General features: G+C 38.0%; 3 protein-coding genes across 4 annotated transcripts; all 3 read right to left on the bottom strand.

The window, feature by feature from the left end:
* Positions 1-691: 691 nt before the first annotated feature.
* LOC132125489 (hepatocyte growth factor receptor-like) lies at positions 692-55,431 on the bottom strand. 2 transcript variants are annotated; one of them, XM_059536915.1, is made up of 21 exons: positions 55,125-55,431; positions 52,043-53,234; positions 32,983-33,174; positions 27,493-27,627; positions 27,053-27,232; positions 25,083-25,243; positions 24,550-24,652; positions 24,006-24,142; positions 22,870-23,034; positions 22,563-22,662; positions 17,879-18,097; positions 14,872-15,021; positions 13,566-13,722; positions 12,677-12,817; positions 12,024-12,260; positions 8,359-8,439; positions 6,716-6,897; positions 5,507-5,616; positions 5,143-5,308; positions 4,512-4,648; positions 693-1,806 (listed from the first exon to the last, which is right to left on the bottom strand). In XM_059536915.1, the coding sequence occupies exons 2-21, from the start codon at positions 53,222-53,224 to the stop codon at positions 1,596-1,598; spliced, it is 4,146 nt and encodes a 1,381-aa protein (XP_059392898.1). In that variant the 5' UTR covers positions 53,225-53,234; positions 55,125-55,431; the 3' UTR covers positions 693-1,595. The 2 variants fall into 2 exon arrangements, with proteins under 2 accessions (XP_059392899.1, XP_059392898.1); XM_059536916.1 differs by lacking the exon at positions 12,677-12,817 and having other exon boundaries at positions 692-1,806.
* Positions 55,432-61,798: 6,367 nt separating this feature from the next.
* Positions 61,799-68,386, bottom strand: LOC132124600 (caveolin-1-like). The gene is made up of 3 exons (XM_059535685.1): positions 68,164-68,386; positions 67,364-67,531; positions 61,799-62,617 (listed from the first exon to the last, which is right to left on the bottom strand). The coding sequence occupies exons 1-3, from the start codon at positions 68,197-68,199 to the stop codon at positions 62,276-62,278; spliced, it is 546 nt and encodes a 181-aa protein (XP_059391668.1). The 5' UTR covers positions 68,200-68,386; the 3' UTR covers positions 61,799-62,275.
* A 3,232-nt stretch (positions 68,387-71,618) lies between these two features.
* On the bottom strand, positions 71,619-74,129 carry LOC132124911 (caveolin-2-like). Its single transcript, XM_059536069.1, has 3 exons — positions 73,857-74,129; positions 72,995-73,182; positions 71,619-72,031 (listed from the first exon to the last, which is right to left on the bottom strand). Exons 1-3 carry the CDS (start codon positions 73,992-73,994, stop codon positions 71,881-71,883), a joined length of 477 nt encoding a protein of 158 aa, XP_059392052.1. The 5' UTR covers positions 73,995-74,129; the 3' UTR covers positions 71,619-71,880.
* Between the last annotated feature and the right edge of the window lie 28,736 nt (positions 74,130-102,865).

The following is a 102,865-nucleotide window of genomic DNA, read 5'->3' as shown; positions in this document are numbered from 1 at the left end:
ATCTGCATCTGCTGTTCACAAAGTCTCACATATTCTTTCTCTATATATAGTATATTTTGTGTATGCATATGCAGAATTACATATATATGCATATGTGTGTGTGTGTGTGTATATATATATATATATACAGTACAGACCAAAAGTTTGGACACCCTCTCATTCAAAGAGTTTTCTTTATTTTCATGACTATGAAAATTGTAGATTCACACTGAAGGCATCAAAACTATGAATTAACACATGTGGAATTATATACATAACAAAAAAGTGTTAAACAATTGAAAATGTCATATTCTAGGTTCTTCAAAGTAGCCACCTTTTGCTTTGATTACTGCTTTGCACACTCTTGGCATTCTCTTGATGAGCTCCAAGAGGTAGTCACCTGAAATGGTCTTCCAACAGTCTTGAAGGAGTTCCCCGAGAGATGCTTAGCACTTATTGGCCCTTTTGCCTTCAGTCTGCGGTCCAGCTCACCCCTAAACCATCTCGATTGGGTTCAGGTCCGGTGACTGTGGAGGCCAGGTCATCTGGCGCAGCACCCCATCACTCTCCTTCTTGGTCAAATAGCCCTTGATGCCTTCAGTGTGACTCTACAATTTTCATAGTCATGAAAATAAAGAAAACTCTTTGAATGAGAAGGTGTGTCCAAACTTTTGGTCTGTACTATATATATGTACTATATATATATAGATTGTACATTTATAAACACGTACATTCTATCTATGTAAATATATACTTTTAATAATTAAAATAGATATTAAATATAAAAAGCATACATTTATAATATCTCTATAGACATATGCACGTGTAGCATATGCACTCAATCAGTTGTGGAAATGTGAATAAGCTGCGCAGATTCCATGTGAACCTTGTAGTATGTTCACTTTGACACTAAACTTAAGCAGATTATATAAAAATATAGAACTACGGAAGAAATCTTGTCAGAAAGATTCAAAAGGCCAGGACAGAAAACAATCATCTGAACATAAGTAAACAAAACAGAATCAGATCATTCATATATCGGTCTGAATCAGATGAATAGGCCTCCGAAGAACATTGACAGAGTCCAAGTTCCTCAAGACATCATCAAACATCAGGTGAGTCCAGTGTTCTCCTGAAAACTTCATTATGCTGCATTCAGTTCATAGTATGAAGGCATGCACAACGTTTTATTACACTTTTCACAGAAAATGATTTGGTCAACGTATGCTCAGGTAACGTTGGAGAACACATGTTGGGACATCTTGAAGTCGTTTGAAAGCATCTGCCAATAGCATGAATGAATCAGATGGTCACAAACTGCCAGAATCATCAAAATGCAACCCTACAGATGAAATGTCCCAGGAGATCAGGACCATCTCATGCTCGACTGGAGAACCTTAACTCAACAGGTCACGGCTCATCATAATCTATTTACAGAGATTAAGGGAGTGTCCGTGCCTTTTAAGTCTTTCACAGTGTCCTTGAGCCGCTTTCTTCCTCCTTTAATGATGAAAGCCGCCCTTGGCAGCCAGTCCATTGTCTTTCATGAACAGCAATGGCTTTTTTTGTTGTTCTCCTATCTCTCTCTCCCTCCCTCTGTCTGGTGTGTTTGTCTCTCAGGTGCAGCAGTCACGGTCCAGGTTACTCTGAGAGGAGATGAGAGAGGGGTAGGGCGTCATCTTATCGATGTTGACGTAGGTGGTGTTAAGGAGGATGTAGTGCTCGCCGCTGAAGCTGGAGAAGATGGCAGCGATGCGGGACACGAGCTCTGAGAAGGTGGGCCGGCGCTCGGGTTTAGGGTGCCAACACTCAATCATGACATTATATCTACAAAGAAAAGAGTAACACGTAAGGAAAATCTACATTTTCTATAAAAGAACTTATTGTGCAGGATTCATCTGCACACATTTTTCCAAGGAAAAAAAGTTTTCAAATGGCATTAATTATTTAATGTTCATGGCATTAATAAAAGCAAAATACTTTAATATTAGGGGTTCATTTATACAGTCATGGCCAAAAGTTTTGAGAATTACATAAATATTAGTTTTAAAAAAGTTTGCTGCTAAACTGCTTTTAGATCTTTGTTTCAGTTGTTTCTGTGATGTACTGAAATATAATTACAAGCACTTCATACGTTTCAAAGGCTTTTATCGACAATTACATGACATTTATGCAAAGAGTCAGTATTTGCAGTGTTGGCCCTTCTTTTTCAGGACTGGGCATGCTCTCAATCAACTTCTGATAGCAACCCATTCTTTAATAATCACTTCTTGGAGTTTGTCTGAATTAGTGGGTTTTTGTTTGTCCACCCGCCTCTTGAGGATTGACCACAAGTTCTCAATGGGATTAAGATCTGGGGAGTTTCCAGGCCATGGATCCAAAATTTCAACATTCTGTTCCCCGAGCCACTTAGTTATCACTTTTGCCTTATGGCACGGTGCTCCATCGTTCTGGAAAATGCATTGTTCTTAACCAAACTGTTGTTGGATTGTTGTAAGAAGTTGCTGTTGGAGGGTGTTTTGGTACCATTCTTTATTCATGGCTGTGTTTTTGGTCAGAATTGTGAGTGAGCCCACTCCCTTGGATGAGAAGCAACCCCACACATGAATGGTGTCAGGATGCTTTACTGTTGGCATGACACAGGACTGATGGTAGCGCTCACCTTTTCTTCTCCGGACAAGCCTTTTTCCAGATGCCCCAAACAATCGGAAAGGGGCTTCATCGGAGAATATGACTTTGCCCCAGTCCTCAGCAGTCCATTCACTATACTTTCTGCAGAAGATCAATCTGTCCCTGATGTTTTTTTGGAGAGAAGTGGCTTCTTTGCTGCCCTTCTTGACACCAGGCCATCTTCCAAAAGTCTTGGCCTCACTGTGCGTGCAGATGCGCTCACACCTGCCTGCTGCCATTCCTGAGCAAGCTCTGCACTGGTGGCACTCCGATCCCGCAGCTGAATCCTCTTTAGGAGACGATCCTGGTGCTTGCTGGACTTTCTTGGACGCCCTGAAGCCTTCTTTACAAGAGTTGAACCTCTTTCCTCGAAGTTCTTGATGATCCTATAAATTGTTGATTTAGGTGCAATCTTAGTAGCCACAATATCCTTGCCTGTGAAGCCATTTTTATGCAACGCAATGATGGCTGCACACGTTTCTTTGTAAGTCACCATGGTTAACAATGGAAGAACAATGATTTCAAGCATCACCCTCCTATTAACATGTCAAGTCTGCCATTCTAACCCAATCAGCCTGACATAATGATCTCCAGCCTTGTGCTCGTCAACATTCTCACCTGAGTTAACAAGAAGATTACTGAAATGATCTCAGCAGGTCCTTTAATGACAGCAATGAAATGCAGTGGAAAGGTTTTTTTTGGGATTAAGTTAATTTTCATGGCAAAGAAGGACTATGCAATTCATCTGATCACTCTTCATAACATTCTGGAGTATATGCAAATTGCTATTATAAAAACTTAAGCAGCAATTTTTCCAATTTCCAATATTTATGTAATTCTCAAAACTTTTGGCCATGACTGTACAATTAGCAAACAATCTAATAAAATCCCACTGGATATAATGAAGCACCACCCTGCATTAATATAAACTGCATATTCTTTGTTTAAATTGAACAGGTGCCTTTAAAAATTAGGTAAATAAATATATATATTATTTCGTAACATTTATATTTTAAACACGAATTCAATAGTTTTTTAAATGTCTCTATTTATTTTTTTAAATTTTACTGGTACATTTAGTTTTGTTTTTGTATTTAATTTTGTAACACTTAAGTATTTACAATTCATTTTTGATCAATTTAATGCTTCCTTGCTGCATAAAATAATTTATTTTATATTAAAAATATATATATTTAATTTTACACACACACACATAAATACAGATCAAATATTGATTATATTTATTAAAATATAATTTATATAAAAAAACTTACTGACCCCAAACTTTTGAAAAGTTTAAAATATTTCTGTTTATTTGTCAGTTAATCTTGATTCATTTTCAGCTAAGAATCACAAGTGTAACTCATTTTACTTCTCAACTTTCCATCCCAGCTGTTTGCTTTGGCAGTTCATGACACCTTTGCCTTGAAATTTATAACCTTCGGTGCAAACTTTCAACGCATTTCAGAATGACTTTCCATTGTTTGTCCTGCAATAGTCTGCTGAGCAGAGGCATGAAAACCTGGGAGGACTGGCTCTTTGAGCCGTCCATGAAGGGAGTGATGACCCACATATCTCTATTCAGATCCGTGGCTGGATATTAGATGGCAGTGTGTGAAGAATGTTTGGGGGTTGACTCATATCATACAGGCAGGGTGGGGAGTCGATGTGTGCCGAGCTCAGGTAGTCATGCAGAGCTGAGTTGGCCAAGATTTTTGATGAACTACTACTGCTTGACTAAGTCTGCGGGTGGTTAACAATGGCTCTCTGTTTTACACTTGTGTTGATGCACTCCCCCTTTGGAGTGCAGTACGGTGGTCATAATGAAGAACCAAGTGTGTGTCATGTGGGTGTGCACTTACAGTGCATCTGGGCAGAACTCTGGCTGTAACAGTCTTCGTCCTTGCAGGAGGAAGACAGTGATGTCGAAGGAGTTCACATCAGAGTAAGGCGGGGCGCCCCGGGTCATGAGTTCCCACAGCAACACGCCGAACGACCACTGCATCAAGATCAAATTCAAAACAGTGAGTTATGAGGAGGGCAAGTGAGCACCTATCAAAACAAGTGAACTCTGGATGGCTGCAACACTGTCATTTATTTGAGGCCAACAGAAAGGGAAACAAAGCACAGAAAAGCTAAACTCATAAATCCACTTTAGGGAACAGTCAGGTCAGTATTTTGGAAATTTTGAGAAATTATTTTTCCCTGAAGTGGCCATGAGTAGTCATCTATTTGATTTGAAATGCAGGTACGAAAACAGGACATGAGTCATGGCACACCTTGAGCCTTGACATGTGTGTGCATGCATGAGTCAGTGTGATAGAGAAACATTTCTGCACAAATCTAGTTAAAAAGTGACCCGGAGACCACAAGTTGTTTAAAGACTGGATAGCTTTTAAAATATTGCCATAAGAAGAACTGGACCAGACTAAAATATCCAAGTAAAACTTTGTACTGCAGTAAGCTAACTGAGATTGTGATTGAGATACTCACCACATCAGATTTGGGGGTGAACTTATGTGTCTGCAGACTTTCTAATGCCATCCATTTGACGGGCAGCTTGACCCCGTGCTTGTTGTGCACACTGTAGTACTCTTTATCATACACGTCTCTGGCCAGACCAAAATCAGCCACCTTTACTGTGTAGCTCTCATCCAACCTGAAAGAGACATTCCAAACATTTATATTATGTACAGAATACAAATATTTTATCTAAGTCATACATATAAGACTATAAACACCCTAATGCAAGTCACATGCCCCTAAACACATGAGTGCTCCTAAACAAAAAAGTAAGTGTCCTAAACATACTGTACAATACTTCAAAACACTGTTGGTAATTTGTTGAAAAACTCACATGCAGTTTCTGGCCGCAAGGTCTCTGTGTACAAACTTCTTGCTGGCGAGATATTCCATTCCTTTAGCCACCTGCAGCCCGAAACCCATCAGGTCCTTCACTGTGGGGTTCTGTGGGAACGAAAACAAGCACTCCATTTAAAAACAATATTGATAAAAACAACACAAGGCACTGCCAACTGTTTAATTTCAGTTTTATCATCTTTATTATTTTTTTAATAGCTATGGAGCTATAGACACTGAAGTTGCACGGAAAGACATTAACTCTTTCCCCACCAGCATTTTTGAAAAAAGTTGCTAGCCACCTCCAGTTTATTTTGCTGTATGAATATTTGAATATGCAATACACCAAAAGAAAGATCAGAGCCTTGTTTCAGTTTTATTCTAGCTTAAAGCATTCTTTTTTTAATCAACACTTGAATATAGGTAGGTTTCATAAAAATGTATAGTTTTGAGCAAAAAGGTGAGAAAAAAATATTTTCATCAGAAACTACATCTGGATAATTTTCAGTACGATAATCAAAATGTATGTTCACGTGTGTTTTTGTTCGGGAGGTTTTGTACTCGTTCAGAAGATGTGTAATAGCGCCCCCAAGTGTATAACAGTGAAAACACGAAAAGCTGTAAAAACTTGTCTTTGGTGGGGTAGCGTTGTCTTCTAATAGACGAGATAATTTGTCAATTGCAGGGGAAGAGTTAAGTGCCAGATTTACTAAACAGGTCAAATTAGCAACAGAGCACAATTCCAAAACAACGCAGATGGGCGTAGAAATCTCTGCGGGGGATTTACTGACAATATGCAAATGTGAAACTCAGACGCAACACCCCATTTACATACTGACCAACGCAATATACCAAGTGCAGCGCAAACTAGCATATTCGCAAATAAGCAGAGCCAGTGCTCATCAGGTGCGGGTGATCTACTTACGACACACTTTTTTTGGGCATTAAATAATGACGCAAATACCAGTAACTTGATAAACGAAAATGTTAATACTCTCCTCCCATAAATTTTTGTGTCAGGGAAACTCCTACAAATGCATATTCAATGAGGTCAGGTTCCAAAATAACTAAGTCCACGCCTTTTCAGTGCTAAGTCTTTACTGAGCATCTTTAGTGAATCCTGACAGTACTATTTTAACGGCTAAAGATGGTTTGCGCTGGTGCAAGCTGTTAGTAAAGCTGGACCTATGATGCCGCCACCACATACGTGAGCTTCATCTCTGATGAAGTTGCGCAGATCTCCATGCTTCATGTACGGCAACACGACGAGAGGCGAGCCTTCGCTGGGCAGGCAGATTCCCAGCAGAGAGAGTACATTAGGATGGCTGAAATCTTTCATGATGATGCCCTCCTTCAGAAACTGGGACACCTCTTCTATATCGGTGATTCCTGCCAAACAAATGCACAATAACACTTCAAAAATCACCACAATGGTTTTTGGTATCACCCCCATCTTAGATTTACACATGCAAAATGACTCTTTTAAAATCTATCCTGCTATACATTTTCTGAGTTGGCAATAAACCTGCCAAATTGTCAGTGAACCATTCACCACGACTTATAAATTATCCCCAACACTATCAAGTGTTTTATCACACACAGCCTGATATTTCAGCCGGGAGGTTTCGGAGCGGAGACTTAATCCGCTGTGACATGACCGCACCGTTACTAGCTGAGCTCTGAGATTCTGTTGGTCCTGCCATTTTAGCTGCGCCTCCCTTAATCTTGTTGGTGGAGCTTTCACATTTTGAGGAGATTAAACAGATGTTTAACCTTTCACTAAGAGAAAGAGAGGCTTATGGGTACACAAAAAAGAAAAGGCCTGTGTGTACATGTCTTACAGTAGACTGATCCTGAGCAATGATGCATCGCTCCTACGCTATACTGACTGCTGTCAGAGTATCTTAGGTTCCTCAAAAGATTAACACTGATCTGGGAACAGCCCTACAGTAGTCAATCAATTCTTCATTATTTATTCATAACAATTTTATGATTCTTTGCTGCAATTAATATATGAATGCACCAGGGTTATCTCAGTTTACCAAAAACACGGAAACAAAATGAAATAAATTAAATAAAACAATTTAATATATATTTTATTTCAGCTAGATTTATTTATTTTGCCTTGATGTACTAAAATAACTGGAAATAAATCCTAAATGAAATTGATAAAAACTATATAGACATTTTTTAAAGACAAAAAACTACATATAATTAAAATGTAAAAAATACAACAAAATGACAACTTTTACTAAAATTAAAAAATGAAAAAGAAAAATATAAAAATAAAAGCTAATAAAAAATATCAGTAAAAATGCACAACAAAAACACTCCTTTGTCAAAAAGATTATGTAAAACATTATGCATTGAAAATCTAGTTAAATAACAGTTCCTGTTGAAAACCGAGACAGGAAATCAGAGCTCGGGTCATAAATCTAAAAGCTCTCAGTGACATGACGAGATTAGAGGCATCTCTAATGCAATATGGCTGCGATATGGCTGCATTCATCATCATCATCTTCATCACAAGGCCCTATTAAAACAGCCTCAACAGTCATATGTCATACTTCAGTAAAGAAATGTCAAACTGTGTTCAGAATGGATTCATACTTTATGGGTAGAATAATTATGTAGACTAGAGGGGATCCTAAATGTATTTTAACATTTTCTGTAGGATTTAATAGTTTCAGTGATTTTTAGGCAGTTAGGGCCACTCAGTACCACGTTATAGCAGTTTTACCATGTTTACTCATGAATATGATTGAATGTGGTTCATCCAGTCAGATTTTAGAGCTTCAGCTCTCTGTGCTTGCAACTGTACCACCTCAACACTCATGTTGTCAAACTCACGGTTTAAGGACTTGACAGCGCAGTGCTGCTTCTGGCCATCTGGTTCGAGTAGGGTTCCATGGAACACGCAGCCAAAGTGCCCTGGCGCACACAAAGACAGGAAAAGATGCAGAGATTATTAGCACATCAATCTATCAAAGCGCTTCATGCCAGAGCAGAGTGTGGGCATAGCAGGTGCATATCACATCAGTCCAAAAGCAAAAACAATGGAGTGTGAATATATTGTGTTGGGACTTCAATTGATATGTTGCTCTTAAACTTTCTCCCTCTGAGTCTCCCCGTCTCACACAGTATGATACTTTCTTAATTACAGGAAGTGACATAAGTATGAGGTTCATTTAAGTTCAATTCAGTACCATTTTCCATTGTACATTTGCTTTTTTGGAAATGTTGCAAGCCAGACTCAAACTTGCATTACTGGTTATACATTACAGTCAATTTAATAACATGTGAACATTAAATAGATTTATAATAGATTTGTATTTAAAATAAATGCTGTTTTTTTCTATCCATTCATAAAAAAATAACAAAAAAATTAAAAATATTCTTGATTTTGATCAGCAAATCAGCATATTAGAATTATTTCTGAAGTGCAAATGTAATATTTTATTCACTATATTGTAAGTTTTTGATACTTTTTGATCAAGTAAATGCAGCCTTGACGAACATAAGACACTTAGTTCAAAAACTTTTCAATAAATTAGAATGTCGTGGAAAAGTTCATTTATTTCATTAATTCAACTCAAATTGTGAAACTCGTGTATTAAATAAATTCAATGCACACAGACTGAAGTAGTCTAAGTCTTTTGTTCTTTTTATTTTGATGATTTTGGCTCACATTTAACAAAAACCCACCAATTCACCATCTCAACAAAATTAGAATATGGTGACATGCCAATCAGCTAATCAAAATTGTCTCTCAGTTTGGTTCACTAGGCTACACAATTATGGGGAAGACTGCTGATCTGACAGTTGTCCAGAAGACAATCATTGACACCCTTCACAAGGAGGGTAAGCCGCAAACATTCATTGCCAAAGAAGTGCTGTATCCAAGCATGCTAACTGAAAGTTGAGTGGAAGGAAAAAGTGTGGCAGACAAGTTGCACAACCAACCGAGAGAACCACAGCCTTATGAGGATTGTCAAGCAAAATAGATTCAAGAATTTGAGTGAACTTCACAAGGAATGGACCGAGGCTGGGGTTAAGGCATCAAGAGCAACCACACACAGACGTGTCAAGGAATTTGCTGAATCACAGACAACGTCAGAGGCATCTTACCTGGGCTAAGGAGAATAAGAATAAGACTGTTGCCCAGTGGACCAAAGTCCCCTTTTCAGATGAGAGCAAGTTTTGTATTTCATTTGGAAACCAAGTTCCTAGAGTCTGGAGGAGGGGTGGAGAAGCTCAGAGCCCAAGTTGCTTGAAGTCCAGTGTTAAGTTTCCACAGTCTCTGATGATTTGGGGTGCAATGTCATCTGCTGGTGTTGGTCCATTGTGTTTTTTGGAAACAAAAGTCACTACACCCGTTTACCAGTACATTTTGGAGCACTTCATGCTTCCATTTGCTGACCAACTTTTTTAAGATGCTGATTTCATTTTTCAGCAGGATTTGGCACCTGCCCACACTGCCAAAAGCACCAAAATTTGGTTAAATGACCCTGGTGTTGGTGTGCTTGACCTGGCGAGCAAATGCACCAGACCTGAACCCCAGAGAGAATCTATGGGGTATTGTCAAGAGGAAGATGAGAAACAAGAGACCAAAGAATGCAAATGGCCTGAAGGCCACTGTCAAAGAGACCTGGGCTTCCATACCACCTCAGCAGTGCCACAAACTGATCACCTCCATGCCACGCCGAATTGAGGCAGTAATTAAACCAAAAGCCCCTACCAAGTATTGAGTACATGTATAGTAAATGAACATACATTCCAGAAGGGCAACAATTCACTAAATGTTTTTTTTTTAGTATTCTAATTTTTGAGATAGTGAATTGGTGGGTTTTGTTAAATGTGAGCCAAAATCATCACAATTAAAAAAAACAAAAGACTTAAACTACTTCAGTCTGTGTGCAATGAATTTATTTAATACACGAGTTTCACAATTTGAGTTGAATTAACGAAATAAATGAACTTTTCCACAACATTCTAATTTATTGAGATGCACCAGTAGCTTGAAAATGTAAAAATGGGAACTCTAATTCTTCTTTCCAATCCCCAAGATTTGATGTACAGAGAAATTCATATCTGTTGCACAAATAATGTTCAACGAGTTGCAAGGCAAAGTTTAATAATTAGTGCTTTATTGAAATCTGACCCTACTGTATGTATAAGCAATAGTGAGACAGACACATAAAAAAATAATTGTGAGAATACTGTGAAATACAAACTCAAACAAGGCGTCTAGAGTGCAGTGTGGTGTGTAACTGAAAGATTTATCAATTACAAGTGTCTGGGCAGGGTATTCTTTCTAATGAGGGCATGGAGAATAGAGGGCAAGAGAGAGTTGGGGTGTTGTGTTGAAATAATAGAGCGTGGAGTGCTGTAATCTCTCTCCAGCTCCGCTATCACGTCTTCCCAGATGGCAGCAGAGTCGGATTACTGGCACAGAGCCCTGAGACGGACCAACAATGAGCCTGGAATTTAACACGGGAACAAATCACCACACATGCCACCCCGAGCACCCCAACATACTCGCATACATGCACAGCCTCTTCCTTCTTGGTCTATAAATCGCATTGTGTCACATGCACAAACACAGGCATACACACACACACACACACACACACAGGACTTGGTTTTCCCACAGGGGTGGTGGGTTTTAGGAGTATTGTGCAGGGGTTTGGGCAGGACTGGAGACAGTGAATCTGATACACACACTCACACCCCCACTACTGGAGTACAATGAGAAGACGGCAATTTAATGTTCAAATGTCCAACCTGCCGGGCTGATTGTCACCGTTTAACCTGATTAACTTTAACCACGTCTGAAACTGATTCACTCTGCTAAATCCCTCATTTGAGATATTGAATTTCTTGTAATGCAGTTTTTTGGCAAGTCTTTGTTTCCAAATATGTTTGCAAGTTACAGTAACAGTACAAAGAGACTAGACTTTGGGTCAATGACAAAAAAAGTGTGTCCAAGATAAAGGAAAAATCTAGTTTAAATTGTGTATTTTTTAACTGAGACTCACTGATGACAAAGAGACAGCTGACCTCGCTATAATGTCTTGTCTTATGTATTATTATTATTATATTTTTTTTTTTTACATTTTTTTATTAAAAACTAAGGCTGCCTCCTAATAGTCAACTAATCATTAGTTGACCAGAAGAGGCTTGGTCAACCAAAATTTTATTAGTCGCAAAAAAAAAAAAAAATCCACAGGCGAAGTCTGTGACGGACTGTTTTTTGGTCCACCCATTCAGCATATTAGAATGATTTCTGAAGGATCATGTGAAACTGAAGACCAGAGACTTTTTAAAAATATATTCAAATACAGAAAACCATTGTTTTTTAATAACATTTTACAATATTATTGTTTTAATTATATTTTTGATCAAATAAATGTGAGCAAAATATACTTAAAAAAAAACATAAAACCCTTACCAATCAAAAAAATCTGAACGGTAGTGCATGTCATGACAATGACCAGATTTCTGTGTCCCCTCACCTCTCCCGATGATCTCATTCACATGTAGGAGCAGATCTTCCCGGGCGATGACCACGTGCTGCACTTCCTTCAGCAGCTCTGGATGGAGGCTGCCCAGATCTATAGGTGCATTAGAGGGCAACAGTGGAGACGCCAGGTCCCCTTCCATCGGCCCGAGCATTGGGGACAGATCCACATGGGCATGAGCATAGAGATGAGGCCGACAGGACTCGGCCTGAGACAGAGGTAAGTTTTGGTCTGCAAGGCAATGGGGTCGAGAGGTCAAAAGTCAATGACTTGTTCTCTGAGGCCTGGGGTCACCTGAACAAAGCAGGGAAAGTCTGGGAGGCAGTCATTACACCAACTACAAAGAGGTTAGGAAATTCTAAACCCAGCTACACAGATGAGAGGGGATTTTTCTCATCTTTTCAGACGAAAAAAGGAGGCAGAGGCAAAGCAGGAGAGCATGCAATGTCTTCAGAGAGAGAGCGGAGAGTAAGGTCAGAAAGCGTATGTGTTTGGAAAACTGGAAAAAAGTTGCCTGTCAGCAATGATCTAAGACCAGTCTTCCCAATCCAGAGAACAAGAGTAAAGCTGGTCTGAGATCAGCAGAGAAGGCAAACCTCCACCAGCGGTGTGTTTTGAGCGAGAGGCAGCGAAGCGTGAGAACATACCCTCAAGCAAAGTGGTTCTATAGTCCACCGACTCGTGAGAGACCATTTCATTAGTCGGACTGACACTCCTCGCGTTTGCCAACATGTCCAAGTGCGGAATGTGAGCCCGGCCGTCATACCAAACCATAGCCTTAGCTAAATCTACAACCAGAGAGAGACAGAGGGTGAGAGAGAGAGAGACCAAGGACAGGTGAGAGAAAAAAGGGACAGATCGCTCCACCACAGACTTCAGCAGTGTCAACTCCCACAAACAACCCAGAAACAGCTTTCTTTCTTTATCTCAAGCTCTCATTCCATTCAAATTCATTTAAACAACCATCAGGCAAGTTCAATGCTGGAATCACTACTGTGACCTCTGAACATAAAGCATGCTATGCTATTAGTGCAAAAAATCTAATAATAATAATTTTTTTTTTAATCTGTATTTTTGTTGAACAGTTGTTGTCATAAAAATCCATAAAAATCCTTAAAGCGAGATAAATTTAAAACTGTAAACTTGTTTCCAGAGAATAATTTTTTTTTTGTTTTGTTAGATTTATGCACAATGTTATGCCAAAATAAATATATAAACAAATCGTATATATATATATTTTACTAGCATAAAGTTTTATTTTTAGGTTTAGGGTTTCTTTCTGGAAAACAAGACAATTTTTTTTTTGTAGGGCAGACATCCAAAACTGATTTGACTTATAAAGTCTTCCAGCTTGGATTTTATTTAATTTTATTTTTTATGTAAATGCTCTTTAGTTATACAAATGATGTGGAACATCTGTGTGCAAAGTGTTGCTTATTTAACTTAAAAAGCCACCAGAGACATCAAAGAAGCTAATAGCTTATATAAAGCACACATACATTTAAAAGCTGCACAAGAAAACGCAAAGTCACATACCATCAATATGCTTTTTTCTTTTGATCCAAACAAAGACTGCAATCAGGAGCAGTAGAAGGATGGACACACACACTCCTCCTGTGATCAGAATCTTGTAGTCCTGGTCTTGAGCCAATACCACTCGACCTAGGATCACAGATGATGTGGCCTGCTTCCACTACAATAGATACACAAATTACTTCGTTATTTTCAGTAAAAATCAGTGACCAAATGGACAGAATGATCTAATTTTGCTACAGTATTGATTTTTTTTATTTAATTTTTGTATAATTATTTTGAGGGTATTTTAAGCCATATCCTAAAGATAACTTAATACATTTTTATACAAATTACTTCAAGGTATTTTCAGTAAATATCAGTGACCATTTTAAAATTATATTGATTTTTTTATATAACTATTTTAAATAAAACATACATTATACAAAACAAATTATATTTTTAAGCATCCTCTTTTAGTAAATTCCTTTTAGCAACTGTTGGCATAATTGGCAGAAACATTAGAAGAAAATATAAATCACAGATAAAGGCAAGCACACATGCAAAACTACAAGCAGGAAATCTCCATGCCATCACATCTGTGGTACATTTGCTTCAGATTTCATAAGCGGCGAAGTGTTTACATTTGAACCTCCAACATCACAACAATCCATCTAGAAACATCCTCAGGGAGCGTTTACGATCAGAGAGAGGGCTCCACTGGTCATAAAGCAGCATGGCAAAATGAAACACACATATCCACTGCAGGCAGGAGGGGAAATTGGATCAGAGATAGAGCCTCTCTTATGTGGTGCAGTATTATTGAGTTTGGGCTGAGATGAGTTTTACCACACCGTATAGTGATGGGGTCAGATTAGAGCATCGTGTCACACGCACCCTGTCCGTTTCTCCCCGACAGATAAGCACTTTATGCTGAGGCCAACGTCTCCTTGATCTTTGCACCAATTTTATCAGACTTTCTGGGGCCAGAATGGGGGACAGAAATGTTTTTAATGCTCTTGTTGAGCTAATGGTGACCAGAAAGGAAATACAAGGATGGCATCTTATCAGGAGGAGCCTGATATATATCAATCACAAAATGAACACCTTTGAGGAAATTAAACTAATCCTCATTTCCAAGAGGAATATGTGTTCAGGAGCTAATCTGGAAACCATCATGATTTGGCAACCCAGAGGCCTTTGCTAAGATCAGAAATAGCTCCTGTTTGATACTGTGAGAGTCTGCTGGCTGGCTGACGAGTGGCTCTTATGCAGGCCGGTCTGGACAGGAGTGGTCTGAAGTGGAGGAGAGAATGAAAGAGTCCCGTACCTCCACCTCCAGCTCTTTGGCGGCGGACTGGAGCTCCATGGGTACGGTGCATTCGAGCGTGTTGCCCACCAAAGTGACGCTCTCACAGGTCCGGTTCGAAACTCTCAGCACCTCGCCATTTTTCACCGCCTCCTGATTCACAGGGGGGACCTACAGGGGGAAATGAGAGAAGCAGAAAGGTATAAATCTAAAGTCTTTAAATCTTATGTGCCCTCCAGAAGTTTGCGCTCTGCAAGTGATCGACGCCTTGTGGTACCATCCCAAAGAAGTTCAAAATCACTCTCACGGACCTTTTCCTGGACTGTGCCCAGCTGGTGGAATGACCTCCCAATCTCAATTCGTACAGCTGAGTCTTTACTCATTTTCAAGAAACATCTAAAGACTCATCTTTTTCGCCTGCACTTAACCAACTAACACTTTTCCTTTTCTTGTCTTTTAATTAAAAAAAAAAAAAAAAAAAAAAAAAAAAAAAAACCTACCTATGCGTTCTATACTAGACTAACTGAGACTTGTCATGGCACTTGTATACTGTTGTTGTTCTCTTGTTGACCTGACTGCTTCTATTGTTCTCATTTGTAAGTCGCTTTGGATAAAAGCGTCTGCTAAATGATTAAATGTAAATGTAAATAAATTGCTGTCTTTAAATTGCCCCATGATTGAGTGTGTATATGGGGCGTATAGATTGTGCAGCGTCTACCCCTCTAAACCCAGCCAGCTCTGGTGTACAGAGCGGAGCAGAAGGCAATAAAGACAGCGATCACATTCCTCACATGACAGCCTGGGCTTTACAGATTGGACACACTCCACTCCTGCACCTGTTACCATACAGCACCGGCCAGCCTGAGATCCAATGCGAACAGACACACATACACTTACACTTAAGACCCAGCTCCCTAAGGAGATCACAGCCATTCACAAAAAGCAAATGATCACTACGTAAAAATATGGGGTTTGTTTTAGATAATCAGCATCTGCCAGAACTGTGATATATAAAGTGGGCATGACACATTCAGGCATTTGATAATCTCAAATTGATAATTTGATAAAAAAGCAATGATAATCTCCAGAAAAAAAAATTAATTAGCAGTCGATCTACATGGGATTGAGCGGGGTCAGACCAAAAAGTAATCCTGAAATGTGAAAGTCACATCAACTTTTCACTTTAGTAATCGCATCCAAAATAAAAGTTTTTCTTTACATAATGTATGTGTGAGTATTGTGTATATTTATTATGTATATATAAAAGGCACACACATACAGCATATATTTTGAAAACATTTACATGTATATATTTATATTCATATAAATTATATATAATAGGGCTGTGCAATTAATCGCATGCGATTGTCATGCGCATCTCATCAGTAAAGCCGGTCCTGTGATTAGTAGTAAATCATCATCACCTGCTTTCAGATTGAGCAGCATTCACTACACAGAGCCGTAGTTCACCGACAATTAGGCAATATCACGTTCATAATCGCAGAGTAATCGCATTCGATTTCGAACTTGATTACACCTAGCTTGTCCGTGAACTATGCCCTGTGTAGTGAATGCTGCTCAATCTGAAAGCAGCTGATGATGATTTACTACTAATCACGGGAACGGCTTTACTGACGAGATGCGCATGACAATCGCATGCGATTAATTGTAAAGCCCTAATATATAAATATATTTAATATATAAACAACATTTTTCTTAAATATATACATACACGTGTGTGTATTTATATATAGATATTAAATATACACAGTACACACATATATATCATGTAAACTAAACATTTATTTTGGATGCGATTAATTGTAATTAATTATTTGACAACACCTATATATATTGTGACAGGAGGAGCACAAGACAGACTCCAAGAAGCTTTTATTAACAGAAAATCAAATAAAACAGGGGATAAAGGTGGCCAAAGGGGAAGAGTGTCCAAAATAAACAGGGAATCTGGTGCCCTTGTCGTGCTGCGGGGTTCATGTGGGTCGGGCAGTGTTCATGGAGGAAGGGTCCAGGTAAGGGGCGGAGTCCGGCGGGTGTGTGCCCCATCACACGCCGCCAGCCCTGACTCATCCAGCGCCCCTTCTCTCACACACCCACTCCAGTCAGGAGCCTGGTGAAGGGCGGCTATTTAGGACGAGGTGCCGGTGACAATCAGGGAGGAGGCAGCAGACTCGTCACAATATATACATGTGTGTGTGTGTGTGTGTGTGTGTGTGTGTGTAAAATATAATAAATGATACATTGATAAATAAATGATTTAATTTTAAATCATATGATTTTGTATAAATAAAATAAGAATTAAAAAACATACATAAAAAATTACCACTAACAAAAAAAGCAAACTTCCAGGCAAACTCTCCTTTTGCAGTAACACTCACAATCTCTGACATTTTGATAAACCCCTTGAGCGCCAGCATTGCTGCCAAGTGCAATTTTATTTCCCTAAAGAAGGCCTTAAGTATCAAGCTGCAAAATCTAAACAAACAGACTGCATGGGAATGAAAGTGCATGATCTGAGTGATAGGGCAGTTTAATGACAATTAAGCTAAACTGAGCCTGCTGTTGTGCCCATTATTGAATATATAGTGGCTTTAAATGAGACTGAGCGGTACACAACGCTTAGTGTGTCTGTGTGTGCGTATCTAAGTCCCGAGAGGGGTACAGAGGGATTTGATGCTGAGGTCTCGCATGGGAAGAAAAAGCAGAATCTCACGCGACCCCTCTCACCCCTCCTCTTCACAACAGCTGCGTTTGACTATTGAGTGGCAGTTTCAGGAAAAAAAAGTCTACTCTTATATTTCATTGTTAAAAATGCTGGGGGTTTTTCACCAGCCTACCCTCACCAGGGCAAAGGATCTCACAATCAATGTGTCAGAGGCTGTAACCTTCAGGGGACAAGAACAATGTGGAAGATGGAGGTGCACGATGGGAAACAAACTAAACTTCCTGTTTTGTTTCCTTCCAACTCAATGAGCAATGTGAATCACTCTGCATATGCGTGTCTCACCTTAATCTCCAGAATGCTCTTGTTGCCTCTCGGTGTAACTGTGGGCTTCTGAAACTCCTCAAACTTGGGGTCTTCAACATAGAGTAGATCATACTGATCGGTGGAGAAACCATCTAACACGAAGGTCATTTTTGTGGCAACTGGAGGCTGAACACTAAGGCCTTTCAGGGAGGGTGTGATACAAAGGATATTTCGCTTATCCTCATCATGACTGCAGGTCTAGCACAGAAAAAGACAAACACAAATATTAGCCATCTCTGTCATTACAATTGTGCCAAGTCAGTTTTGAGGCATGTTAGATTTTTTGTGTGGCCAAATCACTTAATCTCTAGTTTGTTTAGGAGCACAGCATCTTCATATGTAAGATTTTCATTACATTTACATTTAGTCATTAAGCAGATGCTTTTATCCAAAGCGACTTACAAATGAGGACAATAGAAGCAATCAAAACTGGATGCTGAAATCATTTGTTTAGCTTACTATTTTTTGCTGAAACAGTACATTTTTGTTATTCGGGAAAGTTCAAAGGAATAGCATTTATTTGAAACAGAAATCTTTTGTAACATCTCCTTACTGTCACTTTTGCTCACTCTAATGTCCACTTGCTGAATAAAAGAGTATTAAAAAAATCATATAGTCCCCAAACCTTTAAACTGTTTATATAACCTTTATGAACCAGATGTGAGACCCATCATCTTGCATAGCATACATCACAAACTTTAAGGCCAGTGGACAAGGAGCCTTTGTGAGATTGAAGACCTGACTAAGTGCAATTATGTGTGAGTTACAACCCGAAGTCTTCACATGCCAGCTGTGGCTCCAGCTCTGCCAGGTCTTGCCACACAACATTTTCATTCCACATTATAATACCACCACAACTGCCCATTTTATAGCATGCCTGTCATTTGCATGTCACCGCTGTTTGATTAGCTGTCCTCAAGTGAACGTTCCACTTCATAAAGAATGACCCTAGAGCAAGAGACACATTCAAATTATTCGATGCCATTATTTATGAACATAAGGCATCTGAGTCGCTCTGCTCCAAGACTTCTATCCAGCAAACCTGGGTCTCCCTCTGCACACTTGGCAGGTTTACAATGCTCTAGAGTCTAAAAACAACTTAAAGTCATTCTGACTTCACATAAGTGAGTTAAATCCTAAGTACAATTTAGGTCCCAGTGAATATTTTCAATCTCATAAAAGTGATTGATGTTTCATATTGCCAAAAAGGCAATTAAGGCCATGACCTGGGAGCTTGCATAAAGATCAGACTCTGAAACAAATTTAGAGAGAATGCATGAAGATAAATAACTTTTTAACCAAAAACTGATTGCTATTACTCACTGTTCACTGTAGGCAATATCTTCCCTGTCAACATCTTCCCTTCACCCATGTTCTGTGTTGCGAAATATTCCAGATGGGAAACAAAAATACAACTCCTAAGCATCATCACTGAGGCCAGCAAACTATGAAAAAGTCCATACCTTGTATATTTGACTAGCAACTCTTTGCATATTTAGAGATCTGAGGACTTATCTGCTGAGACTAGTCAAATAGTTGTAAAGCAGTTTGGCTTGGTGTGCTCCTCAACAAACACAGCGTTTAATTGTTTAGAATGGATCAAGTATCTCAAAGGGCTTAAAGGGCGGTTGGACAACAGCTGCTAAAGAAAGCAGCCAAAGGATGATGGGAGACACCGAAAACACTTCAAATTGGTGTTTGGGGAATAGATATTCTCATCGGGAGTTAAAGTGATGTTTTATTGCAGGATTTAGATGGGAAATTCTCTTATGGGTGTTTCAGCTCTGATATAACCGTTGTTGATGGTTCCTTTCGATGTGAACTTTTAAAGAGGGTAAAGATAAGGAAGGAATGGTAACTTTCAGTATATTATGAGGCAAAATGGAGTAAGGTGTCAGTAAGAACATACTAAGATGAGAAAACCAGACTTTGGTTTGCATTGAGAGGGATCTGGCATGGAAATGACCCCCTTTGAATCCCAAAAACAGGTGTTGTTCTTGCTAGAAACCCCACTGTGGTGTCTGGAGCAGGTTAGAGTCCTGTTAACACCCCTCACTTCTCACAGGCAAGTCTAGGACAAAGTAAAACTTGAACATGGTTAGAAACATCTAGAAATCTTGGCCAAGAAGATGCCATACCCCTAAACAAATAAAACCCCTCTCAGGTTCTCTCCTGGACAGTGCCCATCGCCAGCGACAAGCAGCAGCCTGTAAAAATACTTTTCATGTTGGTGGGAAAGGCGAGATTGGCTGATCCCCAGATTTAGCAGAGATTTCAGAAGCAGATATTCAAGAATGCTCTTGAGATTTCATCCATTTTTCCTGAGCCACCACAATTTGCCTTGGTTCTTAACGCTCCTTCTTTTTGCCTGTAGAGCTTGATTGCAAGAGGAAGTGAAATGCAACTGATGGAAGGATTCACAGTGCCCTGGAGAATTGAGATCAGTGTTCGCTTTTCTTTCATTTCAGGCCTGTCAGCAGCTAGATTGTGAATGCAGCCCGCAAGAAACCTGAGCTACTGACCACGTTTCTGTTTCCGCCATCGTTGATCGAACCTCAGCATAACAGATGACAGCTCAACTCGGGTTACACAGCCGTAGTCCGTGTGACTGAGAAAAAAGCTGACAGAAGACAGGAAGTATTCCACCACAATGCTCCCCAATAAAAGTGAGAGGGAAAAAACAATAAACCTCTTGTGCTCCACAAATTAGGACAAGAATATTGTCCCGGCCCCCACTGTTTATAAAGAGGAATTTACAGGCTGACAGCTGCAGAACCATCTTAAATCATTTGAAAAGAGCCTGTTTTACACAAGTTACAAGCCTGTGTTTCAAGCAGTCTCTACTCAAATGGCGGAAATATTTTTCTTTCAAGTGAGCTCAAAATCATTGACAAACTCAAAATGCGTCATTTAAAATGGCCAACTTGGTTTTAAGTACAAAATATTTGATCTTTGAAACAAATCAGTGAGATATTTACCTTCAGTACCCTGATGTTTGAGGAGGGAAACTTTTAAGCTGAGTGGAAATGAAGAGGTACCGTACAATCAAAATGATGATGTGAGTAAGTGTGAGCCCCATTCTGGACTATGACGGGACTTGTATGCTTAAGATTAGATAGCATTGTTCGCATGTACTGTACCACTGCACGACCACACTCCACCCCCACAGAAATCAGATAAGGTCAAACTGTGTGTAAATCAGTATTTGTCTCGTTCCATTGAGAGAGAAGCAGATCAGGTCAACCACAGCTCTCAGGAGATGAGGTGTGGAAGTGTTTCCAAATGGATGAAGAGATTTGGATAGACAAAAAATAACATACATTACAATTTAAAAACTAGAAACCATATTGTTGCCAAATAGATGAAGAAACTTAATCAGATGAAAAATGAGATGCATATATAAAGCAAATGAATAAATAATTTACAAATAAATTTGGAGTTTCAAATTAATAAAGATACTCTGGTAGATGAACAATAACACTCATTATACACTCACCTAAAGGATTATTGGGAACACCATACTAATACTGTGTTTGACCCCCTTTCGCCTTCAGAACTGCCTTAATTCTACGTGGCATTGATTCAACAAGGTGCTGAAAGCATTATTTAGAAATGTTGGCCCATATTGATAGGATAGCATCTTGCAGTTGATGGAGATTTGTGGGATGCACATCCAGGGCATGAAGCTCCCTTTCCACCACATCCCAAAGATGCTCTATTGGGTTGAGATCTGGTGACTGTGGGGGCCATTTTAGTACAGTGAACTCATTGTCATGTTCAAGAAACCAATTTGAAATGATTCAAGCTTTGTAACATGGTGCATTATCCTGCTGGAAGTAGCCATCAGAGGATGGGTACATGGTGGTCATAAAGCGATGGACATGGTCAGAAACAATGCTCAGGTAGGCCGTGGCATTTAAACGATGCACAATTGGCACTAAGGGGCCTAAAGTGTGCCAAGAAAACATCCCCATTACATCCCCACACCATTACACCACCTCCACCAGCAGCCTGCACAGTGTTTACGCCAAATTCTCAAATATAATTATTATACACATCTCTTCCATCTATATTCAACCATTTAACTCTAGCACTCTCTATTCTAATTCTATTCTTAAAAAATGCCCTTTTACACGTGCACTCTATTTACTAACAACTTGCTTTCTTAAAAAAAATGAACACTAGCTTCTCTAATCATTTTGTATTCTATCTATTTTGAATCTTTTTTATTTATACAAATAACAAAAGCAAAAAAAGGCCTCTAACTCTTTTATCTCGATTCTTTTTTTTTTCGTTTTCTTTTAATGTATCACATGATTTTAAAAACCTTGCAATGTGTACTTCGTTAAGCTAACTGAGACTTGTTATATTTCTCTTGCATATCATTGCTCTTTTGTTGATTTTGATTGCTTCCATTGTCCTCATTTGTGAGTTGCTTTGGATAAAAGCGTCTGCTAAATGACTAAATGTAAATGTAATCAAATCAAGAACATTGTGTGTGATTTTTCCATTTCCTCTTCACAACTGCAATTTTGAAACATTGCTTCTTTTATTTCTCATATCTGCTTTTTTATTCAGTGGGGTTAATGATAATAGCATGCCTGTGACATGGTAGAGGAGGTATTTAATGTCTCGACACTCGGTGTGGGCCATCTAGACTCACCACTTGGAAGACTTTGCCCTCTGTGGCGGCAGTGAGAACCATCTGAGGTTGGAGGGCTGAGTGGAGGTAGAAACCATTGACTGTCACTGTGCTTCCTCCGCTGTGGACACATGCACAAAACAGAAGAACTTGCTGTTAAATGCACACTGATTTACTCTTGCAGTTTAACCCCAACTTCAACTACATTTAAAGTAGCTGTTTGCCTCTTAAAGAAAATCACTTTATGTATTCCCCAATTGTTCTGCGTTGGATAAAGGCATCTGCAAAATGACTAAATGTAAATGTAAATGACGGCTGCAGGGCTGACCTGATGAAGGAATGCTTGGGCTGGACGCTGGAGATGTGTGGGTTCTCGTTGTAGGTGTAGCTGACAGGAGCTTCACGAATCACTCCATCAATGTGCAGCTGAACCTTGTGTTGGGACGGTGATGGCTGAGGTGGTGTCCGACATGTCAACATTGTGGCTGAAATACTGCACAAAGGCACACAGGGAACCACACACACAGAAAATGGTTTAAATAGACACATACATGTATGCATGACAGTGGTGATTTGCTCATGAACAAATCTCACTTTTTCACTTCCATTCATTGGAAAAATGTCTAGGAAGCTGTACATTTTCTGACGTTTAGTAGATTTGTAAAGAAAAATAAAATTTATTTAAAACCAGAAATCAAATGTTGGTGTTTTTAAATGGATGAATAAACTTGTATAGACAAAAAAATAATTAATACATTACATATAATTAATCTATGTATATACATTTTTAATTAATTCAATGTAAAACTACAAATTAAAGAAGAAAGAAGTTTAAATGTTTTCAAATGGACAGATGAGAAAGCAAATACTGTATGTGTATATATACATATATATATGTGTGTGTGTGTGTGTGTGTGTGTTTAAATGAATTTCATTTAAAAGCAAAGAAAAACTGTTGAAGACTTTCTAAATCTTTCAAAAAACTTTTTTTTTTTATCCGAGAACTTCCTGACCCTGCCTAGAAAGTAATTCTATTGACATGTTCAAGGCCCAGAAAGGTAATAAGGACATCATTAGAATAGTCCAATGTGATGTCAGTGGTTCAACTTTATTGGTACTCTCGTGAACACGCGGCAAAAACTGAGATGGAAGAGATTAAATTGTTGAAAAAGTTATTATTAGTTTTCTTAGCACACAAAAAGTTCTCATTGCTTCATAAAATTAAGGTTGAACCTTTGATGTCACATGGACTATTTTAACAATGATTCTGGGCCTTGAACGTGGTTGTTGAGTTGCTGTCTATTCAGGGTCAGAAAGCTCTTGGATTTCATCAAAAATATCTTAATTTGTGTTCTGAAGATGAACTAAGGTCTTATAGGGTGAGTAAGAAAATGACAGAATTTTCATTTTTGGACGAACTATCCCTTTAATAGAAACTCTTAACAGACTTGTAGACATACAAACCTCTGCAGCACACAGGTAGCATTACCCATGGTAACCAGTTGCACATTTCCACTATCCAGGAAAGAGCCTGTGATAGTGAGCACTGTTCCACCAGACTTGGGTCCAAACTCTGGGAAGATCTCTGTGACAACTGGATTCTAGACAGATAAAACGTTGTGTTAGTGAAATAAAACTATAGCACACTTAAAAAATGTTTGACAGAAACTTTTCTGCATCATGCTAGGTAGCTCCAAACAGAGTTGATCTAAAATCCTGCTCTAAAGTCTACATATCTTTATAGTACATCTTACAAAAACATGCTAATTGGTTGATATTTTGTGACTTTATGGCAGAATTTCCCTTACAGTATGGATAGAAAATGCACTTGGCGCTGATAAGGACACTGTGTAACTCTAACCCAACTCAAAATAAGTGGGAAAATAGAATAGAATAACATCCTTGGGTCCTTGTGAACTATGAAAACCGCAACACTGAAAGAAAGTCAAAAATACATTACTCAAATGTGTGTTGAAACACTTATACTGAGATTTGAGAAGATTCTTACCACAAATGAGAAACTGTCTTTCTGGGCCCATTCTTTGCCACTGCGCACTCTGACCACAGAGTCAGTGCTGGATGCGTTCACATGATCTAGTCCACAGACCAACCTGACATACAACACAAAGACATAAACATCTCCTACTACAAAAAACAGTGAACAAAACGTGGTTGTAAACCAGTGGAGTAAGCAGGCTATTAGTCTACGCTAATTTAATGATAACCGTACTACTCGGCAGAAACTACACAGGAGCTATTCTCCAAGGGAATTTTTCCATTCCTCTCACAATAGGAGGGCTGTAGGGTGGTATGTCCGGAGGCACAAAATCTCATGGGTTTTGTGTCTTAATGGTACGAAAGTTTGACATGGAAGGCCGGGATGTACAATAGAGCACTTTTGCAGACCAATTTAATGTTCTGCAGGGTTGCAACATGAGCACTATGTTGAGAATGTGACCTAGCATGTTTCTATTTACACAGAGTGCTAGAGGTTTTGCTTAAATTCAAGCATAAGGTTTATCTATTTCTTTATTAACTTACCGATTATTGCTGCTGTCTTTCTTTTCCAATTTACACTTTGTTCCAGCAACCACCACGTCAATCAGCTTGGTATCAAAGCGATCTTTCTTATTGAAACCAAAGTTTTTGCCACAGATTGTCATGTTAGTTTGGCCTCCGAGTGGAGCAGAGGAAGGAGAAATCTAGAAAAAGAAAGAAGAAGCTGTGAGGTCAAACTGTGACGATACTTTTCTTTCAGTGTCTAAACCTCCTCCTGCGTTTCTTTATGCCAAGCATTTTCTCCGCTCATGAGTGGTTGGTAACCACTGACAATAATTTGTTTTGGGTGTATGAACACTGAAGGCAGGGGGTCTTCCAGTAAATGGTGACAGAGACAAAAACTGAGAACAAAACAACCTTCCTGCTTTCCTTTGTGCTTTAGTCTCTTGGGTTATAAAGTGCCCTTTAAGTTGAGCCACCAGCTGAGTACCTTAAAGGTGAAGTGTGTCATTTTTTACTGTGGTAAAACACTTCACGTATCCCAACTTAACATGCTCAAAAAACTGTAAGTAAGCCATTTATTGGTTAATTTAATAAAAAAATAAAAAAATATATTAAAAAACATTTAAGTTACTTAAAGCTGTCTCTTTGTCACCATCTCTGTTTGAAACCTGCATTTACAGTTATTTGTGGAATTCTTTTCTTTGCATGGGTTCTGCACTGGCACAGCTCCTCAGCGCGGATGAAGCTAATGTTTTGATGTGTCGCCGCACTGGTGTGGATACTGCACTTAGGAAATCACAGATTCTAGCCTACGTCTAGGAATATATGACCCTTATATAAATTTTTTACCGGATATTGTCATTGAACGAGTAACAAGTCTGCCACTTTTGTTCTGACTAACTGAGGAAAAAAGCATTACAATAAATCTCGCTCCCAATGGAGATTAAATCTAAAGATCGGTTAATTTATTGTTTTACTTTGTTCTCAAATTGTTAATGTTAACAACATCAGCATTGCGTGACTATGTGCGTGTAGTGTATTAGCATTACTAATTTCAATTTCTGTACAGTCATTCAAATTTCATATATTGAAATTATTTTAACCCAAAAAGCAAATAATTATTTCTTAGAACTGGCTTTCTTTAAAATACAAAACTTGTGTAATCTCTTGTAGGCCATCTTTAATCAGGTGCACATTTAAAACTGGAATATAATCTAATTTCAGTCACTTACATGTGTTTCATAAACGCATTATCTTTTCTGGATTATAATCTGTCATGAAAATGATAAATGTAATTATTCCAGCAGCTGTGAGAAAAGGCTAGAAACGATCCGCCACCTGCAAGATCCTAATATGCGATATAACCTACTAGCCAAAACAACTTCTTTACGTTTACAGAAGTAATGTAATGATGCTGCAGCATTATCGCTTAAGTAAATTCGCTAAAGAAATAAGTAAATAAAAATGTGAAAAATAAGTAAGTAAATTGAAATAAAATTAAAATGTAATAAAATTAAATAAATACATTTTATTAATAATTTATTAATAATATGTGTGTACAATGTGTTTTCTAAGTGTCTGTTTCTGAGATGTTAGTTATTTATTGATAAGCAGATGGTGTTGCTTTGAACACATGGAGGACAAGGCCTCATTTTGGCTCTGAGTTAATAATTAAGTGTTCAGAACACCACTTATCATAAGCAAAGAGATCTTACACAAATACAAATATAGTTCTGGCTGCTCTGCAGCAATGCACGGATTTAGAGAAGGCACAGAAGGGCAAACGAATCCTTTCTGATATTTAGAATCAATTTACGTCTTTAAAAGAAGCCAAAAGGTCCTTGAAATCCATGCTTATCCCTGAAAATACTGCAAAACAGGCAAAATCAATGGAGGTCAGAGTTTCGTATGTGCTCTCTTTACTTAGAAAGCACTTATTCTATTAGCTATTTGCTATTAGCTGCTTTAAAACCATGGTAATGTTGTTTGTGATGGGTCAGGGTGGTTACCGTTGTAATAAGGAGGGGGCAAGAGTCCTGGATCCAATGGGAGGGGAAGCACTGAGGAGCCCTCGTGCAGCGATCACTGGTCTTGCACCATCCGCAGCCCATGAAGGCTGGAGCCAGAAGACAGGAGCTACAAGTCCACAGCTGTTCACATCCAGGGCCTCTCAGAGGAATCTTAGAGACCTGAGGAGCATGATATTAGTTTTTAAACTACATTTAGCAGATGATTTTATACAAAGCAACTTGTTGACAACATCTTTTCAGAGGAGGTGACTTATTTACTGATGTCTCTTTGTTTCTTTATTGCAGTCATACCCTGTTTACTATATCAGTTAGTCTTAAATCACCAGTGTGTTTGCTATCTATTGACAAATGATTTTCCTGAAAATGTTTGACCCGTTTCCCAAACACTTAACACTTTTAAGAATGGCCGTGTCGTTCACCTTGTTTCCTGTTACCAACAATAGGGAGCCGTCGTGACGTTGTGGAGACAGCAGGGCCATATTGGAGGACACAGGGAAAGCGTCCAAGCGGAAATCCACATGCGGCTCCGTCTTGCCAAAGCGGGAAACCACCACCTGCGGAGGATGCCAGCAAAAATGGGTGGCCTTTTACATCAAAACCCTAAACAGTAAATGCAGGACCTTAACAGAGAATGTGTATGGTTACAAAAAGACCACAACAGCATGTTTGTCGTTTACTGGAATAAGTCTGCATTCCACATTGATGATTAAATGCTGCTATTGAATGATTTAAATCTTGTGGTTTCTGGTGTAAGCTATTTATAGAGGCCACAATTTGGATCAGGTCCACAGCAGGTCACATGACATTGGTCTAATTTGTCTTAAAAGTTTTTTTTCTTAAAAAGTGAAGTGACATTCAGCCAAGTATGGTGACCCATCCTCAGAATTTGTGCTCTGCATTTAACCCATCCGAAGTGCACACACACAGAGCAGTGAACACACACACACACCCGGAGCAGTGGGCAGCCATTTATGCTGGCGCCCGGGGAGCAGTTGGGGGTTCGGTGCCTTGCTCAAGGGCACCTAAGTCGTGGTATTGAAGGTGGAGAGAGAACTGTACATGCACTCCCCCCACCCACAATTCCTGCCGGCCCGGGACTCGAACTCACAACCTTTCGATTGGGAGTCCGACTCTCTAACCATTAGGCCACGACTTCCCCAAGACCATTTAAAGACCATTATGATATTTTGCAGTATTACTTTATTTTCATGACAATAAAATTCTATTTTACCAATGAATCCAGTAATGGATTTAAAAAATAGGGGTGCGCCGATCACGATAGGTCGATCGTTAATGCGCATCTCGTTAGTAGCTGTTACTACACAGAGCCATTGTTAACTGAGAAGCTGCGCAAATCCACGTTAATTTTTAGCATTTATTTGCACATCTCCTCAGTTAACAACGGCTCCGTATTAGAGCTGAAACAACGAATCGATTTAATCGATTAAAATCGATTATTAAAATAGTTGTCAACTAATTTAGTCATCGATTCGTTGCTAAATAATTTATTTGCCGTAAGCGGCTTATTTCGTGCATATTTCAAATCTGCAGTGACCAAAGTGTGGCAGTAATGAGCCACCGGAGGATTTACTCAGCCAGTACAACAGGAGAAGTAGCGAATAGCCAATAGCTGGCCTCGTTTTATGTCACGTGCTTCCCGAACTGCGTCTGCAGCATTCAGCAGGATGTGGGAGTACTTTATTTTGAGCCTTCAAAAAATAAGATTAACCTGTAAACTCTGCACTACTGAACTGTTTAAGGGACCGTTCACATATCGCGTCTTTTGCGCGCTCATGTTCGTTATTTCCAATGTAGGCGCGCAGTATGCGCGCTCATAATGGAAGCGACACGGTCGCGACGCACCCGTTTTTCCAGGCGCGTGCACACCGCATCGAGTTAAAAACATTTCAACTTTTCAGAATGCAGCAAGCGCACCGCGGGTCATGTGACAAGAACTAAATAATCAGCTTCATCCTTTCCCGTAACAACGTTAAAAGCTCAGCCAAGATGAAGGAACAGCTGATCATAGCTGTATATGGATTCCCATTTTGAAATAAATTTAGTAGCAGAGCTACTGCAATCGATTTTTTGAGCTGCAAATCCATTTATCCTTTGCTGAAATTTCCGCGTCTTCTAGGAGAGAGCGCGTCATGGTTGCTTAGCAAAGGCAGACGCCTCAGGGGCGCTTCTGCCCGAGCGTTTTGGAAAGAAGGAGAAAGCGGTGCGCCTAGCGTTTTCCACGCGTTTTTAGGCGCGATATGTGAACGGCCCCTAAGCCTTTTATTTGTGCAGATTCTCCAGTACAAGGTTGTTTGCAAATGTTTAGTCGTAAAAGCTGATAACATTGCTTTTTAACAGTTAACATTTAAAGCTTTACAAACATGTTCTGTGATCAGTTTGTCGTTTACCAGTTCATAATTCAGTCTTGCAGCCTAATTATGACTGAATGAGAGAGGTAAATGTTTAAAGATATTTGAAATGCACTTTTTTTTCTAAGTATTCACTGCTCTTTTTCACACAGCAGGTTTTTTGTGTGTCCGTTTTTTCTGGACAACCTGGATTTTACTTTAAATTGTGAGTTCCATTCAGGTTTCATGCCATTGGCACTTTTTTTGAAGGATTGTTTACAATTTCACAGCATAAGCTATAAAGCTGTTTCCCAGTAAATAATAAAATACAACGCACTGCAATCTTATTCTGTTTTATCCTTATTCTTCGTGAAAATATGTTCTGAAAGATTCCTTAATAAGCTTTGTTCAGGATGTTAAACTACTTTAGGAGCTCTAAGGACTGCCATGGTGAAAACATTATTTGAAATCTCCTTGTGAAATTTGCTAGAGTATGGGTCAGTGTTCTGATTGCAGAAGAGTTCGACAAAGGATTACTAACACATAATAAAACAACTCCAGGTATATTTGTGATGAGGATATGACAATGCAAAATTATTAAAATCTCTTAAAAATCTATGCTGAATTATAAAGACCCTTTATTAATAATTTACTTTGGGGGAAAAATGGGAAAAACTAAAATATAAGTACATAAACCGATTAATCGATTAATCGTAAAAATAATCGACAGATTAATCGATTATCAAAATAATCGTTAGTTGCAGCCCTACTCCGTATAGCTCTATGTGAAATCACGCACCTGATGGAATTTACCGCTGATTAGAGAACCGGCTTTACTGACGAGATGCGCATTAACGATCGGCCGATCGTGATCGGCGCACCCCTATTAAAAAATATATAAATACAAATAAATAAAACAAAAAATAAAATAAAATGTTCTTATAGTTTTAGGGTGAAATACTACTTCCAAAAACCTGAGAAGATTTCATTCCTGAAAAACAAACATTCTACATGGAGTTGGTGCAAACCCGTTATTTTTTCCTTCCAGGTTATAAAACATTAAATTACAGATCATGTCTGGAGCTTTCCTTGGGAAAGAGGAAGCATCAAAGGAGGGTGCAATCCAGAGGCAGTCTTTGTCTAGGGACAGCCTCTGCTTTGCCATGGATACTGTAATAACCAGTGTCTCTGCCTTTCAGGGTAAAAGATGACAGATTGAACTGCGATGACTGCGGTTGATGTCAAGAAGTAGGAACAGACAAAAGCTTAGGCCCTAGGGCAAGTGCAGACGTAAAGACCTCTGTCTATCTGGCATGTTGGGAGGTGTCAGAACAGTGGCTCCATCCACACACCTGGACTAACATTTATCATGGTTACATTGCAATTACAGGCCTCCAAGACAGCCTATGACTTAATAGTGCTTGTGCTCCATTAGCGATCAGTGGATCACATCATTAATAGCCCTGGGCTTTAAGCATGGGGCATCTGGTGGTAGAGAGTATGTCATTACTGTGGTTTTAGTGATTTTAAGATGGTGTGCGTGACATATCTCCATCTCACTCAATACAATGCACTAATGTGACTCTCTCTGTGGTCTGTTTTAAAAGCCCAATCTTTAGATTAGTAACATATCAGATCGGACTGTAGAAAGTGTCAATGTTCAGTTATTACCTTAAGGAGCTTTTTCTTTTTTTTATCTTTCACTGGAGTAATACATGTAGCCAGGGCAATTCACAATACTGTTTTATTACATGAATAAAAGCAGTTGATTTAGGTGCAATTATTTATTATTATTTTTTGCATTACCTGACAATATAAAATGAAGTCCATGCAAGCTCTAAGTACAGATTTACAGGAACAGAAGTTTCCAAAACCTCCTACAGTGTGGGAGGGAAATTCTTCTCGTCACATATATCTTCTACAGACATTAAAACAGACTGCTATATAGATATATGTAATATTTATTTAATATTTTAAGTAATAGCAATTTCTGTTCTATGTAAATAGTATATTGTTTAAGATTGATCATTTTTGATAAATTGTAAATTATTCATATAATATATAAAATATAAATATCTTAATAATATAATAAAAAGTAAATTATATTTATTAAAAACATTTCAATATAATTATTCTGTGCCATGGTGCTGCACAAACACAATGTGCTACATTCATGATTCCAAAACAAGAACCCACAGCTAAAACTTGGCAAGTTTCACGTGGCCCAGAAAGTTTCCAAAAGTGTTAAACCATAAAAGGATTTCGAGTCCCAGAAGCGACCAAGCTAAGCCAAGCTTAATTAAGCTGGGCATGGCAGAAAATGGCTACAAATGGACCTGTTATTGAAGGAGGAATGTTACACACACTGGGGAAAAATACACACAGCGAAGCACTAATAACCGTGTGAATTATAGCTCATTGTGTATGTAAGGGAAGTCCTACTCACAAACACAAGGCAAGGTGTTGAGTTTTTCTCACCGAGAGTGTGGCAGAGTGGGAGCACTTCCTCATACAGAATAAGGACCACTGGGACTGTTACTGCCCAGCACCCCCCTCTTCCCAACCTTTTAAAAAGCTTGTGGGGCTCTTGAAACTTCTCCACTTAACCACTACTCACTGCATTCCATATTTTATTTAACTTCATCAGTCTTTCTCACAATCTTTTTTTTTTGCATTCTCATTGTCAAGGCCTCTTAAACACTCACCCACTCTCTTTGTCTTTGAAAAAACTCTCTCTCGAATGGGACAGCTGGACTAGCACTCAGCCCTTACCAGGCCTCCCTCCACATCCAGACAAAAGAGGCGAGAAAAGTTGAGAGGAAAATTTTTAAAAAAGGAAGAGAGAAAGAGAGGGAACGACAGCTGCAGCCGTTCCAAGAAAATACCATGCGAGGACGTGTCATCGAAGCCTAGTGCTTACTATTAACGTACCATTCGGTTCCTCCGCCACGCTTCCGTGCAGCTGTCACCCTTTCTCTCGCCACTAATTTCTCAAACATTTTCCTGTGGTATTTACAAAATACACAAGTCTCTATCTAACACTTCCATGAGCAAATAGTCTCATTTTTGGTGCTCAAGCCGGACAGATTCAACATTTGGGTCTGTGCCACTCTTGCACAATGAACATGTTGAGACATTGATAGGCAAAGTTTCACCTTGTGTGCTTTTAGATTGGAGAGCTGGGACAGTGCTGCTCAGAGGTCAAAGGTGACTCAAATGCAAACAGGAAAAGACCATATTTCCCAACCTGCCACTGGCACCTGCATTTTCCTTCATTCAAAGCTGTTTTCACTAGTCACGTACTTACATCCGGTCTATTTACATGCACAATAAAACAGGGAAATAGCGTTGGCAACAACAGGACTTTGATAAAAATATTCTGATTTAATTTTAGATCCTGCAAATGCTTCACCGTTTCTTTTCCCAGAATGATGTCAGACACATTTCTTCTAGCACTATGGCACATACTAAACTCATAAATTCAATCTAAATGCTGATTTGCTAATCCAGACATTATGTAAATTCAGCTTTAATAGTGAGTAAATAAAATAAATGTCTCACCTGGATGACGCGGCCCTCAGCTGTGCCTAGGCTGACCACAGTGTGGTTTTGGATGGGTACCACAGCTATGGAAGTGAGAAGAACATTCCGGAAGCGTCCGTGGAAGTAGTCCCGACGTGGATTGGTGCTTGTAACCTCTAGCCGGTAGCCTCTTTCGTGTTTGCCACAGCTGAAGGAATCTCCTGCAAAGCTCTGGTAACAAAAACAGAAACACATTGACAAGTTAGACAAGTGTTATTCTACCTGGCAACAAGCAGAGCCTCTCAATAGCCTATTGGTGTGGATGAATTCTGCAGCACTACCATTTTTCCAGAAGACTAGCCTCCACCATGCCAAATGCAATTTGTGGGTTAGATGCTTGTGCAAAAGAGTGACTTAGGCCCCACACAGTAAATCTCCATCTAAGCTCGGCATCTACTGTTTCATCCTGGCCAATGCAGTTGCGTGTTTTCTCCCATGGTGCTTGGATCATCCTTGCCACAATCTGATGGCTGTGCTCACAGATGGCAGGAATTCATGGATAACTGTGAGGAACGTTGAGCTTGCTGTTGCTCTGTTAGAGCTCCGATTGAGGCCAGCTTTGTTTGGCTGGGATCTTTACAACCTGTGGAGTTTTGGAAGTTGCAGAGAGACTGTCTGGTCCTGGTGAGATTAAAGGGGCCATATTCTTAAACTTCTGTAGCATTTAATTCTTTCCACCTGAATTACACTTATAATGTCGAAAAACATTTGTATAAAACTCAGAATCTATCCATTTTTGCGACTGTACCTTTAAGACTGTATTGTTTATGTGCTGTATTGTATGATGATCTCTGTTTTGATTGGCTGTACCTGCATAGTTCGCACAGTCATTCGTCAGGGCAGGCCAAGCTGATGAAACCAAATAGGCACTGAGGGAAAGAGCTTTGTGTTGTGAATATTAGATCATCTATCAACTTCTTATTTCAAAAGAAAAAGGCTTTTCCCTAACATGCCCTCTTGAAAAAAACTATACTTACATTTTGATTATACTTAAAGGCAAAATGTGAAGATAAACCTGCCATCATTTATTCACCTCTATATCATTTCAAACTCGTATTATGTTCCTCTGTGGATCAAGCTGCACAATTAAAAATCATATCACTTATCATTTAAGTACCAAGCTTTGCATGAGAGATGGACCACATTTGAAGTCATTCCTCCCTGATAGTTTGGGGTCATAAGATTTTTCAATGTTTTTGAAAGAAGACTCAACAAGCCTGCATTTATTCACACCGAAATACATCCATGCTGAATAAACTTATTTATTTAAAAATAAACTTTGAACAGTAGTGTAGATCAATCCAGTAGATAATTTATGAAAAACATCATTTAGACCGTATCAACAGATTCATTAAAATTCTGTCCTAAAAGAATGATTCATTCATGAATTGGACTTTTCTCATGAGCTCTCAAGAATGTTTCTATGATTTTCAAAAATAACATTTTAAAGTCTTGGAAAATAGTGCACAAGATGGGATACGTTCATGATACAGTACATAGACAGCTTGACAATCCTTAATCATTTTCACGATTAAAAGGGGCAATTAAAAGTATAGTTCACCCAAAATGAACATTCTATTATCATTCACTTACTTTCATGTAGTTCCAAACCTGTATTAACAAACCTTTCTTTATTCTTTGGAAAACAAAAGAAGATAATGTGTGCACAATGGTCACCAAAACTCTTTGGTTACTAAAATTCTTTTTAGGTTCTGCAGAAGCAAAAATGTCCATTCCAAAAAGATTTGGAATGGCATGAGGGTGAGTAAACAATGTCTAAATTTAAATTTTAGGTAAACTATTTCTGGAATTATCATAGTTTATCCAAGTTAGAGATTACCTCAGAGTAACCTGAAAAGAAACAGGGCACCTGAGGCCTACACAGTGGTCAAGCTCAAAGGGTCACAGACCCTAGTATGAAAGTAAAGAAGTCATTAATAATTAATGAAACCAGACCCTGGCACCACAGGCCATGACTAAAATGTTGGAGTACAGAGAACAGGCGGTTAATGATTAACACCGTGCTCACTCAAACTCTTCTCAGATGGTGTTTTGTTCCACTGTATGGTGAAGGCGCTCTGACAGAAACACTAAAAAGGCACCCATGAAAAATCAGACAAGCATAAAAAGGACACTCCATCCTGTGCCAGAAAAGTTCTCACTCTTTCTACCCTTCTTTCACTGGTGATGTGAGTAAGATCTATGAGTCAGTGGCATGACTGCGGTTGCAGCTTCAATTTGAGGGCATGTCTCAGAGGGATGCTTTGAAGATGCAGAGAACAATACAGGTAGACGATAAATCAGGCCGAACGAGCGCTGGTCCCTGCTCTCATTACAGGGCTGAGCGGGATGGCTCAGAGGCACAGAATTGGTATACAGATGAAAAAGCCAGTGAAAACGAGGGGGATTACAGGCCAGCTCATCCCAACCCCTGAAGGCAGAGGAGGACTTCTGCCTATTGAGGAAGCAACAAAACAAGAGAGAGTGAGACACATGTAGCATGAAGCGGCCAGTGAATTCATCCAACTGTGTACAAGCCTGCCTTTGATGTGTCTTCAGCAGGACACGTTTGCTTTGCCGGGTTATATAAACCCACCGTAATCCATCATAACGGCCAAGCTGCCACATATTTCAATAGGACTTGTGTAAGAAAGCACCATGGTTTGGAATTGATTTGGGGAGGCTCTCTGAAGCCTTTCCTATGAGAACCTGAGCACAGCCCTAAAAGCATGTTTTAGAGGAAGAGAGAAAAGGTTTGTGGGATTATTTTCATAGCAAATAAACTTCATGTTTAACCTGTGTGTTTGAAAAGCGAGACATTCCACTACTTGGCTCATGGTATTGCAGGGATCAAGGGTAGAAATTGAAAGAACCTAGACGGTGTTTTATCAAGCTTCGTTGCTCTGATCCCCCGGCTCCTCCAACCGAGTGACTTGCAGGTCGGATCTTCATTCTCGCCATTTCTCACTTCATTTATTACAATGAATATTCAGGGTTGAACACAAGTTACACTCCATCAACAGCATCTGTGGCACAATGTTTATAGAGTGCTGCAAGGATGACGTATTTTGTAGGCCAACCCTGAAGTCTGCATTACCCTGGTCCCATCAACAAACAGCCCATAGGACTTTTCCATAGGCTTTTGGACTATGGGAGAAAACATGATCTGTGACCAACTAAAGTTTCTTATTCTCATATGATTTTTTAATCAAGATAATCCACAAATGAACACGATTTTTATGAATTTTGAAGCCTAAATACAACTGACACATGTAATAGTTAGAAAATAACTATAGGGGTAATGAACCACCTTTGTTTCTTTATTTTGTACTGTTCTCTGAAGTCCACATAATGTTAGCAAGATTTTTACATTAAAAAGTTTTACATTTATAAGTAATAGGTTATTTTGTGTCTTTTGTGTCTTGTTATAGTGGGCATAGCTTTTAGTTTCAATCTTTCTGAAAATGCTGCATTGATTTGTGCCTTGTTTGTAAATGAATCCACAGTAAAATAAAGTCAAGTCACCTTTATTTATATAGCCCTTTTAACAATACAGATTGTCAAAACAGCTTTACAGTATCAAATAGGAAAAAAGTGTGTCAATGCTAAAGGACAATAGTAAACACATTTAAGTTAAAGGCAGTTCATCACTGAATTCAGTGATGTCATCGTCCAGCTCTGTTCAGTTTAAATAGTATCTGTGAAATTAAGTCGACGATATTGCTGGAAATTAATTGTCCCCAACTAAGCAAGCCAGAAGTGACAGTGGCAAGGAACCAAAACTCCATCAGTGACAGAATGGAGAAAAAACTTTGGGAGAAACCAGGCTCAGTCGGGGGGTCAGTTCTCCTCTGACCAGACACAAAAAGGACCAAGTTCTTAATGACGCAGTCTGGAACTTTATTAAAAATAAAGTTTATCCACGCTTTCCTAACACTGGGATCAGAAGGAAGGCAATGCAAAGATTCGTTTTTTTTTGGCAACATGGCACTTGAAACACTGAATTTAGGATCGTTAGCAAGTGATTTTATCACATTGTGTTAAAATCTTGTTAAATGCATACTGTTTGCATCTTGTGGCTATACTATTGAAATGGTGAATATTTTAACATTTATGCATAGGCCCCATTCACTTTCACTGTAAGCTTTAAAGAAAAGCAGGAACTAATTCAATAACAAAAAAAAAAAAGTGCTGTCATTTGAGGTTAACCTGGATTGAACCCGGACTATTACTTCATAGTTGAGTATTTTAAGTATTATTTCAAATAATGCAGAAAAATATTCCACAAAAACATTCCGCAAGAATGGCAGGGCCAGTGGGTAGCTCCTCTTAGACACATTAAGCAGCTCTCATTGTGTACAGCACAATGCTGAAGTGATAGAGTTACTGTGCCCCACCTTTGGTGCTTTACAGCTTTGCGGCCTTTGGCGTCACCTCCAAAATGCTTGATATGAGTGAAAGGAGATCTGTACGACCAAATGTCACCTTCACAGACTTTCTGTTAATCCTCTGGCCCTGGTACAGTTGCGAACACTTACAGCGTACGTGAAGATTTCTGGAACATCATTGCGCCATGCTCCCACCCTTCAGCTGCTTCTTGATGAAAATAATGTGACCTTTGACCTCCCAAAGTTTTCACTAATGTTGTATATGTTTATATGTATGTGTGTAAGATTGCGGTGTGCCCCACCTGTGCATTTAAACGGCACGACGCAAAGCAACCCGATTCTTGTGTTTATGTGCCTTTCTTGGATTACTAGGTCGTGAAGGTCAGAAGTCTGGGGAGAATTAGAGAAGCTGACAATTACGTGGGATTAGAGGCTGGCAGTCACCATGCAGTCCTGGTGCCTGGCTGCTGGTGTGTTAATACCTGTGGACTAGGGAGGCACCAAAATGAAAATTCTTGGTCGAAGCCGAACAAAATGAAACACTGGGCTGAACGCGTTTTTTCTAATTTTTCACCCATTTAGGTCTATTTTGGCTTTTTTTTGACCATTAATTAATTCAGCATTAATTAAATTGCCAAAACGTGCTCTTACTGTTTTGTCCTGCTTTTCAAATAAAAAATCTATTACAAAAAACAATTTAAAAATATATATTTTTTTTTACATTCTAGCAGACATTATACCAACAAAGCACATTTTAACTTATAAATAAATATATATAAATTTTTTGGCCATTTTTGAGACTTGAATCAGGCATGTATTTTTTACTGTGCAAACAAAGGCAGTCTTGCTGAGCAGAAGAGAATTCTTCAAGTTCAGCGCAGCGTTAGACATTGTTCGGTATATATTATTCTGCCATTTTGCTTATTCGGCCAAACACAGAAATATTTTGTTTTGCTATTTTCAGCCAAATAATTTTAGTTGCCGAATATTCGGTGCATCCCTACTGTGGACGTCTGTGAAGAACACTTGAAGAGCCTATTGTAGGGCTGCACAATACATGAAAATTAAATTGATATTGCGATATGGCCTATAATGCGATAATCAAATTGTGAAAGCAGATTTTTAATTATATAAACATATACACTGCCAGTTTCAGATTGTTCTCATTTACATGCACGCAACTCATGAAATTAAGTTTCAGAATTTCAAAAGGAATTAGTTAATTTAGCTTGTCTTGAGCTGCATGCGTGTAAATGAACACAGTGCTGCGTTCCGCTCTGATACCAGCAGAGCGTATATCTATTAAAATAAAAACTTGATGGGTTAACATTTAAAAATTAATTAAGAATTAAGAAATTAGGTTGTAAAAAGCAGTATTGTAATTTTACAGTTGTACTATAAATAAAATATTTTATTGTTTTATTCATATTTAAATATAAATTTTACAGTATTCTACAATATTTCTTATTTTGCATTTAGATTTTTTTATTTATTATTAACAAAAATAAAAATAACTTTGGCTTGTGAAAATGTCTGTGCTTTTTCATATCTCAATACATCTGGCAGAAAATCTAAATATCTCCATATAAAATTCTGTCAGTATCGGGCAGTTTAGTTTATTGTACATTATTGCCGTTTATTGTACAACTGTAGTTTATTGCAGTTTAGTTTAGTTTATTGTACATGTCGCACCTTGGTTTTTAACAGCTGTTGTCTGAGAATTTGTCTTTTGTTATCATATTAACTGAAGATCCTGTAGACTCCTGTTCAGGTCTTTTTCTTGTTTTCAATTTTATTCTCATGTTGCTTTGCCTCGCATTCCTCTTTTTGGTGTTATCTTTTCTTGTTACTCAATTTTTACTTCTTTTTACCTCTCAGCGCAGCAGTCAAGTGATCTGTCAGCAGGGGACTTTGTTCCTCAAGCAGGTTTCCAACTGGGAAACAATACACGACCCAGTACAACAGCTTGTAAAAAAATGATCAGTTTATTCAACTGCTCATGGTTAAATCCATGCTCATCTATTGAACTTGAACTTGTACAATTTGGTTAAACAGCATCATGATTAATACGCCTGGACCAAACTAGTGAAACATAATATAATTCAGCACAAGTCATTAATCAAACTAAAATCATGATTAAAATACAATTAATCAAATAAATTTGTTAAAACAACAAGAAATCATGCTTGAATATTTTTCATCGTTCCTTTGCAGTTAATGAGCCATGAAGCACAGATTGGGCCAACGCTACACAATTTACACTAGCTAAAATAGTGAAGAGCTAAACATAAGCGAGACAGAGCTATCATTCTTATTACAATGACATAGACTATGGAAGTACTTATGAACCATGCTCATCCATTCAATTAGATAAACAGGCATAAGCAAACGGGGATAATTTAGTGTGGAGTCCATTCTGGAGGCCGGGAGGTATGTCATTATTTACTCGTGCAGCATGGATCTATTCAAAGCATTAGCGGAAATGTCCATTCATTATAGCAGACAAGATGAGCAGGCTCAAACACATCGCTCTCTGCCACAGTCCACAAGCATGCTGGAATAAAAACCTCCACCCTTATGCAAGGAGCATGGATCTGATAAAAGGGTATAGAGCATGGCTTTAAAACCATGAAGCGCTGAGACCCTTTAAAAGATCAAATCCAGCCCTTTATGGAAGAAAAGAGAGGCAGAGCATTCGGACGCCTGGTTTGCAGTTGCCCGGAATAATCAATTCCAATCTTGACTGTAAAGGCTTGGCAGGGCCTGCTTTTCTGTGATGATCTTACGCTTTTTCACATGTCAGAGGGAGCAAATTAACGTGCCTCTTACTGGACAGATCAGACACAAGGGTTTTATTTTGGGAGCTGTTAAAAGAGTTTTTTAGATTATCTGTTCCTAATTTCAGCTAATTTATTTCCACGACATTCTGTGAAGAACTTTGCTCCAAAGAAGTGCCCCCAAAATCCATAAAGAGCTGAGAATGAATGTGTTAAGCCCATCTTGACACATTTAGTATGTTTATGGTATTAGAACAATAGAAAGAGTCTGTTTGATGATAATTTAATGTTTGAAGAGGCATAGTGTCTTGGAAGGCATTAACTCACAGTTAAATGGCCTCTTATCAGGAGGTTTATCAGAGCCATTTTCCTGTATTTAACACTAAGAGGCAGATATGATGAAATCCTTATGTCGATGTGGGCTTTTGCGAAAACATGCAACCTACGCTACACATTGCGAGCAAAGATCAAGGATTTTACTCACAAAATACCCTCTTTCTGCCAGAAAAACACAACTAACGTGAGAAGAGCATGAGCATGCAGCAAATTCGGGCCTTCATAGTCATATTTCTCAGCACTATGATTCAAAGCAGGCAGGTGGCATCCTTTTTATGATACACAATTCCAGTGCCAGTCAGCTATTATACTAAGTGCGCAAAACCACGCAACAAATGAAAAACAAACCATTGAGCGTGGCGGCAATATGTAAAGCATGACCGCATGGTAGAACAATGCATCATTGTGTTATCTTTTGGTAAACCACTAGAAGCTGGCATGTATTTTTATTGCCTTTTTGTGCAGATACCTTCAGGGATTACGGTCACTTGAATGCAATAATAAAACACATCTGTTTGTTTTGAACTCTCAAGGAGGAGAAGGGGGGCACAGACCCATCACTGGCCACAGACAGAGGAGACGGACTTGTTAGTAAGTAATAGTAATAATAATAGATGATAACTCTTTTTCCTACTGTTAAGCTACGCAGCCTTTGATTATTACATAAGTAGAACAGTTTCCTTTAAAGGGGTTATATGATGTTGCTAAAAAGAACATTTGTTGTGCATTTGGTGTAATGTAATGTGTTTATGTGGTTTAAGGTTAAAAAAAACACTATTATTGTTGCTCCTCTATGCCCAACCCTTCTGAAACGTGTCGATTTTTACAAAGCTCATTGGTCTGAAAAGCGAGGTGTACACTGATTGGCCAGCTATCCAGTGCATTGTGATTGGCCGAATGCCTCAAGCCTATGAGCCGGTTATGTCCATTAACATACTGTGATGCCGTGTGTCCCGGCATGACGAGACAAAACCAATAAAACCCATTACAAACGTGGCATTTGTTGCAGCCAGTGGAGACATAATTACTGATTATAATTACTTATTCTGTCTTTTTATGTGTAACATAAAAACATGTCTGCATTTGCGATTGGAGAAATGACAAACAACAAGTGCTTCCGTATTTTCCTCACTATAAAGGCCCGTTCACACCAAGCACGATAACTATAAAGATAATGATAAAGATATAGTTCTAAAAATCATTCTCAATATTAAAGAATAGTGGAGTCCACACCACAGCTATAACGATAAAGGCACAGAGAAACGATATCGTTGGAATCACTTTCAGAACGATTTTTTTTTCTGATGAACGATACAAACACTGCCAACCAATCAGAATCAATCCTGCTGTAATGAGCTCGAGAATTTAAAGCAGCAGACACACGTCCACTTAGAATACACAGACAATATCGTTCGCTGGTGTGGACGCTAATATCGTTATCTTTATAGTTATCTTTATAGTTATCATTCTTGGTGTGAACGGGCCTTAAGGCACACTGGATTATAAAGCGCACCTTCAATGAATGGCCTATTTTAGAACGGTTTTCATATATAGGGCGCACCGGATTATAAGGCGCATAGAATAGAAGATACTGCAGTCAAACGTTTAGATGGAGCTGTGCTTAAGGTAGATTTGTGCCGGTATTCGGTAATGCGATATATTGCCGTGATTATTTATGCACGATATTGTTATCGTATCGTATCGATATTGTTATATTGTTGTGGGCACTTCTAAATACAGTGAATAAATATACATTACAAATTATTTAGAATTTGGAATGCATTTTAAGAATATTATTCCCATCAGCTGCTTAAAATGCACAACACTGCTGTATGCTGCTTGAAAGAGCGCGTGCGCTCTGATGTAAAAAAGCGCACATGAGAAGCACATGGAGGAACACGTGAGAGACGCGCTGAATGAAAGCACATTCACTCTCTGACAGCAGATGGCGCTAAATGCAGCCCTTACTCTGTAAACAAAAATAATCTTAAATAACCATTCAGATTTGTGTTTTCCCTACGGTGTTTATTACAGAGCCAACTACTGAAATATTTAGACTTAATAGGCTATTTATCTTCAAACATTCATTTTTTATTTTATTTTTTTTATCTGGACTACAATTGCCCTAGATATTGTTTGAAAGTGTTTTGATCTTTTATTGTTCATTCACACTTTACATTATGGCTTCATCAGTTAACATAAACTGCCAATGAAAAAATTATTCTGAACATTCATTAATCTTAGGTATTCCAATATTTAATAACACATTGTTAAAATTGAAAGTTGCAACTGTGTTATTTAATGAGCTAACATGAACTAAGACTTGTATTTTTTAACAAAGATTAATAACATCTGTATCAAATGTAGCTATTGCTCCTTGTTTAGCTGTGCATTTATTGAATGAGCACTATGTGATGTCCAAACTGATTACACTATATTTTATGTATTGCACTTTATTTTATGTGAAATCATTTTCTGTTTTTAAACTGTCTTAAATTCATTTTAAGTCAATTTTTAAATCATTTTCATTTTCAAGTTCATAAATTGCTTTTTATTTTTGTGATTATTTTTCTTCATGACGTTTTTTTTTTTTTTTTTTTTTTTTGAATTACCATTGTGTATGAAATGTGCTATAACTAAACTTGCCTTGCCTTGAATGTGAATGCATTAACTAAGGTTAACTAATGAAGTCTTACTGTAAAGTGACACCTATTGGTTTTTATAGTTCTTTTGCACTTTAATGTGTAAAACATTTAACTTTTATATATTTTTCTGTATTGCTTTGTTTTAAATGTTTAGTTATTTTGTTATAAGAAAAAAAGTTATTTAACCTGTTATACTGTATTATGACCACTTTTTAAAAACAAAATTTCAATACTGTGATAATACGGTATACCGTGATAAAAGCATTATCAATTAACCGCAACAGGAAAATTAGATACTGGCATATCCCTATCTAAAGGGAATGTCAACATTTTGACAGAGCGCCTTGATCCATATATAAGGCGCACTGTCGTTTTTTGAGAAAATTAAAGGCTTTTAAGTGCGCCTTATATTTCGGAAAATACGGTACTCTACACTGCTTAAAACTCATCAGTGGCAAACTGCTCATCAGTGGCAAATTCTTTAAATATATAACACGTACTTATAGGATGTGAGTCCGAAGCACCAAACTATCCTTGCAAAGTTTGAACTGCCCCATTTTATAGAACAGCCTTTGAGCACAGACCCATTGTAAGCTATTCTTCAGTTTCAGGAAACAGTCCTCCATAAAATTCATCACACAGTGGGCTTGAGTGAGGAATGGCTGGCGGACTTGAGAATGGCACAGCCGGCGTGCTTATGGCAACCACATGTGACGAACCCCGGGCTGGACTCTGCTTCCTCTACAGTGAAAGCCAATCCAGAAATCCACAGCGAGAAATTTATGTATTTCATCAGCGACCAGCACGGATCAGGTCAAGGCATGACGAAGCAGATATAGTCCTCTTTTGGAAGGCCAAACAAAGAAGTTTTGCTTTCACACCAAAAACACACAGCATCTCTACGACATGGCGGCAGTGGTAACAACAATACTACAGTAAGAATAAAAGTTACACCATTTTTCTTTGCTTGAACATTTGGTTGGTGTTATGCAAATCTTCCCACAAAGTGATGTAGACATGTGGGGGCGTGTTTAAACTAGGTGTTTTAGGAGGCCGTGGACAAGTCTTAACCTTTATAAAAAATATCATCACTTATGGATTTTAGACTTTAGTCTTTGCAACTTTACAGATCTTCTTTATGCACCAAGAACTTGTAACACTCCAAAGAGAAAGGAAAATTTAAATTGCATCCTATGAATCCTTTAACCACGGTCTCTGATGGCATACTCAGTGCATGCATCAAATTTCCTCTCTAGTCTTTACACTAGGAAAACCAAATAATTTTCATGAAATTTAGTTCCAATAACTGATCACAAATTTGTATTCAGCTATTGGTGCTTTTATTGACTTAATTTTCTGAATACATGACTCTCATGAGACAGTTCTTTTAAAAGGTGCCATAGAATGCATTGATACAATATTTTAAATTGTTCTCTGATATCCCCAGAGTGTGAATGTGAAGTTTCATCTCAAAACAGCTAATTTTTTATAGCTGTTTGAAATTGCCACTTTTAGGGTATGAGCCAAAACGAACTGTTTTTGTGTTTGTCCCCTTTAAATGAAAATGAGCTGGTGCTCCCACCTTCCTTTTCAGAAGAGTGCAGAGCTTCAAGAGCTCATGCTCGCTAGCATACTGGTGTTACAGTTTAACTGGTGGTGACTGTGTTACTGATCTCACATTGCTTCCAAAGGCAGTTTTTAACTACCACATTCAGGATCATTCTGGTAGCACGTCAAGGCAGCATTAGTGAAAACAGGAAGAGACAATGGTAGCTTTAGCAATATTAGCATTACAAAGAGCCAATGAGCTCTTTTGGAAAAAAAAATGATAAAGCATGATGCTTACTTTGTCTGGAGTCTGGACATTTGAGCATGAAGCGTTGGTATCAATCCCTCTTTCAGAAGCAATCTTTGCACAACTCCAGCATTGAACTGAACCTCATTTGTGAGGCAGTCCAGTGTGAAATGTTAGCACAAACGTATAGGTCTTTTCAAGGACATTTCCTTAAATTGTATTTAAACGCCATGTCCTTAGCGGTCTATGGAGACTCCCATGTTCGTTGGTGCATCACGACACATGACACTTTAAATGGCTCTTTGGAGCTGATATTGTACCGCTACAGCAAGAAAACAGTAATGGCCGACCGCTGCTTCTCACTCAGGGCTGTATATATGCTAATAGGGCAGAGAGCATCACAAATGGGTGGGACTTTCCCAAAGTATGACATCATAGTAGTGAGATATCTGGAACTGCTAGAGTGGAGAGACTGATTATGATTTATTGGGATAATAAAACAATGAGTGGGTGGATTTTTACTATTACTCATAGGCGGAAATCGCGGGGGGGTCGGGGGGGGGTCCGGACCCCCCCATCTGAGGGTTGTCCCCCTCTAAAATATAATTGAAATATGTGTATTGTAAATAATATAATGATATTTAGTTAAACTAATTGTGTAAGTAGTAAAACAATACAAATGCAAACGGAGCAACAACAACAAAAAAAGTTTTAAACATCTCGAGTTCTCCCTGCTTTGCCTCACATTGCTTTGGTCCACTGCCTGCTCCCATTTTCATCTCACCTCACCACCGACATACACACAGTCTTGTACGTTAGATTAGATTAGCGCGGGTGCACATTTAGATTTTCCCGCGTTCACTATGATTTAGTCGGTTTACTTCATTTAATATAGTCAATCTAATATAACATCACAATAAGAGTGCAGTTGTTCTCCAGATATTAGCATAACAAATGTGATTTAGATTTTTATAAAAATTTAATAAACAATAAGTTAATGTTAAGTGCATTTTAGGCACCATATTGCCTGTTTTAGCTCTATTTCACCAACGAAAAAAGTTGAAAACTAATCTACAGCAGTAGCAGCACTAATTTTGAGAAACACAATGAGGAGGTGTTTCCTTACTGAATGAATCCACTTTTTGAACAAATCAGTCATTGACGTAATAAATAATTATTTTTTGTTTTTTCCCCTCTTTCACGTCTATACCGATCTCACTATACAGTTGTGTGAGGATGTATGTCTAAGAGTGTGTATGCCTTCATTTTGCTAGGCATGGCAAATGTTTTTATATATGCATGTTTTAATTATAACTGTGAAGCAACAACATTGCTATTAAATGTGCTATACAAATAAATAAAAGTTGAAGTTAAGTTCAAATTCCATTGTATTTTGGTGGCTTGATTTTGTAAACAACTTCAAAAACATTGCAAAAAAAAAAAAGTTTTGCAGAATGTTTTGGTCAATTTAGTCAGCTTTTTCATTGAACCAGAAAGAAACTTTGAGAAGAAGGATAATGGAACGTTCTCCATGCAATAGTAAGGCTTTCCTCTCTGTACACAAGTACAATCTTGCCTGTTTTATTGGTGTCCCCTTCAAAACTTGCTCGTGAGAAATGTTATGTTTATTGTCCCCCCCAACATTTAGATGAGATTTTCGCCCCCGCTATTACTTGGTTGTTTTCACCCACTGTAGCCACACAACTGTGTTCAAACACCTTATAAAAGTGCATTATTTTTGCATTCTATGGCACCTTTAAGTAAATAAAAAAACAGCACCGTCACTGTAGAACAACTCCCGAATGAATTAATCCTTATAAGCTGTGAATCCAAAACATACAGAAAGGTTTTGTAGTCTAGCTCCTTAATGACTTTCTAAAAATAACAGCTCATAAGAATCATAAGAAAAACATACATTGGGACCAAAGAAGTATTTTTCCCAATTGAATGAGCCAGATCTTTTCAGTGAATCAAAATACTTTCAGTATGAATCAGTCAGCAGTTAAGTACTTGACCTGAATCTTTTACTGTTACTAAATGATGGTTCATATGATAATGAATATGATATATGATAATCATTGGTATTTTGTTAATTTAGTAAATAAATGAATTAAAAAAAAATTGAACATGATAAGCCAATTAACAAGTCTGTGTAAATGCACATTTTGAAAATCGGTATTAAACTTATGTCTGATTTACTGAAATCTAAAATGATCATTTGATAACAGAACACGTAAGCATTGAATTGCATTTTTTCAATTGAACTTGAATTTTTTCCTCAGTTGTTCAAAAAAAAAAAGGTAACAAAATCATTAATGAACAATTATTTCAATCTAAAAAATAATCATAAAATTCTCATGTAAAATACACACTGCTACAAACCCTGCATGACTGATACCTGAAGTCCACTCCATTAGCTGACCAAACACTGGGTGTCACGCCCCACAAAACTCACAAGTCAGGTATCAGGTAAAAGCTTGCTGTCTTTTCACACGAACACACAGGCCGTGTCTACTAAGGGATAAGCTTGAGAATATCTGACTGACGTGCTGAATGAGGTGGAAGGGCAGTCGCAGATAAGCTCTTATTTGCGGTGCATTGTTGAGTTCTCAGCAGGTGATAAAGTAGAATAGTTACTGGCCAATCCAATCCGTTCCATTATTTAAGCACACATTCATTTAAGACTGCATCCAACGGAACCATTGTGTCGGCATTAGCACCAGGGCAGTATAGCGTAATGGCTCTTTTCTTTTATTTGTGGTCCCTGCTGTGTAAGCTAAAACAATTAGAAGAGCTCTTTGAACTGCAGCAAACAATTAGTCTGGATCAGTCAACTCTAGATGGTTAGCGGTGTGCGCTGATTGAATATCCAACCTGACCGGACTCATTAAATGCTTCAGCGGGTATTTGATTTACACCTGGTCAGGATGTCTTTAACCTTACGTGGAGGTTTCAAAATTGAGCTCTTTGATGAAACCTCGTGCTCACAGACCCGGAGAGCTGGAAATTACCGGAGGGAGTAAAAAAATGAGGAAGTCAAGGACAAGGTATAGTGGATGCCAGAGATGGATCAGCATGCCTCTGGGCCACTGACTCACCAAAGAAATCTCTCCCTTCACCTGACACTTACACATGTTTCTGAATTATGCCCAGAGAGCACCGGCAAGTTTTTCAAAGCTGAAGGCTGTGTTAAATATGGGCCAGTCATCACAATAATGAAGAAAAAAGCTGCAGTGCAATAAACCTGGAGTAAACGGTAGAGTACTGGGCTGGCCAATCATATGTTTGTTTGTATGTGAAGTTCCTCTCAAATAACAGATTGTGAGCGCAGCCGTTTATCAGTTGTGTGCTGCTTTATGGGAGTATTTAAGACACACAGGCACATCAGAGCAGAAAAACTGTAGGAAGAGAGCTATTTCAAAAAGACCAGTAATTTAACATTTTAATATATTTTATAATATAATAATATAAAATTTATAAATAAATATATGTTAATATGATACTCAAATAATGTAGAAAAAAGAATATTAAATATATAATAATAGAATTACTAAATATTATAAATATACATAAATATGGATATGTATAAAATGAATATACTATATAAATAGTTTATATATATAAATAGTATATATATATATATATATATATATAAAATGACATAATTAAAAAAGTAATCTGTTTACATATACATTTATACATTTATCTTTTATATTAGATTATGAATTATATTTGTAAAACAATTTAAATAATTTTATATAATTTTAAAAAGTATAAATTTTTACATATTCTATAATATTTTATTCATATTAAATTAATATTTATTTTATTATTCTACAAAATTTATATAATATTAAGTAGACTTTTTAGCTTGAGAAAAGTTGGCACAGCAAAAATAAGTACATAAAAGTCAGAAACATCCCCATAGGTGCTCTCATCCCCAGATGTAGATGAGATGAACAGTTCACACCTGGATGCCAGCTGTCCAGTCTCCCCTAGCTAACATTATGGTCCAAAGTCACGCAGGTTTCCCGCCAGGGCAAGGCTGCCAACATGAGCTCACTGCAGGGGCTTGACATTTTGACAAGGCACACAGCTGCACATCTCCACCTGCCTCCTGGTCAGAGCTGTTTGTCTGTGACGTGTACGTGCCTGTGTTTTTGTGCTTAAGTCAGAAATGATTCAGGGTGACTTAATTCCTCAGTACAAACCTCAACTCACCCACATAAAATACATTTCTTATACATGTGTAAATACACATAGAAACGCAACCATGCAGGAAGCTTATCGAAACTTCTCAGACAGGATACAACAAGTACTGTGTCTTTCACCATTATTTTACACCTCCCAGAGCTGAGACCGTGGCCTATAAATGATCTAGGTTTTGCCTCTTTTGCCCAAACACATCTTGCATAAGCAGGCAGCAGCATGTATGCTTTTTATACGTGCTAAGTACAGTGCATTAGCGTGTCACCCTGTCCTTACATGACCAAAACACACTATAATGCAAAAGACTGAGTTAGGTACAAAGAGCTAAAACTATCTGATTTACATTGATGTTTGCTTATTCACAGTCAGAGAGATGTGGGAAAAAGTGCAGAGTTCATTCAAATCAATGCACTGCCTATTGGCTTTTCCTTACACTTTAAGACTTGCCATCTCAAAGTATGTTCATTTAGCCACAGTGGCAGTAATAATTAAAACAGCTGTCGATCAAAACTCCCTCTTCAGGAATTATATTACAGGCGGCAATCAATCAAGCTTCAGATTCAATTTTAAAGTAATCAGCATTTGCCAGTTGTTCCCCTGATCAATTGTAATCTAATGATAATTTTGACCTTAAATGTGGCTGTTTGTTATAGCCGGTCTCATGTGTCCCCCTCCCCTCTGCTCTTTCAAAACAGGGGGCGCTGGGTTTGTTGGGGTGGTTCCAACTCGTATATATCCATTATTCCAAACAATAAGGTCTATTTTTCTGTCTGTTTTATTAACGAATACTGCTGAGCTCGAGCAGACTGGCCAATCGATAATATTAAGAGCTTGGGTGAAGTCTGAAAGCTGTGGTGTCTTTTTCTCATCGGGTAAGAGTCTATTACGGACTTTGGCGATTTATCTAATATGATATTCAAATAACTTTGGCTCCACATTGACAAATAAAACAGGAAAGCAAGGCTAAATTCAATCAAAACTGAAGTACAGTGTCAGATGCCCAATGTTTCCACATAAAGGCAGGAGATGTTGGGAGTCTGATTTGTGGAGTAGGTTGTCTAAGAGCAAAAACAAGACATTGGGATCAATTTATCAAGCCTTTTTACAATGTAATTGTTTTATGACACTGCGTCAATTGCCCCTTTATGGGATGATAAGACAGACTCTGCATAACATATGCTACTGGTATCATAATTCTCAACGATGGCACCATGATTTGTCGTCTGCCATAGACACACACTCAGACACACACACCCAACACAAACAAATGCACACATGCACACTTATGGACAAAAACGGTGTAGAAAACGCACACATCCTTTTCATGAGATGTTCAGACCTTTCAAACATTTCTTCGAAGATGCCTAGGGAAATATCTTCCAACTGACTTGTTGCTTTAAAAGCCATTTAAGCTATTGTATGTTCGCTTAATGATGAATGATAGAAACGCAGCTGACTTTGAGCAGATGTTTGGATCAAGGATCCACAGAACAAAAATATTTAAAATGTCTTGAGTGCTTCGGTCTGCAGATCTTCTGCTCAAATACATGACTGAGTGCACTTTGTGAGTTTGGCCAGATAAAGTTCAGGGCACTGAAACAACCACACCAGACTGGAGAGCTGTGTGGCTCTGAGAAGAGGCCAGCCACTCCGGTCTGGCCCATATGAACTGCTAAAGCGACCAGTACAAAGACTGTTAGAGACAGTTGAAGAACACCTGCTGAGTAGTGATCTGGGCTTCCCCGTTATATGGACTCTGATTAGACAACACTCAAGCAAATAAAAAAGTGAAGAGAACAGGCATAACGAGTAAAACTTTTCAAACAAGCCTGATTCACATGAACCTCAAGCAAATCGGGGTTTCCTATCAAAGAAAATTATGCAGCTATCTGCAAATGGATTTACATCTACACCTCAATATAATTACCAAATACACGGATTGTAAATATTAACTGGTTGTTATGCTATAAAATGTTTGAATGAACAAGAAAAACAAGCAATGGAGGGTCATGATAATGAGATTAATTGTGATCTTTATTTGAATCCGAGACTCTGAAGTTTTGACTGAAGTCATTTACATGAACACATTTACCTAATTTCACAGAGCAGAGAGTTCTGACTGAGAGTTCGAATTATTATATCTGTTAAATAAGCATCATAGCTGAACTGCACAGTGTTGTTTTTCATTATGTAGGTTACAGAATCAGCTAACAGAACTCAGAAACTGACAGAAACTTTTCATATGCAAACTAAATTATCATTTAAACTGAATTATATTAATATGATTTAATCTAATATTTTTTAGTTAATTAAGTGCATCATCCAGATTTCTGAAGTGCACTTCTTTATGGAGTTTTCAGTGCACACACCATTTATAAAAAAAATAAAAAATAAAAGGCAAAATAGTGCATAACTACACAATTCAGGATCCACCTTAAAGTTTTACTGATCCCCAGTGTATGTTTGTTCCACAGCTTTGGACAATTTTTCCCATTCACCTACTGTGCGCCACGCTATCCAGCTTTAGTGGTTCTCTGTATACTTTACCTTTACGTTTTCAAATCATGTGTCATGCAGATCTGAGCGATGTTTGACTATGTTGTGTAATGAACTCTGAGAAGTAATAGCCCTGCAATATCGACGGGCCCTCAGGGAGTTGTCAGCAGATCAATTTGTGTAATTTATTGATCAGCATGATTTACCAATTGATCCAACAAATAGTGATGGATAACTAAAAAAGACGAGGAGGGTCAGTGATTTATGATGGCCAGGCAACTGGGCTGACAAAAAGTCAAATTTGTTCTTGGGCAACATTTTGAAAGGGTCAGCAAGTATCCTGTTAGCTAAAACTGACTGGAGAAAATGCATGATTTGGTTGAAACCTTTTACCTGGTTGAAATTTTTCTCCTCTGATCCTGGAAAGTGACTGAGCTTCCTCGTGTATCCTTTCTGCATGAAATCCCTGAAGAAGTTATTGATGTCTGTGATGGAGATAAGACAAACGGCAGAGCTGGCCGTGGGCTCCGGTGAGTCGGGTTTGCTCCGGGCAAAGGCAGCAAACAGCACGTCCTCTCCTTCTTTCAGACCCATCTCCTGCTGAAAGTCATATCCGACTTTTGCCACATGCGCAGCCTGGAGAACATTGAAAACCATCTGAGCCGAGCGCTTCTTTCTTCTTCGCTCGGAGTAAATACACTCAAAGGGCATTTCAACGTAGCGCAAGATCTCAGGATCTGAAGAGCACATGCGTACGATCCTCGTGTGGAAGGAGTTTGAGCTGCCACCTTCTCGTTGGACGGTGAGAAAATACACGTATGGGCCGCTCTGGAAGGAGTAGACGTAGTGCAGCGGGTAGTTTCCACGCAGCCCTGGGGCCAAGTCCATGTACGATTGTTCGGAAAAGAACTCAAAGCCATCTTGAGTCTCTCGCATCTTTCTAACAGAGATAGTGTGGTGGAGACGCGGGATGGTTGAGTCAAGAGGCTCAGAGTTTGCGACGAAGAACCTCACGACCCCGCTGCTCATCACGTTTAGGATCTGAGTGCCCGAAGGTCCTGCCAGGCAGTCTGGGCAACCGTGACTGCTGTCTTTGTTCTTCTTTGAATACATGCAACTAATTTCCGCATCCAGGGGTCCATCCTCTAATAGGTAACGACGGCAGACGCCGTTCCCAACCGAACCACAGCTGAAGAGCTCAAGATCATAGAAAGTCTCCATCAACAGGGCCATATTGGTGTTGTTCTTGCTGAGGGATTTGTTTTTGCAACCACTGCATGGATCTGGTGCTCTGCAGTCATGACCCTCATGGACAGCCCCGGTATTATACTCGTGTATCTTCTTGAGGTCTTTCGACAGAGCGTACAGCTTGTTAACAGCACCTACATACACAGTTCCATTGAATTCCAACAGATTCTGGATGGGTGTGTCAGACACAAAGTGAGGGAGGTCATAGGTCACAGAGAGGTCGAGTTTGGAGCTTTCTATTGGTTCCTCACATTGACTATTCAAGCCCCACCACAGCATCTGAAGGATGATGAGGATGGAAGTTGCTGCAGAATAGTGAAGTCTCATCTTTGTTCTTCTGCAGAGTAAAAAGACAATGTTTATTTAGAATATTAAGCATGTAAAGCTTATTTTTTTTAAATAATGGTATTTTTGGAGTTTATTGAATTTTTAGACATATATATATATATATATATAAAATTTTAAATCTACAAAAATAGGTTGCATAAGTGCTTTATGTTTTGTGTCATAATTCATGACTTCCAATTTTATGACTCACATGGTGAAAATATGGGGCTCTTGGGGATTTTATTTAAATGGCGAAACAAAATTGAGCTGCTGTTATTTACATAAACAAAAAGTAAGATTTCTGAAAGGAATTCAAAAAAATTATTGTACTGTAAATCAATTAGCTTATAATGTTAATCCAGTAAATGTTCATCTTGAAATTTTACTAAATAAATGTTTTCTTACATTCACAACAAAGTTTTTAACGTGAAAAGATATGTACTATGACCTGAAACTGGGCATTTTAGAATTACTTGTGTGCAACAAGTTTTGATTATCATCTTCATCATCAAATTTGCATATAGAATAAGATACTGTAGGATTTATGGACTTAAAGACTTCTGATTCTATACACAGAAGAACCCATTAATAGTACACAAAACACAAAGATACAAATTCTTTATAAACCAAGACGAACTACTCAGAACAAATGGCACTTGTAAATCACAGACAACAATGATATCACTAGTTTCCTTGCATTGTAGAAGCCTCAATAATTCACCACTCACTGTGTATGACAAAGCCATGAATAAAAGAAAGAGGGCAACTCTCCTCTGTCCTCGTGCCTCTGAGTTAGACAGCACTTTTGTGGCGGTGCACCAGAAGAGGCGAATCATCAAAGAGTCAGGCTACACTGAGTGCACTGCGGTGACAAGTCTAACTTTAGACAGCGTTCTCAAGGGAGTGGTTGATAAACTCAATTAAGCCTGGTAGGCTGCGGACGCCGGAGAAGTGATTTATTGTTGGTGTACTTAAACGCTACTGCTCTAGGAGGTCGCTTTTAAGGTTGAGAGGGAGAGAGCGGCAGAGCTAGAGAATATAGGATTCACCCTTACTGTTATCTAAGCAACTGAAGTGCACTGAGCAGCACTATAGGTCACTGCAAACAAAGAGAGACTGAGGAACTGTTGCACTTGCTGTCACTCTCCAGTAGGATTCAGTAATTGCATTTTGCTGTTACCTACATACAGGATCTCCTCTTTAAAACACCTGATAAACTGACTTCCACATGTTCATTATATGCACTTCAAAAGGTAAACACTGAAGTACAACAACAAAAACACTTGGGACATTAAAGGTCCTCACTCATAGTCCTTAAAAAAACATTTTCTTGAATGTCCCTGGAACATGACTCAGATAAAAACAGTGTGATTCACATAATACATTTCCACGTTGTTCTTAAATAAATAACATACATTTACCTTACATTTCACCCTTTGTGACTCTTATGAAATTGAGCATGTAAAATATATTAACATTTACCTCAATTTTAGGGAGTTTTAAGCCAAGTTTTAGTCTCTGCAGACCTTTTTTTCCACATTTTTTTTCAAAGCACTAAAATGGATGTATCCCAAGAAGAAGAAAAACCTTTACAGGTGCTTAGAGATAAACGGGCCTACATTTCCAAACATTATGTTATTAAGCTGAACAAAAACCAAACACAAGCTTTTCTTACCTGAGATTCAAGGAAACCTACATGTTTACAATGACTCGTCAACGGCTAAAAGCACAGCGTCCTCATATTTCCATGAAAACACCTCAACTAACATTCTTAGCAGAAAAAACCCGTATGTTTATAGTTTATAGTGTATATTTTGGTGACATAAAAGGAATAGGAATAATCTAAGCCTAAGTGTTATCATACTCTAAATGCTCAGAAGTAAAACAAACGCTCACTCACCTGTAAAATAAAGACACCTGTCGGAGACAGAAAGGGAAAATAATCACATCTTTTAACGGTTTCGCTGGAGACGCGCGCGCTGTTTCTGGCGGATGCCTGCAGTCTCGAGATGCGACGGGGTGTTTCTGCGCGCTTTCTGCTAAAAAGTTGCTCTCTCTTTCTCCGCAACCCGGTATTCACTGAGTGAGAGAATGTGCAGTCGGGTGACTCACGCTGGAAATGGGTCACATTAGTTTAAAGGGCTTGCTGTTGTACTCTCCGTAAACGCTGCGGGTCGTTACTCCACGGCGCGCGTGCCTTTGGATAGAACGGCTCTCTCAGGTGAGCGCAGAAAGAGCTGTGGCAGTTACGTCACTGGCGGTGGAGGAACGGAGTTCGATGATTGGCTGCTGACATTTTACAATTAATTATTATTGGGGAAGTTCCATAAATATCAAATAAAAGTATTAATATTTGTAAACATTCTAACGTTTTCTTTTTATGTCTATTTACATTTCTCTCTCTCTCTCTCTCTCTCTCTCTCTCTCTCTCTCTCTCCTTTTAATCTTAATGTAGCTCTCTATAAATCTTTAAAGCAATAATAAATATAATAAAATAAATAATCATCAAATAAAATGGCCTCACTTTAATTTTGTATTTTTTAAATGTGGTTTTAAACTATATACCGTAGCATTTTGTTGAAATGTAAGTAAAGGTGAAAACCTCCCAACTTTTTTGTTTTAGTTTATTAACCCTTTTCAGGGGGATAATTTAAAGCATAATCAGTTATATATTTTTAAATATAATATAAATACAATTGTAAAATAAATAATTACAAAATACTTTATTCAAAATCCAACATAAACATAAATTATACTATATTTTGTGATTCAACATTTCATTTATAATGAGAAAAGATTTAATAACATTTACTGAATCTAATATTAATGATAACGTTAAGAAGACAAAGAAGAAAATATTTATTCTTATATTACTTCCGTTCTTCATTTAATTAATTCACCATACACTGCATCTGATGCCAGGATGAATAAATAGTCTATCAATTTCTGGTTGCAACTTTGATTTATAGTGTCATTAATCACCCTAATGACCAAACTGGTTAATTGCTAGTACACATATTGCATTGTGTAGCATTAAATTCATATACATCGACCTTTCATCAGTGACTAAAGTGAGCTCAAAACATCAATAATTACATGCAACGACTCAATACTCCGCATTCAGAGACTTGTATTACGAAGTGTATCTCACAGCATTGGACTGCCTTTCATTATATATCATGGCTATTTATCCGCTGTTTCTAAACTTTATTGTATCGTGAAGTTTGTGGTTGGGCAAATATGCTGCGAATTGTCATGTTGCTTCTCAAAAACAGATGTAAGGAAGTTTACTACTGTGGTCGACTTTACACTAATTACTAAACCCGAAGTGTGAAATTCTGAACCTATGACTTTCTCTTCAGCTATGCAGGATCTTCATCCACCACCTGCCATGGGATGTTAATGTTTTTTTTTAAAAAGGCCACGTGTGCGTGACGCATTAGACAGATATTCTGTGGTTATTGAGTCTTTTTTTAAGTGGAAGATGCATGATATCATGGAAAAAAAACAACAACATATTTTTTTAATTATTTGGCCAAAGTGTCATTTTAACGATAGATTTGTGGTACTGTGATAATATGGTTTTTATTTGTCGCCGTCTTGTGTTTGGGCCACAAAGTTCATAGACAGAATTGTAAAGTGTCCTAACGCCACCTAGTGGTGACCTAGTCCTGATTCTGCTGTTCTGGAGTCATGAACTCATCAATAAAATGTGTGATATGCTGTTTGACACAGAGTGAGTGGAGGGAGGACACCCCAGATAATCTACAAAACTGAGCTGTATAGATATACTACCCACTCTAACTTAGTCTTAGCTTTTATTTATGACCTTAAGGTCAATAAAATCCAGGTTAGTGCTGACCTGGTCATTCTCCTACTGTAAAACCTCATTGACGACTGATCATTTAAACCTGCCACGGTTCATTTGCAAAGGGGCTCTTAACTGTGGTGCACATCAGCAACTGTAATTTAACTATCCTCTTGACATCAATATATGTTGACTAAAGGGATGGATGATTTTATTGCATTTTATGATTTTTAATGCTTTAAGGAAATAGACAGATGATTTTTCGGTAACACTGTAGATCCGAATGTAAAGAAAATAAAAACAAAATAAGACACAGTTTCTCTTGCAAAAAGCAACCTGGATTTATATTCCTCCACCCTGGGCTGTCTAAAAACTATCATATATTGCAAATTGGATTTGACAGTGTTATGCCAGGAAAGTTTTAAAAGGGTAAATACAAAGCTGTGTTTTAAAACTTTACTTTTAGAGATACATTCAAACCAGTTTACAGCACTTAAGTTGATTAGTTCACCCAGCTGGCATTGTTTTCCTCCGGGTCATGTGACCACTCATAACTCCATTTCAGATTCATTTCATAATCATAATAATATAGATTTTACAACCTGGTCCGTGATAGACAGCATAACAGGCTTTGTGATGTATTCAAATCAAATAATCTATTTTTTTTATTTAGTCGAATGCAATGAAGTTTTAGGTCCCTTGTGAAAAAGTACAAAAGTACACTTATATATTGTGTCTGTGCTGTTTTTATTTTTATTTTTCCTTCATTCACTCAGCATATTGGTCTTTTATCCCAGGAGGCACACGTCCTGCTTTCTTTATATTTTTTACAAACAGTGTTAGTCACTAAAATCACTCCTTTGTTCATTCAGTAGGTTATTGTCCTGAAAACCTTTGCAAAACAAACCAATTTTACCCCCAGATTCAATAAACACAGTTATCTCAAAAAGACAGCACAGACAAATACATTTATGTCCTTTAAAACAATTGAAATTTGAACAAGAATGTAGGCTATTTCCCTGATTACAGTTTTCCATGCAGCTGAATATATAGTGAGACAAGAGGTACACGGTTTTTTTAGTGTTTGTCTCTACAGTGACGATGATTCAGCTGTGCTGCCCGTGGAAATGAACACCTGGTTCTGGTGGATGGCTCCTCAGAAAGTTCCGTTCTGTCACTTCTGTTCAAACAGCTGGGATTTGAGTGAACTTGACTGGGTTTGTGCTTTCAGAGTTGAGATATCTATCAGCAGAAAAAGGTGCAGGCCTGTGACTCAGTGCAATGTTTTGTGTTTATTCAACACTGAAGGTATTCTGACGACAGTGTGATGCCCATGGGGCTATAGAGGAAATTGAACAATCTCCTAAACTATAAATCTTCTGTGTTGTTCACTAACCTATGTTTTTCTGGGTGCAATAGGCCTATAGTGATGTCAAAGTACATAGCAGCTTTTATTGAATGACATATAAAACGCACTTAATTGAACACTGAATCAACTTAATATGACTCCCTGCTTCAAATGGATGCAATGCCCTGTTGAAAAAAACAGCATATACTGGTTTGGTATGTTTTGATGCTGGTTTGAGCTGGTTTAAGCTAGTTGTTTGCTGGTTTATGCTGGTCCGTTGCTAAAATGCTGGTCCTTAGCTGGTCATGTGCAGGTCTTAAGATGGCCGGACCAGTTTAGGACCAGCACATGACTAGCTAAGGACCAGCAAAAACCAGCTAAGGGCCTGCTCAAACCAGCATCCCAGTATTAAAACATACATAACCAGCATATGCTGATTTTTTTCAACAGGGTGAATAACTGAAAAGACATAATGGTTGCTATTGTTTTTATTAAGCATACCAACAGGTGTTGGAACAACTATACAGTCCTACTCTAAAGCTTTGCATAGTGACAGTTTGCTTTTTTAACATCTAAACATTTACTGGACAAATAGCCCTACTTAAGGCCCTAGGCTACAGAGTTTGTTTAAGCTACATAGCCTCAATTTCAAAATGTAACATGATCATTGCAATCGATTCACTTCCGGTCATGTCCGAGCAGTCCAAGAGTCGATTCCGAGAGAAGCTGCTTATGGTGTTCTCTAAAAAAAAAAAAAAAAGATTAAAATAAATAAAGAAATAAATAAATTTTAATAATAATAAAAGTGCCCGCAGGGGGTGCTAGTATTCCTTTGAAGCATTATACAGATTTAAATACAGGCAATCTTCCTAGTAACAAATGTAGGTATCCTGCAAGGCTTTCCCATTATTTAAGTGACAATGAAAGGAAATATGTTCAGTTGATGTTTTTGACGTACTTATTGTGCTTATGATATATATGAAGACATAGGCCAGAGTTATTAAAGTCAACTAAATCTAAATCCATTAAAAACACTTATTTTGTTTGGTCTAGTTTCCAAGGCAGTATTTTTCATCTACATTTAGTTTAACTTGATGTAATGCACACACACACACACACACACACACATACATACTCGCACACACAAAACTAGTAACAATGTCAAAATTAAACAACAAATTTACTAAAATCGAAACAAAAAAATAAAATGAAAACTGAAAATCTTAAAATAAAAAAGGAAATATGAAACTATAATAGTATCTCAACGAAACTAAAATATAACATTTATGTGGCTACTTAAATTAATAAAATAATAATTTAAAAAAATGATTAGAGGATTGATGAGCCGCTGAAATGTATAGCAAAAGAAAAATAAATGTTTTGATGTTCAATACACAGTCCAACTACTCACTATAGGAGAATGAAATAACATTGTGATTCATTTCTCTCCACTTTATTTCAGTTACCATGAGCTTATTTCTTGCTGCTCTTTTAATACTGCATTATTAATTGCTGTGGGTTCAAGGACTGAGCCTTTTTTGTACACAAATAAAGTCTTAAAATGACCACACAGAGGTTAAAGCAGCCCAAAAGGGCTTTAAACAATGCCCTAAAAGCCATTTAATCAAATACTTTTTTATTACCAGAAAGCAAAGACTGTTTCTGAGCCTCTATCACAAATAAAGATGTTGAACAAACCAGACAAATAAAATCAACTTGATTTATATGAAATTTTCTTTAATGTGCACAGCATTATGTGAATTTACAGTAAAAGCAAGGAAAGAGAAATTGAGTTTTCATATAAAAATATGAATTAAAATACGATCTCATCTACAGAGGCAGACTCTTTGAAGAAAACGCGTCACAATAGATACTAAGACAGAAGGTAGACAAAGAGGTGACCGAATCAAAGCAGGTAGAAAAAAGGTGAGAGAAGTGAGCTTAATATCAGTACAAAATACTATAAACCCCACACAAGCAGCAGCCTCTGATGCTGGAAATGTTAGTTTGTTGCCAGTGTGTGTGTGTGTGTATGTGTGTCTGACAGTGAATAAACAGAAAAGCAGACAGTTTTGTTTATGGGAAAACCAAATGATTTCACTTCGTCCTGCAGAAACATTTAAAAAAAAAATGCAAAAAAAAGTTCTTCATCTTCAAAGACTGCAAATAAAGTTTACATATATGTTAAGGCTGTGATAACTTGCTTAAAAAGTTCAGTCTTCACGACCTGCTGGAAGACCTCACTAGGTTGTTGTCCTATAGTTGCTAGCTTCATGTGACGTCTCTCTGGAAGTTGTAAAGACATTTTCTGCCACTCAAAAAGCTGTTGCCATGATGGCCGCTTCGAAGCATTACATGTCAGAGCCAGGAACAGTCTCTTTGTTAGTATATGCTGAGTTGGCAAAGGGTTCAGTGAGGGCACCTCTTTTGCCCCGTGTTTGGGCCGTCCACTATATTCAGTGGCAACATGCAGTGTGACGGGCAGTCTTGACATCAGCAGGGCCACACCTACTTTTTTAAACTCTAAAATTTGTTCAGTTTCCCCCGAGCCCGATCCCATAAACAAACATAAAACTTTTGGATTACATAAACCCCAGTGATGATGACACCAAAGGGTGATAGTACCCAAATGAAAGGACGAACTAAGCAAAACTATAAGAATCTACTACAGTAAATATTGTTTACAAACCACAATGGAACTATTTTGGAACAGTTGGACATGTCAAAGATTGAAAGGGGACAAAAACAAACAAAACAATTCACAGCCTTGTCCCAGCAGGCAAATAGTTCACGCCAAAATGAAAATTCATACATTGTTTACTCAACCTCATATCTTTCCAAATGACTTTTCTGTTGAATACCAAGTAGACATTTTGAGAAATATTTAATGTTAAATGTGTGGTTACATTTACTGTTGAAATCCAGTTATTTCAATAGGATATATAAAGATTTCTCCCCCGATACTGTTTTCGCAATAAATTCAAGTTGGTCACGCAGATTTGCTGCATTGATCAACAGAAAGCTTCGTGGGTTCATACATCGCAACACATCCATGCTTTTTGCGCACAAAGCTTTTCAGAATTTATTTTATTTTATACTTTTACATTTTTGTTTTAAAATGTATATTTTATATTTATATTTTTATATATCCTAAAGGAATAGTTCACCCAAAAATGTACATTTTGTCATCATTTCCTTACCCTCATGTCATTCTAAACCTGTGTAAATTGGATTTATTATGGAAGTCAATGGGGACGATCAACTGTTTGATAACCAGAAAGAAAGAAACTCATACAGAATTGGAATGATATGAGGGTGAGTAAATGATGCGTGAACTATCCCTTTAATTATACCGACTACTGTCAAACTCCAAAAAGGACAAAAACACCAAAAAAGCACCATTAAAGTACCATAAAAGTGGTAAATATGACTCATCCTTTATATTTCATATCACATGACTACAGTAGACTTGTGCACAAGTCACATGGATCACTTTTACGGTGGTTTCAGAGCGATGATCATGGAATGACACGAGAGCAAGTAAATAACAGAATGTACATTTTTGCATTAACTTCTTTAAAAGTCAGGCTTAAACGGTATTCCAACGGAGATAAATGCTAACAAATGACAAAAAATGAGCATCTTTGACACACATCCCCTATACCCCAAGGACTCCAAAGCTGAGAGAAGACTAAGCTCATGGACAGAACAGAGACGGAGAGGAGAGTCTTATCTAAGGGCCACCTAAATACAGTGCAACCCTCCATCTCTGTTCACTTTTTCTTTGCCCTGTTTTTTTAGAGAGGTTACATTTGTTTTATCTTCCTGCATCAGACATTGGTTTCCATTCCCCCACCCCACCCCATCCCTCTGGCTCTTTTCCTTCTCCCAGTCCCTACACCACCTTGGTGGAGGTGACCCGGATGCTGCTGAAGCACTTTCCCATGGCCTCGAAGAGCGGGTCGCAGAAGGTGTGCACACAGATGGAGTAGACTCGACTGACACAGTGGATCTCGATTAGGTAGCTCTTCACGCAAGGCACCACCGCCCAGATGTGGATGAAGGAGAGGATGGCGAAGAAGATGCCCCACACCAGGGCGAGCGGGATGCCCACCAGGGCCGTCAGCAGCCTGTAGCACCAGTATTTGGTTACTGTGAAGGTGGTGAAGCTCGCTTTCCACACGCCGTCAAAGCTGTAGGTGCCGGGAGGCTCGGCGATCACATCCTCAAAGTCCACCTGGAGATGAAAAGGATATCTGCATTATATCATTTTGTATCGGTTTTGTACAAATTTGTACTGGTATAATCAAAATAAAACAATTTCTCGAATTAACCCATATTTTACAATATCGTGATCAAAACTTTTTCTGAACATCCTTAATCTACTGCATGTCTTCTGCTTCCTGCTGGATTATCCATAAGGTGTAGGTAGTAAAAAGACTTTTAATAGTGTTTTGAAAAATTATATTTTATTAATAATTTTCTATTTTATTGTTTATAACAATATTATGTTTATCTACCCATCTATCCATCTATAATTTCTAAAAACCTAAATACATTCAAATATATATGTATAACAATAATAATATTATATTATAAAAAGGTCATATAACTAAAGACATAAAACTTATATTTATAATATTTGCAGTTTATATTTTAAATTATATTGCACTTATAATTTTCTATATTATCTTTGTCTTTTTATATCTTATATATAATCAGTCTATCTATCTATCTATCTATCTATCTATCTATCTATCTATCTATCTCTCTGTCTGTCTGTCTAAATATTTAGATACATTCAAAAATATCAAATTAAACATACAGATAGATAGAAAGTATAAAATAATACATTTTAGTCCTTACTATAATGCATTTCATAACGTGTAATGCCAACCACAATAAAATAAAAATAAAATTAAAATATTGAAATATAAATTTACTAAGATATATTAAAAATATATGTATTTATGCATGATTTTATATAATCCTTCTTTCTCCAAGTGGTACAGCATTGCGCTAGCAGCACAATGTTGTAGGTTCTATTCCCAGGGAACTCATGTTAGATAAAAAACTGTTAGCCTGGATGCACTGTAAGTCGCTTTGGATAAAAGTGTCGGCTAAATTCGTCCTATGAGGGGTCATGGGCCCATTCATTTAATTAAATTATTAATACTTTTATTTAATAATTCATTATATTCATTATTATTATTATTTTTATTTTTATTTTTTTGTTATCAATATATTAACCTGGAGTATTTCTGCATGTTCTCATCTATATCAAGCAGACTGACATTAAGAAAAGCAGCATGACTCTTCGTCCTCCTCTCCAGCCGTCTCCACATTCCTCACAGACAGCATCTTTACATTGTCCAGTAGCTTCAGTCAGATCGGTATCACCCATGCTCTAAACCTCCCGTATCAACCGCAGACCGGATCACCAAACACTAACATTTACAACAGACGTGTATATATAAATCTCATTTAATAAGCCCTGCAAAGCTTGGTTTAGATGTCCTTAGAGCTGGCAAACGTCACACCATCACAGTACAGCAGTACAGTAGTACACTTGCTTTTCAGTGCAGATGTGTTTGTTTCAGTTGATTATACAGGGAAAAATACCCTGTCCTTCACAGTCACACGTCAAAGTCAAGATAGGGCTAATATTTATTTAACAACCCCTTTTTGCGCGAGCTAGTCAACAAAACATAGCTGAATTTCTACTAAAAGAAAAACAGCATGTTCATAGTCACTCAGTATGTTTTTTTTTCCATTCTTAAAAGACCAGTTTAGATTTTTATGCATAGTCTTGTTGTTCACTAGGAAAAAATGCTGGTTAACCAGCACAGTCTAATAAAGCTTGTTGACCAATAAAGGCTTGCGGGTTCAGTTAGTTAAGAAGTCATGTCTGTACGAAAAGTGTTTTAGAGTAAATTGAAGTTCCTGTGAGAGTAAAATGATAAATTAGTACTTGTCCAAAGGCTTGAAGCCATCATGGATCAAGCTGGCAAAGAAACACTAAATTATACAGTTTTACATAAGCCCGTCCTCCACGTTCATTTATCTACAGTAAATCCCAATTGGCCGAACACATAGTTTCCATTAGATGAATATTACAACCATGACTTTCAACACAGTTCAAATGAACAGTTCTTGAGCTGACTGCACAGTGTTGTTTGATAACACCCTCACTGTACTGACAGAAGAATCAACTTGCATTCCTCAGACTTGGGGGTTTGTGATTATATGACCCTGTCATGATTCTGCCTTGTCTCTGATTTTTCTCTAGTCTTGTGGCAGGATCATGACAGGCCCATGTTTTATGTGCAAGCACATGGCCATTTGTTTGGGCCATGTGCTTGCGTTGTCTCGTTCCCTTGCCCCGCCCCCCTTGTTACCCTAGTTTTGTCTTCATTGATTTACCTGTTCCACCTGTTGTGTTCATTAGTAGCCTCCCTTTATAACCTCGTGTGTTTCTCTGTCTCTTTGTCGGTTCATTGTTTAAATATTGTCACGTTGTTTAAAGGTTGTCTACTGTTGCTACCAGTTGTGAAAAAACAGGAAAACAAAACCCACGAGGGGGCAAAACAAGGGCTAGACAGACGAAGGAAGACAAAACTAGACTAACACTGCACTTAACTAGACTATGACTAAAACACGATCAAACAATTACTTAGACAAGACTTGACAAAATCACAACTGGTAGCAACAGTAGACAACCTTTAAACAACGTGACAATATTTAAACAATGAACCGACAAAGAGACAGAGAAACACACGAGGTTATAAAGGGAGGCTACTAATGAACACAACAGGTGGAACAGGTAAATCAATGAAGACAAAACTAGGGTAACAAGGGGGGCGGGGCAAGGGAACGAGACAACGCAAGCACATGGCCAGATCCTGCCACAAGACTAGAGAAAAATCAGAGACAAGGCAGAATCATGACAGACCCGTCCACATAGTTCATAAATCACCGGTGTGCAGTGCAAAGTTTATGAAGGAGTACAAGTGCCACTTAAAAATGAAATCAATGTCAATTTAGTCATCTAAAAATAACTATATAAATCACTTTACAAACTGACAGAGATAGCAGATACATTTAAAACTGTTTATTTAATAATGTCTAAAAATGCAATAGAACAAAGCAAAACATATGTAACCACATCAAAAAAAAAATTATATATATAAACTGACATATAAATTGTCATATTTAAAAATTAAAAATAAAATGAAAAACATTGTTTATTTTTTTTCTCAATCCTCGATCACTGTGGCAACAGTCTGTGACTCATTTCAAGTCACAAATTCATATGCAGTGACTACAAAAACACACCAAAGCCTTATGTATTCGCTCTGAAAAGTTTTCCACTATTGGTCATTCAGAAATTATAGCAGCTGTGCAAAACCGAAATACTAAAAGTATAATGTCACCCATTTGGGCTGTCTACGTGGAGGTCATCTCGTCACCCGTCCCTAAACTGTGCTCTGGCCGTGGAATCCTGCTCCAGCGTGCTATTAAAAGAATGCACTTTTATTAGAGGAAAATATTCTGTTCCAAGGGAAAGCTATACATGTGTTTCTGCACACAAGGGCCTTTGATGTGGATGACTGTGGGAGTGCGTTTGGACCACGAGTGCATCATAATCCAAAGGAACGCCCCATGTGTGTATGTGTGTATGTGTGTGTGTGTGTGTATGGAGAATTTGTGAAAATGGAGATGGGAATTCCCTGCTACACTCTCCTACGCAAGACCACTGCGAACGCTCAACCCCTTTTATGGACAAAATAAAAGGACTGTGTGCACCAAACGAGTTTGGCTTGTGACATCACTCCTTAGCAAACAGCAAATTATTTTTTTATAGCTTTCAGAGTTCTCTGGATTCAATTTTCAGTCAAATCTTAGTAAGCCTTCAGTTGCATGTGTCCTCGGGGATGTGACTCAGTGTCATGTTGAGGAGGGAGGGAGAAAGCCGCGGAATAAAAGGGATGGGAAAAGGGTGGAGATGGATGCAAGGGGATCGTTTTTAAAAGCTGAGTGTATTTCTATATCATCAGGTGACTTTTGACTTGTCTTTCTGAGAAAGTTGCTATGCAAGTCATCGCCCCGCGCCTAGGAAAGTTTTCTTGAAGAATGTTAGGTGTGCAGCCTTTGCTCAAAAACAGGAAACTCTAAATATTTCCTCTATAAAAAAGGCCTTACTTTGACAGCTCTTCAATGGGAGTTACCAACGCAACACATCCTTCAAAATGAATGCATGTAGGATTTCACAAACTCGTGCCACAGTTCCAGCATTTCACATAGTGAAGACAGCTGCTCCAGTGATAATTGCTTCCACCGTGTTGGGAAATCCAGCTAGTTTAGCTGGTCTAAGACGGTTGACCAGCTACCCTGCTCTAAAAAAAAGTTTGACCAGCTGGTTTAAGATAGTCTATGATGTTGTACCAGCTAAAGTAGCAATACCAGCACTCCAGAATCCAATGATAGGAACCAGGTGAGAGCAGAATCAAGTATGTTTAAAGAATGGATTACAATTCAAAAGAACTTGAAACCACCATTGTATCAGTTTTCAAAGACAGCTGCTGCTTGCAGTAATTGTTTCCAGTGCCACCGTCACAAACTGACCACTGACTCACCACTTTATGAAGCCAAACTTTCTGTTGAGCTATAATGAGAAACTATTAAGATTTTTTTAGCAGTGTGCACAAAATGTAATGTTCTCCGAAAATTGAATAATTATAATATTTATATAATAATGCAAACAGTTTGTACTTTTAATAAATTACATTTTGTAATTTGTATAAAATATCATATTTACTAAAACAAAAAGTCGCATGCACTTGTTTAATATTACGCTATACTATTGCGTGTGTTTATCTATACATGAATCAATTTCTAAGTCTTTTATTATTATTATTATTAAAGTGACTTTCCATGGGAACAAAGGTTGCATAAAGCAGAAAAAGTGCGTGGAATGACTTACCTTCACCACATCGTCATTTAAATGCTTAGGGTCACGGTTGACCAGGTCAATCTCCTTGGTGTGGACATCCTGAAGTGTCTTTTCGTTGATGCTGTCGTTATCCATTTCTTTATTTTTAGGTTTGTATATGTTTCCCTGTTTCCTGATGAACGGTGAGTGAGCGTAGTCCTGCGGTTCCAAAGAAAACAGAAAATGAAGTTCATGAGCGTGGAAGGGAGACTGGGGAGCAACTCAGCACTGCCCTGGCATGAGATGGTTATAAGCGGATAGAAATGAAGCACCACACCCCTCTGCAACACAGCGGCGCGACCCGCCTCACGGGGGCGCCAGTTTACACTGTTCGCGTGCTTTTCTATTATAAAAGAAAATAATCTCGCAATTAAAAATATTTACCTGTTGGAATGTGTTTAAAATATGTTAGTTATTCTTAACTAAAAAAAAAAAAGTTTCTTAACAAGTAAATGCATTGCACTTCGTCAATATTATATTGGATTAGTCATTTTTATTAATAGCTAATATTGTGCGAAATTGTGCATAAAGTGAACAGTGGAGGTATACGTGCGGCTTGCCGTACAAATACGTGCCAGAAAAAGATAAGACCTCAAATTAGCCAACATGCACGAAAAGACGCCAGTTGTAGGGCAAGTGCCAACACCGCCTTCATGTGTAGATAATCCCCTAAAAGTGTTTGAGTAACAAGTAGCTAATTCAGCTAAAGGTTTATTTCAGAAATGAAACAATAAAGCCTGAACTGACATAAAAATACAAGATTTCTGAGGTAAAATGGGTGTCATTCTCACCTCTTCAGGTGCCCCGTCCTTGTATCCGCTAGTCATGCTGTCCCGTGCCTGAAGTGCGCTCAGATGAGTGTGTGGAAACAAGACAATCAGTAGAGAGGAAGCAGTGTGAGAGGCGTGGGGATATTGCTTACAGTGGGGAGTCCTTTCCCTTAAAACAGCCCTCTTTTCTGCATACTAAAGTCCAATAAAGCTTTTATCTACTGAGTCGTGTTTTATCTCTCCTGGAGTCTCTCTTGGCATGAAGTGGGAGTTCCTCTCAGTCACCGAGGACTAGTTGTGTGTTCAATGAATGAGACTGAAACCCTCCATTATCCTGCCTCTCATAGAGCTACGCAGTATTAGTAGTTGGATATTTTGACGTGATTTTTCCCAAATGGGAGGCATATTTGGCCACTGCACCAACTTCTTTTGAACGAATCCCATGTACACTACCAGAAACATCTCCTCGTTTTTCATTAGCTCTATTTTACACTGTAATGTTAGGACTGTAGTAATGGTAAGTCATCACAATTATAAAGCAACAACGTGGAGGAGTGGGGCTAAATGAGGATTGTGTAATGACCAAAATTAAATGTTAAACAAATTATACCTAGACCTATAATTTTGCTAAATAACACCCTATCTTACATCGGTGCATCTTGAGATAATTTTCAAAATAGTATTAAGTGTGCTGAATACTTATTGGCTACTTTTCACAGTCCAACTTAACAAAGAAAAGTTTTGGTTCTGTATGGAAATTCATACTGACTTGGTGTATAAACCTGAAATGTGACTGTTCTAAGGTTAGTTTGCATACTGAAATGTACCTCAAGGCAAGACTAGTTTGGAATGTTTTCAGCAACAATAACATTGTGCAATCTGGTTTTTCTCAATTTGTCCAACTTTACTATCATCTACTTTACTTATCTTTTTAGTGTGCAATTACTGTACTTAACAAGTATTTGTGTATCTATGTCATGTCCTGGCAAACTGGCATGTTTGCCAGATGTTACTGCTATGCAAAATATGTAAAAAAAACTACAACAGTGGTAAGGCTACTCTCACTGTAGCTCAGGTAAAAAGCAACACTTTTTTTAGTAAACTTATTCTACAAAGTCAAAATGCATAATGAAACATTTAATTAAATCTAGCTTTTAAGAGCTCAATAGAACACTTAGATCCTTCTAGAAAAACATACATTTTATGCAGGTACACTGTTATCCTCGGGCATATCTGCTGCACTGAACATCTCACCCGGAGGACTTTTCTCATTGCACAAGACATTAAATCTTGTCAGGTTAACATTCCAAGTGCCACACACTGATCTCCATGGTATGGACTCTCAGCAAAGAAAACAATCCATCCTTTAACTTCCAAAAATAATTTTATTTGCTGAACTGAGAGACATTTAGTGCTGTCTTTCATAAGCTGAGCTGTGTTCAGCATGTTTGCTACATGACATCATTCAACAGGGGTGAGGAAACGGCACCTGAGCCTCTAATGTTCCATTGCACAGTCAAATATTCCATTTATTCTGCGGAGCCACTCAAAGCACAATCAATGGCTTTGCAAGTCAAACTAATCGCCATTTGGGTGCTTTTTTATCGTTATATAAAGAAGTCATTATTACAGAAGAAAATGTGTTATATTAGTATAGAAATGCTCTTTAAAATAGGAATGCACCTAACAACCATAAATAGTTTATACACAGTTATCAAATCATTTAATTTACTCTTCTTGCTAAATCATCTCCAAACAATATAAATATTAGCTCAGAAATCGCACAACACTACAGCCCTATTGGAAGTAGTTGCATCATTATTTCCTTACAAGCACATCATACGCTTATTGCAGTGTTACATATCATGTAGTAACACGATATCTTAAAATAATAGTTCACCCTTAAATGAACATTTGTTCACCAATGGATCCTCTGCAGCGAATGTGTGCCTTCAGAATGAGAGTCTAAACAGTTGATAAAAAACTTAGATGGCATGAGGGTGATACCATTTTCAGCACATATTCATTTTTGTATGAACTATTGCTTTAAGGCTAAAATCTCAATCATTACATTATAATCTTTAATCATTATAATTACTTTTATAATCATTACATTATAATTTTATATATATATATACCCAATCCCAATCAAGATGGTTTAGGGGTGAGCTGGACCGCAGACAGAAGGCAAAAGGGCCAATAAGTGCTAAGCATCTCTTGGGGAACTCCTTCAAGACTGTTGGAAGACCATTTCAGGTGACTACCTCTTGAAGCTCATCAAGAGAATGCCAAGAGTGTGCAAAGCAGTAATCAAAGCAAAAGGTGGCTACTTTGAAGAACCTAGAATATGATATATTTTCAGGTGTTTCACACTTTTTTGTTATGTATATATAATTCCATTTATAATTCCACATGTGTTAATTCACAGTTTTGATGCCTTCAGTGTGAATCTACAATTTTCATAGTCATGAAAATAAAGAAAACTCTTTGAATGAGAATGTGTGTCCAAACTTTTGGTCTGTACTGTACATATATATTTATATAAATATATACAGTATAGACCAAAAGTTTGGAAACATTACTATTTTTAATGTTTTTTAAGTTTCTTCTGCTCATCAAGCCTGCATTTATTTGATCAAAAATACAGAAAAAAATGTAATATTGTGATATATTATTACAATTTAAAATAATTGTTTTTAAATTTATTATACTTTAAATTATCATTTATTTCTGTGATGCAAAGCTGAATTTTTAGGATCATTATCACATGATCCTTTAGAAATTAATCTAATATGATGATTCATTATCAAAGTTGGAAACAGTTCTGCTGCTTAATATTTTTTCAGAACGTGATACTTTTTTTAGGATACTTTGATGAATAATAAAAAAAAAAGCTATGTTTTTAAAATATAAATATTTAGTAATAACAATATACACTACTGGTCAGTAATTTGGAGTCAGTAATTTTTTTTCTTTCTTCTTTTTAAATAAAATCTATACTTTTATTCAGCAAGGATGTGTTAAATTGATAAAAAGTGATAGTAAAGAAAATATATTATTAGATTATATATTTTTAGAAATTTGAAATTGAATTTAGAAATTGAATAAATGCAGTTCTTTTTAACCTTTTATTCATCAAATATATTAGACAGCAGAACTGTTTCCAACACTCATAATAAATCAGAATATTAGAATGATTTCTAAATGATCATGTGATAGACTGGATGTTACATGTGACACTGAAGGCTGGAGTAATGATGCTGAAAATTCAGCTTTGCATCACAGGAATAAATTATTTTTTAAAAGTATATTCAAATAGAAAACTATTATTTTAAGTTGTAATAATATTTCACAATATTACTGTTTTTTCTGTATTTTTGATCAAATAAATGCAGGCTTGATGAGCAGAAGAAACTTCTTTCAAAAACATTAAAAATAGTAATGTTTCCAAACTTTTGGTCTGTACTGTATATATATAAAACAAAAGCTTAATTAGACTTACATAACAGTACTGAAAAAGCATGTCAGCACTTACGCCGCCCATTACGAGGCTGACATGTTAGTGCCAAAACAACGGAATGAATATTGCAACTGTGCATTGAAATGAAAGAAAACTTCTTTCTATTTCTGTACTTCAGAAGTCAAGGATAAATGATCCTTCAGCTAATATTCCTCCAACAGGAGGCCACAACATCGTGATAGAGATTCTGCAACACTTCTTTGCTGATTTAGATTTGCTCAGTTTTGCACAGTCTTGACATTAATGGACGACAAGCACCGTCCAATGCTGAAGAAGAATGGCCCTATAAACTTGTCCATCAGGCTGGTCCAGATCACGTGGATGGAGGGCAGTGTCATCATACAGCCCTGGATCACTGGCATCACCACCCTGCAGAGGGAAAAAAACTCATCATCAAGTGTGCTGATATATAAGACTTATATAACAATCATATCAAGGTGAAGGTGTTCCTCTCTCTTTGTTCTGGGGTTAAAATATAGCCCGGAACATGTGTGAAGCATTAACCTTCATATCAGAAGGTCCCAATAATCATCACCTTTGATATTGTTAACAGTCAGCACATGCAAGATCTGTCAGTCAGCATGACTGGCCCATAACAAGCTTAACAAGCATCATTCATGTCTGTAACACCTTACATTTGAAAAATCATTTTAGGATGTTGCAGTGGATTTGCTTAGATGTTCTAGGTGGTTCTAGTAAAAACAGCCCATTTCCAAGTTTTTATATTTTCTTTCTTTTTTTCACTTGTTTTAGCATCTACTGGGGTACAATTCTAAATGCAGACAAAAAACGCACCTGTCTTTAACAAGCCACATGATTTGTTACCCAATATAGGACCTTACACTTTTAATATCCCCCAAGTAGACTTCTCTTCTCCTTTTGAGCTACACTGACATCTTGACATTGGAGCGTATCTGGCTAATATGTCAGGTCTATTTATTCCTAAGCTAATGGGCAGGATTGTTAAGTTTACAAACACCCACATGTGCTAACATTTCACCTAAGGAACACTGACCCTGAAAATGCTCCTGATTTTAACTACACAAGGGTCAAGCGCCATGTTTCTGCTTGTCAAACTGCTAAGAGGCCGGAGAAAAACACTTGACTAGAATGCTAACAATCCAGTGTGAGTTATGTGCAGATTTTTCCACCATGAAAATGCAGTACCACCTGTGCTCTGCAAAACAAATATGCAAGACTTTTTTTGTGGTATTTTTTTAAATGCCAGTCTTTATCTAAGTGGGTAGTGGCCAAGGCAAATATTCTGCAATTGGGCTGTGGAAAATACAGCAGAGAGCCAACAGCCTTCCCCAACAAGAAGCCTTTTCATACCAAATATGTATACAGCTGAGGATCCCGAAAACAATCCCTGCAATGAATGCCATGGGAATGGCCAGAAACGTGGTGAGGATCCGGTAGAAGATGAATTTCACCAGCTCAAACACAGCATGACTGCCGATCCACACTTTGTCAAAGCTGTGCGTGGAGATGGGTTCAGCAATGATGTCTTCAAAACCAACCTGTGGAACCAAACACGAAATGTAAAAATCAATAGTAAACAAACTCTTTAGACTGTCGAAATAGCCCACATGTATAAAAAGAGAGTAAGTACCAAATTTATAGTTGAACTACCCATCCTTAAATCCAATAAAGTCTGTTTTATTCATTCTTTATTTTTATTATTATTTTGTTTCTTTTAAACAAGAAACACATTAACTGGACAATTTAGTATGAAATGCAAGTTACTAATACAAACATACACAGCTGAATCACACCTGTGCTGATATTCAATGCAACTAGTGTGTGTGATATTAAGTATTTTATTTATTGTATTTTGTTACTATCGTTTATAAAAAACTGACACCTTCATGTAGTTTTTTTTTTACTTTTGTATGTGTGTGTTAATGCAGTATTGTGTGCAATACAATTATACCATAAATGAATTGAAAATAAAAGATTATAGGGCATGTGCAATTATGCACTTATTCAAATAAAACTCACTCCGACAATGCATCAATGTGCACGTGAATGGCGGTGCGCGACAACACTTCTCATCATAAAGAAAAAGTTTCTAAAATGAGCACGTTGTTTGAGGTTATATCACTCATGTTTAGTCGGTTTTAGACGCATGTAGGCTATTTATAAACAAATGATAGTATGTAAGTGATGCTGTAAGTCTCGCGTTGTCACCTACCTTTAGGTGCGCGTTAATATCTTCAGGATCTCTGTCCGGGACGCTCGGCTTTTTTCCCAGTATAGGTTCAATCGATCTATTGAATTCATCCTCATCCATAATTACATTTATTTCCATTTTTTCTTTTTCAAGTCCCATTTTTTTGTAGTTTTGGAGTTGCGCTGCGCACACTGCTGTGTGTTGCGCCTGGTGTACGCGCACTGTGCGCTCAGGGCAGGACGCGTCCACGCCCCTCGCGCAGTCAAAACACACAACGGCACTCGATTCACTGCTCCAAACAAATGTGAACCAACAATAAGAAACATTTCAGGGATACAGCTCTGTCTAGCCGTCCTGTTTACTGAAACAGAACTCAAGGAATGTTATCAGATAGCTATTGTTATTTCCTCTATGACATGAACCTAGTTAGAGGATTCAAATATTTTTCTCAGGGGTTTCCTCACGCTATACAGATTCATTCATTCATTCAGTAATAGTTTATTTATATAAAATGTTACAATTTTTACAACTTCAAGCCATGGCTAGAAGTTGATCTTCCACAGTTAGTTAATTGCTTTTCACTGGATTCTTTGAAGAGGGTTTTATTCTTTTTTACTATAAAAAGAAGATTTTTACATACAGTAATGGTTTTATTTAGAAACAAGTAGTCCTGAAATAGTTCTTTTTGTTTGAGCGTAAGGTTCTTTATTCTCGCCTTTTTACTTTTTAAATTTGTAACTTTTAAAAATCCTGAAATAAATTGATATATTATTTGGGTTTAAACATAAACAGCGAGGGTTTTGTATTTCTTAGAAACATTATTACTTGATAAGGCAGTATTTTTCATCTTTCAGACACAGTCGATGACTGTTAGTAGATCATTTGCCTTAACTTGTCTTAACTTCAGACAACAGGCCACTCTTTGATACAGTAGTTATGGTCTTTGCCTTCCTATCTTACTTTTTAAAGAGACAGTTCACCCAAAAATTAAAATGCTGTTATTAAAAACCTAACTTTCTTTGTGTAAAATGCAAGGGTGATGCAACTGCCTTATATAATAATGGGAAAAGCCACATTGCATTCTTGAAAAGAAAATAGTTGTAATATTTTAGCAAAATCTTTTATAATTTTTCTTATGTAAACTAATATTAAGCATTTTATATCAATGGGTCTACTTAGATTTACAATGCTTTTTTGGGAAATGCAGACCTGGTCATTCTGCTAAACATCTTCTCTTAAATAGCACTGGAGATTTTATAATTCTTATCAAATGTCTAAATATAATGATGATCTCTATAACCAGAAGGAATGAAGGGAGTTCCACTGGAGCAGATACACACGTAGACAACAAACTCATTGTGCTGTAAAAGTCGGGAGGAAAAGGGGAGAGGCCACGGCGGCTCATAACAGCAGAGCAAAAGCACAACAGTGGGAGTGAAAAGCACATTCTACCCACGAGGACATGCACAATACAGGCCATAATCCCTATGGATAAACACACAGCTGATTTTCAACAGCACAGCAAAGATGCCAAGACCTTTCCCTCTGTGTGAGTTTGAAGTGGTGATCAAACATAGTCAGCATCATGTAGGGCTACTATGATCTACTTTGATGTAGAGGTACTATATATTTTTTTATTTAAATGATTTAAATTGTGAAACAGAGCAATCAGACTTCACTGCAAAACTCTTCATTCAAGGTATCAAGTACTGTAATCTGTGATTAAGGGTTTAGCATGCAAGTCTGATTGATCTATTCTGGTGCAATCTTTTACCGTCATAACCTAAGTTCGCAAGTTCAACAGTCTTTACCTCGGGGATATGGGACCTGAAAAGGCTGAAAGCCAAGTAATAAAATCAATATATGTCATTTTCATGACAACTGAGGAGGTGAATGACAGCTGCCTTTGTAAGACTGCATTCGGTGGAGCAATATCTCACAAAACTGAAAATGGTAAATAGCTATTGATAGAAAACCAAGTAAAGCTGTTAAAACACAAGTACTCCCATGATTATATATATATATATATATATATATATATATATAATCTCTTAAATATCACATAATTTGATGTTTTAATAACAAGGCAATGTTAGTTCAGACAGTAAAATGTCGTGCGGTGCAACTGTTCAAAACATTTTATGATATTTATAAATAGATCAATATATAAAATACTGATTAAGATGTGTGCACTCACATTTACTCAGGGTGTAAGGAAAACTCTTCATCCTACAGCACAAAAAGTGCCGGAGATTCATGATGAATTAACCAAAGGTCACATTCCATGGTCCTGTCTGTGATCTAATTCTACCTGCAGAAAAACAATGATATGAGCACAATGATATCATATGGGACTTCCTGAAAGTCACCTCATCTGCTAAAGCTCTCAGCTCTGTGAATACCCTCACATCATAATAAACCGTGACATGCAGTAATCGTGAGAATCAGCCCATAGAAATCCTTCTCTATTGTCATCAGCCTGAAAGTTTGGGACAACACGCGTTCACAAGCAGTAGAGTACAATTGCTTGGTACAAAAGTTTGGTGTAAAGATTACATTAAAAACATTCCTGGTTATTACTTGTTGAGTAAACAGAGTTTTGGTGGTCATTAACTGATATATGGTTAACTGAAGTCGCTTTTCCTTTCTTGTACTAGACTGCTGTTTTGTTCTGGCATAAAGGACAAGACCCTTACTGGCAGGGAATTGGCAATCAAATCAGAATATTTCAATTAAAGTCTTCAGCAGAAGGAAACAAAAGTTCAGGAACCACACGCGCTTTACATCATAGCACTGATGAAAGTCTTTGCTTCACTGCATAACTCTTTCAGACATAAAAGCACCCTTTGTTTTGCCATTGACTGCTTGACCTTAAATCAACTTAAGGAAATGAAAGTAGACTAGAGAGAATACATTAGCCTTCATGCTCTCTGCCAGCATGTACCTTTGTCTATGCAGATCAAATTTAGTGCTTTGTAACTTCTCCAAGTACAATAAACCTTTCAAAAACAACTAATCTCTTCATCTGTACCCACGTTGCTCGTTGTTTGTGAACACCACTGGCTGAAGATGTGGAGAACACATCAGGGATCTGCTCAAGGCCGTGTTAGTCAATAAAGTATATGCACTTTGGGGGAAGAGATTAATACATTTTTCCATTTGTACTAACTATGGAGCAGCTTTTTTCCTGGTGCTGCATGAACAAGCCCAAGTCCTTACAAGCTTCAATCCTCTAGTTCGGACCCAATTACCCAGACACACACGATGGGATATTCATCTCCATCACATGACAGACCCCTCAAACCATTTTCCTGCATAGTTTTGATCAGGTACATGAGTGTTTCAGATCCTGCATACCGGTGCTGTTACTCAACAGCTTCAGGTGTGCTTTTTCCCTTTATTTTGAGCCAAGTCTGGAAATGCTGGCCAATGATCTTGCTTCATGCACGTCTATTAAGTTTATAAGCTGCCAAAGTTTTAAGCTTCTAGATATTTATACTTTGCAGTTAATTTTATGCCTTAATACATTGGACCCACAATTTTAGGAAATTGCATTAGTTATTTATCGAGCGCAGCGTTAGTTCAGTCAGGCTATGGAGGCAAGGCTGTGAACAGCTGATACGGTTGGCTGTCAAATCGCTCCAGTCACCACCTCTCTCCTATTAGACACGGGACATATATATACGTGGCACTACGGCTCGGTAAGTATGCTCAACGGCTTGCAACCCTCCCTCCCCATTATAAGCATGAGCACATTACTGCACACCTTCTGGCTGTCGTCTTCTTTGTTTCAGATCACTAAGGCTTCCAAAATCTTAGATGGTATGGACCTCACCGCTGCGAGACACCCATCTTCATAACCAGGCTACAGGATAGACGTCCCACTGCCACATCCACATGATTATCACTGTTAGCTTTAAAGACTTAATTGTTATGTATTTCTAAATTCATGGTTCCGGGGGGTTAATGTTAAAGCTCTTGTATGTCAATTATTCTGGGAGTAAGAACCCCCATAAGGAACCATACCGCCAAAGATAAATTGTGTTCAATAAACTCAAGTAAACTTGCCAAAGTGGTTCCTGTCTGAAATCACTTTATTACGTTTGGCTGAACATAGGACTGTATTTGAAAGTCCTAAATATATATATATATATTTTCTGATCCAGAACAGCTGCTGGATCTCGGTCTGCTAAGGAGGCCTTCACCATCACCGACCCCCACTACTGCATCTCGCCCACAGCTGAGGCGCCACAAGTGGTGTGAGAGGAAGCAGAAAAGGGGTAAACGCGGAGGTATCCGGGCTAGTCTAACGGCTAACCCACACAAGCCATCTATCCCCACCATCGTACTTTCTAACGTACGCTCGTTGGACAATAAACTGGACTACATTCGATTACTACACTCAACTCAGAGGACTGTAAGAGACTGTTGTGTTTTTGTGTTCACTGAAACATGGCTCAGCAACAGCATTCCAGACTGCGCTATTCAGCTCGACCAGCTGACGTGCTATCGAGTGGGCAGAGCTCTCGTCGCGGGAGGAAAAACCCGCAGCGGTGGGCTTTGTGTTTACATCAATGACGCGTGGTGCTGTGATACTGTTGTGATCAACAAACACTGCTCACCCCTGGTGGAGTTTATGATTAGTAAGTGCCGGCCGTTCTATCTGCCGAGGGAATATACTGCTATATTGCTCATTTCGGTGTATATTCCCCCGTTCAACATCATCAGCAACAGGAACGACGCACTAAATGAACTGTACCAGCACATCAGTGAGCAGCAGACAGCACACCCCGATGCTTTTCTCATCATAGCTGGGGATTTCAACCATGCTGACTTAAAGAGTGTGTTTCCAAAAATACACCAACACATTAACTTTCCAACACGAGGTAATAACATTTTGGACTTTATTTACACCACACAGAGAGGAGCATACAAAGCCCACCCCCCTCCCCCACCTCGGAGCCTCAGACCACATCACTGTCATGCTAATGCCTGGATACAGACCACTCATTAAAGTCGCCAAACCAGTTTACAAACAGATTAAAGTGTGGCCAGAAGGATCATCAGAGGTTCTTCAAGACTGCTTCAACACAACTGCCTGGGACATGTTTAAGCAGGCTGCCACATGCAATAACACCACTGACCTCCAGGAGTACTCAGAGACTGTCACTGCCTACATCAACAAGTGTATTGATGATGTAACGGTCACAAAAACCATCACTGTCCGGGCCAACCAGAAGCCATGGATGACAGGGGAGGTCTACAGACTCCTGAAGACACGGAACGCTGCCTTCAGAGCTGGAGATGAGGTGGGCCTGAGAACAGCTAGGGCCAACCTGTCCCGTGGCATCAGAGAGGCTAAGAGACAGCACTCCAGGAGGATAGCTCATCAATTCAGCGACAGCAGAGACACTAGGAACCTGTGGCAGGGGATACAGACCATTACGGACTACAAGCCCCCACCACGGACCTGTGACAGCAACATCTCTCTACTGAACGAGCTGAACACCTTCTTCGCTCGCTTTGAGCAACAAAACAGCACCACTGCACAGAAGACTCCACCTCCTCCCAGCGACCAGGTGATGACGCTGACCTCAGACAGCGTGAGGAGATCCTTCAGCAGGATCAATGCACGCAAAGCTCCAGGTCCTGACAACATCCCTGGGTGTGTACTGAAAGACTGTGCAGCAGAACTCACTGATGTCTTCACAGACATTTTCAACATCTCACTGAGTCAGGCTGTTGTTCCCACATGCTTCAAAACTAAAACCATCATTCCAGTTCCGAAGAAGCCATCTCCATCCTGCTTCAATGACTACCATCCTGTTGCACTTACCCCCATCCTCATGAAGTGCTTTGAGCGGCTAGTCATGCACCACATCAAGTCTGCCCTCCCCCCCACCCAGTTTGCATATCGGTCCAACCGGTCGACCGATGATGCCATCGCCACTACCCTCCACTCAGCACTCACACATCTGGACAAAATGGACTTATATGTCAGAATGCTGTTCATAGACTTCAGTTCAGCATTCAACACAATCATCCCTCAACAGCTCATTTACAAACTGATTCAGCTGGGGCTCAACACTTCGCTGTGCAACTGGCTGTTGGACTTTCTGACTGGAAGACCTCAGGCAGTACGGGTCGGCAGCAACACATCCAGCACCATCACACTGAACACTGGGGCCCGCCAAGGATGTGTGCTGAGCCCCCTCCTCTTCACTTTAATGACCCATGACTGCACACCTTCACACAACTCCAACCTCTTTATTAAGTTTGCAGATGACACGACTGTGGTGGGTCTCATTAGCAACAAAGATGAGACAAACTACAGGAGTGAGGTGAGCCGCCTGGCCAAGTGGTGCAGTGACAACAATCTCTCTCTGAACGTGGACAAGACAAAGGAGATTGTTGTAGACTTCAGGAGAGCACACACTCAGCACGTTCCTCTGACCATCAACGGTGTGACTGTGGAGAGAGTGAGCAGCACCAAGTTCCTGGGTGTGCACATCATAGAGGACCTCTCCTGGACTGAAAACACAGCAGCACTGGCCAAGAAATCACAACAGCGTCTCTACTTCCTCCGCAAACTGAGGAGAGCCAGAGCCCCGGCCCCCATCATGGCCACCTTCTACAGAGGCACCATCGAGAGCATCCTGATGAGCTGCATCACTGTGTGGTATGGCGCCTGCAACTCGTCCTGCCGAAAGACTCTGCAACGCATAGTGAGAGCAGCTGAGAAGATCATTGGTGTCTCTCTCCCCTCCCTCCAGGACATTTATGGAACCCGTCTCACCCGCAAAGCTCTCTGCATCACAGGTGATCCCACTCACCCATCACACAGCTTCTTCAGTCTGCTGCCATCAGGGAGGAGACTGCGGAGTCTCCAGGCCAGGACCAGCAGACTGAAGGACAGCTTCATACACCAGGCTGTCAGGAAGCTGAACTCCCTCCCGAACTTGCCCCCCCTCCCCTCTTCTGTCCCAGACACCACTGAACTATGACGCCCCCCCCCCCACATTAATTATATGATGGCATGCACTAGTCACTTTGTGCAGCATTGGTTTGCTCACTACCTCATTCAGCATGGAACTGACGTCATTCCACTACCTCATCAGTCAGTTAAATAAAATAACTGCTCTTGAGCCCTTTGTCACTTGTCACTTTAATCAGACTTAATAAGGTATTTTTAATAAGGGATTTTTTTGCACCAAAAATCTTTTATCTGCACTGTTGTTCACTTCATTGATATGCACTATATCTGTCATTTGCCTTGCGTTGCTTTATTTAACTTTATTTTTAATTTTATTATATGCCCTTATATTTTTATTTTTTTTTTTTTACATTCCCTTATTGTATAGTTGTATCTACATTTTATATTTGATCTATATTTTTAGGCTTTAATGTTAATTTTATCTGTATGCACCGGGGTCTGAGAGTAACGCAATTTCGGTTCTCTGTATGTATGTACTGTACATGTGGAAATTGACAATAAAGCAGACTTGAACTTGAACTTGAACTACTTTAATCTGTTCCTATTTTTAGTGGATGTCTAAGACAGAAAGTCTTCACTATTCATGTTAATTTATCCAGGGCTAATGTGCATTATGTCACTGTCATATTCAGGCCAGAAAATGACAAACATGGAGGAATGTGCAACAGCTCAATATGTAAAAAGCTCCACAACAGCACTAGTGGTATGATAATAGCGATCAAATATAAGATTTAAAAAAATAAAATAACTATATATAAAAAAAATCAGTAATTGACTGCAATTTGTAAGTAATCAGCTCTGAATAGGAAGTATAAGTATCTTGCAAATATATAAATTTACAAGCTAAGTCACCAATGCAGAATAAAAGTGTCCTGGTTTCAATTCTGTCCTCATTAACTTATTTCCACTTCCACTAGTCTACATTTAAAAAAAGGCATTATCTAAAAAGGCACTGATTGCAACAAACAAAAGAGAGTGATAAGCACTTAATGTGCCGGAACAGTTCAATGTTTGTCTTTTTAGAGCCAAAAGCATTTATAAGAAACAACAGTTACTTAATGGGTCACTAGATTTCACATCCTTCCAAACCTTCACTCTTACAACTAAAGGTGCTTCACGATGCTATAGAAGAACCTTTTGGTCTAAATGGTTCCATAAAGAACTTTTAACATCTGAATAACCTTTTTGTTTCACAAAAGGTTCTTTGTGGTGATATATAGAATTATAGAATATAGAAGATAAGAGATAAGAAAGAGATGGTTCTTTAAAGATCCTTTGACTGACTGGTTATTTGTGGAACCAAAAAAGGTTTTTATATGGCATCGTTGTGTACCTTTATTTTAAGAGTGTAATGATGCTAAAATTTAAGACTGACTGAGTAGAGATTAAAGCCCGATAAACTTCCATATATATAGTAACGTGAAAAGGTTTTTGCCCCCTTCCTTTTTAAATTTTAAATTCAGATCATCAAACAAATGTTAATATTACACAGAGATAATGCAAGTAAATACAAAATGCTGTTTTTAAATGATGATTTTATTTATTAAGGGAAAAAAGTCCAAACCTACCTACCTGGCCCTGAAATTAATTCACAGCAATGTGTGTGTGTGTGTGTGTGTGTGTGTATATATATATATATATATATATAAATGTACTATATACACATTATAGAGTACAAAATGTTTTTAGTATATAAAAATACATTATACATTAAATACATAAATGCCCTAAAGTCCTAAAAAATGCATTTGCTACATGCTATCAGTACATCAATTTATTTTTATGGGGTGGTTGAATGCTTGAATCTGATTGGCTGACAAATATTCTGAGGTGTGCAATTATTTTCAGGGAAACGCACGGTGAAGATAGTTCCAGGCAGCTCTCCTGACCGCATTACAGTTCCATATCACTTTGCATAGTTAACTGTAATAACGGTAACGCTTGCACAAAAAGGTGTTGTCAGCACTGCCCTGACGATTTTATCAGTCAGCCTATATAGTGTAGCAACTTAATGGCTACACATGACATTTCTCACTAGTGAGGTAAGAACAGTGCTGTTTAGAGATGCACAGAGGTAGCCTAATTCGCACAAGCTCTTTCTCTCTCTTTCTATCTCTGCGTGTCTATGTCTCTCTCGCTCTCTTTCTAATAACTTAATTAATAACTGCATTAGAATGCTATCAACGGCTCAAGCCTTCATTACCAGCTTTAAAGTGAAGTTTTGGAACTAGCAAAAAAGGTGCTGGATGAGATGTGGAAGAAATTATCCTATTTCAATAGCAATTTAAGTACAAAAACCAGACGAATCCCTTTAAATATATCATCTGAACGATATCTTGAGGTGTGATAACTGTAGTATAAGCGGAATAATTGACTCTAGGCCGTTTTATTATTATTTACATTTATTACATTATTTACAATTATTACAAAAATAATGCACACCCGAGGTGTAATGTTATGGCCTATCATCAATTATTCCTTACTTATTCAAGGTTTATAGTTGGAAGTAAGAGACATTTGCACCAGGTGACATTAAAAAAAATGCTCACCTGATGGATGCTGGAGTATAGCCATTCAGTCCAAAGCAAACATGGTCAACCGCCACTGCTCTAGTAGTTTTCCAGACTTGTTTACACTGGAATATGAGGACTTCTATTGAATGGGCGACCTGAATTAGATAAAAATCATGTTAGTGAGGGAAACCCCAAACTTAGCAAAAGCAATGTTTTTTTTACAGGAACAATTTACCCTGATCCTTTGCCAAAAGGGTGTGGGCTGAAAAGAACACAATTAGAGAGAGAACGGCCCTTTTGTTTTTGTTTTTTTCTGTAGTGATTTTCATCACTGAAAGGTTGAGGGCTGTTAGCATGTTGCTTAATGAGCTCTGAAGTAGTCAAACAAGCAAACTCTCATCTAGGGTTCCCCCAAAGTGGAATTCTCAAGTTAAATTTAGTCTTTAATTACACCTCGTTCTTTCTGACCACACTATCAGCTCACACAGAGTTTTTCTTCTCTTTCCTTCCATGCTACAGTGTTGAAATGGTTCTGCTGAGGTTATTTTAGGCCTTTGCTGCCTCCTTTCCACCTTGCTCCACAAACACAAACACAAACTCTGGGATCCCGATGAGAGGTTAATTGTCTCATTTCTGCAGTCTAAATGAAAGTGTGCACTTTAAATCCATCAGTATATCGTTATTGACATTAGTACATAAGGAAAACTAAGCTAAGTACACTGTACGGCCTTTACTGCAGTCGCTGACACTGTGAACCCTGCAGGCTGAATTCCAAGCTCGGTGACATCAAACCTTTGTCTTTTCATGGAAAAACAGTGTGTGAAACCAAATACGAGGCTATCGGACCACACACTTCCCGCGGTATGAATGCGACCTGGATTAAGCGAGTGTGCGCGGGTGGGTGGAGTGTCCCAGGGAGTTCAAAGGAAGCTCCGGTCATGAACACACAATAATGAGAGCAGCGCTTACCCTGCGCACTTGATTGATGGTGTAATGAGAATTTGAAAACAGATGTGTGAGAGATCACTGCTCTTCGCTATCCCAATTTTAGCACAAACAATGTGGAGACAAAAGGCAAAGGGCATGGTCACAAGAAGCCTGACTTTCCATCAGGAGTTTTTGAGGAATTTGAACTTCTTAAGACTTCTTTTGACTTGCAAAAACTTATTATCTAGGTTTGAAAAAGGTTTCATAGTTGCCAATTTGTTCTCAATTGGCACATGTCTTTGAATGTGTTCCAAAGGCTATGCTAATGCTAAGTCATTTAACCTAGTAATGCCAGGCAGCTATTTTGTTATGCAAGAACATTTAACGGTGAAAAATATTAAAAACTAAAAAACGACTTGTCAAAATCACATTTATTAAAAACTAAAAAACGACTTGTCAAAATCACATTTTTAATCATATATTCAAAAATCTGACCCAGAAGATGTGTTATAAGTTATGTATCATACCATCAAATAATGCTAAGAAAGCGTATATTCAGGTTGGTCCAGCCAGTTGTCTCTTTTTATATGCCTAAAACACAAAGCATTTTAGAATTTTACGAGTTGCATCTTTTATGATACTTTTAAGTACATGTGAGGATTTCAGCAATGGTTTACAGCAGTTATTTGATTTAATGTTACTTTTCTTGAATTTGGACACATGACATAAACACAGTGTATGTTTATACTAAGTATAAATTGGCAGAGGCTATTTACATTAACTCCACCCACCAATGTGTGATTGGGTTAGACAAAATTACAAAACACAATAGTATAATAACAGTTCCACTGGCACAGATAAAGTGCGTACCAAAGTCATTTTTGACACGACTGACCCAGATTGATCCGCATTTTGCTGAACTTTTTTATCTCCCTTTTCAAATTTAATTTCAAACCAGAAAAGCACTTATTTTCAATAATAATGAAGGAAATAATCGAAAAGTTAAAAATAAAGTATCAGGTAGGATTAGGGTAGGTGTAGGGAGGGCTTATATTGTCCCAATAAGGTGGTATCCATTTAATAATTTGAATTAAAATAATAATTTACACTCAATAGTTATTACTGCATACTGTTTTATAATGTACTACAATGCTGAGGTGCAGATAATAGACACTATTTGCAATAAAGGGTTAGTTCACCCAAAATTAACTGGTTTATTATTGAATTAATGTTGAATAGGTGTTACCATATGCAACATATTTTATTTTACCTGACAAAAATAAACAAGCACTTTTATTACAGTATACTTGTGTATGGCATAATAAAATTAAACACTCAAATGTTCTTAATTACATTATCTAGTCACCAAGTATGTGTGACCATATTCGGTTTGTGTAAAAGTTTGCAGGTTTTGTGGGCAGGTGGTTAAAATGGCTCTGCTGTGTCTTAACAAGTTAATGGAAAATCACATCCGCTTGTAAAAAAAAAAGGAAGCACATGCCTCGGGCTGCCTTCTTATGAAGGCTAAAAATACCTTTCAGTGCGCCCAATTAACCAAAACGTGTTGTAAAAATGAACTTCGATTGAAAAGATTACACGGTCATTTCACACTAAATACTGTTAAAGGGTTAAAGTGTGTGTGTCCCGTTCAGCCTGACATAGGAATATAATTAATCAGATAATATGGATATTCAAAAGTACGTATTTTCATATTAATGGACTGAAATTAATGGGCAAAATGGACTGAAGAAAGTTTGCTGTAGTCTTATTTAAGCCAAATGTCTCCAGAGCTCTTTAACTTGATGGCAAACTCTGCAAGCTAAACATTAAGGTCTGAAGGGACTTTCAACAATGGAATTATAAACACAGTCCTCAGGTTTTTTTCTGCAGAGACGACAGGAGCATGTCCACATCAGCAGCTCAGCAGAGTTAAACATTTCCACCAAAACCATGTAAGGAGATTTAGTATAATTCAGGATCCTAGCTTGATCAGAGACACTGTAAAGAAGGAGATGGACCACTTGTAGAAAAAATGAATGGGAAGATCACAACAAATATAGCAGTAGTAAGAATGGAAGCCCTGCCTTGTTTACTTTAGAACACACACGAGCTTTACAGTAGCTCTAACTGCTAGCCTGAAAAAAAAAACACACTTTCTTAGTATGATTTGAGCTAAATTTCTGATGATATTATAATATTTATGACATTTTTAAGACTTAAAATAGAAAAGAGCTGCACTTATACATCACTTGCCTTCCAAAATGGCATTTAAGGTAAGTGATTTGCCTTAAAGGGACTGGTACATTGCCAGCCTTCTGTTCTGATGTTGAGTTTTAAAGTGGTTATGTTTCTTCCCAGGTTCATAATACATCACCTTTGAAACACAAATGTTCCTCAGAGCTGTTGCCAAATATCTGTGTATTTCTTTGCAGATGTCTCCGGTCAGATGTGCTGCCATCCAGCAGGGGTAGGCTGGGCGAATCTGTGATTGATTGGTTTTCAAGCCGACAGTTGTTCGTTTATCATACTGTGGAGAAAAGGGAGGGTTCAGTTGCTATGGCATCATAACACTGTACGTGTTTAAAGGCGGGCACTTACTTTGCATTTTCATTCTCGTGAGTATCCCAGAGGAAGTATGTACAGTGACCAATGTGGATTCAAAAGCTGAGCCACTGCAATGCCAGCAAGTCCTCTGAAGCATCTGTGATCTGTTAAGAAGACATTGAGCACTGTGGTGACACTGGATTTTTTTCCCCATGACAGACATAACAAGACGGGCATTCAATTGTGATTCATTTCTTTTAGGTGTTCTGTTTCACTGGATCTGGACTCCATTTGGTTTACATTTCTAGGAATAATGCGGTTTTGTTGTGAACAGATGGTTTGTGCATATATATATATATATATATATATATATATATATATATATACAGTACTTTCTATTATGTGATGAACAAACCATACCATGACATTAATTACAATTATATTCATGACAGCCTTAGTAATTGCTTAACAGTAAAAAATAATATAAATCTAATTTAATTATTAGAAATTATTAGAAAACTCACGACACAATGTCAACTTTTTTATGACAATCCTAGCATTTAACACTAATAAAAAAATGTTTAAATAGGTTTATATGGCATTATAGTATTGTGCATACAATGTCAGCTAAAAAAGCAAATATTTCCCATATAATATTTTAATAATTCTTAAGTATAATGACAAAATAAAAGCATATTGCTTTATGAATGCATCTCATTCATGATGTAAAGGTCTCTGTTTCTCTCACCGATCCTGATAATGGAGTCTCTCTATGCCTCAGTGCTCATACAGGAAGTCATGTACAGTAGATAACAGAGAAAACAAAGAGGAGGGGGCCAAACTTCTTCCTGAAACGGGACGGCAGTAATTAACAGAGACCGGGGAATAGCGTTTGTTTTCCTTGTGCAGCTGAACATGAAATTAAAGCTTTATCTGGAGGTAACAGGCCACTGGTCCAGAGGTTTAGACTCATGTAAGTGGACTCACATGAGTGGATCTCAAAATAATTGCTCTATAGAATGTATATTTTACAGTTTGCCATCAGTGGAGTAATTTTAAACCATAATACGCTTAATTTACAAAGCCATTTTCTGTTTAAACTCCGACGTCTCTCATTTTCACTCATTATGTTCCTGTAATTGCAGCTTTTGCTGCATAAAGTCCCTCTATTGATGCCTCTATCACTCTGTCAGCACCAAAGAGGGAGTCCCGAGGAGCTGTAAGGCTATATAAAGCCCTCTGCTGCAAAACTCCACCAGTTTTTGCCCATAGTCTTCCCACAGTCAAGCTGCCAAGCCGACACACATTTTCCTGGCCGGAGTTCAGGAAAGTGCTGCTCCGAGCTGAAGCATGGAAACTTCAGACTGCCTTTGCCTGGATACAATAAAACACACAAACAGAGGGTCTGGTGATTCAGAGTGATGCAGACAGGACCTTCTTTATCAGGAAGGGGCTCACCCAGTGGATACTTCCCTTATCAGACCTCTGTTCTCATTAGCACCAGATACAAGCCATTATAAACACATCGTCTGATATGTGACGAGCCTTAACTGTTCTTCAAGTTCAATCTTTACATCCATCATTTCTAATGCAAACATACTACACACCACAAGGGAAAATGTGTTTCATTTTGTATCCCTCATTTAAGTTCAGTGCGTTATACTCGCCTCATAATGCAACATTCCTGTCTCTTTTACAAATGATACAGAGGGCTCTGCTCAAATATATGCTGCCATTTCACTTCAAGGTTGTACTGTATTGCGGATGACATAGATTAAAGAAACTTGCCCTGGACCAAAATTGTACCATAAATAGGAACCCTGAGGTTTATTTAAATTTTTATTCTATTATATTTATTCTTTCAGAATACATCACTTTTCCAGGCAGAGTATTGTACCAAACTTGTAGATCCTGTGGAAAAATGAATGGATGTGACCGAAAATGTAGCAATACAAACCCGTGCAGATCTCCAAATTTCAAATTGTGGCAGAGAGGGAACTCCCTGACTGAGTGTTTACAGCCAGGCCCATCCAGGAACCCAGCGTGAGGAACATTCTGTCAGCACACCCCGCAGCCTCCCGCCACACGAATACACAGTTCCAGTTCCCACAGCGTTACCATGACAGCAAAGAGCCCCTTACATAATGCTGCGGTGACCCACTCTTTCCTGCAACGGACTCCAGGCAGGATGTGTTGGAGTTGTGATGAAGGTAAGCTCTCTGTGAGATTCCCTGATCCGCCACGTGCAGAAATGAACCTACCTTTTGAGATCATGAGATTCTGGGAAAAGAATAATGTTAAAGCGTGAATTCAAAGTTCATGTCGTTCCAAACCTGACTTTCTTTTTTTAATTTTGCCCATAAAATTAAAATCAGTGGGGTCCAAAACTTTGTGCTTGAGGAAAGCGGAGGCTTGTGGTCTGGTTCTAATGAGTTTCTCTCAAACAACTTTGTTCCTTGCAGAAGCACATGTGTTTGACATTAAAATTGGGAGACGATAAAGTGATACAGTTTATGGCAGACATCAGGAACAAAAGGAGGAACAGATGTAAGGTAGGAACACAGAGCGACGTCAGCTGGCTAAAATTATCCGAGGACATCCCTGCTCGCCACGTGGGTCGGCTGTGTGGAACACCTCCTGCCAGTGGCAGCCCATACAAATGGGACAGAGAGCATAAATCTACCCCCTGAGGCCTTAGACACACCCTCATCCTCTGGCTCGCATTGTCCTCCAGCTCGCAGCAGCTCGAGGGAACAACTGCAACTCTTTTTGGACAGGAGATGTGAAAACGATTCCTTTGAGAGATGTCTACTTTTACCATGTGGCTCTGGACACGAGCTTCCGACTATTGACGCAGCTCATCTTTGCTTCTCACACAATGTGTTTATCAGGTAAAACAGCAGATGGGAAGATGGTTGAGGGATGTTTCAATGAGGCATAGCAGATGTAAGCGGCGTCATTAATCTTGTTGATGGAAGGCATACCTGAATGTGAAAAAACCAAAGATTATATTATAAAATGTAAAATTGTATCATACATGTAAATGTATCATACATTATTCACATCCACAAAAAAAAAAAACTCTTTGTTTTTGAGTCACTATTGTAACTGAAAGGTAGGGATCCCATTCCTACAGCTGCCATATTTCTCAACAAAACATGTTCAACAAAAGAAAGAAACTCATATAGGTTGGGAAAAGCTTGAGGTTGAGTAAATGATGACAATTGTAATTTTTTTTGGTAAACTATCCATTTACGATGGTGCCATAGTCTTTAGATTACATCATGACTGTGTGAATGTGCAATGTGGTTGGTAACAATTTCTAGTTGTCAACAAATGCATGTTTTTGTATTTTGTTCATAGCCATGGGATGCTCAGACTTCAGAAGCAACATTGATGAAACAGTGTGGAATGAAATCCCAAAATCCAACCCATATGTCGGCCACAGTCTAAGTATTCCATGATTTCAATTCCAGACCACATTTTATGTGTAATATTTTTAAAAATGACGTAATTTACAGCATTATCGAATCACAGTTCTGTGCCTGAAATTTATGAGTGAGCTAAGAATAAATTTGTTTCAAGAATAAAGTCATGTTTCGAGAATGAAGCCTTAGGCCTATTATGCCTTAATCTCATAATATACAAATAACTAACTGCATTTAGCATTTTAGAATTTTATATACTCAGCCCTGAGTGAGAAGCTGCGGTCCGCCATTACTGTTTTCTTGCAGTTGCTGCAGAAGATACAACATCATCGCCAAAGAGCCATTAAAAGAGTCGTGTGTGGGGATGCACCATTGAACATAGGAGTCTCCATAGACCACTGAGGACAATTTTTTCAAGAGAAGTTATAGCCTGCTGACAGAAGCAGCAAAGCAGGTTTTCTTATCCTCACATTAACTTTAGTACAATAGTCCTATGCGTTTGTGCTAACATTTCACACTGGACTGCCTCACAAATAAGGGTCAGTTCAGCGCTGAAGTTGTGGACAGCTTTCTTCTAAAAGAGGGATTGATACCAACGATTCATGGTCAAACATCCAGACTCCAGACAAAGTAAGCATCAAGCATCATATTTAGTTTTTTGGGTCTCTGTAAGGCTAATGTTGCTAAAGCTACCATTGTCTCTGCCAGTTTTCAATAATGCTGCCTTGACGTGGTACCAGAATGATTGTGAATAGGAATGTGGTAGATAAAAATTGCTTTTAGAAGCAATGTGAGATCAGTAACACAGTCACCACCAGTTAAACTGTAACACCGGTATGCTAGCGAGCATGAGCTCTTGAAGCTCTGCACTCTTCTGAGAAGGAAGGTGGGAGCACCAGCTCATTTCCATCAATGCATTCTATGGCACCTTTAAATAATGGCGCAAATACCAGTGAATTGACAAGCACAAATGTTAAAATGTTTCATTTTAATACTTTCCTATACATTTTGTGTCTGAAAGGGAAATTCCTAAATGCATATTCAAATGCATATTCATATTTAATAACAAAAAAATAACTGTAACACACTAACTTTTTAAACATACAGTAAATGGTTTTTACATTGTAGACAAATGTAAAAAAGATACTGGTGCTCTGCATAGCAAGATTATTTGCATTAAATATGAATATTAGAAGACTGCACCTGAGGGGAGTAGGAGCGGCCTGTACAGAAAAACACAGTGAGTCACTTTAACTGCTTTATACATGAAACTACTGCCCAAGCATGGCACATTGTTCTGGAAAATATACCTGGCATACTCCCATTTCCTAGCTACAGCTTTTACACAAACATGATAATATTATGGCTTATATACACCTTTTAAATTTTTTTTACAATTTTTTTTTTTACAAAAAAGGCTCAAATGATTTCAAATTATTAAATTTTTAATTTATTTATTTAATTTATGACCGACATACAGTATTTCTCTTGTCAGCTGACTGTTTATTTAAGAGGGCTAGAATCTGGTGGAACTTTGGAAATGCATACACATCACATGAATCAACAGGGCACATACCAGCTGGACACACTGACATGAATCAGAGGTTGTTTTCAAACCAAGCATCAGCATAGCGATATCATCTGGAAGATATTTAAAAAAGTTTTATCAGGGCGTGTCGCTATCTTTTCGGCCTCCCACATTTTCTCACTCATTCTGTTTCTCTTATACAACACACATAAATTCTTCCCAAGCAGATGAGCTGTGAACCGAACACAGAGGTGTGTCTGAAGCAGCTAACCGCAACCATTATACAGTGGAAGCAGTGCTGAGGGACACTTGGGAATTCACAAATATGTCATTCCTCCCCTGTCTCCTTGGAGTTCATTGTGAGTTGCTAAATTTATTGCATGGAAAGACCCAAAATGTTTGGCAGAAAATGGGGTCTTGGCCATTAATGTGTCTGTTTGAAAGATAACCAGCTTTGACTGAACTCTGGAGGCCAAGAAGATGGAGAATCTTGGGTTTTGTAAGAGACAAACCTGAAGTTTAAAGGAATAGTTCATGAAAAAATTAAAACTCTGGCATAATTAATTCATGCTCGAGTCATTCCAAACCTGTATGACTTGCTTTCTTAGAAGACAAAAGATAATTCAAAAAAATTTTCAGATTTTTTTTTTCTCCATACAATGATGTCAATTAGGACCAACATTGTTTTGAACCCTACTGGCATCCATCATGGGGACAATTAAAACATTCTTGTGTTTTACAAAAGCAAAAAATATCTAAATACTATTTGAGGCCAATGTAATTTATATTTTTATATATAAATAGTCTCAAAACCAAATGCAAAAGTTTTATTTGATTCTTAGTATTTCATGCAAGGATTTTTTGAATGCTTTTTAATACTTTTATCCGGCAAAAACACATTTAATTAATCAAAAGTTACTGTCGACAACTAATGTTACACAATTTCTATTTAAAATAAAAGCTGATCTTTATATTCATACATTCAACTTGATATTCATCAAGTATAATGGTCTCCACAAAAATACTGAACAACACAACTGTTTTCAACTTTGATAATAATATAATAATGTTTCTTGAGCAGCAAATCAGCATATTACTCTGATTTTAGAAAAATCATGTGACACTGAAGACTGTGTGGCCATCACAGGAATACAATACACTTTAAATATTTAAAAAAAGATAATTGTATTGTTTTAAATTGTAACAATACAGCATAAAATTACAGTTTTATTGCATTTTGATCAAATAAATGTAGCTTAGGGGTGCATTAAAAGACTTTCAAAAACACTTCTAAAATTGAGCGGTAGTAGTAACTGTGTAGGAAAGAATCTCATTTAAAAAGCCCTGCCCTGTCACACCCCTCAGTTCACAGATGCCCACAGGGCGTATAACCTACGTGAGGGCAGGCACACAGATATAAGTGAGAGCTCAATGACTGTGTCCTCCCTAAAGCAAAGACGGAGGGGAGAGGAATTTTCCAGAAGTGGTGTGAAAGGCCCATGTGTGTCTTCAGTTTAGACTGCATCAACTAAAGAGAGAAACATACAGAAAGAAGGAGGGAAGAAGAGAGAAAAAGAGCAAGATTAGCTAATGAAATTGGGTAAAGCATGGCTTGCTCAATATATTGCCCTTAGAGAGCAAATGAACCCTCCCATGCTGTCTGGAAGAGAGGCGAGGTGGGGAAACTCCTTCCACATGATCCAAGATTCTCCTCAGATGCTGAAAACATGACCAAGAAGTGATTTAAAGTAGTCAGTTTTCCATATACAATTAATGAAAAAGATAGCCCTTTCCTTTGTGGAAGAAAAAAAAGAAGATAGATATTTAAAACAAAGTCTAAAAATGTGTATTTTATGAGGTCAGAGTGGGGTTCACAATGTATTTTCGTTTGTTAAATGAATCAAAAAAGTTGAGAATTGAAATCTGCAGTATTTGCTCACACGACATTTTAGCCAACCATTTATCTGGACCTCCAAAAATACAAATGTGATATCATATTAATAACCTCAAATTATAGTAGTTTTCTCTAAATATTACACCATTTAGCCACTGCAAGAAATGAGCTGCTGGTGGATGTAAGCATTTCACCCAGTGCCCGGTGAACCCACTTCACACAGCTGTTAATCTTTCCAGACTGTTGCCATTTATCAAAGCGTTAGCATGGCAACGGGAATAAACTGGTGCTGTTGCTTGAGGAGGTGTTTTGTATAAACAGTATCCTCTTTATTTCAGTGCTATCAGATTTATAATCTGAAACCAACTGATGAGTCTGGGGCAAAACACTCTATGCTCATTAGAATACAAAACAGAGTCTTTCTTATATGTGTATGAATGCAAATGTTGTTGTGCTTTGATCTGCACAACAACATGGCTGCAAGCTGTTGTGTTGTGATGAAGACTGTGTTAGCATGACAAAAAATTTTTTCAAGAGAAGTTATAGCCTGCTGACAGAAGCAGCAAAGCAGGTTTTCTTATCCTCACATTAACTCTAGTACAACAGTCATAAGAAAAATTGTCACAAAATAGTGAATATTAGTGGTAAACATTAAAGGCATGGTTGAAAATAAATCAGCAATAGCACTTCTAATCATGTTAGATAACTAAACACAAAAAAATGTAAACTAATATATATTGAGTAGTTTTAGCTAATAGTTCTTATGTTATTGAATAATTGTATAGTTCTGAATTGTATTGGTTGTTTTTATACTAAACAGTTGCAATTTTTTTTACTTTCTTTAGAATCATGCTGGTTTTAACAGAACCGACCCCCCTCCAAAAAAAAAAATTACAAAAAAACCCCACAAAAAACAAAGCGAAGCAGAACAACAACAACAACATCATAAAAAAACACACACACAAAGCAAAGCAGAATAAAACAAAATAAAAACATTAAACAAGAGACAAAAAAACAACAATAATAAAAAAACCTTTACTGCCTTTAACTAAAAAAAAAAATCAACATTTGAACAAAAACAAGCAAACAAACAAACAAACAAACAAAAAAAACATTACTGACTTTAACTTAAAATCATGCTTGTATTAACAAAAATGAAAGAAGAAAAAAAATGATTGAACGTTAAAAGGTTGCATTAACAAAAACAAAATAAAACATACATATAAACAAATACAAATATATTATTTTTATCAACCAAAATAATGTATAAACTAAAATAGAAGGGTAAAGAACTGAACAGAACTTTTGGTTTTGGGGTGAAATATGACCCAAACGTGAACTTTGAACTTGAAATATGACCCAAACTTTGTGAGTTTCACCCAGTTCTTTCAGTTCTTCACATTATCATATATAAACACAGGTGGTTTCTGTGAAGATGCAAAACAGGATAGCAAATATTCCACAAACACTGCATATGATTTGGTTTCACAGCAATTCATGTAAATGTAAAAGTTTTTAGCCTAACCTGCCTGATCACCTTACACTCAGTCCCAGCGAGGGTGCAAACACTCCAGATGAAATGATTGCCCCATACATTTCTGCATTTACACCATTACGTCAGACTCTAAGAATGCCAGAGCCACAGACTTATCGGTACAGCATGTTTGTCAAAACACTAGGGCATGCTGTTACCAACTCATTCCATGGAATAAATGGTGTTCAGTTTCAGATAACTGGATGAGGAAAATATAAAGATTCTTTATATACGGTACATAGACTTTAATATCACTGAGACCTGGTAAGCCAAGGCTATCACAAGAGCAGAAACAATAGGATTTGGTTTATTTTCCGACATATGATACATGAATGCCTCTAACGTCAGGTTTGTATATAGAAAAGAAATGGGGAATCATGAGTGGTTATTGCCGCTTAATCTTATCCCTCTAATTCACTACAGCTCACTACACCTCAGGCTTAGTGTTTTAAGGTAAAAGAGGTGCAACTAAGGAGCATCCAAACAAGTCTGTGACCGTTCGTATTGTTCACGATATTTGGCTCGAAAGCTACAGTGATACAAAGACCGGCATTCCATGAGGTACATTCTTTTAGCAAGCATGGACCAGCTCTCCAGTGAATCAGTCTCAGGGGAAGGGAAATGACTGTATTGTGTAATGCCAAAACAAGCCAAGCATGGCCATGAAATGATGCTAAAGGTTTATACTCTCACAGGCTTGTTAGCAATCAAGCAGAAAGCAGGCCAAATTGATTCAAATACCTTTTGAGGAAAAGGTTACACTGACCATGACAGGTTTGGGAAAAACCTAACCTAACGAGGCAAATATTACAATTCAATCATCACATACTCATTCTGTGGGAAATGCACTATACAAATAATCACCGGCTCACATATCTCGTTCATTTACCACAAATCTAAATGTGTGCACACTTTATGGGGGCAGCTGTGGCCTAATGGTTAGATAGTTAGACTTGTAACATGAAAGTTGTGGTTTGAGTCTCAGAGCCGGCAGAAGTTGTAGGTGCAGGGAGTGAATGAACAGCGCTCTCTTCCACCCTCAATGCCCATGGCTGAAGTGCCAAGTACTTTTACACTTTTTCGTACACTTGATATTAAAGGTAGGGTATAGGCGATTTCGGAGTGGCTAGCAATAGCAATCTGGTTTGAATGCATAAGATCCCACCCTCCTTGCATAATCACTCTCCAAAGCCACACCTCCTCCAAAACACATGACCTCACACAGGCTAACCAGCGACAGCGAGGCTAACCGTTATCGTTATAGTTGTGCTGTGGACTATTTTTAAAACTATTAAACAGGCCTTTTTGCATATCAGCTCTGTTTGTATATAAAGAGCAACATCAGCAGATATTTTAAAATCCTCAATTAACTTATGCTTAACTAATATCTATGAGGTGGACAGTTTTTTTAAAGCAAACCTTGAATATCGCTTTTTCTGGAAAGCAGCTCTGAAAATAAATGTTATGACAGATGTGGGTGTGACAAGGGTCAAAGTTAAACTTTGTGGACCCGGTACTGTGTATAATGGGTATAATGTACTGTGCAGCATGGGAATGGAGACACGTCACTGTTTTTTATGTCAAATATCTACTTTTTCTTGATCGGAAAGATGGATGTGTGGAAAAAACTGATGGAGATGTAAAATGTGAAACGTTACAAGAGCCAGATTTTGAGCCCTCACATTCTCACCTCAGTGCTTCTCCTTCACAGTGAGGTGATGCTCAGTGACATCAGCACCATTCAGAAAGAGGAATCCCCTGCTTTCTGTACCACTTACAAAAGATCCTAGAATGAGAGAAGATAAAGCATTTTGGTTTAAGCTTCCCACCTTTCCAATTCCCCCTTATTTAAACCACATTAAAATAGACTAAACCCTTTCACTGCAAAAAGATGATAGAAAAAAGAAGCTATTTATATTTATGCCTATACAAGGTAATCACACATTCCTGCTGGAGACATTTATTAGCCCTTCAATATTTTCTCCAATAGCTTACTAAATCCAGAGCACAGCCTTTAAGACTTCTTATCTCTCTATAGTGAAAGCATATTAAGTGAGGAGTTTAACACTTATTTATGTGAAGGTTAAGTGCTTCAGTCAACGTGCATCATAATTATTGTAAAGTACCAACGTGAAATCCTAGAAAAGACGTTCATACAAACAACAAAGGGCTACTATCCAGGCCAGTCAACTAAATAATGTACACACAAGTTAAAATATTATTGTCATTATTTTAATAAAGGATCCAATAAAAAAAGAAGAGTTTTACAGCCTTATGTACCTTATTGTGCGTTGCAAGAGTTGGTGAAACAATAGGATGGTCCTCTTCTAGGTGGATCGGGAATGTATAAAAGACAAGAAAATAGTATTACCCAGAATGCATCGCATAACTTGGTATGTATTTTGTTATGCAATGCAACTGGCTTTTCGAAGATTGTACAGTACGATACAGTGAAAGAGCAAGAAACTCACTTACATGCTGATTTTCTGGACTCTTTTCCCTAAGCAAGGAAAGCTCTAGATTGGATGATTAAAACAAATGCAAAACAACACTGTAACTCATCACTGTAAGTATGTTTTTTTTTTAAGTGTGGTAGAACTAAACAATTAAGTTGTGTGAGGAGAATCAAACAATAGAGGACCAACTGAATGCGTTAACCAGCTGTTTTTGGCATTCATGTCAAAACCTTATGCCATATTCACTTTTCTTGGTCAAACTATGGTGTGTGTGTGTGTGTGTGTGTGTGTGTGTGTGTGTGTGTGTGTGTGTGTGTGAGGGGCTGAGCACTGATGGATTTGTGTTTGCCTCTGCTTGTACGTTTTTCCAAGGTGAAGTAGGGGAAATGAGACAGTGTACAAAGGCAGGAAACTAAGGCAGTTGCTAGGCTATGCAAACTGAACCTGGAGAGCTCATGGTTACTGGGGCCCATGAAATCTGTGTCAAACACTGTTGAATAACCATCAGGACCAGCAGTAACACAATGCAGCAAGAATGTACTGAAATAATCGTTATCATCTTTCATTATTCTCTAGATTCTCTGCATTCTTCACTTAAGCAGTGAACTTATGTACTTTGTAAATACTTCAACGTTGATCTGTCTATCTTGACTTAAATAGTTTAAATATTTGTTTGAACAGAACACCTTAAAAGGTTTCACGTGGATAAAACGCAATCAATTTGGGAGCGACTATCACTGCTATTCTAAACACAGTTGCCCAAAAAAGTATTTAAGACACACGCCAGGTTTAAAATGGCAAAGAAATATCAAACTTAATGATATTTAGTCAGGAACTTCTGAGCCATTTCAGTGAGTAATATAAAAAAGTAGCTAAAACTGAGTAACTTACATTAGTAGACGCAATACTGCTAGTTTCTTTGTTAATTTATGCACCACTAAGGAAATTAATTCCAATTTCAAACACAATCAACTGCTGCATCTCTAAAAAATTAACAGTGTGCTTAATTTCTGAACAAAGCAGTGTCATATTGAACAAATAGGATAATTTTTAGTCAATGACTCAAAAGTATTTATTTATCTGAATGCCCTGTAAACTATCAGGCAAAACAGCTCTGATGATTTTTTCATATTACACAAACTATGAATTGTTTTGAAAATGTCAACAGATGTAGCTTATGTTATAACAATGAAACGTTATTACCTTTTCAAAATAAGTAATTAATTAAAGAAGTCCAATTTTGAGTAGTTTGTGCTTATATTTTCAGTTCTATTAATTTGCATGTTGTCGCATGTTTACATGACCACAACAGTGGCAACTAACGAATATTGATGCTTTATTCATATTGTGAGTATTCTGTAGTCGACTACAACCATAATGCGCTGATATTACTAGGAAATCACATTTGCAACATTGACTTTATTCCTCTCGCATGTAGTGGACTTCATACCCTCATGCACAATTTCTCTACTAAATGAGTGAATGAAAACGAGTGAGCAAAGTTTTGGGTGAACTATCCTTTTAACTGTGGCATAAAATTTCTAATAATTTTAGCAATACAGTGTTCAATTTTGATATGTGACTATTAACTATTAACTATTATATAGTTAATTTCATAATTAATATGAAAAGTTAACACAAAAGTCCCCAAACACCTTACCATTTCAAAAATATACAAAACAGTAAATAGCAATAAATAGCAATCAGGCAAAAGAAAAACACTCCCAGTAAAGAATAAGTTGCACTAATGTCTAAAATGGTCTTAGTGGAATCTGGATACCACATGGCTCTTCAGTTATGTTTGGGGAGAGCTACAGTGTCTCTGGGTGGGGCTTCTCAATATTGCTGCCCTAGAGAGAAAAATAGATAAACAGAAAGGGGGAAAAATAGATAGACTGAGTAAGAACATCAAACAATGGTCTAATAAGCCAAAGATGGGTGTGGAGAGCTCATTTAATAGCATATTTGAGCGGACACACAATGAAAAAGGCAGGAATAGGAGGAGTGAACGAGATGGACAAAAGCACAAAAGAGTGCCGAAAGAACCCAAAGCCAACCGCAGATATGATTTAAAGACCATTTGGGCTGTGCCAGGGATTTGCTTTATTTGCTTGCCCAAAGTTGGTATGAGCATGCCCAGATGACCGAGTACACCTGAAACCCTGGGTCCAATCTCATCTGCTTCAAATCAGCACACCATGTGCTAAAACAGCAGGGCTGGGTTAAAAATATTGATTTGAATCAATTCTCATTTTGATGAACCAATATTGTTAAATTCCCAAGAATCATAGACGCTTTCAGTTGATCAGAACATATTAAACATAACTGTAGCATGCCTCCCGCATCCAATAAATCACTATAGGCGTTGTGTTTTGTTACTTTTGATACAAAAAAGGCTCAACCTTAAAATTCTGACAATTTTATTACAAAATCTATCCAATAAATACTGTTTTGGCGCTCTTTATTTTGGTGTAGCCACCTTGGTTCAAACGTATGAATATGAATGAACATCATAAAGTATGTTGAAAGATAAACAGTACAACTTATCCAATTGTATCGTGTCTCATATAGTCACTCATTCAGTCTTTAACTGTGAATAGACATAAAAATACAGCTTGTAAACAATGTCACACGCGTAGGCCTACATTTAACTCAGAAGAGCCATTCAACGACCACTGTTCATTTCTACCTTTAATAGTCTACTATGGTCTGCTAGCTGACAGGGTTACCTGTAAAGTTAGTTGAGAGATTTCCTTCAGAGAGAAAAAAAACCTTGCATGAACTGTACCTGATATAAATATCAAATTGAATCTAAATCGATTCGAATCGATGAGAATACCCTGCCCTTAAAAAACACAAAACCTGAAGCAGTTGAGCAGTTCTCAATATTCAGGAGTTAAATGTTTAGTTGTGGTCATTTTAGTGCCACATTCAGCGAGCCAAAATAAGGGATACACATTCATGACTCTATTCTGTTGAACACAAAATAAGATACTTTGAAGAATGTGGGTAACTAAACATCTGCTAGTCCTCAGTAACTTGCATATAAAAAAAATAAAATAAAAAATGTAATACTATCAGAGTCATTGGGACCAGAAACTGTTTGGTTACCCACATTCTTCTAAGTATCTTCAACAGAAGAAAGAAATTATTACAGGTTTGGAGCAATTTGTGGGAGTGTAAGCGAGAGTTCACCGTTAAAATCACTAGTTACTGGACAGACCAACCGATAACTTACACGTTCAGTTCTACATCTGGAGTCTTGTTCAAAGGGCGGACGTCATGTTGCGCTCGCGTGACAGAGCACGTTCTGGAGACGCCATCGCCATGGAAACAAAGAAGCCAAGATGCGCTTCTCTAACTTCTTATGAAATTGACTTCTTTATATTTGCTATTAGCATTAGAAACAGTGTAAATTACTTATTTGTCGATTCAGCTTGATGGCTTTGTAAACTACGGGACAAATCTCGTCCCGTTTTGATAATTTTACCTTTAAATACGGGACAATTCCATATTTTAAAGGTCATTTGGAGGTTTTATAGCCGAGTAAACCAGACTGGGTTGACTAGAAAAGAGCGTCTGGCTCATTTTGGCAGCCAGCACATCAGTTCTGTTTCCGTCACTGTTGTGTGTCAAATTCTCTCTTGTTTTCTCTGTTTCAGGAGGAATGTTGTTGGAGAAGCTCATCAGTGAGACAGCTGACATTCATCTTTCAGTCTGACTCGGCCTCTCCTCTCTTTCGAAGTCAGCTGGAGCCTGTGTTCACACTCACTTGAAGCATCTGGACGAGTCTCATGCCATTGGATAAGTTTCTAAACAAAAGTACAACGAAAAAGTCACGGAACTTGCCAAGCAATGGTTGGACAAGTTTTTTTTTTTGGGGGGGGGGGGGGGGGGGGGGCAATATTGTTCCTATAGAATCATAGTCAAAACCTTAACCACACACTTCCCAAAAGGGAAATGACAGACTGATAAGAATGCTGTTTTTAAACCTCAAATGAGCCCTGGGCAAACCCCAAACCTGGCTGAAAACAGTGTCGTACCATACCATCATAGAGAGAGGCTTGCCATTAAAAAGTGTCAGTGAACAAGCGTCATTGCCATGAACAAAATAATGAAGGCTGGTGCTGTGCAACAACAGACATAGTGTGGAAGAGCGCCTCCTGCAGCATCTCAACCATACCAAGTACAATTGTGGGGGAATTTTATTAAGTACCTAAAATTTAAATGTATTTTTTGTATACTTAGCATTAATTTTTAGTATATTTATTTTTCACTAAGGTGTATATATATATATCTGACTATCTATGTATCTGACTACCTATCCTTACTATCCATCTCTGTACCTATCCAACTAACTATCTATACTATATATCCAACAACCTATCTATCGATTACCAATCTATTCGTCTATACGAAAATCTACATATCTGAGTGTCCATATATGAATATCTATCATACCATCTACGTACGCATCTATTTGACTATCTAAAGTTTGATCTGCCCATCTATCTCTCTGACTATCATCTGAATTATGTGGCCATGTAACATTATAATGTGCTACCACCACATATTTTTCAGTAATATGGTTTATATTACACTACACAATGAACCGGTTTAGTTTATTCATGCTTATCTAGGAACAGATAAACATGACCACGTTGAGTAGGGGTGTCTGGCAAAACAAATACTTTAAAACTAAGGTTGAAAAGGCACAATTGCATATTTAGCCCGTATATATATAAGCAGATCCCTGACATGCATATTTTTCCACGCTGTCATTTCTCAAGTGTCTGTAACAATCTAAACAGATATGTGAGTAACCAGTATAAGTCCATGATCCTATTTTTCACATTTCTGCTGTCACCCGTAGGCTCCTCCAGGGATTTAGATCATCTCCTTGTCCTGTCATGAGTCTTCATGTGTGGGGCCTGTGCTATAGTTTCACTAAACAGAAGCAACGCTTTGCATCTGGGTTTCATCACCCCGGGGAGCTACAAATCAACAATCATCTCTCACACAGTTAGTGCTCATGAGCAAAACAAGTGCTAGGAAGGCAAGAGTGTATGTAAGTGTGCTTCGTGTTTGGCAAGGGAAAGCACCATGTAAATAAATTCCTGCACGAGGGGCTGACACTGAAGGAAAGAATTCCCTCCTGGAAAACTCCACCCTAGTGTGGCGTGAGGTGAGGGGAGGTGAAACAGACGAGCCC

The sequence above is a fragment of the Carassius carassius genome, chromosome 43, assembly GCF_963082965.1.
Source record: "Carassius carassius chromosome 43, fCarCar2.1, whole genome shotgun sequence".
NCBI lineage: Eukaryota > Metazoa > Chordata > Actinopteri > Cypriniformes > Cyprinidae > Carassius > Carassius carassius.
Note: the sequence above shows the minus strand (reverse complement) of the source record. Positions and strands in the feature narration are given on the sequence as shown.

Coding starts and splice junctions, on each gene's coding strand:
- LOC132125489 (XM_059536915.1), bottom strand. CDS start 53,224: ATGAGACTTCACTATTCTGCAGCAACTTCCATCCTCATCATCCTTCAG. Junction 22,663..22,869: donor CCCAAGCATTCCTTCATCAG/GTCAGCCCTGCA, acceptor ATGTGTCCACAG/CGGAGGAAGCACAGTGACAG. Junction 12,261..12,676: donor TAGAACCACTTTGCTTGAGG/GTATGTTCTCAC, acceptor ATTGCCTTGCAG/ACCAAAACTTACCTCTGTCT.
- LOC132124600 (XM_059535685.1), bottom strand. CDS start 68,199: ATGACTAGCGGATACAAGGACGGGGCACCTGAAGAG. Junction 67,532..68,163: donor AGGACGGGGCACCTGAAGAG/GTGAGAATGACA, acceptor TTGGAACCGCAG/GACTACGCTCACTCACCGTT. Junction 62,618..67,363: donor TAAATGACGATGTGGTGAAG/GTAAGTCATTCC, acceptor TTTCATCTCCAG/GTGGACTTTGAGGATGTGAT.
- LOC132124911 (XM_059536069.1), bottom strand. CDS start 73,994: ATGGGACTTGAAAAAGAAAAAATGGAAATAAATGTAATTATGGATGAG. Junction 73,183..73,856: donor ATATTAACGCGCACCTAAAG/GTAGGTGACAAC, acceptor TTGGTTCCACAG/GTTGGTTTTGAAGACATCAT. Junction 72,032..72,994: donor CTCAGCTGTATACATATTTG/GTATGAAAAGGC, acceptor TTCCCTCTGCAG/GGTGGTGATGCCAGTGATCC.